Below are 126,687 nucleotides of genomic sequence, written 5' to 3' on the forward strand. Positions count from 1 at the left end.
AAAAAAAAAAAAAAAAAAAAAAAAAAAGCAAAGAAAAAAAAAGCCACAAAAGAATTTTCCCATAGTTGTATATACTTCTCAAGAAAATCAATGTTTAATATTTTATTTTTTGATTTCCTGTCTTTTTTCTATGTATATATTTTTGCAATAGCAGTTTTATATAAGTTCATATCATTTTGTTGCTTGCTTTTTGCACTTCATGTATATGTATATTAAATTACTGGCATGTTCTTCTTTTTCTACAATAAGGCTGTACTGGTTAGTAATTAAAATAGTTAAATACAACATCATAATAAAATCCATTCATATCTTATAGAGAAAAGTTGGCTAAATGCTGTTATATGAACATAGCTAAACTTTTACATTTACAATTAAAACAGGAAATAAACTTTTTTTCAACTTAAGTTTAATCTGGTCATTATTTTATCCACTCCCAGATGATGTCTTCTATGAATTTGGTACCATGCAATGCAACATGAGTACAAAGGGATTAGAAAACATAATGAATGATTCTAATCTCAAAATACTGTGTGGGGGGGAAAAGGCACATATTATGTCAAGGAAGTACAAAATAATATAAAATAGCAAATAAGATGGTGTACAACATAAGTTCTGCAGTACCTTGGAACAAAGAGAAATCAATTCCATGAAAACGAGGTTAGTTTCTTTGACCAAACACATTTTTGTGCCACACATTGTACAAAGTATCATGAACACAAACAAGCATAAGGTAGTCTTAAAGCTCTAGAGCTGTGCTGTCCACTAGGGTAGCCACTGGCCACATGTGAGTATTAAGGACTCAAAATGGTTAGTCCAAAGTGAGATGTGGTATAAGCATAAAACATACTAGGTTTTGATGTTATCCAACAAATGTAAAATACATTATTAACTTTTATATTAAGTACATATTTTTATTTTGAGCACACGAAACAATAATATTTCAGACATATTAGATAAATTGGGTTAAATCATAATATTAAAATTATTTTCACCTGGTTCTTTTTGAATTTTTAATGTGGCTACTAAGAAAGTTTATAGTTACATATATGGCTCACACTATCTCTCTTTTTTTTTTTTTTTTTTTTTTTTTTTTTTTTTTTTTTAGACGGAGTCTCGCTCTATCCCCCTGGCTGGAGTGCAGTGGCACGATCTCGGCTCACTGCAAGCTCCGCCCCCCAGGTTCACGCCATTCTCCTGCCTCAGCCTCCTGTGTAGTTGGGACTACAGGCGCCCACCACCTCGCCCGGCTAATTTTTTGTATTTTTAGTAGAGACGAGGTTTCACCATGTTAGCCAGGATGGTCTCGATCTCCTGACCTTGTGATCCGCCCGCCTCGGCCTCCCAAAGTGCTGGGATTACAGGCGTGAGCCACCGCGCCCGGCTACACTATCTCTTATTAATCGGTGCTGCTCTGGATTTTTAAAATCCAAGCAAGAAAATGGCAAATTAAAGTTATAGAAAATAACCTGTACAAAGTGCCAAGACATGAGAAAGAGAAGCTACAAATTGACAAGCACCTATAATATCCCTAGCAGTCTGTGAGAGAGAGGGAAGATCTTGGTTGATACTGAGGAAAATGATTGTAATGCTGATGCAGAAATGAAACATGGCAAGGAGTGTGGAGCTACAGTGTTTCTGTGGGGAGTGATACTATTTAGCTTTGGACCAACTGAATTGTTGGTGGAATACACAAGTGCACACAGGTAGGCATAGTTTTGACCTTGACTCTCAGAAGAAAATTCAGACTCATGATGAAATCTGTGGGTTCTTTAAGTAGATGTGATGGTTAAAGTCATAAGATTGAGCTATCCAAAGGCGTGAGAGGGAGAAGAGAAAATATCTGACTTGTGGAGGAAGTACATTTAGAGGGAGGAGGTGAAGACTTTGGAGAAGACAAAATGGGGTGAGAAGAAACTGAGCAACGTAGTGTCATCGAAGCCAAGGGAGAGGAAGATGAGGGTGGGGAATGGTTCATTCATCAGTTTTTCTCCATGCTTTTATTTATATTAGTTCAATTTCATCAGCAACATTTATTAAATACCTACTTTACGTCAGGTATTGTGAGGATTTCTGGAGATATAGCAATAAATATGTGGTATAGAAAACAGTGTGGTGAAAGGGGAGACAAGCAAGGATGGCTACGGAAATGGAAAGAAAAATCTAGAGATTATTGAACTTTGCATCAACGGGTAACCAAAGCTACTGGGATCACACCACCACAACAAGAACCTAAACTAAGCAGACAGAATTGGAGGATTACTAAATAAGTTACATAAAAAAGGTAACCAAATTTATTTATTTATTTATTTATTTATTTATTTATTTAACAGTGTCTCTCTCTGTTGCCCAGGCTTGAGTGCAGTGATACGATCTCTGCTCATTGCAAACTCTGCCTCCTGGGTTCAATTGATTCTCATGCCTCAGCCTCCTGAGTAGCTGGGATTACAAGTGTGGGCCACCACACCCGACTAAATTTTGTGTTTTTAGTAAAGATGGGGTTTCACCATGTTGGCAAGGCTGGTCTCAAACTCCTGACCTCAAGTGATCCACCCGCCTTGGCCTCCCAATGTGCTAGTATTACAGGCCTCAGCTACCACGCCTGGCCACCAAATATTTAATTACATGTATTTTTGCCAAATAGATACAGCTAAAGCAGAGTTTTTCAACCTCAGCCCCACTGACATTTGGACTAAACGATGCACAGGGAGGCTGTCCTGTGCATTGCAGGATATTTAGCAGCATCCAGGACCTCTACCCCAATCCACCTGCTTCCTCAGTTGTGACAATCAAAAATCTCCAGATATTGCCAAATGTCCTCTGGGAGGATAGCAAAATTACTCATTTTTTGTTTTGTTTTGTTTTGTTTGTGTTTTTGAGACGGAGTTTTGCTCTTGTTGCTCAAGCTGGAGTACAATGGCATAATCTCGGCTCACTAAAACCTCTGCCTCATGGGTTCAAGCAATTCTCCTGCCTCAGCCTCCTGAGTAGCTGGGACTACAGGCGTGTACCACCACGCCCGGCTAACTTTTGTAATTTTAGTAGAGACGAGGTTTTGCGCTGTTGGCCAGGCTGGTCTTGAACTCCTGACCTAGTGATTCACCAGCCTCTGGCTCCTAATTTTTTGTCTTTTTAGTAGAAATGGGGTTTCACCATGTTAGCAAGGCTGGTCTCAAACTCCTGATCTCAGGTGATTCACCCACCTCGGCCTCCCAAAGTGTTGGGATTACAGGCGTGAGCCATCTTGCCTGGCCCAAAATTATTCTTGATTGACAACCACTGACCTAAAATAACAATTCAGAGACTAAATAAAACTAATACCTATGGTAAAGGGTATTCATTAAAGTCATGTTTGCAGATATTTCCTTCAGCTTCTGGTAGCTTAATACAACAGGCTTTTGTTTATTGCTCACATAAAGATCAGTTGGTGGTGTGGAGTTGGAAGGAGGATATGTTCATTTGGAAGCTCAGGCTCCTTCCATCTTGTGATGCTTCCATCTTCCATATATGGCATTTGAGATCTCCCTGGATGGCAACATCAGCTGGAGCCAGAGGAGGGGAGAGCACAGGATTACACAGGTGGTTTTTATACGCCAGGTCTGGAAGAGAATATACCACTTCTCTGCACATCCTATTAGCCAAAACAGAGCCACATTTCCACAGTAAAGACGGCTGAGAAATTCTGTTCAACTGTAAGTCCAGGAGGATGGGAAATATATTTCATGAGCAATTAGCCAATCACTGCCAATAAGCCAAAAGCTACCTTGGACCTCAAATGTAATTTTGTCTTTGATTATCAAAAGTGAATGTCTACATGGGTCAAATTAATCAAATTGTTAGACAAATGTACATGTATCTTTTTGCCATGTGTGGACATGGTTGTGTTAGAGTTGGCAGTATTGAGTTTCAGTTGCTAAAGAAAAGCAACAAAGCAAATATTTCTATACTAAATGACACACAGTCATTATGCAAATTATTTTATAGGCAATTGGGGAAAATGAGCAATGCCAGCCTTCACAAAGATGCAGAATAGCAGGATCGAGTATTATGATTGAAATCACAGGACTGGTTCAGAACTTGAACTCATAGCCAGAATCACCACAGGAAAATGATGTGGCCAACTTCCCGGATGTGGATGTGGGTAAAGTTACTTTATACCTACAATGCTGTAGTTGAAACACATAAGAAAAATCAATCATTGAGAAAGCAAAATAGACAATTAAAATAATCACATAATTAAAATTATCTAAAATTTGAGAAGACTTGATGACTTCTTAAATCTGTGATTTGTTCAAAAAATAGAATTACAATCAGTTTGCATTAAACAACATTAGTGCATCACACTTGGCTACCTTATTTTTGTTGTTCTTTCCATATTCTAACATTTGTCATCATTTAACATGTAAGCTACGCAGTATTTATACTACCTAAGTTACAAGGCTACTTTCTGAACACGCCAAGCAGTTAGGGGCACCCCCAGGACACTGGAGGACAAAAAGTAATGCAATGTCCACCTCAGTTGACACATGTTGGGGTGGGGATTCTCTCAGTGTATTGCTAGGCTTGGCACCCAGATAAATATATATGTTGGATCCTGTAGTACAGTTTTCTTTAGAAACTGTATTATAAATGTGATTTGTTGTCTATGCTACCTGCAAAGGTCTGGATAGCCGATCATGTAGCTAAAATACAAAATTATTCATGGAGAGGTCTGGACTAGGCCATAAACAGTACCAAATTCCTTCTATTAGATTTGGAGTCGGCCTACTACAGTAAGTGGCAGCTGGAGCTCGTAATAACAAACTCATAACTTTGCCGGATGCACTAAAAAGACAGCAAATAAAAGACATCTGGGACCAAGTATGTGCCATGAAGTTTGGTTCTATTTCATTTGGTTTCCTTCCTCTTTTCTTCCACCTGAATATAATTACCTTAACTCCCATCTGTTTCTATGGTATTCTGAAGTGCAAATAAAATTATCTTTTGGAAAATAAAATAAGGAGTTGCTGCACCTGAGCCATCTCTAGAAGCAGTGTGGGGGTCTAGGGCAAATCTCTTAGCATGTGACCCCCTCACAGTAAACCAAGTCTGCTCAGGAAAAAAACAGTTAAAATAAATATTCAGAACAGCCATGATGAGAAATAAACATAAACTGTGAGCAAGTAGCTGAATAGTTTTTCTGCAAGTGTGAAGACAGGGGAGATTTTGCTTCTGTACAGATTTTTGCAGCAACAGTGAAACAGTTTTCTTCTTATGGCCTGTCCATCTGAGTCATTGCACTGTGCGAACAAAGTAAGTCCTAAAATGAGGAGAGGCCAGTATGGGACAGAGCGGCTAGGCGATCACCAAAGACACCTTCTCCTCTCTCTAAGGATGGCGTTGTTGATCCCTATGTATCCCAGCCCCCTTACTATTAAAAGTAGTCACATGGACAGGGCGCAGTGGCTCATGCCTGTAATCCCAGCACTTTGAGAGGCCTAGGCGGGTGCATCACTTGAGGTCAGGAGTTTGAGACCAGCCTGGCCACCATGGTGAAAACCTGTCTCTACTAAAAATATAAAAATTAGCTGGGTGTGGTGGTGCATGCCTGTAATCCCAGCTACTCAGGAGGCTGAGGTGGGAGGATCTCTTGAACCTGGGAAATGGAGGTTGCAGTGAGCCGAGATCTACACTCCAGCCTGGGTGACAGAGTGAGACTCCTTCTCAGAAAAGAAATAAAATAAAATAAAAAATAAGAGTAGTCACATGATTCATACTGGCCAATGAGTGTGAGTGAAAGTGTGCATGACTTCTAGGCTGAGGTGATTCGTCATCCAGTGGAAGCTCCTCGTGCTCTTTTCTGTGGCATCCTCAGAGGCAATATGAAGAGGGAAGCACCACAGGATGAAAGGAGCCTAAATCCCTGAGTCACTGCTTGGAAAAATGCTTTCCATTAGAGTTCTCCAGCAAAGAATATCCACCTTGGATGTGGCCAGAGTGAGAAATCCATCTTTACTGTGTTCTATCACAGATATATTGGTACTGTTTGGGCATTAGACTCGTCTTATTAATACACAGCATAATTGGCCAGATAGGGGTTGGTCTGAAGATAGCTGGCAAGTGAGTGATATCAAGTGTAACTATTTACGGGAGATGAGAGAAGGACTGGCCATTGTGGGTCTGTCCAGGTCAATGAAGGTTTGCTCGGAAAGAGAGGTGAATTGGGTCCTGAGAATGTATTAGAAAAGAGGGAGAGGAAAAGAAATCCAGGCAGGAGCACAGTGATGACAGAAATGTGTAATTTTTATCTTAAGACGTAAATAGATCAGTTTGGCTTGGAGGTAAATTTGAAAAGGGATTTTGAGAGGCTAGGAACCCTTTGGAGAGAAAGGAAGTGGGGTTTTGAGTCCCACACCTATGTATCAGTGAGTGGAACTCACTGAAGATGTTTACATAGTGCAATGGCAATGTGAAAGATGATTTTAGGAAAAAAGTGAAGAGGTAGGAGAGAAAAAAGAAAAGAAAAACCCAGCCAGTTAAGGTGCAGGGTAGGAGATGGGTGGCAGGTAGTGAAGGACGGGAAGTGCGAACTTCCCGTTCTCCTCAGCCCTGTCTTTCCCTCAGTCCATGTTTGTGCTCCTCAAAGTGTGGTAGCAGTCTTATCGTCTACCCCAAAGCCATTTCCCCCTTCTTATTTGCCAACAAATGTTCCGACTTTGTGGCAGCAATGTGTCCTGTTCTGGAGATGAACTGGTGTTATTCAAGTCAGTCGCTTCTATTACATTCCTCTCAACAGAATGTGGCTGAAACTACAGAAGGAACTCATGATTTAGGCCTGGACAAGACGATATCAGGGGAAGCCTGCCGAGCGCTTCTGGGAAACATCTTCTTCACTGATAAAAGGAAAGAACTGCTTAAGATAAAATCTTCTACTCTTCTTCCCTCTCTCTACTTCTTGCTTTCGAATGATATTGTGATAGTTGAAGCTATGGCAGTCAGCTTGAGTCCACATAGTAGAGACGGTGGAATGGAAATATAGGCAGAGCTTAGTTTCTTGATAGCATCATTGAGTGCCAAGGCATATTGACAGTCTCTACCTCCAGACTTTTTATTTTTTGAGATAAGGTCTCACTCTGTTGCCCAGGCTGGAATGCAGTGGTGCAATCAGAGCTCACTGCAGTCTCGACCTTCCAGGCTCAAGCAACTTTCCTGCCTCAGCCTCCCAAATAGCTGGGACTGCAGGCATGCACCATCACGCCCACCTAATTTTTGTATTTTCTGTAGAGACAGAGTCTAATTATGTTGCCCAGGCTGATCTCGAACTCCAGTACTCAAGCGATCTACTTGCCTCAGCCTCCCAAAGAGCTAGGATTACAGGCGTGAGCCACCGCATCTGGCCCCAGATTTCTTATGATGAGAGATAATTAAATGTCTTTATAGATTAAGCCAGAATTAGCTAAGTTTTCTGTTATTTGGAACTAAAAGAATCCCTAAATACTCCAAAATAAATTCCTTCTCAAAAGGTATTAATATCTAAAGTTTTCATATGCTCCAACCCATGGTGGGCCGTAGCTGGTGATTTCACACAGGAAGACGTATCTGAGTAAAGAGATTTAAGCAGTGAAGCTAAGACTCTTACAATACACGCACACAAATATCTTAAGCCCAGATACAAATGATAAACCAAGAATGAAAGAGTCACATGAAAACCCTTTAAAAGCTGAATGGAACGTGAGATATGAAAGGAAAGTATCTAAAATACAGAAGTCAAATAATCCACCAGACTAGCCATCATTGAGGACAGTAGAAATAAATGAGACAAAGCATTCAGAAGATGGAAGGAAATTACTGTATCCGCAAGAAATAGTGTTATCTTGCCCTGGATTTGTATATCATTAACCTTAAAAAGGCATCTGTAATTAAAGCTTCAAAATCAGAGGTAGGTATAAAATTTCCCCAGACACCAATTTAATGAAAGACTCAAATAAAATCAGTGGGCGTCATATTGCTTATACAAAACTACATACAGCCTGTTAACTGAACAAATAATTTATTAACACTGTAAACAAATATTCTGCCATGAAGACAACTAGAAAATAAACACACAAAAATCTTTGAAACCTTGAGCGAAATACCTCCCAAAGAACAAAAACCAAGTTGTCAAGTATATCTCTAGAAAATTGGAAGTGAATGAAAAAAGAGAGTGTGTTCTTATTCAAAAAATTAATATTCTATCTCATTGTGATCCTCTTTCTACTTGAAAAAACCACTATTCTGTCCTGAGGCTATGTTTTCATTTGTGTTTTTATTTAGTGCCTTTTAACAACATCTGAAGTGCCTGGGACATTATGGTTTTCAATAAATGTTTGTTGAGTGAATATGTAAAATCTGCTGTACTCTTTTTCTGTGGCTGCTGTAACAAATTACTGCAGACTTGGCTTAAAATAACAGAAATGTATTCTTTCACATTTTGGAGGCCAGAAGTCCAAAATGAATATCACTGGGCCAAAATCAAGGACAGCAGGGTTGTCTTGATCCAGAGGCTATAGGGGAGAATCTGTTGCTTGCCTCTTCTGAGGACTGTCAGCATTCCTTGGCTTGTGGCTGCATCACTCCAGTCTTAAAGACCAGAACCTTCAAATCTCTCTTCTCTGTCTTTACATCACCTCTGTCTGTGTGTAAAATCTCTCTGCCTCCCTTTTATATGGACACATGAGATAGCATATTAGGACCGACCCTAATAGTCCAGGATAATCTCCCATCTCAAAATCTTAAACTTAATCATATCTGCAAAGACATTTTTAAAAAAACTATATTTTGTAACATGCACAGGTTCCAGGTATTATCATGTGGATATCTTTCAGAGAGGGGCATTTTTTTTTTTAGCTTAAGACAAAAACATTCTAAAAAAAGTCATAAACTGAAAACAAAAGAGATGCTAAATAAAGAGAACAGCAACAGGAGAAATAATGTTTCTATTACCCATACGGATGACTTTGATCATCTTAGTGCAGTTAAAGTCTTTACTTCCAAAGAAAACAAAAATTGAAGACAACTTTATTTGGTTAAAGTTAATGTGGCAATAAAGAAATTTTCAAACCAAACAGCTAGCACTAATCAATACAAATTGTAAAATTATAGGCCTTTCCTCTGAAATAAATAATTAATATTACCTAAGGTAAAGAATAGGTCTATTAGAATTTTTGTGGAGAACATAATCCAAAATAATCATTGCTAGTATAATTCACTTGGACTCTTTATGGAGTAAAACAACATTGGATTAAATAGTTTCCCTATACCAACATTAGTTTTGCAGACTTCTGCAGATAGAAGAGAAGAAAATATTGCCTAGAAGTCTGATACCATAAAGACTGAAAGGAAATGCTGAGTAAATTAAACATTTCAGGAAGTTTTAAAACTCTTCAGAATACAGAACTATTATTTAGTGCACTCAAAAATATATATATAAAGATAATTTCAAAATTCTTAGAACAACAGAAATTTAGACTATATTATCACTATTATTTTTCTCCTGCTGTTTTTATATCCAACCACTTTCTCCCACTGCATTATTGCACATTAGGGAACTCGATACAAGAGCAGTTAAAACTTATAGGAATCATGAATCATTTAGTTTTATTTTGTTTGCTTTTCTAAATATTTTCAAAATCTCTACATGCTGAGAACAAGGCAGGGCTTTACATATATGCCTTTAAGAATATTAAGAATATTCACTACTATTTCTTATAATGCTCACATTTTAAAGTTTATCCTAGCATTCCTTACCTAATAAATATTTGTTGAAAAATAAATATTTATTTTGTCTACAAGTATTTGTTGAGTTATTGAATGAATTAATAAACAAATAAATAGTGTCTGAGAAACAGTTTTCTAGGCGGGGCAGGGTCGGGGAGGTGCGGGCGAGGAGCAAATGAAGTGAACAGATTCTCTCTAGAGTTATCGAAATGGCTAACAGGAGCATAATTCTTGCTTGTGAACTGACATCTCCTGGCATTCAGGGATTAGCGGTGAGAGACATTATGAACATCAGTCTGGGTATCCCAGAAAACTGCAGAGAATTCTCAAATCAGCCTGGAAACAACAAGGAATAGAGAAGATAGAAACTTACTGTTTCACTGATTTTTATTTTTATTTTTTTGAAACAGAGTCTTGCTCTGTCGCCTAGGCTGGAGCACAGTGACGCCATCTCAGCTCACTGCAACCTCACCCTCCGGGTTCAAGCGGTTCTCCTGCCTCAGCCTCTTGAGTAGCTGGGATTACAGGTGCCCACCACCACGACCAGCTAATGTGTGTACTTTTAGTTGAGATGGGGTTTCGCCATGTTGGCCAGGCTGGTCTTGAACTCCTGGCCTCAAATGATCCACTTGCCTTGGCCTCCCAAAGTGCTGGGATTACAGGCGTGAACCATTGCGCCAGGCCTGATTTTTTTTTTTTTAATTAAATTATGTTTGGATGTGTTTTGGAGGTTTATTTTCCTTCTTATCTATTTTGAAAGTCCTTCTTCTTTTTCCTCTCCCTTTCCTTTGCCTCTTGTCTCTTTCTTCTTCTCCTTTTCCTCATCTTTCTGCCATCTCCCTTTATTGCACCAGTCATTGGACAAATTCATCATTTTCCCACCAATAAATATTAGATGTGGCATGCTGAACATTTTCTGTCTTAAAACTACTCCTGACATCTGCATCAGTTTTCAGTTCTTGGGAAAAGTTAATCCAGTTCACTTAGTCTTAAAACGAATTGAACCTTTTAAAACAGTTGTTGAGGCCAAATAAAAGATGACAAATAAGGCACAGGCATTGGAAATACAGGCGAATTTACCAGTATCACAAAGAACATTGCCAATATGGATTTAGACCTCGTGGTTAGCCAAATCAGTTGCAATGACTCTCTCCTTTTTCAACTCTCACAACTCTCACTAAACCTTTAAAGTTTGGAAATGCCTGACTTGACCAAGGCTGTTTATAGAATTTATGTGCTTAATAATAGTGGCCCTGTGGCAAGATGGAAAGAAACTGGTTCATGCCCTCCTTGTTCCCTATATGTACAGCCTAATTTGCAGATTCTATTTCTTCCATTGTGAATCTAGCTTGCCCCCCACTTTTTTTTTTTTCTTTTTGAGATGGAGTCTCACTCTATTGCCCAGGCTGGAGGGCAATGGCGTGATCTCAGCTCACTGCAACCTCCGCCTCCCGGGTTCAAGCGGAATTCTCCCACCTCAGCCTCCCGAGTAGCTGGGATTACAGGCGCCCACCATCACGCCTGGCTAGGTTTTGTATTTTTGTAGAGATGGGGTTTCACCGTGTTGGCCAGGCTAGTCTTGAACTCCTGACTTCAGGTGATCAGCCCCGAACCATAGAGTTCAGCTCAGATCACTGATTAGAGTAAAGGGCCAGCCAAACAATCACACTGTAGTGTTAACTGCTGACTACATTTCCTGAGATGCTCCTGGTGCCCAGGTGAGCCAGCAGCACATGTTATGGTCTGGATATGGCTTATTTGTTCCAACGGAAACTCATGTTGAAATCGGATCCCCAGTGGCCATGTTGGGAGGTGGGGTCTAATGGGAGGTGTTTAGGTAGTGACGACTCTGCCCTCATGGGTGGCTTGGTGCCCTTCTGTATTCTACAGCAGTAAATGAATTCTTGCTCTGGCAAGACTGAATTAGTTCTTGTGGGAATGAATTAGCTCCCGTGAGAGTGGGCTGTCACAGAGCCAGGATGCACCTTGGGTTTTGCCACTTTACACATGTCTGCTTCCCCTTTGACCTTCCCTAATGTTGTGATGGTGTGAAAGCCCTCACCAGAAGCCAAGCAGGTACTGGTGCCATGCTTCTTGTGCTTCCTAGCCTACAGAAATGTGAGCTAAGTAATCCTCTTTTCTCTACAAATCACCCAGCCTCAGGTATATGTTATAGCAACAAAAAACAGACTACGACAGCGCTGTGTATACACAGAAGGCCCAATAGCTCTGTGGGATGTGTAATTCCTGGTACCTAATAGAAAAGCTTTAAATGGAAGCTCTAAGTGAAAAAGAGAGGTGCATACTTGGCCTTTGATGTTACAGTGAGTCTCTTGCATCAGTCTACCGGCTACGGGAAGGAATTTGCCAAGAATTTCCTCACCTACTCAAGATCAGATGTGATTTCCAGGTCCTCGCCCCAGGAAATGTCTTTCCAGTCTTTTCTGGAATTCGAACAGTTTCTCTCAACATTCCTGGCACGGTATGTCTATTAACCCTTCCCATTCTTGATTATTGTTTTTCCTTCCTCTCCTTGTTCATTTATTTGTTCATTTATTCACTAAGCAATCAATAAACATTTATTGAGTGTTAAATAGGGAACAGATATCTATTGAATGTTAAATAAGGAGCAGATACTGGAATTTTAGTACTCAAAGTAGATGATGATAATGTATGTGTCAAAAGGGATGGAGATTGTCATATAGAACTTATAGTAAATTATTGTTCTTGCACTCCACTGGCTTGGACCTAATAAGTGAAAATTGACCAGCAGTAGCCTTTTGAAATTATTTCTATCCAATGTAGATTCATTCAGTGTAAGATTACCCAATATCAACTATTTAATCTAGGAGAGTGCCTGTGATGGTGCACATGCTGGCTCTTCTACCTCCTCTCATCTGGCTGTATTAGGTAACCCTAATACGCTGACCCTCACAAGATGTGGTGCCCCTCATTGAATGCAGTCAGCTCACACAGGTTGGTACTAGTAAGATACTGTGGCTAGAACTGGGCCGTGGACTCAAAACTTACACACACACACACCCACTCACACACACACCGCTTCCCCCCCCATATGTGGTCTTAGGGTACTTTACTTCTTCTGGCAAAAAAAAAAAAAGCATTTAAATAGTATATTCCTTATGGTAGAATTTCAGGCAGAGTAGAAGAGCTATTTCATAGCAGGTGGCCATTCTTAATCTTCCTTAAGTGTACCCAATGCAAAGGTCTATTATCTTCTCTGTACATAAGACCTGGTGATAAGATTGTTGTCTTTCTAAATAAGGTCAAGTTTAAGAGATTTCATATATGTTTGCCACATCTGAGATTTTAAAAATTACTTCCAGTTTAACATAATTTTATGTACATTCTTCCAAATACTTTTTGCTTTTCCTTTCACTATATTGAGGTAAATTTGAGCCACAATTTTGCCTTTCATTCCTAAGAAACATATCAAAATATTTGACCCATCAAACTTTTGTTGAAATGTCAGATGATCTTTTCAATAAAAAGGGGTTTCAAGGGCTAAAATTCAGGAAGTTAATGTGCCAAACTTAAACATACTATGATCTCAAGAAGTTTAGGATTGCTTCAGAATGTAAAATTAATCAATACAAGATGGGTCTACAATTTAGAAAAGCATATCCCTTTTTCCTTTAGTTCTTTTTCTGTTACTACTATTTTGTGAGAAAAACAATAGAAATGTTACAGAGTAAAAAGGACCTGTTTGCTTTTAAAGTTTTGTTTGTTTGTTTGTTTGTTTAGTTTGTAATTTAGAACAGTTTGAAACAACGTTTCTCAGAGTGTGCTCTATGGAACATAAGGCCCTCAAAAGGTACCTCACCAGAAAAAGCTCTCTTGTCAACTAAATGGGGAAAGTACTCCATTGCGTTTCCTCTCTGGGAGGCTCATAATGTGTGTCACCATCTGGAGACTCTGCAAGAATAGAGAGTAGTAAAAGAAGATTTTTCACTTTAACCCAGCATTGTTTGCTTGGCAAGTAGATCTGTTAATATCCATGGATTGCATTTGGGGAAATACCAAGTTTTTCATAGTTACTTAACCCTTGAATATGTATCCTTTAACGAATATTTAACGATTGCAGTAGAATGCAATCGTTGATATATGGACTTTAATTTTTAAAAAAATTTTATTTATTTATTTATTTATTTAGATGGAGTCTCACTCTATCACCCAGTCTGGAGTGCAGTGGCACAATCTCCGCTCACTGCAACCTCCACCTTCCAGGTTCAAGCGATTCTCCTGTCTCAGCCTCCTGAGTACCTAGTGCTACAGACGTGTACCATCACGCCCGTCTAATTTTTGTATTTTTAGTAGAGACAGGGTTTCACCACGTTGGCCAGGCTGGTCTCAAACTCCCGACCTCAGGTGATCCACCTGCCTCAGCCTCCCAAAGTGCTGAGATTACAGGCGTGAGCCACCACACCTAGCCAGATATATGGACTTTAGACTCAGTCGACCTGAGTTCAGACCCCAGTTCTGCTATTTGCCAGGTGTGTAACCTTGAGCAGTAACTTAACCTCTCTAAATGTCAGTCCATAGCTAAGCTGCCAGTAAATATGAAGTTCATTGCAATTTTTCTTCCTGATCTTGTCATTCAGAAACAAAATGATAGATTTGCATGGATGATGGATTTACCAACAGGTCAATTTTCACATCTGGAATCTACTTTAAACGTGCTCTACCTCATCAAAGTCTAAGGAAGTCAATCTCACTTGGAGGCACACTGCGGGGACAAGCAGGGCTTCTTTCTTGTCCCTCTGTCCTTTCAGACTTCTCCCCCTCTTGCTCTCTCTCTCTTCTTCTTAAGCTTTCCAGCTCCACTACTGCTTTGGCTCATTTCTTTGGGATCCCCCTCGCGCATTCATTCAGCACCAGCTGAACTGATTTAGCGTTACCTGGCTAGGCTTTCCTAATCTAATTCCACAAATATTTACTGAGTACCTAGGTGGTCCTTGAATCACCCTGAGCACCCAATTCCAGGATATGACTTCTCCAAAGGACAGATTTTGAATGTTTACATAATATGAGGGGGAAAAAATGAAAGAAAACATTTAGTTTCTTTGGCAAGCTATCTGATAAAATAGCTGAAATTCAAGAAGCCCTTTAGTTAGGAAGGAGAGATTGTGAACACAACAGGAAGAAGCCCCAGGCTGAGTGGCAAAGGTTGAGATTTTCTATCGTAAGCACACCTCTCCCAAACGCTTCCTCCCTGAAAGCTGCTGACGGAGCTTTGGCAAGGGCTCATCCTCCCGTTGGCTGATAAGCGAAGCCCTGTTTTATATTTAACTCGCTGCGGTGCAGGAGGGGTAGGGGTGGAGATGCGTCGTTTATAAGGCGAGCTGTGACAGTCTTCTCTCCAGCCCTCTTCCTCCCACTCGGCTCCTCTTACGGAGTCCTCATTCCACCCCCCTTGTTTCCGCATTCACCCTGAGTGGCTGGTGGGAACGTGAAAAGGGAGAGGAAAAGGCGCAAGAAGCCAGAGAGAGAGGTGTGGGAAAAGCGAAAACAGGCTGCCAAATCAGGGGATTCCTTCCAATTTAAAAAGGAAGTCTGCTGACGTTAGTTAGTTAAATTTAACATCTTTTTATGTGTAACACTTGACTTCGGAAGCAAAAATGAACTTTGCGGAGAGAGAGGGCTCTAAGAGATACTGCATTCAAACGAAACACGTGGCCATTCTCTGTGCGGTGGTGGTGGGTGTAGGATTAATAGTGGGACTTGCCGTGGGCTTGACCAGATCGTGTGACTCCGGCGGGGATGGTGGGCCGGGCACGGCGCCGGCTCCTTCCCACCTGCCGTCTTCCACGGCCAGCCCCTCAGGTCCTCCTGCCCAGGACCAGGACATCTGCCCGGCCAGTGAGGATGACAGCGGACAGTGGAAAAACTTTCGACTGCCAGACTTCATCAACCCGGTCCACTACGACCTGCACGTGAAGCCCCTGTTGGAGGAGGACACCTACACGGGCACCGTGAGCATCTCCATCAATCTGAGCGCGCCCACCCGGTACCTGTGGCTGCACCTCCGGGAGACCAGGATCACCCGACTCCCCGAGCTGAAGAGGCCCTCGGGGAACCAGGTGCAAGTCCGGAGATGTTTCGAGTACAAAAAGCAGGAGTATGTGGTTGTCGAGGCGGAGGAAGAGCTTACCCCCAGCAGTGGAGATAGCCTCTATCTCCTGACCATGGAGTTCGCCGGCTGGCTGAACGGCTCCCTCGTGGGGTTTTACAGAACCACCTACACGGAGAACGGACAAGTCAAGTAAATATTAATTTTTGTTTTACCTCCCTTAAACTCACATATCTGCTTTCCGTTTCTTTTCCTTTTCTTTTCACTCTCCACTTTTAATTATTATGTTGGTCTGATCTTGATCGGCTCTTGGTTTCAATTCTGGCTGTCCATCTGGGAAGCCAAAATTGTTGCCCTGTTGTATTTCCAAACCCTGTCACAAAACTTGAAAGTAGTGAACGAGCTTTGTGGAGTCAAAAGTCAATTTAAGTCTTTTATTCCATCAGGAGAAATAATAATATACTGCACCCTATCTTGAGGATTTCCGTACATTATCTCAGGTGTGAAAACTGCCTTTGGTAAATTTCACTAGTGATATTCCCAGGCTATGTAGCAATATATATATAGCAATGTATGTGAACTTTTAAAGTGGTATTACACTAAATTTACGTGAAACATCAGTAAATTTCCGTTATTATTTTGTCCATTTTTTTTTTTTTGGTCCAATGTCTCTTTTTTGGAGAAGAGAGACATTGAAAAATCACATGTGATCCACAGAATTGTCTTTGTGTCTTCATCTGGAAAGGAAGACATGACTGTTTTTTTTGTCTCCTATGGCCAGAACCATGCTTTGCACGTAGGCTTTCAGGAAATACCCATTAAGTCCACACATCAGTGGCATAGATAAATTTCGGGGCTTGTTGCTCATCATGCAATATGCAAACGTAATGCTAAACCTTTAACAACATAAAAGATACATTAAATAGTTAAACACATACAAATATTTTTATACAAATATCTATCTAGGTAGATAGATATTTATTCTACTTACCCACCTATTTAGCCTTTGTATCTATCAGTGGCTACTACCAGAGCTATGTTAAAGGCATAAACTCTCTCATTGAACTCCAAAAATCTTCCTTCACACTGTAGATGTAGCCCTTGCATCAGGGAGAAAGGCTACACTACACCTTGTGTTGTCTCCGGACTGCTTTGCTGGCTTAGATTCTGAAGAGGTAAATGATTAAGAAAGCTTCGTGTCACAGTTTAAAGATGTGAGTCTTGGGCCAGTCCACCCACAAATATCCCTTTTTCCTGTTGTTTTAAGCATCTTATAGAGCAAGCAAAATTTTTGGTCAAAATTCTTTCTATTGTTTGTCCGACAGACCCATGGACTAAAACAAAACATTTAAATATTCCTATATTCCTGTGTGGTAAACTGATAAATCGAGTAGAAGTGATAGTTTGAAGAAAATATCTGGAGGGGTCATGCTTATATAGATCCTATATCTTAATATTGCTAGCAATAAAACACTCTTACCATTTACGTATTTTTTTATGTTCATAAAAATTACATCATTGAAAGCATAAAAGTTATCAAAAAGGATAATCAAAAGAATCTGTAAGTAATTTCACTGCCCAGTGGTAATCCCTGCTAGCAGAATAATGTATATTCTAATGTTTTTCTAGGCAATCAAACCTTTAATTGCATTATATCTGTCTATCTATATGCCTTTTTTTCTTAATGTCGTGGGAAGTTCCCCTTATTCTTACATGTTTGCAAGAATCTGTTTTTTGTTTTTTATTGAGACAGGGTCTTGCTATGTTGCCCAGGCTGGTCTTGAACTCCTGGGCTCAAGCAATCCTCCTGCCTCCACTTCTCAAAGTGCTGGGATTATAGGCATGAGCCACTGCACACAGCTAAGAATCTGATTTTAAAGAGGTGAAATATTCCATTGCTTGAATACATTGTAATTTTTTAAAACAAATTCTATTGTTGAGCATTTGAGTTGTTTCTAGTATTTTATTATTATAAACAAATCACCCAAGAACATAGTTCTAAATACCTCTTTGTGTGTGCATCTGTTTGTTTCCTTAGGATATAGCCCTAAAAATAGAATTGCTGGGTCAAAATGTACAAATATACCAAGATATTGTAATAGTACTTCGTTTATTGATAACATAAATAATATACATTTATTGAAGAAAACTCAGAAAACAGAGAATAATTATAAGAAAAAATAAAGTCATCCATAAATTCTTTACCCAAGTATAGCCATTGTTAACATTTAGGCAGAGACTCTTTTAGTACTTTTCTGGACATAGATAGCTGTGGCATAATTATATTATACCTAGTATTGTGGAACATGCTTTTTCAATATAGCATCAACGCTTTAATATGGTCATTTGGTGTTCTTCCACAAATGATTTGATGGATACATTGTAGGCCATTGTATGAATACAATGTAGTTGATTCACTTTTCCATTAAATGTGGGTATTTAAGTTGCTCCTATTTTTTCACCTGTAAGGATCTAGAAGAAGGCACATACTTATATTGACTATCCTTGTAAATAACTATTTATGAATATTTTTAAATATTTCTTTAAGAAAATTCCTAGAAGATGGGCCAATACTACCTGTGTATAAACACGTGTATGTCTGCGTATATATGTGTACATGCATATACATATATAACATATATATGCATGAATATGTGTATGCATGTGTGTGTGTCTCCAAACTGACTTCCAAAAAAATATGTCCCAAACTCCATTTCCACCAACAATGTATGAAAGCACCTATTTCTCTGAGCCTTATTAATAATACAATGATTTTTTAAAGTGTTTACCAATGGTCGAAGGAAGGGCAATATTCTGAAGAATATCCACCTTAAAGAGATTCTAAAAATTCATTAAAGTGAAAGCGAGTCAAGACTTTTTAAATATTATTGCTAAAACTTTAAAACTGCTTCTTAGATCATAAAGACAAGAGAAATTTTATCTGAGTAAAACCATCAAAATATTTATAAAATAATGAAATAAAATTTTACACATATTAGGAAGGCCAAAAATGGGAACTACACAGTTTCCATTAATAAGGTTGTATTATGTACATTATAAGTCTAAGAAAGCATTATATACACAAATACTCTCACTCTTTGAGTTAATTTACAGTACCAGTTAATTTCGCCATAAAATGTATACCAGAGAGCTGCCCTTCTGAAGCTCAGTTGACTTAACTTTTGATTGGAGAATGTGAAATGATGGCGAGATTGGTGAGGAAGGCTGATGCTCAGTTCAGCTCTCTCTGAGGATTGCTGTTCCCAAGTTTGTGTGTTTCATTGGGAGCAGTTGAAGCTCTCACATTACAAAAGATGCTGCCAGTTCTGTACTGCACACACATGGTTTTGGAACAGATCTGGCGTCAGCTCAATAACCTCATTTAGGCTAAATGGAATACTTTTTGTTTTCCTTGTCTGAAATATTTCAAGCATATGAGAAAAGTGCATCATGTTTTTTTTTTTTCCCAAGCCTGTGAGTAATATTTTGGCAATGCAGCCTCTAGGAGTTCTCATCCACAGGCTCCATATAAGGGCCGCCAGAGGGAGTTCACCAGGGGCAGCGCGTTTCTTTCATACTATAGAGTGAGTTTCATCATATGTGACGTTTGTATCATTTTAAACATCATCATAGTAATACATGTGAAGTACGGAGTCAAAAATTATATTTTCTGACCTTAACGTAAAATGTAACTCCAGGATTGAGTATTAGCAGTTAGGGATATTAATGTGACAACCACAAGGCAAACTAAACAGGATTGCACTCAGTAGTCACCAAAAATTCCTTAATTTCTGCAAATACAATCAGGACTTTGAGCTTCACAAACTTCACAGCTACCCAAGATGCTTTCTCTCAAGATTAAGACATGGGGAAGAAAGGGTGCACAATTTAGAATTCCACATTGTCTTTCTGGGAACAGAGTTGTAGTGGGGCGTGGAAGGAGAAAGTTTGAGAAACATCCAGTCGCTTTTCCTTTATTGATCTACCTCTTCCTACTCTCTAGTCTATTCTTTAGGGTCTAAGGAAATTCACTTGGAAGGATTGGAACCTTTGGAATGTTCCTCTGACCACACCCTCCTTCTTCCCATTTTCTCACCGTGTTATGTAGGATTTTCAGCTGTTCCCTTCCCTAAAAGAGTTTCCCTCCACTCAAACTCCAAAGTATATATTTTCTTCTCTCCAAGATTTGGCTTTTCCTTGTCAGCATTTGAATTATGCTTACTTAGCATTTCCCAAAGTATGGACCACAGAATTCTAGTTGCATGGGGATCTCAGTGGATATTACCAGAAAAATAGCAGGGGAGAGATTCTGTGGCTAAATCAGTTTGTGCAATAATACTAAATACACAATGATCTGTTTTGGATTTTGTTTTTTAATTATGAAACTTTTCAGAGACTTTTTTTTTTTTTAAAGAGATGAGGTCCAGGCTGGAGTAGAACTTCTGGCTCGAACCCATGAGTTCATGAGTTCAGGTGATCCTCCCACCTCACCTTTCTGAGTAGCTGGGATTATAGGGTTTTCAGAGACTTTTATGTGATAACGTCCTCTATGTAGTTTTCCAACTATCTCTGGCTATGGATTCTTCTGTGGGGTTCTTAAGAGTAGGGATATATGTCTCTCATTTACTGTTTGGCACACAGTGAACACTCAAATATTGTTAAATGGAATATATGGAAATATTATCATATAAGCTCTCACATGACTAGTGTCCTCTGGCAAATGCTGGGACACATTGCATTACCACAGCTCCTTTCCCATAAACGAGCCTAACTTCCACCAAGAACATCTCTACATTCCCACTTAGGTGAAAATTTTCCCTTGGTTCCTTTTCTCCCTACCCTGTGGAAAGGAAGAGTGTGTGTGTGTGTGTGTGTGTGTGTGTGTGTATTTGAACTTAGGAATGCAAATTCCATAGTTTAAAGGCAGAGAAACAGTGGAATTGACAGGAAGTACAACCGGAATTTCAAAGAGATCATTTCTAGTTTGGGCTTCCAAGGTGTTCTTCGTAGCACTAGTAGGATTTAAGCTGAATTTTGATGTTATGGTGGGAATTGAGCAGCAGAGACCAGTGAGAAAGTAAAAGCAGGCATAAAGGAAAGGCACCAAGTCAGAAAAGCATAGTGAGGACAAGAAAATTAGTTTGTAGGGGAAGTTTATATGAAGAGGCTAGCTAGATATCACTGAGGAAAACCCATATGGAGGAAAAGGAAAAATAGCCATCATAGGTATTACGAAGGAGAAATTACCTGGTGACTTTTTGGATATGGATGGTGAAAGAAAGAGTTAACTCAACTATACACTTGGATATAAGAAAGATATTGGAGCAATCCAGGAAAGAGGAGATAAGAATCAGATAGGAAAAGTGATTTCAGGATAGAGAAGAGAGTGCACAATGGAGAAAATAGTTTGGAGGTAAAGTAGTCAAGATTTGCAGATTGACTGACTACGAGGAAGGGTGAGTTAAAGTTATGGGTCTAGGATACCCCAGCTAGCCTTCATCTCAGTTGATATTGGAAATAGGTGGGAAATAGCCACATTAGAAGGGAAGGTCGTAAGTTCAGTGTCAGATGTGTTGATGGCTTGTCAGACATCTAGGAAGAGATGACTAGTAAGCACTTGCCTATGTAAGTCTGAAGCGCAAGGTTAGAGCTTGTAATAAAGATTTAGGAGTTGAGTGGAAACATCGGTGAGATAATTATCATTAAGTGTGTGTGTGTGTGTGTGTGTAATGTATTCTTACGTGCACGGATGTGTATGTATACTCAAGCACATGTAGTTTTGACCTTGAAATTTTTATTGTATGTCAGTTTGTTGATTATATTCTTAGATTGGTATGCTGAGCTATTATCCCATTATCAATAAGAATGTCAATAAGGAATAGATTTTTGGTTGGGCAAGGTGGCTCATGCCTGTAACCCCAGCCCTTTGGGAGGCTGAGGTGGGCGGATCACCTGAGGTCAGGAGTTCGAGATCAGCCTGGCTAACATGGAGAAACCCCGTCTCTACTTAAAATACAAAAATTAGTAGGGGGTAATGGCACACGCCTGTAATCCTAGCTACTCTGGAGGCTGAGGTAGAAGAATTGCTTGAACCCAGGAGGCAGAGATTGCAGTGAGTCAAGATCGCGCCACTGCACGCTAGCCTGGGTGACAGAGTGAGACTCCATCTCAAACGAACAAAAACAAACAAAGAATATATTTTCTTTTTGGTCTTGTTTACTTGTTGCAGGAGGCTAAGTAAATTTATTTTATTTTGGAAGCAAAAAAACAAAAAGAAATTTTACTTGACCTTGAATATCTTCTATATAGAAAAAAAGCAACTGGAAAATAAAGTTAAATAACTAACTGGATAATTCAAACCACCATAAAAATACACAGAAGTCTGAACAATCTAGAGGGGTTGTTTTTCACCAATTTGCTCCTGTACGTAATTCTGGAACCCTTTATTTAGTATATATAGACTTCTAGCAATTGTGACTACCTGTTCTGAATCAGAAGCTCTGTGTTTAAGGATTTCACCCAAAACTTGCTGTTTATTTTGCTGGTTCAACTATAAAATTGCTCAACACAGCTGGAGAGTCTTCCCTGGAAGCAGCATACCCGATGATTTATGAGATAATTAGGTACCTTTCTTGGTTTTTGTTTTTAGAGTCGATTCAGAGTGATTCAAGCCACAGTTTGTGCTATCGTCCCTTCTCCCTCAGTTTTCTCTAAAGTCACCTTGATCTGATCCACTCAGAGATGCCAGAGAAATGCTCTTCCCTTTTGGAAATGACTAAATTGCATAGACTATCATTTTATTGTTCTAGGTCTAGTAAGTGACCTATTAATGTGGCATAGGGGGCCCTTGTGGGAAGGTGGTTTACTCCAACACATTTGCCTGGCGTGATAATCATTCAGGACATACCCACAAGTCACTCCTGAACATATTGTGCTATTAGTCAGCCTTTTTCTCTTAATTTGCAACACAAGTCATCTGATTTTAATCACTGAATACAACCTTCCCAAATAAGTTGTGATCTAGAATTGTTTTGTATTGTTATCTCTTACTCCTTGTTTTCAACTTTGCATACACTTAGAAAAGTTTAGGGCCGACTGATGGAACTTAGGATATATAAGAAGGAGCTTTTGAGTTATTCTGAAGTTCAAGAGAAAAAGAACAGTTTACCATTTTAAAAATGCTTGTATTGCATATAGTGTATATACACCAAGTAATATTGTTCCAGTATATATTGCAGTCAAATGAAAGAATTTGAAATATTTCAGATTGTGAAAGTGCTAGGTCATAGTCAGCATTCTACATTTACAAGATGTAGATTCTTACATTCTAGATTCATGAGATGTAGAATGAGGTATATCCTAACCGCATTATGTAAATTTTAAGGGAGTTTCAAATGTATTACTACATGTAATCTACCCCTTCTCACTTCCCCATAATGCTGTGAAGAGGCCATACATGCTCTGGTGACTAGGTTTTACAGATGAGGACACTAAAAGTCTGGGGTTTTGTGACTCGGTCAAGATCTCACTTAAGTAGCTGAAGTGGATTAGAATGTAAGAATGTTTGCTCTTAGAAAAGGGTTTTCCCCATAAAATCATATTGGCTCTGAACTTTAAAAAAGAAAAAAAATAAACATTATATAGCTCTTCTGGTTGATGAATGTCACTGTATTTATATCTGGGTCACTGTGATTGAGTTAGACTTGCTGTGATTGACATTTGCTGAGACGACCACTGAGCTGAACCAAACACACTGCACAGAGAAATCTCCCACACTGTTCTGTTCCATGACCGTTGGCAAGCTCAGGAATATGCTGGTTTAGAAAGGTAGTTTTTGCTTACAATCAAGCAGAATGTCTTTTAAAGAGAGAAGGTAAGAAAAGGATTGAAAATTATTTTCTTTCCTGGATTCTTAGGAATATATATATATGTGTGTGTGTGTGTGTGTGTGTGTGTGTGTGTGTGTATTCATATTCTAGCATCCAGCCAAGAGTAAAATAGAGTATTTGAAAACATACCCCATGGCTATAGCTTAGGAAAGTGTAATTCCACTCCCTCTTTCCTCTCACCTCCCACACACGAAGATGTGTGTGGTGCGCGCATGCACGCGTGCACACTCACACACATTCATTTTCTCAAATTAGCTGGCCTATTTCTGAGGTGTGACTCAGCGGAGACATTCTTGCAAGGAGTGACTTTTCCTTTTCCTCTGCCTCTGGAAGACATCAGAAGCCAGAAGAATTCAGAAGAAAAAGGCAGCTAACTAAACATGGGGTTGGAGCTTGGTGGATCTTACTATAAAACTTTCATACTCTGGGAAAGTGTACAGGCTTTTTTAGAGTCTGATATATTTGCAATTAACTACAATCTGCAAGGTGTTTAGAAACTTCAATTGACTAAACTGTTAATGTCACAAAACTAATCAATGATTATTCTTTTGCAGAATGAATTCTTAACTGAGGCTTTTCTTGGGTAACTTTATTGTGACATAATTTCAAACTCATAGGAAAGGTTATAAGAATGGTACTAGGAATTCCTAGAAATACTTAACCTAGATTCACTAATTGTTTACATTTTAGCCGGTAACCCTTCCCCTTCCTTTCCAGAGCACATGGAAACATCCTCTCCCTTTATCCCTTAACATCAGAGCATATTTCTTAAGTACAGGAGCATTCTCTAAAATAAGCATGAAATTTAACATTGATACAATTATCTAATTCACAGTCTGTAATGAAATTTTATCAACTAACCTAATGATGTCTTTTTAAATGATTTTTTTCCCAGTCCAGTACCCAGTCTGGAATGGTGCATTGCATTTAGTGTCATGCCCTTTTAGCCTCCTTTAAACTTTAAACTAAAAGAAGTCCCTTAGTCCTCCTTTGTCTTTCTAAAGTTAGTATCTTTGAAGAATACAGGCCAGCTATTTTGTGAATGTCCCTCAGTTTTAGCTTGTCTGATTTTCCTCATGGTTTAAAAATGCAAGTTAAACTTTTTATTTTTTATTTTTCTTTGTCAGGACTATCACAGAAGTGATGTGTCTCTCTGAGGAAATCGCATTAGAGACACACTGTGCTTGTTTGAACTCTTATTAGTGATGCTTCCTTTGTAGCTTGCTTAAGGTAGTGTCCAACAAAGGGCTCCATTGTAAAGTTAAAATGTTTCTCTTTAGGTAACTTTCAGGGTGTTTTTTTGAAACCTTGCAAATATCCCTTCCTCTGCAAACTTTCACCCCCTTGTTTTGGCACCCACTGATGATTTTTTAAAATCAATTTTCCTTCAAATATTATTAGTAGACAATCTACTGGAAGGAAGAAATTTCCCTTGTCACCCATTTATTTATTCATTTTAAAAAATCAGAGTAAAAAGTCAGAGATTGTTAATTTATTCAATGAGTTATAATCCCATTGTTTATTTTGATGTTCCAACACTCCCATATTTGGCCAAAGGCAGTCAAATCCTTGACTGTAATAAATCCTTGAATCAAAATAAAATGCATGCTCTTCTCACGATCTCTGATATTTTCCTGATCTGGACTCTGCTGACTTCATGTCCAACTTATCTCTGGCTCCAGTGCATCTGGATCAGTGTTCTTTAGCCACACTGGACACCTTTCAATTCTTTAACCACATCAGGTTCTTTTTCATCTTAGGGACTTTGCACTAATGGTTCCTTCTACTTGAACATATTGCCCTGAACCTCCACTTGCCTGGCTTTTTTTTATTATTTAGATCTTGACAAACCAAGAGATTGTGACTACTCTACCTAATGTTGCTTACCACTTTTCCTAGTCATTCTGTCTCTTCCAGTGTTTTATTTTCTATATAGCTATCATCACTCTCCTAAATTATTTATTTATTTGTGTATCTCTTGTCTAACACCCTGTAAGCCATCTGGAATCTTATCTATACATGTAACCGCCCAGTCGGTTCACTGTGCCCGCTGCCTAGACAGAGCCGATTTATCAAGATTGGGGGAACTGAAACGGAGAAAGAGTAATTCATACAGAGCCGGCTGTGCAGGACACCGGAATTTTAATGCTACTCAACTTTGTCTCCCTGAGCATTTGGGGATCAGAGTTTTTAAGATAATTTGGCGGGTAGGGGCTTGGGAAGTGGGGAGTGCTGATTGGTCAAGTTGGAGATGGAATCATAGAGGGTCGAAAGTGAGTTTTTCTTGCTGTTTTCTGTTCCTGGGTGGGATGGCAGAACTGGTTGAGCCAGATTACTGGTCTGGGTGGTGTCAGCTGATCTATCAAGGACAGAGTCTGCAAAATATCTCAAGCACTAATCTTAGGTTTTACAGTAGTAATGTTATCCCCATGAGGAATTTGAGGAGGTTGAGACTTTGCAGCCAGAGGCTGCATGACCCCTAAACTGTAATTTCTAATCTTGTAGCTAATTTGTTAGTCCTGCAAAGGCAGACTGGTCCCCAGGGAAGAAGGCGGTCTTTTCAGGAAAGGGCTATTATCAATTTGGTTTCAGAGTCAAACCATGAACCGAATTCCTTCCCCAAATTAGTTCAGCCTGCGCTCAGGAATGAACAAATACAGCTTAAAGGTTAAAAGCAAGATGGAGTCGGTTAGGGCTGACGTTTTTCACTGTCATAATTTCCTCTGTTATAATTTTGCAAAGGCGGTTTCATACAGCAGCCAGAAAAATGTCTGCAAATGTGTGCATGCATGCACAGGTGCTTGTGTGTGCATGTGTGTGTGTGTGGAAGGGACTCAATTAGTATTTCTTGGATGAATGGATAATGTAATAATTTAGCCTGATATTCTTTATGGTATTCTTTCTTAGTTTTGAGAATCCTGAACGACAACATTTTTCCGTATACATATTATTAATGAATAGAAATGACCATTTCTTTACTTTTATACTTTTTACTTTGCTTGATTTTCTAATAAGCAAATATACAGTATTCTCTTACTGTAATATGTTTACATGTAAGAAGTATATGCTTATTGATTTTTTGAGCAATTACTCAGAAAATAATATTTTCACCTTGAAATTATGAAAATAGTAAACATTAACATTTTAGTTTACACAAGCATATGCCTAGTTAGAGCCATAAAAATAAATGCTGCTGTCTCTTTTTAAGAGTGAGCTTTAATCTGGGACAAAGGTTACTTCACCTAGGAGATTACTCAGCACTGCCTTTACATGGAAATGAAACTGGGGGTTTTGTCCCTGGTGTAATATAAATAACAAAGAATGTGCCATTGGGGCAGGGACTGGGGACTCTGCAATAAACTCCACTCTGTGACAGAAGACAGCTGTTCATTTCCCATAAGGGTAGTTAGACAAAAGCTTTTAAGTTTGGCTTTCTGTTTATCTACTTGTTGCTCAATGGGTTTGGAGTGGAGAGAGTACTAGCTCATAATTGGATTTATTTTTGCTCCTCCACAGATTTTTAGTTATGGCACCAAAATAGCTGTTAGGTTGATGCAGAAGTAACTGTGGTTTTTGACAAATAAATATGTGAATGAAATATCTGAAGCAATCTGTCTCAGAATTTTTTAAAAATTTGTTAACCTAAAAATTCCAGGAAAACTTTTGACAAGTATTTGATAGTCTTCTAGATGGAACCTCATTTTTGGAAATGTAATAGTTATAATTGCATAGCTGATTTTTTTTCCCCTAGGAATAGAGACATAGGGGTTGTCAGAAGAAGCAGCTTACATTTTGTTTGTGTGTTTCTTTCTAAGGAGCATAGCGGCCACCGATCATGAACCCACAGATGCCAGGAAATCCTTTCCTTGTTTTGATGAGCCCAACAAAAAGGCAACTTATACAATATCTATCACCCATCCCAAAGAATATGAAGCACTTTCAAATATGCCAGTGGCGGTAAGTATTTTTTAAATGTTTTGTTTATGCAGAGAGTCTATTGACAACATTAGGCCAATTACCTGATTTTCTGTGAAAGACAACCCATTGAATTCTAAAACTAAATGTGCACTAATAGTTTATTTAGCCGAGTGAAATACATTTTGGCAATCTTTTTCTTTGAGTCCTAGAAGTCTGTAAGATATCACAGTCCGGCAAGAAAGGCACACTGGTGTTTCTATGCAAGAGACAATGCCGCAGACACGTACATCTGCTTGGGCTCTGCTTAGCTGCCAGCATCCCTGAGTCGTGACAAATTGCAGTAATGGCAAGCTAATGGAGTTACAGACTTGAAAATATTTGAGGCCTACTCACTATTTAGTTTTCAGGTGAATATAAACCCAGTTTTTGTTTTTGTTAAAAAAAAAAAAGATAAAGCTACTATAAAAAAAATCATCACTTAAACACTGGGTTGTGGAAGCAAACCAGGGAACACTTTGCCCATAGACTCTTTTGGTGAATGGGAAGTGCTTGTTAAATGTCTGGAGAAAAAAAAACAGGCTATAAAAAAGGATGAGTTCATGTCCTTTGCAAGGACATGGATGAAACTGGAAACCATCATTCTCAGCAAACTAACGCAGGAACAGAAAACCAAACACCGCATGGTCTCACTCATAAGTGGGAGTTGAACAATAAGAACACATGGACACAGACACCAAGTCCTGTCAAGGGGTCGGGGGCTAGGGGAGTGATAGCACTGGGAGAAATACCTAATGTAGGTGATGGGTTGATGGATGCAGCAAACCACCATGGCACGTGTATACCTATGTAACAAACCTGCATGTTCTGCACATGTATCCCAGAACTTAAAGTATAATAAATAAATAAATAAATAAAATTAAAAAAAGAAAAAAGAGAAAAAATTTTTTAAAGGCTGATAATTTCTGCCTGTATAAATTATTCATTAACATAAAACACTTTTCTCTGTTATTGCATCTATCCCCATAATGGATAATGTTGTTACCTAGAGTTTCATTACCTCAAAGTTGAGGTTTACATACTTTATACATTTGACATGTAAAAGGGTCAGGCTCATCTTTAGGTATAATAATCAGAAGGGCACTGGCCCCAAATTATGTCTCCCATCTTTCTGATCCACTATTTTAAATATTATCTTAAAATTCATCTTTTTAAATGATAAAATATTCCTTGAGAAAGCAACAACAAAATGAAGCAAATAAACACTTAAGAGGATTAAAATGTACTCTTAGCAGCCATCTATGCCTCAGTGAGAATTAATTACCAATTTGTTTTCTTCTAAGGTTTGATTGGAGAAGAAAGAGGAAAGGATAACTTAAAGTATGACACACCAATCTAGATGAAGTTGTGGGGGAAAATGGCAAATTCACCAACTTCTGCTTAAGATCTTCCCTTATGGCCTTTTCACTGTGCAGAGTTACACTTTACCTTCTACTAGATCCAAATAGTAGTCCTGGAAGTAGGAGAATATCTGGGTTCTTAGGAGATCAAAACTATACTACTACGTTTTTATGGTAATGTAGCCTGGAGCCCCACCACGATTACACAAGGGCATGCACACACATGCTTGAAGTGTCAGCGGCACTCATTCTAGTCCAGCCTCCCTCACTTAATCTTTTTTAAACCATCCCAAATAGAGTGGCTGCAGGAGATGTGGAAATGTTTAATAATGGAAGCAGGAGTTGGGCAAGTATTCAAGTAACACTTCAATCCTGAAGTGTTAGGATTGGTGATCAACAGTGAGGACAGCAGAGCTGGCATGGGCACAACAAGCCAGATAGGTCAATAGTTGTGTCAAGCAATAGAATCCTTCGCTCTGTCCATGGAGACCGAGGCACTGACTTCGGTGACCATACCTTTGGTCTTTGAAGTAGACAACCAAAGATGGAAAAGAGAAGCCAATGTTCCACTACAGTGGGTACAGCAATTGCCCTCCTGCACAGTCGAATCAGCAAATACCTGAGCGCGAGCCTGTTTTTCATTAGGAGATTGCAGGACTCTCAAATATTATGGTCAGCATGGTGTGTTTAGTGTAGACAGATAAACTCCTATTCAACTGATGGTCCAGTCAATATTTTATTTCTCCCTGAAAAACCTAATACAGTGTGTAATTCAGTCAGTCTTTAACAGTTCTAAAAACGAAGTAAATTTTCCTATAGTCTTTTCCACATCACCACAAACAATTAGACCGCTAAGCTTTGACAAAGGACTTCTGACTAGAAAGCAAGGTTTGGGGTAATCGTCTGTTTGTCTTGTATATATATGATTGATATTTTGATAGCTAAAAGTTTATCTTTTTTTTTCAATAGAAAGAAGAGTCAGTGGATGATAAATGGAATCGAACAACTTTTGAGAAGTCTGTCCCTATGAGCACGTACTTGGTGTGCTTTGCTGTACATCAATTTCACTCTGTAAAGAGAATATCAAATAGTGGAAAACCTGTGAGTCTCATTATATTTTAAACATTTACCACCTATGCATTTGTAATTAATTTTCTACCTTTTTTGAGTAGTTTTTTTTTTTTTTTTTCAAATGACATGCCAGAAAAGCCCATTAGTCCCCAGGGTCTGTGAACTTGATAATACATAGAACAATATAGAAAAATGTAGGCTGAAAGGACACAGGTAAAAAATTAACCAACACAACTGACATAGGTATTTATGGCCTTAATTATTTCAAGGGAACATTTGCTATACGTCAAAAACTAGCTCCTAAGTATACCAGCACAAATATCTTAACATGTTTGGGTATGCCCAATGTAAAAAAAGGGTTCGGTATATGTGTATCTCTCTCAGATATAGACTAGAGAGAGAGGAGGAAACCTGAGGTAAAGGAATATCCTTCGAATGACGAGGCACTGAGAAGTTTATGGCTCCATTCCTATATGTAATCAAAATGGGTAGCAGCAAAGTATCCAAAAGCATTTTTTAAAAGTATGATAAAATATAAATAAGCTTTTTAAAAAAATATCAAGACAACTAGTTCAATAGTTTTCTTTTTTTTTTTTTGAGATGAACTCTCGCACTGTCATCCAGGCTGGAGTGCAGTGACATTAGTCAACATTAGTCTCAGCTGACTGCAACCTCCACCTCCCGGGTTCAAGCGATTCTCTTGCCTCAGCCTCCTGAGTAGCTGGGAGTACAGGCGCCTGCCACCACGCCTGGCTAATTTTTATATTTTTAGTAGAGACGGGGTTTCACCATATTGGTCAGCTTTGTCTCGAACTCCTGACCTCAGGTGATCCACCGGCCTTGGCCCCCTAAAGTGCTGAGATTACAGGCGTGAGCCACTGCGACCAGCCTAATCGTTTTCTTTTGAAGAACCACATATTTTTACCTAATTAATTTTTTTCATTTTGGAGGCCCCCATTTTGCTTATGTCCTGAACATATGTTTAGGTTGTCTATTAAGCCAGTTCTAGTTAATCCACCTCTGCGCCATATATTTTAAATATATAAAGCCTCACCATCTTTGCAATATAATTTTATAAGGAGGAAATCATCACCCCCATTTTAGAGATGACAAAAATTGAAGTTTAATGAATTTAGGTTATTTATTCAAGATGACCCAGCTGGCAGGTGGTAGAGACTTAAATTCCAAGCTCCTTCCAAATACTGTATCTTGCTTAGCCTTCTGAAGTGTGATATTCTGAAAATATCTTTACCTCTTCATCAGTCATTGGAGGAGAGAGGATGGGTTCCTCTATTTCCTGTGAAATTAACAAAGGGAAAATTTGCCTTTGCTTTGGTGTAGTAGGAGTTGATATTTAGATGTCCTCAACCTGGGTTGCCAGCATGCTGCCTATACTGTATCGAAATTGTAGCGAGTGGGGGATGTCCACAGACCTTTTCAAAGGGGCTGCATATCGTGAGGACTCATCCATGTTCTAACTTTCCCTTGCCATGTAGGTTGCTTTGATGCAAACTTCAGTCATGGTAAAGGGAACTACCAGTGGCTGACAGATAATATTAGGTATGAAAAGGAAATGGCTTCAGAAAGAGGAAGTTGTTTTTTCTAGATTGTGCTGAGTGCAGTCGATGGCATTCCTCTTGCTTAATATAGAGGTGAGAACATTAGTCAAGCTTGCTTTTTTCTTTCAGTCTAGCAAACATGCAATTTTCATCTGAAGCTGCTTTCTTCATCATTGACAATTCTATTGCATGGCTGTCTTTCATCATGTGCAGGTGTTTCCCACACTAAGTTTTAAAAATTATTATTACATTCTGGGCAAATTTCTCTATTTGAGGTAGAAATACCAAGAGGAAACAGAAAGGCTAAGCAATTGTACTAAAGATGACAGAGTCTCATAGGTAAGAACAATGCATTTAACCAATCAGCAGAGGACATAGTATTTGCAGTTATTTTCTAATAATGACAGTGAGCTTGAATTTCCAATATGACTCTATCACCAGGTCCTCTGACTAAGGACATTTACTTGTAATATTATACTAGCTAGGTAAATCATTAAAGCCTGTACCAGTTAGTTAGCTGGGTTCTTGGGATGGGTTTTATATAAAGGATTTGAAGTGACATAATGAAAAACTATAGTTTTGCAAAAGATCCCAAAACGTCCTGTAGGTGGTAATTATTTCTTAAATGGTTCTTCTATGAAAACTGAGAGCATAACATTTTGTCTTAAATAAGTGATGCGTTCCATCATTTGGGAGGGAAACAAACATAATATTGTTTTAATACATTACTTTCCAGTCATCTATTTTATAAAAGATCAACAGAAGCCAAACTCTCTTTTGAAACTTCTCAGAGGCTCTGAGCCAGAAAAGTTTCAAGAAAATGAGATGTGCCGCTTTCCCCTTCCTCCAACCCTTCCATAGAAGATAGGCAGCCAGAGTTTCCCCTCCTGAAAAAAACTGTGGGTCCGTTTCCTTTAAAAGTTGAACAGAACCTTATGGGAGAAATTTAAGGGATCTAGTGTGAATGCAAATGCTCCACAGTGAGTTCCTCCCATTTGGCATTTGGGAGCTTCGCCTCCTGGCTCCCTACCCACTCACTGTAAGTTGAAATCTAATAGTTGACACCCACCCAAGTACAAACTGCTCCTGGTATGATTTCCTACTCCAGAGAGTTACAGAAAAACCAACCTACTTAAATCTATTGAAATGTAACACCAGAGGAAACTCACACCAGCCTCAGAGTCCTACATTCTTAGAACTCAGCAGACAAGCTAAGAACAACCAGGTATATGAGGAAAACAAGTAACATAAAAGAAAAACATCTAAGACAAATAGAAACACAGTGGGAGAAAATAGTGATAACTGGAAAAACAAAAGAGAATTCCAAAAAGTCATAACAAAATTAAACATGCATACACACAACCTTTAATTAATATATTCAAAAATTCAAGAATATGATTGTCATAAAATAAAAACCAAAAAGTGATGAGAAAACAATCAGAACTAGTAGTCAGAGTTTTAGAACATGATTTCCAAAGCATGGCTTGGGTCTGATCCCCAGGAACCTGTTTCTGACCGATTCCTTCCAAAACTGGAGCTCAGTATGCTTATAGCTCCCGATCCTTATGTCTTGTTCCCATTTTTATATTTTATCACTAATTTCTGAGTATTAGGATTAGTGGGGTACATCAAAGCATCCCTTTACTGTACCACCTGGACCCAAAGTCATTTTATTACTTTTTTAGTAAAAAACAAAAATAAAAAATGAAGCCATGTAGCTGTTTTGTACACCATTATTAGGTGACTATTTTATCCACTCTTCTTCTGGTACATTAACCACCTGCTATTCATAATCAGATTATACTATGCAATCTAAGAATCTATAATGCCCTGATTAAACTCTCTTGGATATATTTGCCTCTCTGACAATAGTTCCTTTATATCAATAAACACAGAATCAATGCCTGCATTCTTAATTGTTTAGTTGAGGAGAGTATAGCCGACTTTAGAGTTGAACCATTCATTATGTTTAAAATATCCTTGTTGCTCTTGAGAAAAATTAAATTGGTTTTGAAGGTAGCTCAGAAGTCTTTTCTCTCTCATATTTTCCTTTTAAATTAATTGCATTGCATTTTGATTCAATTCTAAACAGAGTAACATGAAGAGTTACTAAGAATAGTTTAGCAACAATTGAGGCCAGCCACTGATGGAAGGATTTTTTACAACTCTGCAAGAAATCTACTCCTGAGGCCTTCTTCAGGTTTAGTTGATTGATTAGGGTTTTACAGTAAATGAAATCACTGAATTTTACCACAGAAAAATAAAAAAGTGGACACACCCTGAACTGTGCATAGTATGCAGAGATTATATGACTTTTTAGTTATGTGAACAAACTGTCTAGTTACTGTTTTTAAAGAAAACAAAACGTAATCCTATTGTTCCTGCAGGAGTCATCAGAGAGGAAACAGTATTCCCAATAAGCATGTCATGAACCTGAGAGTTCAGCACAAAGTTCCCCATTGGAATATATTGCAATTCATTTTCAAACCAAGAACAATGTACATTATAAATGTATTTTTGAGTTTTTAAAATTATAAGTTTAATTCATGTACATTATTGAAAATTGGGAAAACACAAAGTAGGAAAAAGAAATCACCCGTATTAGTATACATAAAATCATTTGAAGTTGTTAGGTTTGTGATGCCTTCTGAGGTAAAAGTCTACAGTAACTTTCCCAGAATGCTTTAGCTTTCCATGAGTCTTTAAGGAATCAAATTCAGGACGAGTTAAATGACAATGGTGGCCGGGCGCTGTGGCTCATGCCTGTAATCCCAGCACTTTGGGAGGCTGGGGTGCTCAGATTATTTGAGGTCAGGAGTTTGAGAGCAGCCTGGCCAAAATGGTGAAACCCTGTCTCTACTAAAAATACAAAAATCAGCCGAGCGTGATGGCACGTGCCTGTAATCCCAGCTACTCGGGAGGCTCAGGCAGGAGAATCGCTTGAACCCAGGAGGCAGAGGTTGCAGTGAACCGAGATGGCGTCACTGCACTCCAGCCTGGGTGACAGAGCAAAACTGGGTCTCAAAAACATAAATAAGTAAATAAATAAAATATAAATGGCGTGAGTGATTCTGTTGCTGAGAAACAAAAATCTCAGGAGGCCTTGAATTTCTTTGGGCACATTTGGCATCTGTATTTTACAAAGAAGTATGTGTGCAAAAACAAGAAATCTCCTTGTCAGAGATTATTTCAACTCTAGTCAAGTTTGCCTTGGCTTTCCTGAACAGAAGAGGAAGTTGGGAAGAATTATTCACTAAGAGAATGCTGGTGTAAGATATTATCCATTTAATTAGGCTTATACTATGACCATATTAATTCTAATATCTCAGTAGAAGGGATTATGTTGTACTTTCTTTCAAAAAGTCTTACCGGTTGATCGCTGAATAATTGCATCTGGGATTCTATCTGTGAATGGGGTCTTCATACTGTCTGTGTCTTCTTACTTGCTTCCATTGTTTGGCTGGATTAGAAAGATTGGCTGAGGGCAGAAAGTATGTATGTATATATGCCATGGATTTTTAAAAACAGCCTATCTTCATAATAGTTTTAGGTTTTGTGCCATAGACTTTGATTTATGTATTTCTCTTCATAGAAATAATCTTATTTTTTAAGTTTCATTGCTTTAATGCTCAGAGGTATATTTTTAAACTTCTTATTTTGAAATTTAGATTTACAGGGAGTTGCAAAGACATATCAGAATCTCCATGTAACCTTCCCTTAATGTTAATATCTTATATAACCATTTATCAAACATTCGTCAAATCTAAGAAATCAATATAATACAATACTATTAACTAAACAACAGTCTTTACTTGGATTTCACCAGTTTTTTCACTAATGTGCTTTTTCTGTTCCAAAATCCAATAGATGATACATCTACATTATACTTAGCAGTGTGTCTCCTTAATTCATTCTAATATATGACATTTCTCAGTTTTTTTTTTTTTTTATGATCCTGACACTTTTTAAGGGTACTGTTCAGATATTTCATAGAATGTTCCTGTTTGGGTTTGTGTGATGTTTCCTTAAGATTAGACTGAGGCTTTGGATTTTGGAGAATACCACAGAGGTGAAGGGTCCTTTTCATCACGTCCTATCAGGGGGTACATGACATCCTCGTGACTTATTCCTGGTGATGCTAACTTCCATCACTTGGTTGAGATGGTGTCTGCTGGGTTTCTCTGCTCTAGTTTACTAGTTTTCTTTTCCATCTTCTGTTTGTTAGAAGCAATCACTAAATGCAGTCCACACCCAAAGGGAAGAGAGTTAAGCTCCACTTCCTGGAGGGAGGAGTAACAAATAATTTATGGACATACATTATGACCATCACAGTGATTAATAAATATTTAGGGAGTGATAATGAAAGGCTGTGTAAATACCCTGTTTGTTCTTCAGTTTTTTTTACCACTTATTGTAGCATTCCGCAGTGGATGTCCACAACAACTGTTATTGTGGTGTTCTAAAGGTGATTTTTCTGTTTTCCTCAGAATTATTTTTGACATACGTTCATTTCATTATTTTAAAAAGTTATTTTGGCTGTGGCTTTGCTAAGTTTTCAGAATGAATTTGATTTCTAAAACATTTTAATTAGTGCTTTTTAAATTAATTTCTTTACTGGAAGGGTTATCTTTAAATTGAAGGTTATTAATCTTCCTTGAATGAATCTGTTTAATTTAGCAAGCCATGGAGGATTGCTAATGATTCTTATTTTTTATTTAAATTTACAAAAATATAAACAAAATAAAAATAATGTAAAATTTTATGGGGTAATTTAGATTTTTTTAATGTTCATTTTTTAATTTCTTAAAAACTATACTGCAGTAATAATCACTAAGCATCAGACAACTTAAATTTTAACTTAAATGGAAAGTAAGCGGCCAGTAAATGCTTTGTATAACCTAATGGCCATGCTGAGTGTCCTCTCAAACAGCACTTGATAGCAGCTGAGTTCCGAACTCAGAGTTCTGAACATGTTTTGAACCAGCATAGCCACAGCAAAAAAAAAAGTGTTTTTTCACCTAAACTTCAAACCAAGGTTTTGCATATACATACTAATTTATCTATGAGGAAGGAGCAAACTAAAATTTAGACAGAGTATATCACATTGATAAGGCAAAACTTAAAAAGAAAAAAACTGATGTATCACTATTCCTTTCTACTAAGTACCTTCCTCTGCTAACTTTCCACCTACTGCTGGAAGAATAATTTAAAAGAACATAAACTTTATAAAATTTAACACATTAATGGCATGTTCAGTAATACCAGCTATGCACCTTAAATATGCATTTATAGATTTAAAAACGATACAGATTTATTTTCTCTTTCTCATTCTGGCTACCTCAGTATTGATACTGAAACAGTTTCTTCAAACTGATTATTGCATAAGTCTTTATTGAGCATCTACTCTGTGCACAGGAGGATGCTAAACCCTGAAGGGAGTGAAATACGCTGATATCTGTACTTCAATTGAGATGTGCAACAGATATAGTCATCATTGCCCTGTGCCACCCAAGTGTGTTTTCAGGTCTTTCTTGGTGTTACTAGCCCTGAGAGCCAAGGATCTCAGCTTGTGTTTTAGGGATCCTTTAAGCACGCTCGTCATTTAAAATGATATGCCTCTTTGAAGCAGCTCAGATGACATCTCGCCAAAAAACCTCAAGAGATAAATAGTGCTACTTCTGTGGGATGAGCAGCAGTGAAAAGTCAGGCTGCTGTCAATAAGTAGAGTGATCATGTATTTTATCATCTATAAATATATATAACAAATAATAGAGGAGGGGTTATTAATTATGCTGGAACAAGAGGTATAAACAGGTAAGCAACAGATTTACATTCCAGGGACATTCCTGGGCAAACTTGAATGCATGGTCATCTCTATCAATAGAAAACACTCAATAGACAGGGACACTAAGGATGTGGATCCAGGGCACCGCGGGGCTGCAGCACTCCCAGGTGGAACCCTGCAGGGCCCTGCCTGGCTTCTGACCCAGGTGACGGTGCAAGTGGTAACGGGCAGTCTGTTTAAGCTGATTCTGTTCTGTTCACATGGTCTTTCCAAGTTCAGTGTCCTCATCTCAGTGCCCTTGCACTCTTTTAGGATCTGTTTCAGGTCTTGTCCCTTCAACTTTCCCTTACTTTCCTTGGCCCAGGTAAATTTTGTCTAGTTTTTTGAGACAGAGTAGCCTGGACATCTCTTTACTCTCTTTTCGATCTATTATTAGAGTGAAAAACCCTGTGGTTTGCTTTTTTCCTGGCCTTCTGTTTTTATTGCTAAAAGTCTTTTGGAACCAGGCCCTTGCAATCCAAAAAGTTTGGGCTTTTAAATTTGTTGCGTGGGCATCAAGAGCCTATTTTGAAAGTCAAAACCATAACATTTATTTTTTTCCCCTGCATTTTCATAATGTTCTTACTGGCAATGTGGACACCACAGTGTGAGTATCAATCACGTACAAGGAAGTACGCACACAGAAAATTACAGAGGTTAATAAGTCAGTGTATTATCTCCAATGATACTAATACTTTTGATGGGACACATAGAACTATTACATGTTAAACATTGCTTGTGTGTTATCTTATTTAATACTCGCAATAACCCTATGACATAAGTGCTGTTATTATCTGTATTTTACAGCTAGGGGAAGTCAGGATTCAGTCCTATAAGTAGAGAAAATAGGCAGCATGATATAGTGAAAACAGACTTTGTCCTGAACTCTAGCATCAGTCCTGTCTTAGACTTCATTTTTCTCATGTATACAATGAGGAAATTTATTTTCAAATCACCTTCGAACTCTAAAATTACAAATAGAGGTCTACAATCCTTATCCCAAACCCTCATGACCAGTTGTCTGTTGGAATTCAGAAGTTTTCAGATTTGTGAAAGGTAATGTAGTTTGAATACTATATGTTAATGATTAACTACAGTGGGATTTGGGGCAACGCTTTATAATCAGTGATACTTCTGCAGCAACTTTTTTAGTGAGAAACATAAAGATTTTCGAAAACCTCTTAACAGTTCAGGTCATATGATATTGCCAAATTAGTTTGCTTAAACATATAAAAAGCTTTTGATTTTTAGAACTCATTGGATTTATTAGTGTGGATTAGGGGTTGTGGGAACTGGACCAGTGAAAGGATTGGGGTAATTATCAGTGATACAACACAGTTTTTCTATTATTATTAATAATTCTGGATTCATAGAATTGATGTGTGGAGTAAAAGAAGTGTTGCATGGAAAGTGCTTACCACATTCCTTGAAAAAATTTAAGTTCTCAGTAATAAGACTAATAAGTAATCATAATACTCCTATCTCTGAGCTTTGTGCTTGGTTTTGGTTGCAGGGACGTAAATAATCGCTGAAGATAAAGATGGTGCACAGCCGCATTCAATTGTTCAAGGAAGGTTGATCTAGTGCATCTAGTCATGATTGTCAAGTAAAGTCAAGTCTGGCAAAGGGACACTTAAAGGGAGTAATGGTAATCAACCAGGAATCAATTCTCATGGACTTAAGTTCTATCTCTCAAATGGTTTGAGACACTTGAATGAAAGGGATAACACAACGAACTCTAACAGCCTACATTACAGTAGGCTCCAATAGGGAAAAGCAACAGCTATGTTAAGGCAGATATATCAAAACTCCCAAAAGAATATCAGCTGAATAAGGCTGTAGAAAGCCCAAACTTTTTCCACTGATACTAGCTCCATAGATTTAGTGCTTTGAAAGATGACTAATGGTATCCAACAGTGGTATACCAGGTAATTTAATTTGCCTAGGGAAGTTACTGTCTTCAAAAAGTAAATATATACATAAAAGTTAGGTTCTTGAAGCCTTACAAACTTCATATTTTTGTTTATACATAATGTTTACATATAAAGTGATAAAGTAGACATACAAACTTTATATTTAACCTTTAATAGGGTTCTTAAATTAAAAAAGAAATGTATGACTCTTTAAAAAAATAAAGAAGAAAGAAAATACATGTATGCATCCCTCCTCACTCCATGTTATTTCAATATGGGTAGTCATACACTTAAAAAGTCATCTCGGTAAAGCAGGCACATAAACTAGAAAAATGGCAATTATTAAATAATGATGACAGGTCACGGGTAATTGGCTGGACTTTATCATGGACAGAAGCGCTGAGGCTTAGCGGATGATAGCGGAGAGTCAGTCACCTCTGCCAAAGGCCAGAGAGAGGAGAAGGAGATGCAGATGGAGCGTACATTAAAGGTAGGGTGAGAGAGCAGGAAGTGTGGTGAGGATGAGTGAAGGCATCAGCATAGGGGAGGATGCTTTTTAAAATCACCAAATCCAAACATCACAGATGTTCTATTGTTACATGGATTACAGAAACCATGTTGGAGCTTTAAATGACAGAAAATGTTAGTGTGTTGGTAGAGTCCTTAATATAAAAATGTTTGTGATATATGGTAGTTAAGACACAGTTATGCTTTGGCTACTTATGTTACAAAATTAATGGACTGTAGCTATATATTCTCTGATTGTTTGGCTCTGTTGATCAAAGTAGCAGTCATAGAATAAAATCTATGATCTGATTTTTTTTATGGTAACTTTCTGTAAAATATTTCTTTTTTAAACTTTTATTTTAGGTTCGGGGTATATGTGCATGTTTGCTATATAATAAATTGCATGTAATAGGGGTTTGGTGTACAGATTATTTCACTTCTTAGGTAATAAGCATAGTGCCCGATAGGTAGTTTTTCCATTCTCACCCTCCTCCCTCTCTACTTTCAAGTAGGCCCTGATGTCTATTGCCTCCTTCTTTGTGTCCGTGAGTACTCAATGTTTAGGTCCCACTTACAAGTGAGAAGATGTGGTATTTGGTTCTCTGTTGCTATGCCAGTTCTCTTAGCTTTATCCATGCTGCTGCAAAGGACATGATCTCATTCTTTTTATGGCTGTGAAGTATTCCCTGGTATATATATACCACATTTTATTTATACGTCTACTGTTGATGAAAATAGGTTGATTCCATCCATGTCTTTGCTACTGTGAATAGTGCTGTGATGAACATATGGAGGCCTGTGTTTTTATGGCAGAACAATTTAATTTCTTTGGGTGTATATCCTGTAAGAAGATAGCTGGATCATTTGGTAATTCTGCTTTAGTTGTTTGAGAAATTGCCAAACTGCTTTCCACAATGTGTAAACTAATTTACATTCCCACCAACAGTGTATAAGTGTTCCCTTTTCTCTACAAGTTTGCCAGCATATTATTTTTTTGACCTTTTAATAATAGCCATTCCGACTGGGCGAGATAATATCTCATTGTGGTTTTGATTTGCAGTTCTCTAATGATTAGTGATGTTGAGCATTTTTTCATATGCTTGTGGGCCATATATGAAAAGTGTCTTTTGAAAAGTGTCTGTTCACATCCTTTGCCCGTTTTTTAATAGGGTTGTTTGTTTTTGCTTGCTGATTTGTTTAAGTTCTTTATAGATTCTGGATATTTTACCTTAGTTGGATGCATAGTTTGCAGATATTTTCTCTCATTCTGTAGGCTGTCTGTTTACTCTGTTGATAGTTATTTTTGCTGTGCAGAAGCTCTCTAGTTTAAGTCCATTTGCCTACTTATGGTTTTGTTGCAGTTTCTTTTGGCATCTTTGTCATGAAATCTTTGCCAGGTCCTATGTTTGGAATGGTATTTCCTAGGTTATCTTGCAGGGTTTTTATAGTTTTAGGTTTTACACTTAAGTCTTTAAACTGTCTTGAGTTGACTTGTGTTTATGGTGTAAGGAAGGGGTCCAGTTTCAGTCTTCTGCATATGGCTAGTCATTTATCCCAGCATCATTTATTGAATAGAGAGCCTTATCCCTATTGCTTCTTTTTGTCAACTTTGTTGAAGATCAGATGGTTGTAGGTGTGTGGCATTATTTCTAGGCTCTCTATTCTGTGTCCTTGGTCTACGTGTATATTTTTGTCTTAGTACCATGCTCTTTTGGTTACTGTAGGCTTGTAGTATAGTTTAAAGTCAGGTAACGTGATTCCTCCAGCTTTTCTTTTTTGCTTAAAATTACCTTGGCTATTATATTTTTGGTGCCATATAAATTTTAAAATAGTTTTTTCTAATTGTGTCAAAACTATCTCTGGTTGTTCAATAGGAACAGCATTGAATCTGTAAATTGCTTTGGGCAGTATGGCCATTTTAACAATATTGATTCTTCTTATTCATGATGTTTCTTTATTTTTGTCTGACTGAGTTAGTTTGGGGAGCCGGTTTTTGAGCTCTGAGATTATTTCTTCAGCTTGGCCTATTCTGCTGTTAATAATTGTGATTGCATTATGAAATTCTTGTAGTGTGTTTTTTAGCTCTGTCAGGTCACTTTGGTTCTTTCTTATAATGGTTATTTTGTCTTTCAGTTCCTGTATTGTTATACTGTAATCCTTAGATTCCTTGGATTGGGTTTCAACTTTCTCCTGAATCTCAATGATCTTTCTTCCTATCCATATTCTGAATTCTACTGCTATCATTTCAGTCATTTCAGCCTGGTTAAGAACCCTTGCTGTGGAACTAGTGTGGTTGTTTGGAGGAAAGAAGCCAGTCTGGCTTTCTGAGTTGCCAGAGATCCTGCACTAGTTCTTTCTCATCTGTGTGGGCTGACGTTCCCTCAACTGTGGTGGCAGATGTTCCCTCGACTGTGGTGTAATTTGAGTACAGTCAGTTGATTTCTTTCCTGGATGTTTTCAGAGGACCAAGTGTTTGTGCTGGGTCATTATTTGTGGCTGAATTCGTGTCCTTGGTTTCGCAGGGGTTTATGTTAGCAAAGTATTTTTGGTGCTGAAGTTTGGGCTGTGATCCAGTAGATGGTGCTTAAGCATAATGGCCAGTAGTTAGGCTCTTGCTCAGCCACATGGCTCCTCTGTATTTCCTCCTGATTGCAACTGTGCTCTCTCTCAGTGCTCTGAAACTGTGGGCTCCTCTCCCACTCAAGTGCTGGCTGCAGATTTCAGCTTGGCACTCCTGGGTTGCTCACCACAGCCTTGGAGCAAGTTCAGGCTTTATGCTCCTTCTGCAGCTTGGAGGCAGCAGGGGAAGGGACCTTAGCAGTCATTGTGGCAGAGGGCTTTTCACTGGTCTTTTGGAACTCCACCCCAGAGAAATGCAGAGCCACTACTAATTGGTGCAATCAGCCCAGGGTCAGGTGGTTGTATCATGTGCCCAAGTCAAGGGCCTGCCTGGTGATGAGCAGGGGTAACAGGGGGTTGTGGCTGGGACAAACTAGCTTCTTCTCCTTAAGAAGGGTGGCTGCAGCTTACTGGAAGTATGGTTAAAGCACTTGGTCTTTGATCCGTTCCTAGTCCAAGGGCAGCAAGGGCAGTACCATTGCAGCAGCCATGGCAGAGGGGCTTTCAGTTGCCTCTGGGAGATCCACCTTAGAGAAATGCAGAACTGCTGCTACTGGGAATGTTCAGCCAGGGGATGGGGCCGCTGCACTGCCGGCCTGAGCTGAGGTCCCTGCTTGGTGAAGAGCTGACCCTGATTATGAAGGGTCATAGATCACAGATGGTCTGCAGACTGACCAGGCCGCAAAGACAGAGCATATTTCTATGGACTTGAGTTTCTCAGAAACAAAAGAGGAAGGGACTGCTTTTATTTTGATTGAATTTACATTAACCATCAATCTTCTTTAAACACATTGCCTTCCACTGTCACCAACAGAAATACAGAGAAAGAAAAATAAATTACATTGTCTCAGAAGCATACTGCTTAAAGGGAGTTCATTTACTGACGGGAAATGAGAAAATATTAGCAGAGAGAACACATTGAGTCTTTCTCCTTCTCATTGCTCCACCTACGGTGGGAGACCTCACCATGATCTTTCATCTTCTTTCACAATTCTCTTTCACTCCCCAAATATTATGTGCAGCACCAAAGCACTGAGTGTGTAGACAACAGTGGAGCGGGTCAAGAGGACTGCCCTTCTGGAAGTTTTTAATGGTAGAGAACAGACGTGATAGAAAATCTGAGAGTTTTGACACACCAGTTAGTTCACAGAGGAAAATTCTGAGACTCTTGGTTTATGACATGGCAATCCTGTATGAACGTGGTGACCTTTATTTTAGATGGTCAATTCCCTTTACTCTGTTCAATGGCCAAAAACCGGAGCCTTAGTTTCATTCAACTTCTTGGAAATTGCCTGTCATTGTTCACAAAGAGGACAGGAGGGTAATCCAAACAGTTTCACTTTTTGATTGCTTAACAACTATTAGAGAAAATGTATCATCGCTTCTGTAAGAAAAAAAAAAAACTTCTAAGAATATTGAGACGATTGAGTGAGTTGTGCCATCTTCGGAGGTGAAGATGAACACATCTTTATTTATGCAAATAAAGCAAGAATGCCAATTACCCAATGGATGTGAGAATAGTGAGCCAGCAATGGTAATTTAAGGGATGTTCTTTCAGAACGTGTTCTTTACATTAGTGAATCATTCCAGTGTTCTTTGCTTCTAGGAAAAGGTGGTTCAAGATGTGTGCTTAAATGAATACCAAAACTAGCAATGCATTGGGAATAATAAAGAGAGTAGGCAGTATTTTTTTTTCTTGTTTAAATCCTGAGTCAGCTGTTCTAATTAGGTAAATGATCTTGAACTTACCAAATGATTACATCTTTTGCTTTCTTTGAGGGTTTTGAATCAGGTTGTAGGCTTAGCAGGTATATTTTATTTGAATTTCTCACAAATATTTAGCAGACACAAGTTGTCTGAGGCACTGCTTCCTCTTTCACATATTGAGAAATGCCTAAACACCTGTGATATTCTTGTCCGGAGACCACACCTGCTTTCATGACACTATGTTGAAGAGGATTCTTAAAAATTTTTTATAAAGTCAGACACGCTTAGAATTGGGGACAAAAATCTATACTTGGTTTGATTTATAAATTACGTCAAAAGGACACAAAGTAGCGACTTAGGGAATTGATGTAGCTTACCAAGATGACTTTCTCTCAGGAAAAGTTTGGATCATTATATTTTAGGCTCTGGAGCTGAATAGTTGGAATATCAGAAGGGTTATTTTGAAATAACTAGATAGAATAGCACAAGTGGAAAACATGTATTCAGGGGCTCTTTAGATGAGAAAAATTCCATTAATTCAATTCCTCAAGGACAAATTACACAGAGAGAAAGAGATAGAGACAGAGAAAGAGAAAGAGCACGCAAGAGAGAAATTGATAGGTGAGTATATGGATGGATGAATAGATACATTCATAGATTTTAAGAACATAATATATGTTCTAAGTAGAAAAAACTAATAACATTTTTCAAATGTCTGGGACATTGTGCCAACCGTTCTGTCTTACATTATTTCTAGTCATTAGAATCACTTAGTGAGTTGTGAAGTTTTATTAACATTTTACGTAAAATTCCTCCAGAGTCTCAGAGATGTGAAGTGATTTATGAGACAACACAGCTAGTAGGAGGCAGAATTGGAATTGAAATTAGACATATTTGGCTCCAAAGTCCACTTTCTTTCAAGTATGTTATGCATCACAGTTTTTGTATTTTGTTGAATGAAGAATAATTTTCACTGAATTTTTTGTGTTTTGTTTAATAGCTTACAATTTATGTCCAGCCAGAGCAAAAGCACACAGCCGAATATGCTGCAAACATAACTAAAAGTGTGTTTGATTATTTTGAAGAATACTTTGCTATGAATTATTCTCTTCCTAAATTAGGTGAGGATCATTTTTACAATTTTCTTATTTTTAATATTGCCTTTGTTTTTATTTAAGTTAACTCATTTCTTCTAATTATGTCACCATCAGTTAACAGTTATCCTTAAGTCCTTTTATTATATGCCTACAATATCTTGGGCTCAAGTGAGCCGCCTGCCTTGGCCTCCCAAAGTACTAGGATTACAAGCATGGGCAACCATGCCCAGGCTGTACTCTGTTCTTATCTGATAAATATATAGTCTTGTGTTTCTAAATAAAGATGAAAGTATGTGCACAAAATTGCAGAACTTGGTAGTGATGGAGCCACAAATAGCAACCTAGATCAGTTGATTTCAAAATCAGCCTTCATCCCAATACTTGCTCTGCCTCCCTGTCATCAGTGAGTTAAAAAATAATAGGGATAAATGATGTTGTAAGAATCCCAAGTGCTTATAGTCTTTCCATTGTTGTATAAGGCAAATTCTAGATTCCCTAGCAGTTTAATGAAATACTGGCGCTCCTTCCAGCAATAATTTTTTCTAATACAGAGGGAAGCATGCATTCTTCTTAAAGCAAAAGTGGGGCTACAACCAAGATGGTGTGCATATGACATTTCTGTCAATAGTGGAAATGCTTTATTAATAAGCTCGAAAGCTATTAACAAAGACTTTAAATATAACACCCATATAGATGTTTGTAGGGATAAAATGAAGGCAGTAAAACAAATTAGCCAACAGTTGGCTTCCCTGTTTCTGTTTCTGCCTTTAGTTTAATAAATTATCAATGCAAACAAGAGGAATGCCAAGTTCTTTGCATGGGAATGGCTGTGGCTCAGAGCAAGCTTGTAGATGCTGCATGTCTCTTCAATGGATACAGTTCTATTTTTTGATTGCTTAACAAATGTTAGAGAAGGAGCTGAAAAAAGAAACAAGTTTTCATCAAAATCAGAATATTGGGCCAGGTGCAGTGGCTAACGCCTGTAATCCCAACATTTTGGGAGGCCCAGAGGTTCAAGACCAGCCTGGCAACATGGTGAAACCCCATCGCTACAAAAAATACAAAAATTAGCCAGGTGTTGTGGCACACACCTGTAGTCTCAGCTACTCAGGAGGCTGAGGTGGGAGGATCACTTGAGCCCAGGAGGTTGAGGCTGCAGTGAGCCATGATCGTGTCACTGCAGTCTGGGTGACAGAAGACCTTATCTCCATGTAAAAATAGCAGAATAATATTTAATAAAATTTTGTGCACATGAATTTAAAGATCCTTTGCCTTTTATCTCAGTTGTAACACCCAGGATAACCTGAGAAGTGGAAATCTCACAAATTTATTACTCTCTTCTTCTCTCTTTCTTTCTTCTTCTCCCCAACTCCTTTATTCTGTTTTATGTGCATTTTCAACCCTCTTAGAATTAATTATATCTTAGATTCCTTAGAAGTGACTTCTGCATTTATTAGATTCCAAAGAGTTAAATATACACGAATTAGTTAGTTATAATGCCAATACTGACCAAAAAAAAAAAAAAAAAAAAAAAATGAAAAGAAAAAAAAGAAATTGCAAAAAATTCCTTTTGTTCAAGGATTAAGTGCAAACTGCACTCCACATTATGAAAAATACTGGCCCTTGGGGGAGATACTTCTCTACCTTTGAAATGACTGTTTCGTGATAAAATAACCAAACCTAAAAATGACGATAACATGAAAAGGAAACTACTATTGTAATCTTGACCTCTATTTAAGATACATCCCTCTTCATTCTTTTATAAAAAGCTTTAAGAATATTTATTTTAACCATAAAGAAAGGGCTTTCTCTTATATGTTAAGTGAAAAATCAATTTATTTTCATTTCTGTTCCTCATTTAAATTATATGTAACAATAAAGAAATTACATTCTGTTCACCGCTCATTAACTGAGGAAGCTGTATTTTGGCCACTGATCAACTGAGCATTTTCTTTCTTGGAATTTAACATAGAACTGATCAACACTGCCTCCTCCTGTCAGATATTATGTGTAAGATTATAGAAACTCCTATCCAACATTTTAGAACTGTAAGGGAATTTAGAGAGAATATAGTCAACTCCATGTTTCTCCAACTGATTTAATACATAAAAGCAGATGGTAAGCTATTAGATTGGTAGAGAATCAATTAAATTTCATAGAATCAGAGAAAAATAGAGTTTTATGTTCTCGAATATTCTGTGACTTTGGATGGAAAACTCTATCTGTACACTTGGAAGCTCAGAACTTCTAAATACTAACTTGAAAACTTCTCTTTTTCCTCACAGTTTATCCCCTAAAACAGATGTAGCTAACAAAAATGAAATACAGAGAGAAACAAAAGACATAAAATTATAGAGGTGTTGCCATTACTGTCCTTCTTTAAAACAAAAACAAAGCATTGATATCTGGAGCCAACAGGGAATGCTCTATGGAAATTCTGAGTGCATTAGGACTGAAATGTTTGCACACACGATTATAGTTCTTTACTCTAAGAAATTATTTTTAGCCTTTTAAAAAACATTCATCCAAATAACTTAATTTGGTAAGAAATGCTATGAACAAATGGAAAGAATGTATTTCTCACTGGACTCTTTCTTCTTCTATAGATAAAATCGCTATTCCAGATTTTGGCACTGGTGCTATGGAGAACTGGGGACTCATCACATACAGAGAAACGAACCTGCTTTACGACCCTGAGGAATCAGCCTCATCAAACCAACAGAGGGTGGCCACTGTGGTTGCCCATGAACTTGTACATCAGGTATAGAATCTTATCACTGAATCAACTTGTTTTTAAAAGTGGCTTAAGACCACAGGAATAATTCAAATTATTTATGACTTAGCAAATAAAAAATAGCCAACTCAGAAAAACTTGCATGAAAATCTTTCTTAGTACTAATAAACATTTAGCCATAAAGAGACTTTGAAACACATTATTTTGCCTTCAGGAAATACACACGAGGGCTTCCTTTAAATTTACATACCCCAGTAATAACTAAATAAAGGCAATAAACTAAGGATAATTTAATATCATTTAAATAATCAGAATAAAGGAGAAAATAAATGTTAAATACAATGCCTGCCACTTCTGTCACAGTGACAACATTGGCACGGACAAATAAATGTTTTGACATTTTCTAGGCCTCTCTACCATAACCATAAGAATGTAATTATCTCTTTATTGCTTATAATTTCAGTGGTTTGGAAATATTGTGACCATGGACTGGTGGGAAGACTTGTGGCTAAATGAAGGATTTGCTTCTTTCTTTGAGTTTCTGGGAGTAAACCATGCAGAAACAGACTGGCAAATGGTGAGTCCTAGACACATAAACTTGAAATCTCTCCTTTCCTCATGCAAAGCAGATAGAAGCCTTTGTACTATGATCATGGTCCCAAGTCAGATGGCAAGTACAGTGGTGAACGGGGAATTCCACTGTGAGGGATAGGGTGGAGCCAACTGACTTCCACTGAATCCACCTTGCCCAGAGCCTTTGCCCAGTCACTAGAGGGGCAGCTGATCATCCCAGTCTGGGGATATCCTTGACAGAGTCACTCAAAAACACATTATCAAGGCAGGAAAAAAAAATAGGTGGCAAAGAAAATGTGAACTCTGTGTTCCAGAAAGTATTTATAGCACTAACCCTTTGAAAAAATGTCAGAGTCTCATTTGTGAATGATTTATCTTATTTCAGACAGACTGTGGAAATAGTGTGATGAAGAGATAACATAAACTTAGTAGTTAGATTGAAGTTCAAATCCTGAACACATCATTTCTTGGATGCATGACAGGGAATATGACCTTGAGCAAGTTACATAATATCTCTGAGTCCATTTTCTCCTTTATGAAATAGAACATTATTTTCTATCTTGTAAGCTGAAAAGCTCCCAAATGCACATGTAATGACTATTAACATGTAGTGTGTCCCTCAGAGGCCTAGAATGGAAACTTTTGTGAACCCTAAAATTTTTTTTCAGAAAAGCTAGGTATATTTGTTATTTATATTTATATCACGGGAGTATTCTTATCTGATTGTATATGTGAATGTACAAATATGTGGATGTGTCTAATTGCCAGAGCTTTTGTACTATGTGAAATACCGCCCTCTACTGGACAGAATAAAAAAGTTAAATGCTTGAAGCCCTTACAGTTTCCCTAGCCTAATTTACAAAGTGAAAAGGCTAATTTACAACAATTACTTCTTTAAAAATCTTATCTACATCTGGGTTTTTTTCAACTATGGAACTATTCATAGTTTGGAGTAGATAATTCTTTTTTTGTGGGGGACTTTCCTGTGCGTTATATGATACTTAGCATCCCCGACTTCTATAATTGCCAGTAACCCGCCAGTTCCTGTTGTGACAACCAAAAATGTCTCCACATATTTCCAGGTGTCCCATGGGGGACAAAAATCTCCTCCAGTTGAAAACCACTCATCTACATGGAAAATTTCTGATTTTATAATTTATTGAAAATAAACTGTATAAATGGAAAATTACATCCTTTATTTTCTCCCTTACAGTGTCCTGAGGCCCTTATAGCAAACTGTTATAAGAAATTATAACATTTTAATATTGTCTAATATTCCAAGTTCTATGTTTCAAAAGCAGTGGCTAAATTCCAGAAAAATTTGCTATGCACTTCTTAAATGAAATTTAATCACATGGTTCAACACAACAATTCATTCATTCCTTCATCTATTCATTCATTCCTTTTTTGTTTGTTTGTTTTTGAGATGGAGTCTCGCTCTGTCACCCAGGCTGGAATGCAGTGGAGCAATCTCGGATCACTGCAACCTCCACCTCCTGGGTTCAAGCGATTCTCCTGCCTCAGCCTTCTGAGTAGCTGGGACTATAGGTCCTCACCACCACTCCTGGCTAATTTTTATACTTTTAGTAGAGATGGGTTTTTGCCATGTTGGCCAGGCTGATCTTGAATTCCTTACCTCACGTGATCTGCCTGCCTCGGCCTTCCAAAATACTGGGATTACAGGCTTGAGCCACCGAGCCCGGCCCGTTCATTCATTCTTCATTCAGCAAACGGAGGACCCCAAAATGAATAATGAATAAAACACATTTCTTGCCCTTAAGGAGTTCTCAATTTAAGGTCTTGTGGATGGAAGGGTCAGATAAATAAAGATATTTTATAAGTGAGCTCAATAAATACCACAATCACGGACCCTTGTTTCACAGGTGAAAAATCGGAAGGCCAGGAAAGTGATGTAACTTTCCCACATCACAGAGATAGCTGGTAGCAACATCCCAAACCACACACACAGTTGGTATCGTCAATCTTCCTGACACTGAGGACAGGATCTTTCTTCTCACCATGCCTAAACTTCCTAGGTATACAAAAATCAAAATCCAAGTCAAAATTATCTTGATTGGCAGTCATCACTTGACAGCAGTACCTTTCCTGTTATAAATGAAACCCGCATAATTGGAAAATGTAAGCTAATATAGCATACTCTTCTTTTGGAAATATTTTTAATTAAGTAGAGCCAATGAAATTTTTAAAGTTAGTAGTGATTTAGCAGAGTTAGATTTCACAATCTTACTGCTTAAGAATCAAAGTAACTATAGCAGCTAATGGGTTAGGTTCTCATTCTGTGCCAGGTACTATGCCAAGTACTAACCATGAATTTTATCATTGAATCCTGTGCACAGTTCCAAAAAGTAGAGGCCATCATTACTTCTATTTAATGGGTGAGGAAACTTGCTTAAACTTACATATTTGGAAAGCAGAAAGACTGAGCTTTGAACCAAGGAAGTCTGTCAGTACTGCTAGGCCTGTCAACCACTCTGTATTGCTGACAAAACCTAGGAGGGAAACAAGACGTGATTAGAACTAACGGATAAACTGCTAATATTTTCTTTCATTAATTATGAATTATCCAAATTCTGACAACAAGGTGATTTTTAAAAACCCCGAACATCAATATTTGGCAAATTGATATGCTACCTCACTTAATTCTTAGACCAAATCTGTGGGGTCATGTCATCATTCTCATTGCACAGATATAGAAATGGGGCTTGAAAAGTTTGGCACATGTCCAAAAGTCATACAGAAGTAGCAGAAGCAGAATTCACAGAAGTTGATGTCTTCTTGGCCCGTCATCTGGGGGAAAAATTAAAAGGAATTATTAGTAGAAGAAGGGAATGAAATCAATATCGACCAATCAGTGTAAAATATGATTAATTTGAAGATCTAACGTTTAAGTAACTTAAGTCATTTATATTTATTTTCCTCCAATTTTTCTTATATATGGTATTTTAATTTATTAACTAGTGCAAAGAAAATACTATATTTCTTTGGCTCATTCTTTCATTTCAGCGTGACCAAATGTTACTTGAAGATGTGTTACCTGTACAAGAGGATGATTCTCTGATGTCTTCACATCCAATTGTTGTGACTGTGACAACCCCTGATGAAATAACATCTGTTTTTGATGGAATATCCTATAGTAAGGTGGGGGAAATAGAACATTGTTTTGAACATCTTCCTGTTTAGTGACTTTTCTTTTAGTAGATGTCTAAAAATGGTAAGAATGGTCACACTGTGCCAGTGAGCTTTGGAAAACGGTGTAGAACTTATTCTGAGTGCTGAATATTCAATAGTTCATACTTTTCAGTAGAATGTATTGCCGGTCATTGTCACAGGATTTAAAAAGAGATTTTTAAGAATTTCTCTTTACACATTTGTTTATAATTATTTTCGTTCTGATAATTGAGTATTTAGATTTTAAACATCACAATTCAAATTGTTTTATTTGATTTTTCAAAAGACAATAAATATTTTTCTTTTATGTGGTAAACAAGAAATGCCATATATGTGCACAGCTTTTCTAGTAGAACCTTTTAGTCCCTGCAATAAGCATTTAAATCCAACTCAGAAGGAAATACTTTTATTCCTTTTTAGAAGGTGTAAAGATGAATTTGTTAGCATAATGTAGGTGAGGTTTATTTCTCCACTAACATTTTATGAAAAGTTGCTGAAAATCTATAACTCCAAGATTTATGTGACACATTCTGTCCCACTATATTTCATATAGACTCTCCTTCAAACATATTCCATATCTGTATGTAACATAATTTAAATTTTTATTTTAGTCATTTTCTACCTCAGCTTCTCATGGTTTTCCTGCTACATTGAGGTGCTTAGAAGCTACTGCAAACTAATATATTTTGTTATCCTGAGTGACACCTAAAGTTTTATTTGAGTCAAAAATATTATAATTATTAAAATGAATACTTGAGTGAAAAAAACTTCTATGTATTAGCATTTGAAATTTTTAGCATCATATTTTTTGACTTTCCCTCTCATATGATTCCCATGGTGTATGTTCAGCCTTCTTGTATTCATTTTTCTTTGACATTTTGAATGATTCCTTTTATCTTTATGTTAAAATGAAAATTTCAAAACCACTTATAGCCTATTCTAATTATTCACATGGGAGAAGTTTAAATTTATTGAACCATTTTCCCCCTTAGTCCTAGATACTCCTCAGGTTTAAGATATCAAGTCCAAGATAAATAAATTTTTCTAGGCCTCTAGCTTTCTAAATAGCTATAAAATTAATTTAGAATGCTTAATAACTTACAGTAAAAATTACTAATTTAAGTGGGGGACAGTTTTTTTTTTCATTTAGTTACTTGAAAATTGATTTAAAATATTATAAATTGTGCATTTCGGTACTAACCGTATAACACATAAAAAGAAAGTACAGAGCCAAGGTGTTCATCAGATTCTTCAAATGAAAGAAAAGCAAATGAGATAGACCACTGAGAAGATAAAGATGGTATGCCTAAATTATGTATCCATGTGTATTAAGCTGTTTGACCAGATAATTTCTTGACTATCTACTTCCCTCTGCTAAATCTAATTCTTATTTTCAAGTATGAAAATATATTTAATAAGTTGGCAGAATTTTACCCTGAAACTACTTTCCTCATTCATCAAAGAATGTGATTTTCTAGACTATTTCTCTTTGATTAAGAAAGCCCCATCTGCTGGTTTATTTGGGGAAGTGCAATAATTATTTGAATCTGAAGTCCCTGAAGCAATTTCTCTTTACCTTTTAGTTATTTTAGAAGCATAGATACAGGGGCTGTGCCAAGTGGTATTTTCATCCTCAAATCATAGAGCCATATAATTTAGCAGAATCCTCTTGAGGAACTAATCTCACAAATATGATCATGAAATACTAGTTGCAAGAGTAATAACTGATAATTGTTCCTTACATAGCCTTTATTAGTTTCATTTGTCTTTTTTTCTCCATTGTAGGGAGCTTCCATTTTGAGAATGCTTGAAGACTGGATAAAACCAGAGAATTTTCAAAAAGGATGTCAGGTATGATTTATTACTTTTAGTGATATCAAAAAATAAACTACACTGATACGTGGCTGGTGACTGTTAAGATATGTGATTAATCAAGGATAATTTCCTTTTTATTCTCTTTACTGAGGCATAGATAATATAGCAAAAGATAAAAAGATGATTTTACATCCAATTGGGTACCTGCATTGTATCTGTAATGATCATTTAGCAGAAGTCTCACGGAGAAGTTGAAACAAATTACTTAGTTATTTTTGAAACTCCTTACATGTGTATTAGTCAGCTTGGGCTGCCATAAGGAAATACCATAGACTGGGTGGCTTAAACAACAGAAATGCATTTTCTCGCAGTGATGGAGGCTGGAAAGTCCAAGATCAAAGTGCTGGCCGATTCAGTTTCTGGTGAAGCCTCTCTTCCCGGCTTGCAGATGGTAGACTTCCCACTGTGTCCTCACATAGCAGAGAGAGAGAGAGAGAGAGAGAGAGAGAGAGAGAGAGAGAGAGCACCCTGATGTCTTTTATAAGGATACTGGTTCCATCATAAGGGTCCCAGCCTCCTGATCTCATCTAAATGTGACACCTCCCAAAGGCTTCGTTTCTAAATACTATCACACTGGGGGTTAGGGTTTATGTGAATTTCAGGGAATACGATTCTTTCCACAGCAACATGAGATAAACATTTAAATCTGTCTATAAAGGTCATCCCTTACACTGAGTATAAGAGTTTTCCCTTATTATTAGATTAGAAAAGATCAATATTAGTATGCTTATTACAATGGAGTCAATGAATAAAGAGGCTTCCTTTTGGTAACAGAAATGACAATAAACTTTCTGAAGCATTTCACACATCCTATTTAAGTGTATTATTTATTCCAGCAGATGTTTGTTTCATTTTCGTTCTTTTAACAGACCCTAAGCCAATCGGCCCCGGTTTGTTTTTATTTTTAATTTTATCAAAGTAGCTACAATGTGTCCCTATAACTGCGGTCTCTGCAGGTTGGCCCCATTCCAGCCTAGAAATGAAGTTCTCTTCGTACTCTTTCCCTTCCACCTCCATCCTGCCTACTGCAGTAACTCAGGTAGTCAGGCGCAGCAGTGCTGATGGTATCCAACCCAGAGAGCAGAAAACAGGTTGGAGAAACGCCCCCTGCTGGCTGCCGCAGAAAGTACTTCTTCTGTATGTGATTCTCCAGGAGAAGGTCACCATTCCCATAGATTTCACTCCCATCAAGCCTTCTTATGTGGCATTTAGCCCTCTCTACACTACTCTAAAAGAAAATGGCCCCCTTCTACCCAATAGTGAAACCCCTAGGTGATTATTAAAGTAAGAAATAAAGTCAAGAGTTAGGAAATATTTGGGAAGTGTATCAGTATATTTTAACCCTTTGTCTATTAGCAAAATATTTTGTAGAGACATTAGGTGCAAAGAGAGAAGCTATGTGCTTGTGCTTCTGCATACATGAGAACATCTTGTAACTTTTCCATAAGTTTCAAACTCAAATTTTATCATATCTTCCCTCATTGTAAGCATTATCATTATTATTATTGAGACAGAGTCTCACTCTGTCACCGAGGCTGGAGTGCAGTGGCTTGATCTTGGCTCATTGCAATCTCTGCCTCCCGGGTTCAAGCGATTTTCATGTCTCAGTCTCCCGAGTAGCTGGGATTACAGGCACCACCACACTCAGCTAATTTTTATATTTTTAGTAGAGACGGGGTGTCGCCATGTTGCCCAGGCTGGTCTTGAACTTGTGAGCTGAAGAGATCCGCCTGCTTCAGCCTCCCAAAGTGCTGGGATTACAGCCATGAGCCGCTGTGCCCAGTCCATTGTAAGCATCTTTAATCAGGAACTCTGTCTTCTATATCTTTACCTATACTGCAGGGCCTAGTTTAATTACACATATTAAGTCGTCCTGAAAATGTTTGTTAAATGAATGAACGAGTGAATAGTCTATAATAAATTATACAGAACATAGAAATAAAGAAAATTCATTTTCAAAAATTAAGTTAAAATTTGATTTGTATAGTTTTGATTTTAAATTAAATTGTAATTAATTAATAACATACTTTTGGCATCTTCAGAGCTGACTTCAAATTAAATAATCTTTCATATTGAGTTTTATAGAGAAGTACCAAGAGTCCTTGAAAATGAATAGCTACCCTAATAATTCAATAAAACATCATATTTCCTTCAACCCAGTATCTATGTTAAAATTAATTTTAAAAACCACTTTTGTCTAAAACTAATAATTCTCAAGTTAAAAGTCTTCCTTTAACTGTGATCACAGATGGTGTTAAAAACTGAACTAGGAAGAATAGATATTGATATTTCATACCATTATAGTGCTATGGAATGAATTTACACAAAACACCCAAATACTCTTTTCCTTCAATCTTCAAACACTAGCTGATATCTGAAAATAGTATATGATAGATATAGGCCACATCCAATAAGCAATCAGACCAACTGGAACATAGTTCCATAGTTCAGATAGTTCGAGCATCCCAACAATATCCTCCTTGAGTTGTCATCATCACTCTATGATTCGTGCCCTGAAATCCCACAGTCTATGAATGAGAGTTCAAGGTATTTCCGTTGCAAATACTAACTTTCTTCCCAAAGTGACTCTTTGTTAGCTAACCTGGTGTGGAACTAAATATGGGGGTGGCCAGTTGTCTATTCTCTTTCATGCTCATCACCTTGCCCCAAACTCAACCTCAAACAGCAAAATAGGTGCAGGATGGGGGAAATAAGAACAAAATTATCAACTGGAAAATCTTTAAGGCTATACTTGTACATAAAAGATGTAATAGAGAAGGGGGCATTCATAACAATATGTGGTCATGATATAGAAACAGAATATATTCTTCCTTTCTTTTTCTTCTAGTATCAGTAGTACTGTCCATAAGACAGGAGTGGGTCAGCTGGAAAATGTCTTTTCCCTTCTTGGAATACTAGTAACAGAAATATTGTTCATTTCCTATTGTGCTCACTGATTCTAATTAATAATGAACTATGACCTAGGCCATCATGTAATTTGGACTTGAATGACTACATGATTATTCAAGGTGAAGAGGGAAGTGTCTTAATATAGAATATTCAGAAGCACTAATCTAGACAATATAAAATTAGTACCTTTTAATATGCTGATTACATAAATTTCCATTCAGCCTGTGGTTCATGAGAAGCAAGAAACTGCAATTTTAAAACCAGTAGCAACAATAACAGTGATGAAAACCACACACACACTGATTCAGGGTTCAGAATTCTCTCAGGCAAATCTCTTCACCTCTGAAGGCACCCAGGTAGTTAGGGGGAGCAGTTTCCTTCACCTCAAAATGTGGGAGCTCTATTAAAAATATTTAAAGTCCCTTCCAATTCCACGAATGCATGTTTCTAAGCTAAAGACATTGTAGTAGTCAAATAAACTCTTCTAAATTAATTTTAAAAGATACTATTCAATAGAAATTGTCATCAAAACACAGCTATGGTTATAATTATTACTATACAAGTATTCAATTATTATTATTTTAAAATATTAGACATTTGATTTACCAAATATTCAACTATTTTATTAAGATACGATGAATGATTTGTGCAACTCTGTAATGAATACCTAAAAGTGATCGCTGCTTCTCCCTTCCTTTGCCTGCCCTCTGGTGGTAGTGCCAAGAAGTGAATTAACCAAAAGAACAAATATGGAGGCAGCATTCCAAAGTGGCTTCACCCCTCTTCCAGGCTTCTTGGAGTCCTGCTAATACTGTTTTATCTCTATGCCTGAAAAGAAGAGGTATTTAGGAGGTAACGTGATTTAGGTACAGCACCTACTGAAAATTGTAGCAACTTAGAGCGAAAATGATATGTGCAAAGTTGACATTAAGAACACTGAAGATGGTTCCATTTCTATCAAAGACCTCCACTTTCAGTCAGGACAATTCTAGAAAGCAATGGAGGAGTGATACAGCAGGAACTTTGGAAAGTTTACTGGCAAACTCCAAGTGGCTCCCAGTTATGGGATTAGAAGACTGGGAATTTTTTCTGGGGATAAATCACACTATATTTGAAAACTCACATATAGAAAGAGGTTTTGTAAAGAAAATTGCCAAAAGAAGCTTAAATCTAAAAACTTGTACTTTAAAATATTTGAAGAGTGAAGACTTATGCTTTACAGTGAATAACGTCCCCAATTCATCCACCACTACCACCACCACCACCACCACCATCATCATCATCATTATTCAAAAGGTTGTGTATTTATTTCCTTAGAGCAGAGATCAGCAAGCTACTGTCTTCAGGCCAAATCTGGCCCACCATCCATGTATTTTTTAAGGCCCATAAACTAAATATGGTTTCCACATTATTAAATGGTTGAAAAAAATCAAAAGAAGAAGAATATTTTATGATACATGAACATTGTATGGAATTCAAATATCAATGCAACAGCCATGCTCATTCATGTACATGTTGTCTATGGCTGGTTTTGTGCAGTGGAGGCAGAATTGAGTAGTAGGGGTTCGGTTCATCTTATGAAAGGATGAGAAAAGCAAACATTGACTTCTAACATACTGATTATCTTTTACACACAGATGTACTTGGAAAAATACCAATTCAAGAATGCAAAAACTTCTGATTTTTGGGCAGCACTGGAAGAGGTAAGGAAGAGTATATATCCCCAAATATTTCTTTGTCTGATTTACAAATGGCTTACCAATCATTTTCTAATCTAACTATTCTATCCTTTTATTTATCATATTTGTTAATTAATTAGTCTCCATTTTGTTTTCAATCTTAGGCGAGTAGGCTCCCAGTGAAAGAAGTAATGGACACCTGGACCAGACAGATGGGTTATCCTGTGCTTAACGTGAATGGTGGCAAGAACATCACACAGAAACGGTTTCTGCTGGACTCAAGAGCTAACCCTTCTCAGCCCCCTTCAGATCTTGGGTAAGGCTCTATAATGCATTTGAAAAAAACCACAGAAATTTGGCAGAAATATTGGCCATTTGTTTTATATCCTATTCTTGAGTACATGATGGATGACTGATATACAAGTATAAAGCCACAGTGCCTTTAGGGGAACAAGGGATTCAAAAATAGCCGAGTGATTTCCAGGTTTGAAATGGTGGGCAGAGCACATGCATCCATGTCCTGTTCTTTACAGATATTGAAGAGAGGAATGGAATCACCTAAAGAAATAAATCTACAAGAATAAAGAAAATAAAGGGAGGGGCCATATGTATCACAGAGTTCTGAAGAAGAAAAGCAGAAGGAGAAATACAGTCTGAGGAAAATACAATCAGATAATAATAAGGGAACTTCCCTATCCCTAGACAGGTTCTAGGTTCAGTGTCAGCATGAAGACTGAAGAGTAAGAGTGAGAAGTGAGGCTAAAAATAGGGCAATGAATTGATAGTCTAGTCTCAGGACAATTGTGCCAGTTGGACCACCCCTCACCCCTACTTTCTCTCCGCCACCTACCATTTCTTTGTCCGCACAGAGCTCGCAGAAATCTGGCAATGGCCCAGGCAAAAATACAGTGGGCTTGTTTCCTAAAGAAATTGACTAAAACAGTAGAGGGGAGCTAAGGATTTCCATTTGGTTGAGACTCTCAGAGTAAAGCCTCCCTCATTATGTCATTTGCAGGATGGGTGGGCTGGAGCTGACAGCACCCCTCATACACACACACAGAGCTCCCAGTCAGACCTTCTGCTCAGCAGAGAAACTTATTTCAAAAATACAACTCCCTTCAGACTGAGCAACATAACAAGAGCCCGTCTCTACAAAAAAATTTTTAAAAGGCACTGGAGTACGGTAGTTCACGCCTGTAGTCCTAGCTAGTCAGAAGGCTGAGACCTGAAGATGACTGAGTCATCTCAAGTCAGGAGTTTGAGGCTTCAGTGAGCCATGATCGCACCACTGCACTCCAGCCTAGGTGGCAGAGCAAGAACTCATCCCTAAAAATAATAAAATAAGATAAAATAAATAATAATTATATATATATACACATTTATATATATATAATCCCTTCTCAATAATAGAGAGAGTACACACCAGCCATCAGAATCAATTTAATTCTTTCTTAACTATGAATGACAAAGATCACAAGATACATGAAAACAATTTGGAAGGATAAAAGGTTAAAATTTCATGTGAAAAAACAAACAAATCCTGATTTATAAGATGCACAACTAAGGAAACAAAATAAATGTATGAGATATATTCAGAGATGAAGAACTATTACACCAGTGAACTAGGAGCAGAATGTCTTAGAAAGGACAAATTGAGAACACAAAATAACTCTGAAAGATTAAATTTCTGATTCTCAATGAAAGTAATAGACTAACTAAAAATAAATTTGGCAAATCCTCCAAAAACATAGGGCAAACACACATAGAGCTGGCAAATATGAAAGAGAAGACAAATATGAAAAGTCTAGTACCCAACAGATAGGGGTTCTTTTTGTTTGTTTGGCTTTTTTTTTTTTTTTTTTTTTTTAAGATGGAGTCTTACTCTGTCACCCAGTCAGCCCACTGCAACCTCCGCCTCCTGGTTCAAGCAATTCTCCTGCCGCAACCTCCTGAGTAGCTGGGATTACAGGTGCATGCCACCACACCCAGCTAATTTTTGTATTTTTAGTAGAGACAGAGTTTCACCATGTTAATGAGGCTGGTCTTAAACTCCTGACCTCAGGTGATCCACCCAGCTCGGCCTCCCAAAGTGCTGGGATTACAGGCGTGAGCCACTGTGTCTGGACTAGATAGGATTCTTTTTCCCATTTCACCCATGCCCAGTTTTTATTGCCCCCTCTTTCAACATTTGAATACTTTGTTTTAGTAGAGAGAATCTTTCACCCATTCCCACCCAGGTGTCCTATAATCTCCACTGCCTGATTGTCACTGAAGAGGCCCTTTGTTTTCTTTTTCTCTTTCTTAATGATTTGACATAATTTTATAGTCACATATATAAATTATTGTAAGATCAATTATCCTGTAGCAATTAGAATAACACAAAAAGATGTTTTAGAAAGTCTTTAATAACTCTAAACTGGTTCCTTTATAGTTATTGTTTTACGTTCTAGCAAATTAGATTGACCACCTCTAATAACACCAGAATATTTGGATATTAAATCTAAAAATATGTCTCTTGTCAAACAAGCTTCCATTTGGAAAGTTTCACAGTAATTATTCTCCCTTACTATATGAGTCCACTGATTTGCTGAGCCTCAATTAATTGGGAGAGGGAAGCAGGAGGTGGAGTAGGGTAGGGAGGGTCACAGAAGGCTTTCTTTTCCAAGGATGTGATATTTTAGGTGAGCAAATTGGTGTGGGGAAGTGACTGTTCCAGATGTTCAAAACAGAAACTATGGCTGGGCGTGGTGGCTCATGCCTGTAATTCCAGCACTTTGGGAGGCCGAGGTGGGTGGATCACTCGAGGTCAGGAGTTCGCGACCAGCCTGACCGACCTGATGAAACCCTGTCTACTGAAAATACAAAAATTAGCCGGGCATGGTAGCACACACCTGTAATCCCAGCTACTTGGGAGGCTGAGGCAGGAGACTCGCTTGAACCTGGGAGGCGGAGGTTTCAGTGAACTGAGATCATGCCACTGCACTCCAGCCTGTGTGACAGAGTGAGAATCTGTCTCAAAAAAATAAAACAACCCCCGCACCCTGCAAAACAGAAACTATAACATATATGAAAGCCCCAAAGTCTTGTACACATGATTTACAACACTTATTGAACATTGACCAAGGGATTGGTACTATTTTAAGCACTTCAGATGTATTTTATTTTATAGTAAATGAGGAATTTGTGGCAAAAGTGATTAAGTAATTTGTTCAAGGTCACACAGTGTGAATAATGGAGCCTTGATGTGAACCCAGGCAGTCTGGTTCCAAGAAACGGGATAGCAGAGAGTGACTGGGAAAGTGGTGTGAGGTGAAGATGAAGAGGAAGGCAGGGACCAGGTATGCAGACCATGTTAAAGATTTTGGAAAATAGTGTGCAAATTTGAGGATTTTAAGGAGAGAATTGGCAGGATCGCATTTAAATTTTTCAAAGTTCTCCTCTGGCTGCACTGTGGAGAATTGATCACAGATCCTGGGCAGTGGGGCAGGAGTGGAGGCAGGGGGACCAGTTAGAACAATATTGCAATGAGCAGCCCACGTGACAGTTGACAGAAACGATAGGCCTGGACTAGGTAAGAGTGGCTGTGGGCTGGAGGGCATGGTGGATGTTCCAAAGATTTTGTTGAGCTAAGATTCCTAATTAAAGAACAATGTGGAAGGAATTCAATCAGGTGAATCGGCAGAGAACAATCTCCTTTTAGAATATCGTTCTCATGTTGCACCATTGTGATCGTAGTCATATTTTTTCAGAAGAGAAAGATCTTTGTAGTCTCATTTCATGGTGAGTACTGTATAAGGGGGGTAACAGACCCTGTTTTCTGGATTACAGTTCAGGGGTTGGGGAAATAAGTCACACTACAGCACACTCAGGTGTTTCCAAAAATTAAAATTGCCGAAGCACTTGACTTTCCAAGGCATCAGAGAATGATGAACTCTCACAATTATTAAATTAGCTGCTTCCAAGATGCCAGTTGACACCTGAACGGGAGAAGCCTTGAGAAAGCCATTGTACTCACCTCGTTGAGGCCCATCTTTGGCCTCTCTTCCTAGAAACCTCAGGCACCCAGCCTCCCACACTAAGTGATACTCAGAGAAACTGGGAATCCTGCTATAATGCAAGTTCTGAAAATCAATAGGTCACACTACAACAAAGGAAATTAGACTACTTAGACCAATATGAGGTCCCTTCAGGGAGTGTCTGTATACTCCCTGAACTACAAAGGTAAGTGTACTCCTTACCTTTATTTTAGAAAGGAAAGATTAGATGATGATGGAGAAAACCTTTTTCACTTTTTCCTCTTCATGATACGTGAATTGAAACATAGATCTGACTTGTTTTCGGGTGATAATTCAACTACAAAAATCATAGAATAATCTCTGTGATTGTTCTGTTAACAACTATCAAATGTTTCTTTTATAGTTACTGTTTTGTGTTCCAGCAAATTAAATTAACTATTTAATACTGCTGGAGCCTCTGGATATTAAAATTTAAAAAGTATTTCTCTCTAGAGAAATAAACTTACACTGGGAAAATTTCCCAGTAACTGTTACTTCCTCTCATATGTATCCATTAATTTGTTAAGCCAAAGACAGTCAATAATTTAAACTAAGGAGTTTTTTTAATTAATGAGGTTGGATTTTTAAAAGCTGCTTGTTGGTTATGAATTTCTCTCCACACAAACCAAACAATTTTACTGCCAAGTGAACTAAATATATCATTAGGTATAAAATCACCTTTTGTAACAATAAATTTAAAAATTTTATTCACCAAGACTTAGAACATAGAACTGTATTAACATTTATACTTTCTTTAATATTTGTCTTCAGTTTCCACCTTCAAATACTATTTTCACTTTATTTATATTCATAGTTGCATGATTTTTTTGTGAAGGCTTATCATAAATTTAATATGTTCATTCTATTTTTATTTTTTAAGAAGTCATATATGCATAGGAAAAGAAACTTAGAAAATAGGTTCTTCTCTGTTGAGTACGTTTGTTAAAAATCAGTAGTAGCTTCTAAACAAATAAGAAAGAGACATTATAGCAAAATGATTCTTCTTCATTTAAAAGAAGAATTTGATAGTAATAAATGCCTTCATGCACCCATAAAGGAATTAGCTTTTTTTTCCGACCCTAACTTTCATCTGCTTTCTGTTCAGATGTATTCTTGTTTGGTAGACGGTGTGACCAGTTAAGTTTTACTGTGAGTTCAATGGTCTTCTCTAAATATTTTCTCACTGTTTAAATAATCCAAGATTAGGGAATTCTTACTGACTAGAACCTTTTTATAATTTAAATGGCTCACTCATGTATAAGTTATTGCTTTAACACCATGTCCTTAACCATCTCTTAGAAACGAGCCAGTTTCACATCTCCATCCCGGGATGTGTCTCTCAGGAAAACATACGTGCCTTTGATAGTCCACTCCGTGTAAACAGGCAGAGGGAATGGGAGTAAGCGTGTCACCTTGGTGCAATCAAAGTCAGTTTCCTTAGAGGAAATTAGAGTGGCCATATTTCATACTGCTAGAACTTCTTACATGGTTACATAGTGAACTATGTCTATAAAAATGAATTCTGATACTCCTGAATTTTAGCCAATATGTAGAAAACTCAATCATTTCATTTATGTAATTTCCATTTCTTCACATTTTGTACTCTCAAGTCTGTCATTTTACTCAGCTTAGATTACATTAGATTATGTGATTCTAAAACTATAAAATTGTATAGCTTCAACTTTCTATCATTTCTATCTTATGATACTCTTAAAGACCTCAGAGCAGTAGTTTTGTACATGACCTTAGAATATCTTCTGCCCTTTTGAGGCATGGTGTAGTCCCAGAGGCCACGTTTTAGAGAGGATCGTCAAAATAGGAAATCTAACTGTGGGCCTAGGTCATCCAGACACTGCCCGCTCTGTTGTTTCAGTCAGATTGGTATTGGGGAAAGAAGAGGAAGCATAAAATGTTAGTTTACTTGGCAGCACCAATTCAGCAGAACAGTGAAAGTGAGATATATAAGTAATATGTGGTGTTTTAGCAAAGTTCTTCGTCGGTCTTCTGAGAAGCTGCAAGGGCTCTTAGTTTGGTGTCCCTAGAAGCAGACCCTGAAATGATCATGTGCATGAAAGTGACTTGTTAGGAAGTGTTTCCAGGAAAGATCAGTGGGGGAGCAGGCAGTGGGATAGAGAAGGAAAGGAAGCCCAGCAAAGGTGCCGTATGAAGCAGGTCCTGAAGAGGGTAACTTTGACTCAGTCCTGCAGGAAAGTCCTGGAGCCAGTGCAGATCATACTTCAGAGTGCCCCTGATGGATGGGGCAGGAAACATTCTCACACCTGTCAGTCATTGCTAAGGGCCACATCCAGAAGGACGTAAATTCCCAGGAACTTTTAGCTTTCCTTGCTCAGGCAGCTGGCAGGAAGTCCTCTGTCAGAGAGACCCAGGCAATGATTGTTGGCAGGGGAAGCACACTGGTATCCAGGGTGTACAAAAATGACAAAGGGGGCTGGGCGCAGTGGCTTATGCCTGTAATCCCAGCACTTTGGGAGGCTGAAGCAGGTGGATCACCTGAGGTCAGGAGTTTGAAACCAGCCTGGCCAACATAGTGAAACCTCATCTCTACTAAAAATGCAAAAATATTGGCTGGGTGTGGTGGCAGGTGCCTGTAATCCCGGCTACTTGGGAGGCTGAGGCAGGAGAATCACTTGAACCTGGTAGGCGGAGGTTGCAGTGAGCCGAGTCCATGCCATTGCACTCCAGCTTGGGCAACAAGAAGGAAATTCCATCTCAAAAAAAAAAAAAAAAAAGAAAAGAAAAGAGAGAGAGAGAAAAGGGTCTAAGGAGATAAGAGGGAAGCACCAACAGTGTCCACTATAAGGCCCAAGAAGCAATTTATGTGTTGGTTTTATGAAATGTATAGCCAAAAACATTGCACTGCAATAAAATGCTCCAAAGAAGCTGATTTAAAAAAAAAAAACTCAATCCTGTAAAACACTTCAATAGTTATAAAACAAGGGATTACTTCTTTCAGGCATATAGCAAAAATATATTCTCCTTGAACGATATAAATTTTGTTATATCTTGAAAAGGTGAAATGTTAACCCTAATTCTCTGTTAGGAAATTGAATCTGTCAGATAAACCAACTTTGAGTTGAAACCTAAACCAGCCAATGGTACGTAGATTCACCTTCTCTCCAGATCTGCATTTTCTGATATGAGATAAGAACAAACCATCAAAAAAATGAGATTTTAAGACAAAACTGTTAAGTATATATATCAAAATACAAAGTTAGCTCCCACATACCCACTCTGCAAGAAAATATTAAGTAGCTAAAGAGAAGCACTGAAAACTCCTGAAACGTGCTTACCTGATGATTTTTCCCTTGAGTCCATCAGTTCTAGTTCTAAATAGGGGATATTTAGGGGACAGTGTGAGAGGCTTTAGGGGATGATGGTGGTGGTAGAATTTCAGCATAATTTCTAAAATGTGTTATTTCCTTTACAGAGTTTACTATTTGTCTTCTAATTTCTAAAAATGTTTTGTGTTCCTTGATGGAAATGGTAGCATATTAGACTGTGTGCAAGTATGTGTGTGAATGTTCAATATTATAATAAGATGTGCTGTATTTGTGCAAGTTATGCAATATCTTTATTCTAAAATGCCAAAGCATTTTATTGAAATAATCTTTTTCATGCTTAGCTAATTTTTGATGCAATTTCTAAATTTTGTAGATTTATAGAAATTGAAAACAATTATACAGCTTATCTTCATCCCTAAAATGTTGTATTAGCTACATTAATTGTATAGTATGGACTAGAGAATCACTTAAAAGAAAAATACACTCGTCTATTGCTTTTTAGTGATTTTTACTCTTGAAATTTTATCTTTTAGTAATAAAAGTTAAATTTTTCTTTTTTAAAAAATTTTAGTTATACATGGAACATTCCAGTTAAATGGACTGAAGATAATATAACAAGCAGTGTGTTATTTAATAGGTCAGAAAAAGAAGGTAAATATTATTAATTGATTTATTTCTTCTTTGAATTGATGTACCACATTAAACTAATGTAAGTATAAAGATGCAACAGTAAAGCTGGAACTTTGTAAACTTCAGCTGAATGATCTCTTAAATAATTTATTGATGATTCCAAATCGTCATCTACAATGAGAACTGTTCTATCTTGAGATATTCTTTTCAGTGATTTATCATGACTGACTGATTTATCATAAATACCCATATCCAAAGGAGAAGGGTCACATGCCCAGCCATTGGAAGATCAATGTGTAAGCTTCCTTGCTTCCTTCCTTCCCTTCCTTCCTTCCTTCCTTCCTTCCTTCCTTCCTTCCTTCCTTCCTTCCTTCCTTTTTGTTTTTTCTTTTTATCAGATAAATAAGCCATTGAATTTCTTAAACTGTTATATGACAAGCCTGAGGATTTTCTTTTAATGCTTGCATTAAATTAGACCATTTTTTGGAAACATCTTTGTGTTCTATCTGCACTGATTTATTTTTTCCTTACTTGAAAAATGTTAGAGTTATATAAAAACAAGTAGAACTTATCACGAAATTCCAGATTGATGAAAAAAATAATAGATAAGGCAAGCTTTAGCAGCAATCTCAGAAGAATCCTTCTTTTTATATTTTTTCCATTGTACTTGTTTTGGTGTTTCAAAACTATTTCTTTTCTAAGACAAACCAGACTCATCTTTGCCCCATTTCATGAGGACTTGATTTCAGAATAGCATTTAGTATGGACTTTCACCTGGGTCTTCTTGAGGATAAAAGTAGATCACTCATTCTTTATTTACATATGCCTCGTTGTTCCTGTAAAATATTTTAAAATATTAATGAGGTATGATTTCTCCTGGCCAATACATTTTTACTCTGTTTCCAGTAGATTGCCTTTTAAGAACAGCTTTACTGAGATATAATTCACATATCATAAAATTCACCCATTTAAAGTGTATAATCCAGTGGTTTTTAGTATATTCACAGATGTGTAATCATCACCACAGTCAGTTTTAGAAGCCCCATACCCTTTAAGCTATCATGCCTGCAGCCTCCCATACGTCCAGCCCTACGCAACCACTAATGTGTTCCCTACCTCTACAGATTTGTCTCTTCTGGTCACTTCACGTAAAGAAAAGTGTATATGCAGTATTTTGTGACTTTTCAATTAGCATAATGATTTCAAGGCTCATCCATGATATAGCATGTATCACTACTTCATTCCTTTTTATTGCCAAATCATATCCCATTATACGGATATACCACCATTTGTTTATCTATTTTTCAGTTGATAGATATTTGGGTCATTTCCACCTTTTCTCTGTTATGAATAATGCTGCTATAAACATTTGTGTATAAGTTTTTCTGTGGATCCAGCATGTTTTTTCCACCTTTGGGCCTTTTAAGAAAACGTTTATTGTTAACTGTTTTTGTAATTTTCTACTATTACTACAAACTACCAGCTTTGTCACTGTAGAGGTGAAACTCCTTCTGAAGCCCTTCTGCACAGGGATTGCTATTACAGCAAGCCTTTCTCTTGATTATTTATGTTAATAATTATTGTAATATCGTGGTCAAAAAAAATTCTAAATTTTTCCAGAATTCCCAGATCAATGCCACTTTGTCTTCGTATTTTATGCTGTGTTTGAGTGCCAGGCTCTATCTTTGTGGTCTTCTAACCATCTTCTTATTCATAAGGACATTTGCCGAAGGAAAAGGAAGAAGACAAGGAAAAAAAAAAGACATTTTTAACAATGTGTAACAGCACTGATAAAAGGCATAATAAGAAGGTTAGAATTCCACTGGAAGGTTTTCAGTGGATTTGGTTTAACTATTACTAAATATTTTCCCCATTGGTCACCATAGTTAATTGAGGATTGGAAGAATATCACGGCAGCTGTTTGATTTACTGTTTACAAGTTTGAAAGCGTGAATAATTCATCTACCCTAGTACAGTTCACCCAGCACTTTCATGGAATGAAGTTTCCATACAAGTGAATTTTCCAGATAACTAAAGCTTACTCAAGTGCTTTGTAGAATGCATTTCAAGAGTTCACAATAGACATTGTTCTAATATGTATTATGTATTTCTTAGAATATTTGGAATAATAAATTTAATCCTTAATTACTAAATTAATTCTTTCAAGCATGTATTGCTTACATGCCAAGAACAGAGAAACAATGGGTGTAGTGCTGGGGCAAAAAAAAAAAAAAAAAAAAAAAAGAGCAATCCTAACCCTTGCATAGGTGATTTGCCCAGGGATGGGTTTGCAGGCAGATGTAATGCTGTGTCCTAAGTGCCTCTGTGGCAATGCAGATCACCAAAAGCACTCATAGAAGCATCAGCCCAGGTTTGGGGGTTCGGGAAGCATTCCTAAAAAATGCTTAGAGTTCAGAGGCTAAAGACAGAGTATAAATGGGTGATAGAATTGACTGAATGTAGAGGAGACGTGTGCTCTGGACAGAAGCATGACTGTGAAAGTGAAAGAGCAGGGAGTTCTCACACTCCTTCATATCCCTTTGTCAATACATTTCACACATTTTTTCGTTCTAACTATTGACCTATATAGGTCTCCCTTCCCCACAGAATATTCTTTGAGGAAATGGAGCTTGTTTGTTATTGTTGTTGTTCTGGATCTACAACAGGCATCTAATAATTGTTTATTGAATACATGAATGAATAAACAAATAAATGAAGAGGCTGATAGTCACAGAGCTTTGATGACAAATCTGCCTTTATCTGAAACTTCAGAATCATGTCTGGTCACTGAGCCAGAAGCAAACTAGAGGTCTTTTTCTACTTCAAAGTGCCTGCTCCATTTTTAGGCTGTACAATAAGTTCCTGTTTCCTGTTTGAGGACATCTTCAGCTCTCAGCTTAGAGCACGGATGACGAACATGTCCTGAGTGTACTAAATGGGCAACCAGCTCATGTTACCAGTCCTACCTCCCTCCTCTTGGTTTCTTTGATGATTCATTAGTTAGAAATTCTTCAGGCAATAGTGGGACTCTCCCCAAGGTCTTTTATTTACATTTCTATTGTACGTGCTATTTTAGACATTAAAACAACAACTAAACTCATAATTTCTAACAAAAGAAGAGAACCTCTATCACAAAACCTTTTCTGGCTACTCCAATTACCCTGAATAATCTCTCCTGTCATCATCTCCTGCCATAAAATATAGTATATTTTATCCTGTCAGTTTCATCCATCCTTATTCCTAGTATTATTACTTTATATTTTAAACAAAATCGTTGTTATTAAGCTTCATATGCTCTGTCTTTTCTTTCTTTCTCTCTCTCTCTCTCTCTCTCTCTTTCCTTTCTTCTCTCTTTTTTTGACAGAGTTTTGCTCTTCTTGCCCAGGCTGGAGTGCAGTGGTACGATCTCAGCTCACTGCAACCTCTGCCCCCTAGGTTCAAGTGATTCTCCTGCCTCAACCTCCCATGTAGCTGGGATTACAGGTGCCCACCACCACAGCTGGCTAATTTTTTGTATTTTTAGTAGAGATGGGGTTTCACAGTGTTGGCCAGGCTGGTCTTGAACTCCAGACCTTAGGTGATCCACCTGCCTCAGCCTCCCAAAATGCTGGGATTATAGGCGTGAGCCACCGCATCTGGCCTCTCTCTTTTTTTTCTCAACTCAATTATAAGCTTCTTGATGACACAAACTACACATATTTCTTGTCTCCTGTCCACCCTATTATCAACAAGATGCTATGTACATTCTAAGAGTTCAGAAAGTCCTAGTTTAATGAAGGGTTGTTTGCCCCAGACAGTTGTACTTTTAGAGGTTAACTGCATGTATTTTAGTTATGTCTCTGTCTTTTAGTGTCAGCTGCTATTTTGGCTATTGTCAACGCATCTACATTTAGTAGCATACCACCTTTTTGCATTTAATTTACTGCTTTCTAACATTTAGAAGGATTGAAGGTTGTTATATCATATCAGGCACTCAATCTTGCTAAAACATAATATTTTAAAAGAGTCATTTCTAAGTGCACAGGATCTGGGCAAGGTCTAAGGTCTAGCAGGTGGTGTAGACTATGCAATAGCTGTTTTCGCAACTCTTACTTCCAGATTTGAGGGTGTCCCCTGGATGGTTTGGACTATCCAGACTGTCCAGTCAGTTTCTATGATAGAAATAGATTTACTAAACATCTATGATAGTTATATATAAATATTTAATGCCAAAATAATGATGGGCATATATTTTTGTATTTGATGACAAAGAGGGAAGCACTTTCTTCATTTTTTCAAGCTAAGCCTCATGGAATGCTCAAGCTTTGATTGGATGATTATGGGTTCAGTTTTGCTGGTTTAGAAACTCGATTTGTCAGTTCAGCCATGGTCAACCAAGTCTTGGAAGATTTACTCATCTAAAGCAAACATACAAGAGATTAGGAATGCTAATTTGTTAATTTACACAGTTAAAATATATTTATTAGTGAATCCGAATACTCATGTCTCATACCTAATTAGGTATCTCTTTCCCGGAAGAAAGTTACTAAGTAAGAATTAAGGGGCCAGGTGTGGTGCCTCACCCCTGTAATCCCAACACTTTGTGAGGTCAAGGCGGGCGAATTACCTGAGGTCAGGAGTTCAAGACCAGCCTGACCAACATGGAGAAACACCGTCTCTACTAAAAAAATACAAAATTAGCCAGGCATGGTGACACATGCCTGTAATCCCAGCTACTTGGGAAGCTGAAGCAGGAGAATTGCTTGAACCTGGGAGGCAGAGGTTGCAGTGAGCTGAGATTGTGCCATTGCACTCCAGCCTGGGCAACAAGAGCAAAACTCTGTCTCAAAAAAAAAAAAAAAAAAAAAAAAAAAAAAGAATTAAGGGAGAGTTAAGTTAGATTAATTATTTTACAGAGGTCTTTAAATTGTGATAGTGTGATAGATTGCATTAGCCAGGTGAGTCTAATTATTGCACTTTAGAGACAATCAATAGTGGCTTGGTGCAATAAAAGTTTCTTGTTCATGCAACAGTCTAAAGGAGATATTCCTGACTGTCATCTCTTCTAGGTGGCTCTCCACCAAATAATGACTTGAAAATCCTGTCTTCTTCCTTCTTATGGCTTTACCATCCCCTGTATCTTGAAATCCCTCACTGGATCTTTTGCATCTAGCCCAAAGACAGGGGAAGATAATAAGGGAATCAGGCCTTGAAGTGCATCTGTTACTTTTGCCCATTTTATAGCCAGTTCTCAATCATGTCCTGCAAGGAAGGCTAACAGAGTCCAGCTCTGTACCCAGGAAGAAAAGGGAACTGTGTGGTAAACAACTAACAGGCCTCTGTCACATACACTGTTTTCTGTAGGACCAGACCTGTCAAATAGCCTGAAACACATGTTCCAGCTCAATTCGGCACCTATTTCCCTGTGCACACGGGAGACACATTGACAGATCTTTACTACCCAACTCTCCTTTGCAGTTCTTTTTTTTTCAACTACAAAAATTATTGCTAATTGTAATCTTTCCTCATGGTAATTGACTTGCATTTTTCCAGTTTCCTATTCCTTGCATATTACATATTAAAGCCACAGGCATACCTGAGAGATACTGCAGTTTTTGGTGCCAAGTCACTGCAATAAAGCAAATATCACAATTAAGTGAATTACACAAGTGTTTTGGTTTCCCAGTGCATATACAAGTTATGTTTACACTATACTGCAGTCTACTAAGTGTGCAATTGCCTTATGTATAAAAAAGTATATATGTTAACTAAAATAATTTATTCCTAAAAATGCTAACAATCATCTGAGCCTTCAGCCAGTTGTAATCTTTTTTACTGATAGAGGGTCTTGCCTCAGTGTTGATGGCTGCTTGCTAATTAGGGTGGTGATTGCTAATGACTTGGGTGGCTATGGCAATTTCTTAAAATAAGACAACACTGAAGTTTGCTGCATTAATTGACCCTTCCTTTCACAAAAGGTTTCTTTGAAGCATGTGATGCTGTTTAATAGAATTTTACGCAGAGTAGAACTTCTCCCAAACCCTGGTGCTGCTTTCTCAATTAAGTTTATGGAATATTTTTAATCCTTTGTTGTCAGTTCAAGATGCTCATGGCATCTTCACCAGGAGTAGATTCCATTTCAAGAAACCGCTTTTTTTGCTCACCCCTAAGAAGCAACTCCTCACCTATTCAAGTTTTATCATGAGATAGCAGCAATTCAGAGACATCTTCAGGGTTCACTTCTAATTCTAGCTCTCTTGCTATTTTCACCACATCTGCAGTTACGTCCTCCATATAGGTCTTGAACACCTCAAAGTCATTCATGATGGTTGCAATCAACTTCTTCCAAACTTCTGTTAATGTTGATATTTTGACCTCCTCTTATGAATCATGAATGTTCTTAATGGCTTCTAGAATGGCGAATGCTTTCCAGAAGGTTTCTAATGTACCTTGTCCAGATCCATCAAAGGAATCACTATCTATGGTAGCTATTGCCTTACAAAATGTATTTCTTAAATAACAAGACTTGAAAGTCAAAGTCACTCCTTGATCCGTGGGCTTCAGAATAGATACTGTGTTAGCAGCTGTGAAAACATTAATCTGCTTATACATTTCCATAAGGGCTCATGGAAGACCAGGCACATTGTCAATAAGCAGTACTATTTTGAAAGGAAACTTTTTTGGTGAGCAGTAGGTCTCAACAATGGGCATAAAATATTCAGTAAACCATTCTATTAACAGATGTGCTGTCATCTGGGCTTTGTTGTTCCATTTATAGAGCACATGCAGAGGAGATTTAGCATGATTCTTAAGGGCCTTAAGATTTTTGGAATGGCAAATGAGTATTGGCTTTAATTTAAAGTTGCCAGCTGCATCCACCCCTAATGAGAGAGTCAACCTGTCCTTTGAAGCTTTAAAGCCAGGCATTGACTTCTCTCTAGCTGTGAAAGTCCTTAATGGCATCTTCTTCTAATATAAAGCTGTTTCATCTACACTGAAAATGTTTTTTAGTGTAGCTGCCTTCAAAAATGATCTTAGTTAGATCTTCTTATTAACTTGCTTTAACTTCTATATCAGCACTTGCTGCTTCACCTTGAACTTTTATGTTTGGAGATAACTTCTTTCCTTAAACCTCAAGAACCAACCTTTGCTAGCTTCCAACTTTTCTGCTGTAGCTTCCTCACCTCTCTCAGGCTTCATAGAATTGAAGAGAGTTAGGGCATTTCTCTGGATTAGGCTTTGGATTAAGGGAATGTTGTAGTTAGTTTGACCATCTATCCGGAGAGCTAGAACTTTCTCCATATCAGCAATACAGATGTTTCTCTTTCTTATCATTCATATGTTCACTGGAGTAGCACTTTTAATTTTCTTCAAGGACTTTTTCTTTATGTTTAGAACTTGGCTAACTGTGTGGAACAAGAGGCCTGGCTTTCAACCTGTCTCAGCTTTTGACATACTTACCTCACTAAGCTTAATCATTTCTATATTTTAATTTAAAGTGAGAGATGTTTAACTCTTACTTTCATCTGAACACTTGGGACCACTGAAGGGTTATTCATTGGCCTAATATTGACATGGTTGTGTCTAAAAGAATAGGGAGGCCCAAGTGGGGGGAGGAGAGAGAGAAAAAGAGAAAGAGAAAGAGAGACAGGGGAATGGCCAGCTGGTGGAGCAGTCAGAACACACACAACACTTACCGATTAAGTTCTCACCTTATGTGGGTGTGGTTCATGGCTCCCCAAAACAATTACAATAATAACATCAAAAATCTCTGATCACAGATCACCGTAACAGATATTATAATAATAAAAATTTTGAAATATTGCAAGAATTATCAAAATGTAACCTAGAGACATGAAGTGAGCACATGATGTTTGGAAAATGGCACTGATAGACTGGCTTTGCTACAAACCTTCAATTTGTAAAAAATGCAGTATCTGCAAAGTGCAATAAAGTGACTTCTGTCTAGCGCAATAAAGTAAGGTATGCTTGTACACCTTTCTTTACAGGCAGATTCTCTAGGCCACTTGCTGAGGTTTAGAATGGACCGTGTAATTATTACTAAAACAATCACTAATACTTTCTTGAATGGGTAATTTGTTGAAAGCATTACCACAAATGGATAACCGATCCATTTTATTATGGATCATGTTAGCTTTAGTTTCATAAATTAAAATTTTCTTCTATGACCCCAAAGTCTAATAATGCATTCTACTTGAAACTTTTAGGTCTTCAAGTACATTTTGCATGTCATTAGTTAAAAAATACTACTCGTATCTTTCAGCTGTTTTTTGTTTTCTTAAATAAATTGAGATGGGGGTCTTGCTATGTTGACCAGGCTGGTCTCAAACTGGTCTCAAGCAGTCCTCCTATCTTGGCCTCCCAAAGTGCTGGGATTACAGGTGTGAGTCACTGTGCCTGGTCTCAGTTGTTTTACTATCAAGTGATACACAAAATTTAATAAGAGGTACACTCTGTAATTTTACATTGAAAAATAATTCACTTAAAGGATTAGTGCAACACAGCATTTATATCACCTAAGAAAAATGTTTTTTTCTCTAGGAATCTCAGGCTATCATAAACTGTCTACTTGTCTAAAATTTGTTACAATTATTTATAATAGTAACATTAAAGAACTGTTACTTGTGCTCTGTTACTGAAATCTATCAGGATTGAAATTAAAGAGGCTCTGGATGAAATTTTGAAAAGGAAATTATCACTTTTCTCTATCATCTAGGCAAATGATAAAAGAAAAAAGTAAGAATTTTCTAGAAAGAGCTCCTACTCAGAAATAATTCATTCAATACTTTTTGGCATAGATAGAACTATTAAGAAACAGAATAAAACAATTTTTAAGTTGATACAGCATTATATGCCCATTAAGCTTAGATTTCCAAATATATAAAATGAAATTGCAAGGTGTTTAAAATATAATTCCAAATGAAAAAGGATTACTAATAATAAAAAGCGTAGGGTCCCATTATGTTTGTTGTGTGTGCATATGTGCATATAGAAGATACACGCACACACACACACAAACACCAGGTAAAAACATGTTAACTGTGGTGGGTAATTTTTATATTCTTCTTTATACTTTTTTGCATTTTCCAAGTGCTCCATAAAGAATACATACTATTGTTATAATCAGAAAAAAAATAGTAAATGGAGTAACAGAAGGAAACATACAGTATATTAGTCCTGTATTTTAATCTTACTAGAGTATTTTAGTTCTACTCATTATGTAACTAAACAACTGAACAGTATTTTGCTGTTGACAAGTGTTCCAAAAGTAGCATGAACTTGGAAAGTCCTTAACTACTGACTTCCTGGATCTCAGCTTCCTCATCTATAAAGTGAGAAAAATCACAGTAACTCTAGACAGGCTTAACTAGGTACATATAAAGCACACGAAAATATGGCAGTATTTAGATGGATTGCCAGGAACTTCTCAATGTTATTTATATTTGCTTCGCTATTTATAGAACTGGCAGCATATCCCCTTTCATTATAACGGGGATAGCTACCATCTGTTGGATACGTAACACATAACTATGTGACCAACACTTTACCTATGTTATCTTATTTAATCTTCACAACAGCCCTGTGAGGGATTTTTGTCCCTGTCTTCCTTGGGGTGAACTGGGACACTGAGGGGTCAAGTGATCTGGCCAAGGTCACACAGCTAGTAAGTTACAGAGCAAGGATTTTATCCTAGGTCTGTCAGACTCAAAAGTTCATGCTCTTTCTCCTGTAACTTAGTAGCTTAGCAAGCAACTCTCCTTCTGATACAAACATTCAAAGTGTACAGATGCCAAAAGATTAGCTTCCTTTCAACAACTTGTCCATGGGAGGATGACAAAGAAAGAGAAATTCTACATGAGTGAGGTAAGGGTTTATAATTTATCAAATACCTACTCCAAAAGTTCCTAAAGAAACTTACTGTCTTGTTGGAGAGCTTATTCATATATTATGAAAAACTAATATATGTGTCCTGGATATCTTCCAGACCTTGCAAACACTTCCAAAATTTAAATCATATTTCCTCCCAAACTGACTCACCTTCCTCTATTCTCTACTGGCAAAACCATTATTCATCCAGTTGTGCAATCCATTTTCCCCTCCTCTGACTGTCCACATCAAGTCAGAAAAAGGATTTTGTTGATTTTACTTGTGATATGTCTCTTGAATAAATCAACTTCTTTCTAGTTTCATCATCTCCACATTAGTGTAAGCCCTCATCCTCTATTGCCCTACATGACTACAGTGGACTCTAAATTAGTCTTCTTGTCTCTAGAATCGCCTCCAAAATATCTCCCATACCACTATTGAAATTAGCTTTCCAGAAAATAGACTTGAGCATGCTACTTTTCTGCTTAAAACTCTTTTCTCCTCTCATAAGATGGATTCTTAACATGGCATGTGACTCTTCATACTGGAGGCCTGACTTTTATTTCCAGCATCACCTCCTATTTTCCAATATCACAACCTACATTATTGGTACCTTAAAATATTTGAAACTTCTCAACTATACTGTGTTCCTATAGCATTATTTAAATTGTATATTGCCCATGTAAACAAAAGAGTGTATGATGTATGAACTGAAAAGTATAGGAGTAATGCTAACAAACATGGTTATATCAAAGCATAGCTATTATTTTAAGTACATGTCTTTTACCTAAAACATAAGTCTCTGCTCCTTCAGCACTGGGCTTCTAAAGTCTATACAACAGAGCCTGACATATATATGGATGTTGTTTTAGAAAGAATGCTAATTTGATGGAAAAGTATTGTTGTAACCAACTGAAATAGGCAGTAGATGGCTTTACAAAGATAGATAAATTGGAAAAACAAGTATGAAGTCGATTACAAAATCAAGAATGTTTCATTCGGATCTCAATTCTATTGCAGGTCTTCTTGATACAGTAACATTTTTAAAGTGTTGCTGATTATCAATGTATTATCCTGCTTAGCAATAGCCATTTCCATCAACTTCAATGTTGATTTTAATAAACAAAGTATTATTTTGAGTGTTTACATTTTTATCCCCTCCCCAGGCTGCCCCAGTGAATATTCTTAGTCCATTATGATTAGAGATCTATGGACTACCCCTGAAGGCATGGACTTCTCTGTCTGGAGGCATTGCTTTCTTATACTGATGGATTGACCAGCACAAAATTATTTCACCCATTTGGCAAGCTTCTGCCAGTAAAAACTATCCATCATAAATTACAGTGTAATTATTTATATTACTTATTTCTTTTTTAGCTCTCTCATTATAGTGACATTCTAAAGTTAGGCAACTAAGTAAAAATTAGGCTTTGGGTTTTGGATCCAAATCAAACCAGCCTCCTTGAGCTAATATTTCTTTTATTTTATTTTCTTTTTGCCCTCAGGGTCTAATTTCCCTGTGTGTTTACAGTGCATGCAAACATGTTGCTCATTAGTGTTTATTTACTACCACAGGAATCACTTTGAACTCTTCTAATCCTAGTGGAAATGCTCTTCTCAAAATAAACCCAGATCATATTGGGTTTTATCGTGTAAATTATGAAGTAGCAACTTGGGACTCGATAGCTGCAGAGCTCTCCTTGAACCACAAGGTAAGAGACAGCAATGGTTGGAAACTGTTTTATTTTTGTTCTAAGAACAGCATCTTAATGATATTAATTTTTTTCAACATGCTTTGCCTTAACAATTGTGTTTTTTATCTCTCTTTCTCCCTCTTCCCAGACATTTTCTTCAGCAGATCGTGCAAGTCTTATTGATGATGCTTTTGCCTTGGCAAGGTGCGTTTCCAAATGAGACTAAATTACCTAAAATACTGTGGGTTTTGTCATAAATCTTTAAAAAATGAATTAAACATTGCAGTATTAATCAATTTTAGCTTAAACTATTCAAAGCCACTATTTAAAACATTATCGTTTTCCTTAACTCTCTTTTCAAAAGTTCACATGAGCCTAATAGTCAAAATACTGACATTAGCCCTTACGGTATACACAAAAACTTACCTAACCTATTGACTTTGAGTATGGTTTGTCTATATTAGGATCCTTGAGCTAATTAGGAGTGACATTTGCAAATGATCGAAAGTGTACCTTCATAATTTGATTTAATAAAAAGACAAACAACGTGTTTTGTTAATTCAGTTCTGTGAGCTCAAGCCCCATGTAAGATTTTATGGCTGGAATTGTCAAATCTTATTCAGGTCACTGGGGTAAGAAGAATGAGCTATGGTGCTTTAGAACTGATCAAAATTAGGGGACAATTTGGAAAATTTGACTCTTTTTCTCATAGTCTGAAGGTAATCTGCTCTTTAGAAAAAGTGTAGATTGGGGGAACTAATGGTACCTCTATTTTTTTTTTTTATTCATGTAGTCTAACACTAGTAATTTAACAAGCATTTATTGAGTTCCTGGCACTTTGCAGAAGCTGGAGACACAGCCAGTTTTATTTCTCTGGCTTTGCAGTGACCTCATTCTAGATATAAGCAATGTACTAAGAATGAGGAGCCACTTCCCTCAGTAACCTCCCATGGCCTCTTTCTCTGGATTGGGTATCCTTCTTAAGGGACCCTATATTTCCTCATAATACTTTACTGTTATTGTTTAATAATTGTGCATTTCACCCATCAAACTGAAGGTTCATGAGGATAGGCACCCAAACCCAGCTCCTGACTATATGTGGCCACTAATAGTTGAAAATAAATACTGACTAAATAGAGAGCTGGAAGAATAGTATAGTAGTACTAAAGGCAGGGGAAACTATTTTACATAGAGTTCCTAGATAGTATATTGAAAGTCAGAAAACCTTGACATATTTCAAGGAAGGAATTATGGGGTTTGAAAACAGGCTCTTGAAACCCATTAAAATCCTGGTTCCATATAGCCTTAAGTTAGTCTCTTAACCTCTCTCTGGCTCAATTTTCTTATCACCAAAGTAGAGATGACCTTATAAGACTTCTGTGAGGAATAAATGAGATAACGGACATAAATCACTTAAAAGATTGTCTGGCATGTAGAAACTCAATACATTGTATTACATGACCAAAATGCATCCACCATTAATTAGTAGTGAAGATGCGTTTAGAAAAGCTCTTCTGAATTTGTAATCTACACTCATTTTGTAGCTAATAGACAATATGATGTTCTAGTGAATCTCCAAGTTTAACCTCCTGGATATGTAATAGATTATTTTCACTCTATTACAATATACCACTCACTCATTTAATAAACAAACATTGAGGACCTATTATGTGCCAGGCACTGTGTAGAATAGAATCTGGGAAATTAAATGATGAAATAAGATGATCAATAAGTATTTTAAAACAGAATCATTTAGTTTTTATTTTTAAATTGTCCTATTCCAAAGCTCAGCTTCTTCACTGTTAGAAATTACAAAGAACTGTACTATCTCTACAGTTTAATTTGCATCACAATGTAGGAGGTCCTTTCTATTCCAAGATGAAGTGAAAGCCTCTTGAACAGCTCTCTCTGAGGAACTGAGTATCAAGCAAATAACTTACACTACTGAAATACTTCCTCACGTTTGCTCAGCTCCTTGGCCACAGACCCATAAAATTGTGAAGAGCTGTGGAGAGGAAGAAAATGAAACAAATTTGAAATTCAAAACATATGTAGGATCACACAAGAGAGCTAGAAAATACCTGCACTATCACCTGGCTCAGTGATGTTCTGCAGCACATGAGGAAAATGGGACTCAGAGAGAAACAGATTCAACCAGCATTGGTTAGAGCCAAGAGGACAGCTTCTAAGACTACTTAAGCTAAGACCACTATGCAACTTTGGTGGAGGGGGTGGAAGAGAGAAGAAATGTGTAGTTAAATGGGCGAGCAACTGTGGCAGGATTAGAATTTATATAAGTCTACTGAGGTATTCAAAGGAATGTAGTAACCACTATATTTAATAATCAGAACTAAATGATACATCTGAAAATAAATGTATTTTTTTATTCCCCTGTCTCTTCCAACTTGATCTGAAGAGGTAGTACTCTTACTGCCCTGACTGGGCATATGACTCTTTTGGTCAAGGGAAGAAATTTACTCATCACCACTAGTTCATCCAAACCCTCTCAATTCCATAATTTGCTCAGTCAAGTAAAATCATCAAAGCTTTCTACTTCATTTAAAGCTTCTCCCTGCTCCCACCTTAGGCCAGGTTCAGGCCAGTCACCTGCAATGAGAATGGGGTGATTGATTTCCTCTTCGTTTCTCTGCTTGGAGCTTCTACATCTCCCCAGTCACTGTGCTGCCTCTGGTTTCTCCAAAGTTAAGGCAAAGAGAACAGGGAGAGAGAGTAGGTGAGAGGGAGAAAAATCCTGATGTGCTGCCTACTTTTGGTCCTCTCTGAAATTTGTTGATGTTTAATGCTGATTCTTTTCCTTGTGTTGTGTTTTTATGGGATTTTTGTCACCCATATTTATTCCATTGAGAAGGATCTTTCTCCTGCAGTTTTCTTCAGGTGGGCAGGTGGAAACGTCTGACCCATTTCCGATCCATAGGAAGTTGTCATGTATGCTTTGCCCTGACAATATGTGGAAGACCAGGCCACCTCATGCAGTCCCACCTCTCTACTCTGAGGCCAGAGTAGCAGCCAAATAGCCTCTCATCTCTTAGGTTTCTCAGGGTTTCAGACAGCAAACCACTGTGCCTCCAAGTTCCAGGAGACACAGGTAAACCTCTTCGAGTGGTTCCACTGAAACCTGTCTCCTGAGGCTTAATTAGACAGAAAAACATCTGGTCCCCTAGCCCTTGGAGGGGAGAGCATTTACAGCGTACTCAGTATACTGACGGCACTCTTTGAAAGGCCGCCACTAAAATGTTTCTCCTTAGTTTCTTCAACCTTATTTATAAGCTGGTGTTGGACTATCAGCAAAAAATCACACAGTCCTGTTCTTGACCATGTTAGTCCTGCTTTGGGGTCCTACTTCTTTCTTTGGAGCATAGGCCAAGAGACTTAGTCTTGGGGCCTTGCCAAAACAGACACAGAAATAATTCTTCCCCCCACCCCATCCCCTGCTTGTTACAATAGTTTTTTGTTTTGTTTTGTTTTTTGTTTTCTCTTTGCAATTACTTGATATTGTCCTCTTCAGCCCACTTCTTGCTACAGCCTGGAGAGGGTGGGTAATAACATAAGGGAAAGCAGAGCCTGCTGTCTGGTAAGCCTGTGGGTGGGGAGGAGTCACTAGGTAAGGGAAGAATGGCAAAGGGAACAGCTGAAAGGACCACCTAAGCTAATGATCTAAGCAGAATTTCAGCCAGGTTTCAAGGACCCCTGGCTCCAAGGATATCCAAGGTAACAGTCATGTTAGCAAATAAGAAGCAGCAGGTGAACATCAGTCAAGCCAAGATCATGGACTTAGATACAAACATTTTTGTAAGTGTTTGCAGAGATAACCAGAGAACAACACAGAACTCTAAAAGCAACTTTTCCTATCCTCTCATGGACTTCCCTTAAAGGAAGTGAGAAGATGGGGAATGGGAAGAGAATCCAAAGGTGATTTAGTTAATTGCAAAATGACTGTTTTAAGCCAGAAATCTGAATTTAATTGGCAAGTTCAGTTGAGTGACTAGACAGCTGGGAACTTTTTATGCCCTTCACACCAGCTGAAAAACTTGCCGGAGGACCCAAGTACATGGGGTCAGTTTTACTCACCCAGGCACCTCTCTCAACCATTTTTGTTGTCCCTCTGGAGAGTTATGTTTGACAAGACACTATACTTAACTACTTAACTCAGGCTTCTCTAAGAAGGACTGTGCAGTCTTTCCAAATTACACTCAGGAAAACAAAAAACAAACCTTCTGCTATAAGAGTCTCCCAACCTTCCTAGGTGCCTTAGCCCAATATAGAAGAGCAAGAATGCTCTCATATGACCTTTGTCCTCTTCTCCATTTTATTTGGTGGAAATTTTAAGCTGTAACTTCCAACCTCTCTACACTATAAGATATAGTAAACTTCTATAATTTAAGTTCCCCAGGCTGGGCTCTCATTATATAAACAGAATATTTTTGAACAAAGAAAAGTCTCAACCAAGTCTGGCCTTCAGAATTGCTCTTTGCCTATGGACTTAAATGGAGTTTGAGACCCAAAGTTGTGTAAGAATGCTAGCAGTCTTGAGTTGAGTTCCCTAGAAGCAGGGTCAGAAATAGAGGTTCTTGTACCAGTGGTTTCTTGAGAGAATTTCATGAGACAGGGAGTTAAAAAAAACAAAAAAACAAAACAGGACAGGGAAGTGGGAAAGCTGAGCTGATTTCAAAAGGTTCAAAAATTCTTTTGAAAGGAAAAGAAAGTTGATTTTTTAACCTTTGAAATGTCGATAGTATCTTCAAAATTTTCTAGAAGAGAAAAATTTACTTTTTTAATGAGTATTACTGGGAAATGGATAAGAAAGAAGATGTTATAAAGGAAAATGAAAGTTCAATTTGAATGTTTTAAGCATTCAGGATTCATGAATACTGTTATTTATGTTTCTTCTTCATAAGCCAATGTAAATAATTTCAACAAAATACATTTATAATGTACACTTATATGTTATAACCTGCTTGGGAACCTAGAATTTAAAAGTTTCTATTTATGAATATTAACTGTACAGCTAAATGGCTTTTGTTTTATTTGAAATTTTGCTCTTGTGCTTTTTCAAAGGTACATCTTAATGCCTTTCTTCCTCCTTACTATTGAATGTATGAAAGCACGACTATATAATTTTGGACAAAACTTTTCGATTGGGCTTCAACCAATAAATGCAATTCCTTGATTGTTGAATGGAAGAATCCTCATTAACATGGAATGCTTTGATCGCCAAAACTTTCAGTTAAATGGAAACTAAAGTCTGTGATTTTTAATTAACTGTGGGGTTTTTGTTTTGTTTTGTTTTTTGTCTTTCTCAGAGCTCAACTTCTAGATTATAAGGTGGCTTTGAACTTGACCATGTATCTCAAAAAGGAAGAGAATTTTTTACCATGGCAGAGAGTCATTTCAGCTGTAACCTACATCATTAGCATGTTTGAAGATGATAAAGAGCTATATCCTATGATTGAGGTGATGTTAATGCTATGGTATCTTACCAAAGTAAATATTTAACCATTAGTAGAATAGGATGCTTTCTGAGAGAAGGAGCTCCTGGGGACATAAACCATGTTTGCTTGCCACGTGGAATCAAAAGAAAGTGCAATGACTTGACTAATCAAAGCAAAGCTACACCGTCTATTCTTTTTCAATTTGAAGTACATCAGAATTTATGGTTCTGCATACATACCACTTAGGTGCATTTTAGTGTTAGAAGGAATACAACAATTAATATTTTACTTAAAATATACAACATTTTAAACAATAAATACTAGTTAGATCTTTTTAAAAATGGACTTTATCTATGTTAAAATGAATTCTTCTTCTTAAACATAATATTATATCTTCTTATTCTTACTGCTGATATTTCTACATTGAGATTTTATTATAAGTAGTCATTCTAAATACTGTTTCCTTGCTTTATGATTTCTGTAGCACATAAGTAGGACACTCGTATTTTTGAACAAATTCTGGATTCAAATCTCTAGCTCTTCTGTTTACAAAATGAAAGATCTTGAACAAATGATTTAACATTTGTGAGTCTGAATTTCCTTTGTACGTTAGGAATGCCAACACTTGCCTGCCTACGGTAATGGTATAGTGAGGATCAAATAATATGAAAGTGCTTTGTAAAACCTAAAGCAATATACAAATATCAGTTATTTTTATTTTTTCATATATGCTTAAGCAATCTTCTTAGTGCAGAAAGTATGTTGAGTGTTTTCCTATTTATTACATATGTTAACTAAGAACTAGGGGTTAAAAGGCCTTGCCCAAACTTGTGTAAAACATTACAGGAAGGTCCAGGGTGGTTTATATTTTTCAGGATTGAGGCAAAATTGCAATGTGATAAAAATCAAATACATTGTTATTTTAAGGAAAAGCGCAAGTTCTCTGAATTTGTAGGAAAACCGATTATAATAGGGGGTGCTGAGTATAATAATCAGGATACTACTGATACATAGTAAATTAAGTAATAATTTATGCTTTTATTTCAGGAATACTTCCAAGTAAATTATGCTTTTATTATGCTTTTATTTCAGGAATACTTCCAAGGTCAAGTGAAGCCTATTGCAGATTCTCTGGGATGGAATGATGCTGGAGACCATGTCACAAAGTTATTTCTCACTTTTTAACAACTAAAATTCATTTAACATTTGTTTTTTGTTTTAAGACTTGTTAAAAAGTGCTTAAGGCCCTGGATTTGTGTTTGTTTGTTGTTTAAGGTTACTCCGTTCCTCCGTGTTAGGGTTTGCGTGCAAGGTGGGAGACAGAGAAGCCTTGAACAATGCTTCCTTTTTATTTGAGCAGTGGCTAAATGGGACCGTAAGGTGATTACTCACATTTTTATGTTTAGAAGACACAATTGAGAAAAGAGTAGTTGAAATCTCTGAAACACTGTTTCTTCTTCTAGTCTTCCTGTAAATCTCAGGCTTCTAGTGTATCGGTATGGGATGCAGAACTCTGGCAATGAGATTTCATGGAACTACACTCTTGAGCAATACCAGAAAACTTCATTAGCTCAAGAAAAAGAAAAACTGCTTTATGGATTAGCATCAGTGAAGAACGTTACTCTTTTGTCAAGGTAAGTTGGGCTTTTATTTCACATATATAAATGGTATTTAATAGTTTATGTGTCACAGTCTCTTTAAGAGTCTGATTAAAGTATGATGTTTTGTTGCCAAAAATATCGATAAAAATTATGTTCCCTGCAAGAAACAAAATATCCATATAAGACTGGCCTAAACAATAAGGAAATGTAATCTCATATGAAAACATTCTGGAGGTAGGTAGCTTCTAGTTGTATGCAGTGGCTCAACATTTTCACTCAGGACCCAGGCTCTTCTCTTTCTGATTTTCCATGATCGACATGTTGGATGTCTCATGACTTACAGAGCTTGAAACATTTTGTTTTTACACAAACATGTGTAATGGAGGTAGGACAGGAGCAAAAGAGTTTCTTCACAGGCTCTGTCTTTTATGCCAACAGGACAATTGTCTCCAATTCCCCTCATAATCCAGAACTGGGTCACCCTTCATCATTGTGGCCCACACTCTGGGACTATTACTTGATCCTTTGCTCACTAGGGTGAACTTGAATTCCTTTGGCTGATTTGAGCCCATTAGAATTATCTGGGACTGGGGTAGAAGTCTGCTTTACCTAAGATCAAGGATATCTAATGGTATCAGAGCAAAACTAGTCTCTGTGATTAGAGAAAGAGGAGTGTCTGCCGCAAATGTATTTACACTTTACTCAGAAGGCGCAAAGACCACTTGAAGTTCATCTATGACTCATTTCCCACTCTGCATTTATACTCGAAATCAACAGGCTTCTTCCTTAATTCATTTTTTGCTTAGTTATAGTGTCTGAGTTATTTACTTCATTTATTCAACCAACACTTATGGTGTCCTTTCTATGTATAGATATGTAGATCGTGGAAATAAAAATGAATAAAACATGAATAAAAATTACATCTATCCTTGAGATACTTACAGCTTCATGGGAGAGGCAGAATGTAAATAGTAAATTACAATGCAATACCAATTTAAAAGGATAACCAGAAGCAGTTTGCTTTTACCAGGTAGAGCCAATAATATACCTTCAGCCTCTTACCTCAGGGCTATGTATTAATTCTCCTGCTCTCTGCCATGACAGTTCATCAAGAACCTGATCATCTTGGCTGGGCACAGTGGCTGGTGTCTATAATCCCAGCACTTTGGGAGGCTGAGGTAGGAGGTTTTCTTGAGCCCAGGAGGTCAAGACCAACTTTGGCAACATAGTGAGACCTCGTATCTATTTAAAAAAAAAAAAAAGAACTTGATCATTTTCACATTTCACAAAACATCACTAATTCATTACTTTGATGGCATTGTGCTGATTGTTATCTGGTAAGAAAATTAGCAAGTACTTTAGATGCCTTACTAAGAACCTTGTGAACTGGGGGATGAAAGATAAATTGCATAAAAATTCAGGATCCCACCACTTTAGTGCAGTTTCTGGAAGTTCAATAGGTTAGAGCACATCATAATCTTCCTTCTAAAGTAAAAGAAATTTGTTGCACCTTGACTGACATGCCACAGAAAAAGATTATTTTAGTGGGTTTGGTAATCTTTTTTTTTTTTAATTTTGGAAGCAGTATATCTCACATTTGAGTATGTTACCTTAACCATTTACAAAGTCTTCCAGTTTCAAATAATGACCAGAATAAAAGAAGATTCTGTAGCAAGTCCAGGCTGCAGTACCAGCATCCTTGGAATTCCTTTCTTATTTGAAACATGTGATTGATACGTTGTATTTTCATATAAGTAGATTTATCCACACAACTGCAAGTGCAAAGAAAATGTAGGACCTTGATTTTCTATCTGGTTATTCCCAAGAGTTCTCACACGGCTGGGTGATGAACCCGTGAGAGGGAGAACAACTGATGTTGACTATTTTTGTCTGCCCGTCTAGTTTTTAAATGAATCGTTAAACTAGAATTCTCATTTAAATAGTCTCTTGGAGTAAATGTTGAGTCTTCTAGAGTTCCTTCCCTACCTCATGCTCCTTCTGCATAGGGAGACATGCCACCTTTGTGGTGATGGAGAAAGAGACCTCTGATTTTTGCTGCTTTGGCCTTAAGGTGTTTACCTATTTTGGTCTGGGCCAGAGTCCATTGAGTTTTCATTGATCACATTTTACCTTCTGGTACACTATCTGTCATCCAGAGATGAAAGCAGTGGTCCCAGTCACTTGCTTCTGTTCATGAAGTACCTGTGCTGTATGTATGGTATTTTTGTTTTCCCATCATGTCTTCCAGCATCCCTGCCTCTTATTGCTAGGCTGAAGAAACTGATAGGACCCCATAAACAGGACCCACAAGTCAAAGGAACCAGGGTCGTTAGCTTAAACTCATTCATATATTCACCTCACCTTGTCTATGCTATGATGTACTATCACTCTCCCATGCCATTTTGGCATAGTGCAAATGTACATGTTGAACTACAGACCTGTTCTTAAGGGGTTGTGTTTTCCAGTTTCCCATGTGGCATGGACTTTGTTTAAGCTTGAGTTTTCTCCAGTCTCATTTAGGGTAAATTTCTATGTCAAGTATGTTAATAAAAACATACGTAATTTAGAAATATCTTTTCTCTTTGACAAAGGCTGACTCTCAAAGGCTCACAACTCAAGTTGAACAGTGATCCGTTTGTTGCAGTAATTATCTTATACCCTCCTAAAGATACAAAGGAATTAAGCCAATGGGTAGGATGCCATGGGGCAGCAAGACTTCAGTAACATGAAAATACATGTAATCTATCAGTAGTAGACATCTATTTTTGAGGTTCCCTTGTCACAGTGAATAAAATGTGTGCTGACCTTATTTGGAAACACTTTTTCAATAAAATATACACTTGTAAGGTCTTGGGCTAGAAATGCTACTCTAGGTATAGCCATGGCATACAATTAAACCTATCCATTTAGTCATTTAATTTATCTTGTACTTATTTGTGTTCTTAATTATTGTCAACTAATATAACCATATAGGTTACATTATAGGATTATTTCTTACAATCTAGGGAAGAGCAAACAACTGCCTTCCTATAGAATATAAGAGCATAGATACATTCTCTTAATTTACTGGCTTCTTTTAAAAATCCAGCTGGATAATAGGGAAGTGTGTGAAGTAGTCTATTCAATAAATGCTGTTTTAAAATATTAATGGTTAAAATTCTGTGTTTTAAAATGGTTTTTGATGCTTCTAAAATAATTTAATTTTAAATGTTTTTATAATTTACAGTCCACTAGTCTTTAAAATCATAGGTTGTTCTTTAAAAACAGTTAAGCATATCAGAAAATTTCAAGTTGTCTTTCATCATTTGTCATATTTAATTAACTTTGTCAGTTGATACCTCAAGAATTGAATTGCTGGCATGAAAACTATTTTGTATTGGAATTTAGCTAAGGGTGAACATTATAAGTTCACTTTGAATTGTTTTTCTGTTTGGCTTCTCTTAGGTATTTGGATTTGCTCAAGGACACAAACCTTATTAAAACTCAGGATGTGTTTACAGTCATTCGATATATCTCATATAACAGCTATGGGAAGAACATGGCCTGGAATTGGATACAACTCAACTGGGACTATCTAGTCAACAGGTGGGATGATCTGATAATGGTCTGCTGTTCTCTTTGTTTCATACTATCTACTGGTTCCTCCATTTTTCTTTGGGCCACCGTCTCTGACATCTATACAATATCTAAAATGGCATATTATTAGAGGTAAAGGATCATGGTATTGTCCTTCCAGGGAAGCAATGTACTAGTTAATTTTAAGAACAGTTTTTTTCTGGAAATTATTGTTTCAGCTGACCTATAGGATTCTGAGATCTGGAAGACTAAATTGCATTATTTTTAGTTTGGTTAAAACACGTTAATACAATTCTGCCTGTTGTGTTAATACCTAGCATAATGCCAGGCACCTATTTAGTTCTCAATTAATATTCGATGAAAGCTAGGTAAAAATTATTGGACCTGGGTTCAAATTAGAGTTCTATATCGTACTGAGCTTATATGGGTGATAACTATTACCTATCCTGACCAGATAATGAAAGTTCAAGTATTTTGAATGGTTCTTAAAAGGGAATTATATTTCCTAGGCAATAGAAGTTTTTAAATGGGAAACAGCAAGGACAAAAGCAAAATCAGTTAAAGAGATGCTTTTCCAAACTTCATATTTCTTCAGCCCTGTGCAGAAGAAATATTGCTGCTCTTGGTTCTGATACTCTAAATATAATGCACAATTTCCATCCAGAAGGCAGTTCTTTGACAGAGTATAAAATAGAATAATATGTATAAACTATTCTATATTATAGAATTAACATATGTCCCAAATAAATGTATAAACATTGATGAAAAGACCTTTACCATCTGTAATCCCTACATTAGGAAATAGCCTGTGTTACCTCCTCTTAATCTCTCCTGTCAATCCAGCAGCACTGCCTCATTGATAATGACTGCCTTATGAGAAATACCAACTGCAATGATAACTTTTAATTATTTTCTCTTTTCCACCCCACAACTCACCAGAGTGCTATTCTCTCCATTTACATTTCTTTTCCTTCTGAGATTCAGATTCTATCTCTAGCTCCCAACCAAAATACACTGCATCGCTTCTGCCTGTTTGTGATAAATTTTTACCTTTTCTATTCTTGTAACTATTGGAGTGTCACTGTTCATCCATTTCTATGAAGACTGGTTGGTGTGCATGTGAGTGTGTGTGTGTGTGTGTGCACGTGCACTCATGTGCATTGTTCATCTTTTATGATTGTTTAAATGAAATGCTTAATTTAGGGAGGCCGAGGCGGGCGGATCACAAGGTCAGGAGATCGAGACCACGGTGAAACCCCGTCTCTACTAAAAATACAAAAAACTAGCCGGGCGCGGTTGTGGGCGCCTGTAGTCCCAGCTACTCGGGAGGCTGAGGCAGGAGAATGGCGTGAACCCGGGAGGCGGAGCTTGCAGTGAGCCGAGATCGCGCCACTGCACTCCAGCCTGGGCGACAGAGCGAGACTCCGTCTCAAAAAAAAAAAAAAAAAAAAAAAAAAAAGAAATGCTTAATTTAGAATGAATGAATCTAGCTATTAAGAATATGTTATTATCTAGATGTAACAGTTTATATCATGCAAGGTAATACTCTCCATTTTGAAAAATATATGGCTAGTGATAAATACTGCATATTTTGTTTTAATTGAAAAGACCATAAAACTATCTCTTTTTTTGTGGTGTATGGTGCAAGAAACCTATGTAGATGAAGCACAAAATTTACTTTTGAGTTATTATGAAAAGATAAGTAAATGATGTTTTATTTTGCATAATAAAATGGCCATTAACTTATCATTTATTGAATAAATATTTCTCAAGGCCTATTTGAGTAGCTTTGCTGTGATTTATTTCAAATAATGCATTTTTCATTTTTAAAAATTAGTTGTTACACTTCAAGAAAATTAAGAAGTAGAAAAAAAATAGGTTTTACCTTGTCATAAAGTTCATATACGTATAGCCTTAAAATAAATGTATTAGGCCTGATAAATTGATTGTTTTTCAAGATTAAAAAAAAGAAGATAAACTATTTCCATAAGTACTCCACAACTTTTGACAAAGGCTTTTAGCATTTCTTCATAATCTAATGATCTCATTCTCATGAGATATTATTTCAAATGACCCAAACATAAAATTTCATAATAACCTCATGTCTAATACACACAAACACCCAATATTAATTGTACTTGGCTTGAATAAGCAGAATTTCCCCTTGAAAATTGGATAATAAAAATTAAACAAAAATGAGCCAAACTGTATCCAAATATTTCCAAACACTTGAACGTTTGCCAGATTTCAGGATGAATAGTTTTACTCTCTCCATTTCTGAACAATTTATTGTCATCCTGAAATAAATAAGCTTTTATTTAAATAAAGCTTTTGTCATGTGATTTTTATGACAACTGATGGCCACACTACTAATGTCCTTGCCAGTTTGAGACTTAACCGCAAAGTCCCAAAGATACTTCAGAAATTATTCTTTGCTTTTGTTTCTTCCAATAAACTCTTAGATGAAACGGTGAAGTTGAGTTGACTCAATAATAATGTGGTGTGATTATAGCTTATGACGGTAGATGAAAAATTAAGTCAATAGGACATGATTGAAACCCTTCAAATACTACCTCATAAACCAAACAATTTAATAAACACTTCAAAGTTTTGTGTGTATTAAAATTATTTCTTTTGGATAATGTAATAATACTTGTATAAATATTGAATCCAAGAAGACAATATATGTACAATTTTTTTCAAATTGTTTAAAATATAATTAGATCCTTATTTGAGTTTTCAAAAATAACCAATATGATAAGCAAGCAGTATATTTTCCCTTATTTTCTATGCTTTATATGATACTAGTATACTGGGATGTACATATTTTGTTCTGGCCTTTCTGGTATTTAAACAAGTAGTTGCAATTTTCACTCAGTATGTTCATTGCTAATTTCTAAATATGTCCTTTAGACTCAGTGTGATTTGCTTTTTTAAATTCCTATTTTCTTATTGTAAAACTGATATGTGTTTTTTGCACAATGCATATAAGCAACAATGAGTATAAAAATTACCTGTAATGCAACCACCAAGAAATAACTCCCATTGTCATATTACTGTTTCTCCTTGAGTTTTTCTATGTCTGTTTACTTAATTTACAGAAATGGAAACATATTATAAATATGGTTTATAACTTGCTTTTTTTCTCATCATCCTATATTGTGGGTGTCTTTTCATGTCTTTAAGTGTCCATCTTCAATGTTATTTTGAATGGCTTAATAATGTTTCAATTTGTACATATATCTTAGTTTACTTAGCCAATCCCTATATGTTGGACAATAGAACTGTTCCCTACAACTATACGTAGTGTATTGATGAACAGTCTTTTACACTGAATCCTTTGCTGTTTTTTTTAATGTCCTTGACAATTTCTTTAGAATACAAGTAATAGTAGAAGTAATACTACTGGGTGAAAAGATGTGTTTATTTTTAGGGTTTCTGATAAATGTTGCAGAATTACCATTCTAAAAAATTTTGCTAGTAACTGCCTATTTTCCCAACCCTTTTCAATGCTTGTTGTTGTTATTTTTATGTATCTTTGCTAATTGAATATATGAAAACTGATATCTCATTTTAAATTACATTTCTTTCATCCAGTAAATATTGTGGAGCGCCTACCCTGTGCTAGGCATTATGACTGGCATTGGGGATGCAATAGTAAGGAGAAATAGACCTGGTTCTCTGTCCTCATGAAGCTTTGAGTAGAGACAAATTTTAAGTAAAGAGTCACACAAATACATGTATACTTTATTAGACATAAATTATTAAAGTATAAAAAAGTTCGGGTCTTAGGCAAAAATGTTATTCAAAATGGTAGACCATCTGAACTACATAAAGAAATAAATGAAAGAAAAGGAAAAACTGATGGTTTAAGAGATAGTAGGGGTGGGGATAGTCAAAGGACCAGAAATCCAGGTAAAGTGAAAGAACAGTCACAGTGGAAACTGAAATATATAACATGCCATAGAGGGTGAATAAATTAACAATTTTAGAGGCAGATGACTTATGGATGATCACAAAGTATCATAGGAGTTTGGTGGCTGAAGTCGAGTGAAGAAAATATTATTGAAAATAAGGTTAAAGAACTAAGAGAAGAGATGGTATATCATTCATCTGTGTGGACCTGGAAATTACCTAGGATGATGGCATGGCTTGGAGGAGTGAGGTACCAAAATGTATCATTAAATGTGAGGGAATAACATAAGGGAACAGAGGTTTTTAAAGAGGGTGGAGGAGTGCTGGTCTGGAAGCAGCAATGGGGAGCATGAGCACACTGACTCCATTTCCTGACCTGATGCTACAAAGGTTGTGGGAATATAAACATTCTCTAAGTGAGAATGAGAAGTAATGTTCCCTGTAAAGGGACAGTTCCAGAGGGCTAGGTGAAAGGATTTGAGAGCCTGGGGAGATTTAGGAAATGTGTCAGAGGCAAGAAAGTACATGCATTTAGGGGCAGCATTACTAATGCCTCAGAATCACATTTTAGATAATGACTGATGACATTAGGGATGAAAAACATATTGGCTTTAAATTCAGTGGCGTCTGTGATAAGAGTGGGCACGGCCTGGTATGCTGAAATCATGCTTGATTACTAGAACATTTTATTCTTTTCCCATTGGTACATTTTCATTCCTTTGCTAAATTCATGCTGGCATATTTCTCCCTGTTACCAATTTGGAAGGGTTCTTTACATGGCAAAAATATTTGCTCTTTATCATATATGTTACAACGATTTGTTCTCAATTAGTATTTGGCTTTTAATTTTGTATATGGTAGGAGTGTGTGTGTGTGTGTGTGTGTGTGTGTGTGTGTGTGTGTGTGTGTGTGTGTATAAAACTCTTTTGTTGCCCAGACTAGTCTTGAACTCTTCAGCTCAGTGGATCCTCCCATCTCAGCTTCCCAAGTCACAGGGATTACAAGGGCAAACCATCACCTCCCAGCTCAGTATAAAATTTTTAATTTGCATAAAACAAACTATCAGCTTTTATCTTCATGATTTCTGCTTTTGCATATATATGTGTGTATATATATGAAGGGAAACATTTAATATTTATATAAAATTATATATATGTACTATATATATATAGCTATATAAATTTTTTTTTTGAGACAAGGTCTCACTCTGTCACCCAGGCTGGAGTGCAGTGGCACAATCTTGGTTTACTGCAGCCTCGACCTCCCCGGTTCAAGCGATCCTCCCGCCTCAGCCCAGCAAGTAGCTGTGACTACTTGTGGGACGCACACCACCACGTGCCCAGCTACTTTTTGTATTTTTGTTAGAGATGGGGTTCACCATGTTGCCCAGGGTGGGCTCGAACTCCTGACCTCAAGCCATCTGTCCACCTTGACCTAGCAAAATGCTGGGATTACAGGCGTGAGCCACCGCACCCGGCCTGTAATAATTTTTAAATGTAAAATTTATCCTATTGCTGTGTACATATTTTCTTGTGTCCCTCCTCAACATTCCAGGGGTTTAAGGTTTATACATAATTTTGTGGGTTTCTTGCACTGTGACTAGTTGTGATGAGAGTTTTTTATCTCTATCACAACCATTTGTGGTCTATAAGGAAACTTCTGATTCTTGCTCTTTATGAAAGAAAATGCAAAAAGAAAAGGGATAGAATATCATCTTTTTTATATATATACTTTAAGTTCTAGGGTACATGTGCACAATGTGCAGGTTTGTTACATATGTATACATGTGCCATGTTGGTGTGCTGCACCCATTAACTCATCATTTACATCAGGTATATCTCGTAATGCTATCCCCCCTCCCTCCACCCCACAGCAAGCCCCGGTGTGTGATGTTCCCCTTCCTGTGTCCAAGTGTTCTCATTGTATCATCTTTAAAATTCTATCTTGGAACTTAGCTTTAGGTTTCTTTGCTTAGGCAGACTGATACAGATCATAACCCCCACATGCCAGCAACTAATAAAGCTTTTTGAAAGCGGAATAAATAGCCTATATTTAAATTTCAGTACCAGCAGGAAGATGCATAGAGTATTAGGATAATGATGCTGGAGGTGTTCTGCCATAACGGAAACATAGAAAGGCAGCCGCTGAAAGGGTGTGTGTGGGTAATTAGTTCTCACTACGGTGAGACTCCTGAAGTGAGTGGTTCAAGTTGTGAGTGTGGTTCTGCTTTGTGAGGCCAGGCCAGTATCCTATCTGCATGGCTGAAGCCGTATCACTGGTATGTCCATGTTCTAGCTCGGAGGAACGGGAGAAAAAAACCAAGAAGTCTAGGCAAGCAATTTCCCTTTATTTAAGCAAAGAGGCTGCAGTTGAACATTGTGCTAATGTTCTGTTGGTAAGAATTGATTACCTGTGGACACCCAGCTATGAGAGAGCCTGAGAAAGTCTCTAGCAGGGTGCTCATGTGTGCAGGAAAAAAAGAAAAGATTTGGGGATGACAACAAGCAGTCTTCCATATCTGAGAGGGTTGTGTCAATTTGTCTACAAAAAGAAGTACAGAATTTACTAAGAATTTACCTTGAATTGAATGATTTGAAGTAAAATGGGTTTTCTTACTGTGTTTTACTTACTTTGAAAGTTACTTTTACAAACTATGAAATAAGAAGGAAACATCTGCATTTAGAGAAAATATGTAACATTCTGAGCACTTACACTTCCTTTTCCTCTAAATTTCTCTCCAGATTTACACTCAATAACAGAAACCTCGGCCGAATTGTCACAATAGCAGAGCCATTCAACACTGAACTGCAACTGTGGCAGGTATAAAGATAAATTCCTCTGCATTTGTCCAAGAAAGAACAGAATGAAACACTTTAAAAAAAATTGTACTTTAAGTTCTGGGATACATGTGCAGAATGTGCAGGTTTGTTACATAGGTATACATGTGCCATGGTGGTTTGCTCACCCTATCAACACGCCATCTAGGTTTTAAGCCCCCCATGTGTTAGGTATTTGTTCTAATGCTCTCCCTCCCCTTTTTCCCCACACCCTGACAGGCCCTGGTGTGTGTTGTTCCCCTCCCTGTGTCCATGTGTTCTCATTGTTCAACTCCCACTTGTGAGTGAGAACATGCAGTGTTTGGTTTTCTGTTCCTGCGTTAGTTTGCTGAGGATGATGGTTTCCAGCTTCAACCATGTCCCTGCAAAGGACATGAACTCATTCTTTTTTATGACTGCATAGTATTCCATGGTGTATATGTGCCACATTTTCTTTATCCAGTCTATCATTGATGGGCATTTGGGTTGGTTCCAAGTCTTTGATATTGTAAATAGTGCTACAATAAACATACATGTGCATGTGTCTTTATAGTAGAATGATTTATAATCCTTTGGGTATATACCCAGTAATGGGATAGAATGAAACTATTTTTCCAAATAGAAATGATATTTTCTCAATTCAAATCACAGAAGACAATGAGAAAGAGAATTCTTTTTGGTTTTGTATTTTTTAATTGTATACATTTAAAGTGTAAACATGTTTTTATTTATCTGGATAAGTATACATAGTGAATTGAGAAATAATTCTTCTATCTAATAAAATGTACACCTATTTTTTTTTCTAAACATAAAACAATTCAAAGAACCTCTAAGACAGTTTAAAAGCTGAGAAAGTTGAGGCTGGGGTTGCTGAGAAGGCCACACCAGACAGTTTAGTTCACGAAAGCATGGGCAGAAAGTCTCGCCTCTCCTGTAAATGTAACTCTGGAATAAGTTGGTCAATATTTGATTCCATTCAGAATTCATAGTTTTGTAATTTCAAAACTAATCTCAAATCTTTCAGGTTTCAAATATCTCAAATCCAAAGGAGGAAAAATGTCTGTTAATGTTGAACAAGTAGAGATTGTATGAAGTTTCAATATCTGTGTGTTAGATATTAGAATGCTAAGAGTTTTCTGTACGTTAAAAACCAAATTATTCTTATTTTTATAGCAAATAATCCTAGTATAGTTGAGTTTGGGGTAGGGCTTTGGAGGTCAGAGGGAGGACGGCACTAATTTTAACAAAGATTTGTTTTATGAGTCCTTAATAAGTGAACTGAAAGTACATTAAAATACTCCAGAATCCTGAAGTGAAAGGCTAAGCAAAACCATCACTCCATAGGTCAGACTTTCCAGGGAACACTTTGGGGAATTCAGAGAAAATAGAGAAAGCAGCAGAAACATAAATGGGCATGCTAGCGATTGACATGCTGCCATCCTTCCCCAAAATATAAGAGCCTATTTTGGCTTGACATGCTGCAGGGATCCAAAAACCATGGATAACAATTGCTAATCTGAGAGATGGGTTCAGTCTGAATGATGCGCCGGAGGTGTAGCTCAATGTTGTACAGTGATACTGAATTTCTAGGTAAGAAGGAAGCAAATCCAGTTTGTGAATGAAATTCTTGAAGACTAATTTGGCTATAAATGACAATCCTAATTACTCCTCTCTCTTTTCTAGATGGAGAGCTTTTTTGCAAAATATCCACAAGCTGGAGCAGGAGAAAAACCTAGGGAACAAGTGCTGGAAACAGTGAAAAACAATATCGAGTGGCTAAAACAACATAGAAACACCATCAGAGAATGGTTTTTAAATTTACTTGAGAGTGGTTAATGTGTCCAATGTTAGAGTTTAATTTTGTGAATCTATTATTTCTCCTCTTAAGCATTTGGTGGCCTAATTTACAAGCATGATGGAGAGAGCCTTATAAACAGATAATGTTTTTACTAAGCACTGTGTTTATATGTCTTGCAAAGCCTTTAAATTGTTCCTCTTTGTTTATGAAGAAAGATACTAATAGAGTATTTAATATACTCAGGGATTTCTCCTAAGTGTACTTCATAGGAGATTCTTTACAAACTGAAGATAATGTAATAGTTATTTTAATATCTTTAAATATCATTCTTTGTATCTTAAATCTGTGAAGTAGAACAATTTGGTCTTAGCTTTACATTTTTAGTACCAAAGAAACACCACTTAATCTTCTCTTGATTGATTTTTAAAGTTTAAATACCAGTACTTGAGGGACCAATATTACCATCTTAATCTTTATTATTCAGAATTACACAGACCTAATATCATTTTATTCACATATGTCTTACTACTTTAAATCCTACCAAAGTAACCTGGGCTTAAGTTTTACTTGAGGATTGCATGAATTAGCCAAAAGAATGGCTGACTGTTGCCTTTGCTCTTATAAAATCAACAAGGGAACTCTCCTCTCCTTTTAAAAATAAATCTAAATGATTATCTTGAAAAAGTATTGTTTTCCAGTGTCACTTTACTCTTGAATAAAAATGACTGCAGTGTTCCCCATATAATTTAACACATTGCAAATATGATTCAAGAATCTGGCCTTTTTCATGCTTGGTACTCTCTTATCTTGCTCCATTCCTTACAAAGCTCCTTCAAATATGCTATGAAATTAAAGGGAACATAGTGCTTAACTCTGCTCCATGGATTTTAGAGGAAAAAAGCTAAATAATTGGAAACTGTTCAGGAAAGAGAGAAGGCAGATTATTTCTTAAAACTAAATGGAATTAGAATTTAGCTTTGACTTCACCTAGCAATCTAAGTGTGAAAATGGGGAGACCCGTGGGCATCCCCAGCATGACTCTGCATGTCTGAGCATATATCTCCTTATAGATCAATTTTATGTATAAACCCTTAGATCCTAATCCATACAGAATAGCACTGATCAAATTTATATGCATGATTTGATTAAAGACATCAATTTCATAGAAGCTGGTGGCAAGAATATGTTTAATATGGCACTTGATGCCTCCTAGATCCATAATGTAAGTCCAATAGGCAGAAAAGATGGTAAGGTACTATGTTTCAATCTGCTATATCTATAAAATCTAAATTTATTTGGAACTTTCAAAAATGTAAGGTAATTTGGAATCGGCTTGATGAGAATTGAAGCATATGGAAACAAAACCTTAGCTTTAACTTTATTTATACAATAATGTGCCCTAATCATGTACTCTGAAACTTTATAAACTTTCTGTTGCTGTTTCTTAATTATCACTTCTCAATGCATACAGCCAAACTAGTAAATTCAAATGTAGACTGGGTTGTGGGTGGCAGATATAGAAGAAGAAATTTCCAGACCAAAAAAAATTAAATATGATTTTAAATTATTTCAGAAGCAAAAACATATTAACATCATAACTTACCAGAAAAACCCCACTATCCTCATAAGACTTAACTTAAAATTCTGACCACAATCAGAACCAGCACTTGAAGTCTATGTATTGTTTCAAGTGGACATATTATGAAGTGAGATGGTTTATCCTTCTGTTCTATGAAATTAATACATTTTAAAAGAAAAATATTAGTTTAAGCGTGTGGTAAATAAAACAGATTTCAACTTGCCTACAAGATATTCTATTTCATGCCTTTTCCTTTTGTTGTTCTATTTCATTCTATTTTAAGCATTAAAACTGAGAACAAATTGTTTACTTCTTTTCACTCCACACGCGAAAGAACTATATATACTTTGTCAGAATAAGTCTTCTAGATCATCAGGTCCTTCTCAAACAATACCTGGTTTTTAAAAGACTGATGCCTAATAGATAGATCTGTGCTAAGCACAGTTTATTACTTCACTTGCTTGGTTTTGCACAGTATTCACAGGGGACAAAAAATTTAATATGATCTTTCCAAAATTAAGCCAGAGTAAATTTAAATAATTAATCTTAATTGAAAAAAAAGTAACCATCTAATTTCAAGAATTAACTGAAAAATATGGGAAGCGAGGTCATGTAGCAAAAAGCAAGGCCAGTATTACTGCCTCCCCTCCAGGCAGCCTACTCCTGTATTCCAGATCATTGCTATGTACCCACATAATTATAAATTAGGATTTTAAATAATAAAACATAGATGTAAAACTGACAGGCAAGGAAGGTTTGGGAAGCAGGGGTGAGATGTATACCTGGGTTGAAGGCAATGATACTCCTATGGTTTACCCTCCAGGTTGGTGAAGTGTTAGACCAAAAACAGAAAAAAAACAGAGTAGGGGCAAAAATCTAGAACAATAATTCTCAAAAGGGATTGGGGGATGAGAAGGGAGCAGAAAAGAAGGGATTCAAATTACCAGTGGAGCTTTCTAAAATATGGTTAGGTAATCATCATCATCAAACTTTTTTTTTTTGCCAAACATTGTTATAAACACTAGCGCAGCGCTCCATATACATTAATTTTTACAAACCCCCTTTAAGTAGATATTGTTATTGTTCTTATTTTAGAGTGGAGAAACTGAGATGGAGAAGTTATAGAACTTGCACAAGGCTATAAAAGTTGTATTTGGCACCAGCCAGTATTTGAACTCAGGCAGTTTATCAGTCTAATCTACATTTTAATCTGTGTTAGAGTAAAAATATGCTTTTGAAATCAGAGTGACCTGGGTTGGAATATCAACTACTTGGTAGTTGAGTGCTTTTAACCTCTCCATTGCTGTTTCATCTATAAAGTAAGGATCAAAATAGTAGCCACCTTAATGGTAGTTGTGAGGATTAAATACAAAAATGCATGTAAAGGACATATGTATAGGAAATAACAATCACTCAATAAGCATTAGCTCTTTTTATTGTTACTATTATATCTCCCCGTCCCTACTTAAGACACTAGTTTGAAGAATAAAATAAACTTTGGTTCAGGAATAACCAAACCTAAGCAAATAAATGCATTAAGGTAGGCAATGTGTTAGCCTGTGTTATTGTTCATGAATAGTAATTGCCCTGATCTGGAAGAGGATTCTATATCCTACCCCATTGTAGTCTAGCATGGTATGTGACTTGCTTTGGCCAGTGAAACAGAGTGAAAATGATGTATGTCAATTTCAGGCAGAAACGTCCAGAGCCAGCACTTGGTTAGCCATGTTCTCCGTGTTTCTTCGGCTCCTAGATGCAGCAGTATTCCAGATAGAGGCCGCACTATGAGCCCAAATTCCAGGATGAAAACAACATGGAATAGAACTTAGCCAGCACAGAGTACACATGTGCTGTGAATGAGAAATACCCTTTTGTTATTGTAAATCACTGAGATTTTAAGGTTGTCTGTTACTTCAGCATAATCTAGCCTAATATAAACCCCAAACTAATATACTCCTTTACCATAGTCATTTATTTCCTGTTCTTTCTCCTCCTCCTTCCTCTATTTCAGGGTCTAGTGACCATTTGCCTGCCTGTTTTTATAAGGCCTGAAAGCTAAACATAGTGTTACATTTTTAGAAGGTTGAAAAAAATCAAAAGGAAAATAATAGTTCATGATGTAAAAATTATATAAAATTTAAATAAATGTCAGTATACTTAAATAAAGTTTTATTGGAACACAGCACATACATTCATTTATGTATTGATTGTGGCTGCTTTTCCTGCCACAACAGCAGTGCTGAGTAATTGCAATAGATTTTATGGCCCACAAAGTCTAAAATATTCACCATCTGGCCCATTACAGAAAGTTTGTTGACCCCTGCTGGATATCATCTTTACTCCTTCCCTCCTTTTGCATTCAATTCCTTCCTTCCTTCCTTCCTTCCTTCCTTCCTTCCTTCCTTCCTTCCTTCCTTCCTTCCTTCCTTCCTTCCTGCCTTCCTTCCTTCCTTCCTTCCTTCCTTCCTTCCTTCCTTCCTGCCTTCCTTCCTTCCTTCTCTCTCTCTCTCTCCTCTCTCTTTTTTCTTTTTGATAGAATCTTGCACTGTCGCCCAGGCTGGAGTGCAGTAGAAAGATCATGGCTCACCACAGTCTTGATCTCCTGGGCCTAAGTGACCCTCCTGCCTCAGCCTCCCAAGTAGCTGAGACCACAGGCATGTGCCACCAGCCCAGGCTAATTTTTTGTAGAGACAGGGTCTCACTATGTTGCTCAGGCTGGTTTCAAACTCCTGACCTCAAGCAATCCTCCTGTCTCAGACTCCCAAATTTCTTTTCTTTCTTATTCTTCCATACTCTAACCCAGAGTTTCTCAACCTCAACACAATTCACTTTTGGGGCCTGACAATTTTTTAGGGCTATTCTGCGTGCGGTAAAGTGTTTAGCGCCATCCTTGATCTTTATTCTGTAGTTGCCAGTAACACCTCCTCTAACCAAAAATGTCTTTAGACATTGCCAAATGTCCTCTGGGGGGCCAAATAGCTTCAGTTAAGAATCACCACCTAACCCTAAACTTGTGAATAGAAGCTGTAGACATTATTTAGGCACCCTTAATGGTAAGAGAATGCTGCTGACTTAACGTAGTCCTACCTAAGGTTGCAGAAATCAAGAGACCAAAAATGGCTGGGGAAAGGAGCAATAATAAAGAAAATGCTAGCATCAGTCAGGGTTCTCCAGAGAAATAGAACCAATAGGAGCTATATCTATATATAATTTATATGTGTAATGGAGATTTATTTTATTTACATATAAAAGAAGATGTATGACATAAAAAAGAATTTTATTATGAGGAATTGGTTCATGTGATCATCGAGACTGAGAAGTCCCACAATCTGCCATCCACAAGCTGGAGATCCCTAAGTCTGAAGGCCTGAGAACCAGAGAAGCCAATGGTGTAAATCCCATTTACAAAGGCAGGAAAAGGTGAGATGAGCTCTCCCAAGTCAAGCAGTTAGATAGAAAAAAAGGGGGGCAGGGATGGGGAAATTCCTCCTTCCTCCATCTTCTGTTCTATTCTGGCCCCCAAAAGATTGGATGTTGGATGATGCCCACCCATATTGGTGAGTACAATCTACTTTCATGAGTCCCCTGGCTCAAATGCTGATCTCATCTGGAAACTTCCTTACAGATAGACCTAGATATAATGTTTAATATGGGCCCTCTGTGGCCCAGTCAAGTTGACATATGAAGCTAGTCATTACAACTGAATAAAGTACTCATTCATTCATCCATTCAAATAACTAATATTTATAAAGTTTCTGTTATATAATAAACCCTATTTTAGGTACCGGTTGTCCTACATTACTAAGCAGATTTAGAAAACAATTGGAAAGAAAAACTAAGTTAAGAGAGTAATGGGATAGGATGAGACAAATGGAACAAGAAGAATGACTAACTTCAGCAGTTGACAATATTTTTGCCTGATATTCCGCTAGAAAGTCCTCAAATATTAACTTTTGCCATGTACATAAATAAAATGTCTATGATCTAATGGCAATTTAGATTGTAAATGGCAATTTAGATGTAAAGATCTGCTAGATATGTCTACTGGCCCTGGGCCACCATTTCTCCCACCTTCTATATCCTGTCCTCCTTAACTGCAGGGCTGGGATGCTAAAGACTGCACTCCCCAGGCTTCCACATGATTTAAGTTCCACTGATGATGTGCAGTTGTATGAGATTTGGAAGGAAATGAGAGAAGAGGTTATTCTTCTTTCCATGACAGTGCAGTGGAAAACAATGTTGAGGGTAGACATGAATTGGCAGCCTCTGAACTCTATGTCACTATCTATTTACTAAAACTCTGTGGTACAGGTAAGCTCAAATATATTCTCATAAAGTCCTAATTTCTGGGTGATCTTAGCAGTTTTTAATGTCTGGATCAGAAAGGTGGAGATATGCCACCTTTAAACCAAAAGGCTGGCATGTACCCTCTAATTTCTATTCCTCAAGACCTTTTAATGGCACGTAATTGCTTAATCTCCTGAAATAATCCATTTCTACTTGGAATACCTTGAGGAGTCCTTGCACTAGCACCTGAATTATAAAAAATGGAACTGCAGATTTTATTTTGGTTTATACTTTCATTTAACTCTGTGTTCCTTTCCTGCCCATTGCCTTTAGCATATAAAAAACTGCAAGCAGGGTCTTTCACTTGGCACAGACTGGTGGACTGGACTGACTCTCAGAGAGTCTACTTCAGCCTTGATAATTTTGGGAGTATTAGAGAAATGATTACATGTAGCATTTGGAACAGATTATTTCCTGTGGTGAAGGGAAAAGAGATGGAACAATGTGTTTTTCTTTTCTGTTAGGACACATAGACCTATTTGAATGCACCATCGATAAAACCATCAAGATTGACTTCCCTATTTCCTCAAATGTTAAATATAGAGTTACCAAATGATATAGCAATTCTGCTCCTAAGAATGTACCCAAGAAAAGCAAAGCCCATGTCCACACAAAAACATATACATAAATGTTTACCAAAGGATTATTCAAATAACGGAAAAGCAGAAATGGAAATAATCGAAATGTCCATCAACTGATGAATAGGTAAACCAAAGATGGTATAGCATAAGAACAGGTAAACCAAAGATGGTATAGCCATAAAATGGAATATTATTCAGCCATAAAGAAGAACGTAATGACACATATGTTACAAAGGATGAACCTTAAAAATATGCTAAATGAAAGAAGCTATTCACAAAAGATCACATATTATATGATTCTATTTATATGAACTGTCCTGAATAGCCAAATCTATAGCGACAGAAAATAGATTGGTGGGTGTCAGGGGTTTGGAATATGGGGAGAGACTGCTAAAGCTTTTATTTGAGGTGATAAAAATGTTCTAAAATTAGATAATAGTGATGGCTGCACAACTCTGTAAATATACCAAAACTCACTGAACTGTATACTTAAACAGGGTAAACTTTACAGTATATGAATATACCATATTTATCTTTCAATAAAGCTACTGTTTAAAAACTTATTTTTCTTCCTAGGCACTTCACTAAAATAAATCACAGAGTGGCACTGGCTGAGGAAGAAGTCTTATAGTACCTGCAACAGATAGTGATAATTTTCCTTCTGTCAAGGTGCTAATGAAGTTTGTCTCCTTAAAATTGTTTCTACTTTCAGGTTTAAGAATTTGCATCATTAATTCTGAAAAATCTTTGTATTTTTATTCAAAGATAAAACCCATTTACTGGATTCTTCATCATCAGGACTCCATGTGATCTGGTAGAATTGAAAATCACAGAGCTTCATTTTTCCCTACTTCCCACCATAATATCCCATCCTCCAATTGCAGTAGTAAGTTCAGGTGTATTCACTTGATCTGAATAGAGTAAATTAATGTATTTATTCAGGGTTATGCTACATAACTATTAGGGCGAAAAGTTTCTCTTTCTGCTTGGGTTGCTAATCTAGGAAATTCCTGGAGCTGTTCCTGGTCATTTTACTACTACATGGAGAGAAACCAAGCAGAAAAATGCTGAGATAAGAGAGGAAGGATACAGACAACCTGACATTACTTGGGACCCTAAATGTATTTAATAGCTGCCTGTATATAGACATCCCCCTAGATCTTTGAAATAAATGAGCCTATAAATATCAAGGTGTAAGCTGGTTTAAATGGAGTCTCTCTGAGTTTCAATGAAAAGAGTCCCCCAATGCAATATTTCTTTACATCAGCCCAAGAAAAATTTACAAGCTAGGGAAGAATGTTATGGAAAATCAACTGTTAAGACTAACAAAAGAAACCAGTAAATATTATTGGAAAAAAAGAAGGAAGGAAGGAAGGAAGGAAGGAAGGATGGAAGGAAAGATAGAAGGAAGGAGCAGAAAAGAGGAAGGGAGGGAAACTGAAGCAAAGATGGAAGAAAAGATGCAAGTGAGGGAATACTTGAAGATAATAAAATTGTCACAATTATCGCCATATATCAGCATGTGAATGGAAGGAATCTCATTTCTTTTCCAATAATTTACTTCCCAAAGGGAAAAATGATAGGCATTTTATTTTTTTCATTTGAAAATTTAGAAATAGAAACATTAAACAGTAGTCCTAGTAACTGAGACCAATGTTATATGCATTATCATTAAAATAAAGGCAATCAGTTGTTGAAATTCTAGGTCCATGGGAAATACAAATAAAAACTCTCCCCTTTCACCCGTAAACCGAGACTAGTACTGGGGAAAGCAGCTAAACTACATAAAGAAAAAATAAAAACAAAATGAAGCGGGATAAAACACATGGCTTAAAAGATATTAGTTGGTTAACTTAATCATGTGTTGTATTAAATTATGTATTTTTCAATGCCTAAGGAAATGTTTAATTTTTATGACAAGCACAAATTTTTACAAAGTTTATAGTGTGTTACTTTTCTACAAGAAGGAAAAAGAATGTCAACTGCAAAGCCTCATTCTGTATTCTTAAATCCTCAGCCTTTTCTGAAATGTACATACTTGTCTAATTAAAAGAACATGATCTGGCCAGATGTGGTGGCTCACGCCTGTAATCCCAGCACTTTGGGAGGATGAGGTGGGCAGATCACGAGGTCAGGAGTTCGAGACCAGCCTGACCAACATGGTGAAACCTTGTCTATACTAAAAATACAAAAATTAGCCGGGCCTGGTGGCACGTGCCTGTAATCCCAGCTACTCAGGAGGCTGAGGCAGGAGAATCGCTTGCACCTGGGAGGCAGAGACTTCAGTGAGCCGAGATCGCGCCACTGCACTCCAGCCTGGTCAACGGAGCAAGACTCTCTCTCAAAAAATTTAGTCTCAATAGTTGTTTCTGATCATCTAAAATGTCTTTCTTGTGCCCATTCTAATCAGACTTTCATCCCCACTCTTCCACTAACACTGTGCTTGCTGATGTCACCTTTCTAAATTCAGTAGTCAGTTCTCAAGGCTTTCTATAGAAAGTCAAAATAATAGTGTCTAAATACAGACTTAATTGATAACTGGCTAAGTCTAAAATTAGATTTTAGAATATCTGACAAATTAAATGATCTATATTCTTCAGAAAATCTCCCTAAAATACTCAGTTGAATTTTGGTAAGTTTCATGAAAACAAGTGACTTTGAGTATAGATGTTCTCTATTGCTGCTTTTGCAGTCAGACGAACTGAGGAAATGTTGACATATTCTTATGAAAGCTGAGCGGTAGCTATCTCAATAAAATCCACTCCATTGTGCAAAATAGAACCATTGTGCAAAGGTAAGGTTTTCTTACGTCAATAATTTTGCATGCATGTACTCTAACACACAGGCAAAATTATTAAGTTCCCTAAAATTACAGGATGCAGAACATGGCCCCAGTTGTTTTAGTCTATAAAAAGTTTTAAGAAAACATTGCTGCGCTTCCTCCTTAGCCATCTCCCCCTGGAGAAAAATAAGAATAAAACAACTCTTGTTAAAGTAACATAAAATCTATAACTTTAATCAATACATGTTTGCAATTAACACCAGATAAATTGAACATGTATTATAATTGAAAGGATTTATGTCAAAATTATAACAATGATTATGCCTGAGTGATATAACTGGTTCTTATCCAAAGAGTTAAAGGTCTAAGTCTAAGGATCTTTAAAAGCTCAAATGAATGTATGCTTTTAGTGAGAGATTTATGCACAACATGATTATGAAGAGAATACATGCTCTCTAATTTTTCAGAAAAGTTCAAACTTGAAGTTTATCAAGAAGAAAGTTATAAAAATTTAGACAAACTGCCTGGTAAACTGAGGAGGGGCTTCAAGATGGCAGACCGGATGCACTTGCTGCTCGCCTTCTTCATGGAGAGAAACCAAAATAAGTAGATAGTCACCCTTCCGATAGATCATCTAAGAGAGAACACTGGAATTCAACAGAGAAGTGATGGGAAGCACCTAAAGCAAGTAAGGAGGGGGAAACAAGGCAGCCTGTTCATCTGGGATCAGCTGGGAGGCTGAAGAGGTTCCCTAATATGGGGAAAGGGAAAATGAGAGACCCACAGCACTACAGGTCCCTATAATTCTAGGCACAGGAGAGCCCCTTGAACCTTGAGGACTTCGAGAATAACATAGGGAGCTGCCTGCAGACTGTAAAAAGGCATTGCTCCAGACAGAGAGCTCATGCTGGGTCCCACCAGCCACTGAGTCTTAAGCAGCTGCAGCATGGTACCATTTTGAGAGCCCAGCCCCCAGTAGAATGCATCCTGTCCTGGGGTTCAACAGCCTATGAATCTCCACATCCCTGGAGCCCCACGGACATTGCCAGTCCACAGTGACTACCACCTGAGCTGAGGCAGTAGCCACAATCAGCAACCCTGGCCACCCCAGCAAAGGAGTGGTCGGGCATGATCATGTGTCCTGAGGACAAAGTCCACCGTCTGCAGCTGCCATCACTGTGATATCCCCCATCCCCATCCCAAGCCACCTGCCTATGGCTGCTCCCTTTTAATGCCACTCTGCCCTCCCCATTAACACGGCCACAGTACAGCCACTGTTGCCCCCACGTGAGCATTCAGCCAGAGGCCTCAAGATTACCCTGTCCCTGCTTCAAGGGCCATCACCTGCACGTACTACAGGGGCCTGAATGCAGTACTTCCCAGCCTGGATCAGTCCCCCACCCTCGTACTTGAGCATACCATCCAAGGGCCTGGGGATTGCTCAGCCTAGTCCACTGCTTTTGACACCTGACCACTCCTCCCAGGGTCTAAGTTTGGGCTTTCTCAACCTGCTGCTACCAACACATGTGGCACCCACCCACATGTGACACTTGTGGGCCTGGGGACCAATCTGCCCAGCCTGTCACAGCCACCAACACCACCAGAGCAGACCTCTTGGGCCCAAGGGGGTTGTCTCACCACTGCTACTGATATCACACACACCATGCCCACTGCCCAGGGGCTCAAGAACCTGCCCACCTGCCTGGCCCACTGCTGCCATTCCGGGTGTCTGAGCAAGACACTTGGAGGCCCAATAATTGGCCTGCCAGGACCCACTAACACCAGTGCCAACATACACCACTCTGAAACCCAAAGATAGACATGTTCAACCCATTGCTGCCACCACTGGGACCCAAAGATTGGCCTACCTGGCATCCCACTCCCCAGCAGAACTTGCCTCCACTAATAACTGCACCTTAAGCCACTGAGGAAATCACAGACACCACTGACATTGTTTACAGCCAAATAAATCATATAGAGACTACACTACTGCATGTACTCAGAACCAAAGCCGAAGTACCCTACCCGATCAATGCCATAGATCCATCTTCAAAAAAAAGTCCTTCCCTGGGAAAGCAAATTCAAATAATTAGAATAAGTGACTGTTACATCAGATGCACAAATATTAAAGTATGGACACAGGAAACATGAAAAAGCAAAAAAATAAGACACACCCCAAAAATAATTAGCCAGGAACAAATCTCAGCAAAAAATCTCAGTGAGATACACAGGAATACTGAAAAACAATTCAGGATATGAATGAGAGATTTACCAAAGAGAGATATTTCATAAAAACGAACCAAACAGAAATTATGAAACTGAAGAATTCATGGAATGAAATACAAAATACATTCCAGAGCTTCAACAATAGACTAGATCAAAAGGAAGAAAGAATCTCACAAATTGGGGGCAGGTATTTTGAAATAATCTAATCAGACAAAAAGGAGGAAGAAGAAAAGAAGAAGAAGAAAAAGAAGAAGGAAGAAGAAGGAAGAAGAGGGAAGAAGAAGGAGAAGGAGAAGAAGAAGAAGAAGGAGAAGGAGAAGGAGAAGGAGAAGAGGAGTAAAGCCCAAGTGACATACGGGACACCATAAAGTGACCAAATACTTGAATTTTCAGTGCCCCGGAAGGCAGAAAGAAAATGAAAGCATTAAAAACTCCATTTAATGAAATAATAGATGAAAACTCTTCAGGTCTAGCAGGAGATTTAGACATCCAGATACACGAGGCTCAAAGAGCCTCAAACAGACACAATTCAAAAAGATTTTCTCTGTGGGACATTATAGTGCAACTGCAAAAAGTTATAGGCAAAGGGAAAATTCTAAAAAGAGGAAGAGAAAAGCATCCAGTCACTTATAAAAGAACCCCCATCAGACTAATGAAGGATTTCTCAGCAGAAACCTTACAGGCCAGAAGAGAATGGGATGATATATTCAAAGTGCTGAGAGAAAAAACTTCCAGCTAAGAATACAATACCCAGCAAAGTTATCCTTCATAAATGAACAACAAGGTAAAGACACAACCTGTGAATGGAAAAAAATATTTGCAAACTATTCATCCAACGGGGGACGAATATCGAGAATATACAAGCAACTCCAACAGTAAAAAACCAAATAATCCCATTAAAAAGTGGGCAAAGAGCATGAAGAGTCATTTCTCAAAAGAAAACACACAAATGGTCAATAAGTACATGAAAAAATGCTCAACATCATGAATCGTCAGGGAAATGAAAATCAAAAATCAAAATAAGATATCATCTTACCTCAGAGTGTCTATAATTAAAAAGCCAAACGATAACAGATGCTGATGAGGATGTGGAGAAAAGGGAACCCTTATACACTGTTGGTAGGAATGTAAATTAGTACAGCCACTATGAAAAACAGTATGGAGATTACTCAAAAAACTAAAAATAGAACTAACATACGATCCAGCAGTCCCGCTACTGGGCATTTATTCAAAGGAAAACGAATCAGTATATCAAAGGGATACCTGCACTTGCATATTTATTGCAGCACTATTCACAATAGCAAAGATATGGAATCAACCTAAGTGTCCATCAATAGAAGAATGGATTTAAAAAATGTGGTATATATACACAATGGAGTATTATTTAACCATAAAAAAGAATGGATCCTTTTATTTTAAACAACATGGATGGAACTAGAGGTCATTACATTAAGCAGAGAAATAAGCCAGGTACAGAAATGTAAATTTCACCTGTGCTCACTCATTGAGGTAGAGAGTAGAATGATAGATACCAGAGACTGGGAAGGGTATGTGGGTGAGAGTGGAGTAGGGGAGGGAAGAGAGGTTGGTCAATGGGTACAAACATAGAGATAGATAGAAAGTATAAGTTCTAATGCTCAGTAGCAGACTGGGGTGACTATAGTTAGCAACAATGTAGTGTGTATTTCAAAATAGCTAAAAGAGAGAACTTGATAAATGATAAATATTCAAGATGATGGACACCCCAAATACCCTGACTTGATCATTACACATTCTATGCATGTAACAAAATATTACATGTACCCCATAAATATGTAACATGTATCAATAAAAAACTTGAATGCCTGGTAAACTAAGAGATCCATAATTCGGGGTAAGTAAAAGGCTGTGCTTTTTTTTTTTTTTTCCTCTTAAACAGAAAGTAATAAACTATGCTCTGGATCCAGCTAAGGTTAATCAATGACTGTACATAAAGTTTCAAAATTTAGCTTAAACCCTTAAGTCAAATGCACAGTCACAAAATGAGAGTAGAACAGAGCAACAGAAGATCTATAACATTTAGAGCAGGTGGGCTTGATTTATGAAGCAAAGAGTCCCGGGTTTCAATTGAGATCTAATCTTTGTCATTCACCAAATTCATGCGTCAAGTAATTGTGCCCAGGAATCCACTTTAAATCCTGGTTCTGACTGCCATGTTTAAATTTTCTCACATGGATTATTATTTTTTTTTCATGTTTACATTGAGAGGAAGAGGTTCTTTATTTTGAGGCAATAAGGAAGAAGATTTAAGTGTGACAAGATCTGATGCGGATGCTTTGATTTCAAGTGGTACCTCACACATAGGGCCATTATTTTAGTTGTGCCTTGTTTTGTTAACTGCCAGTGTTTTTCAAACCAACAACTAGAAACTATAACTATGAATTCAAATGTATGGGTATCCACAAAGTAAACTCAAGAGTTAGGTTAATCTTTGGGCTATTTTAGAGACAGTGGAGGGGAAGGATTCTTTCTTGAAGTTTTTCAGAATACTGATCCAAGTGCTATGAGTCCCTAGAAAACTCCTCAGGAAGAAATCTTTCCTGACTGTTAGGTGTGAACTTATTGCTAACTCCTAATGTGTCCTCTAAAGGGGAGGCACCTCTAAACAGAGCACAACTACTGGCCTTTCTCTGCTCCTCACTCATTTCCTCCTTTTTAGGAGCAGGAATCAAGCATAAATGGGTCAAACTACCCTTTATTTTTTCTTCCAGGGATCTTCTACCTGTTCCAAAAAAACATGTGTTCTAATATGCTTTCAGCAATGAAGCAAACTTAGCAATAAAGGCTCCCTATGGGATAGGGGAAGTGAGGATGACGGTTCCCAGAACGGCTGTGACAGAGTGGCGAGTCTACCTAATTCTTTGGGTTCATTGTTATTACCATACCCCTAAGCTATGTCCTCCAATCTAGTTTTAATCTGTAATAACTCCTTATTTATCTCTTGGTTGGCTGAAAATTCAGCTGGAGGAAAAGGAGGCATATAAATTATGGATGCACTGAAACCCACTATCAATATGGAGTTCCTTCTAGTGCAGCACAAAGTTTTACTTGCTTAGCTACGTCAGTTAACTAATGGCCTATGTAGGATTTTTAGGTAAAGGCAGGATTGCTTGACTACTATTATTCAGAAATAGTCCCAGTTTTCCACTTTTTGCCTCTGTAGATATATCTGTAAATGTATATTTGTAAATAAAACTAAATTGTTAGCTTTTAACTGACATTTTAATAACCGAAGGTAGTCTTAATTACTAGTTAGAAGAGACAAAGTCCTAATGGAGGTAGAGCTTAAACTTCACCTTGAAGGACAGTAACATATAGCTAGAGGGAAACACAAAGAAGGAAAAGGAGGCTGGAGTTTTTCATAAATTTGATATATGGAAGAGAGAGTAAGGGACAAGGTAAATCTGAATTGGCATAGTAGGGCAGAAAGGTAAATCTGAATTGGCATAGTAGGACCCAGAATATGTGAAGTCTTGAAAGCTAACCCAAGGCCTTTATCCTACAGGCAATCAAAGAACCACTAAAAATTCTGGAACAGAGAAATAAAATGCCGAAAATAAAAAATTAGAAGGAATAAGTCAGTCACAGTGGCTCAAACCTGTAATTCCAGCACTTTGGGATGCTGAGGCAGGAGGATCGCTTGAGGCCAAGAGTTTAAGACAAGCTTGGGCAACACAGCAATACCCTGCCTCTACAAAAAAAAAAATGTTTAAGTTGGCCAGGCATGGTGATGCATGCCTCTAGTCCCAGGTACTTGTGAGGCCGAGGCAGGAGGATCACTTACACCCAGGAGGTAGATGTTGCAGTGAGCCACGATCATACCACTGTACTCCTCGAGCCTGGGCGACAAAGCAAGAACCTATATTAAAAAAAAATAAAAGGAGAAAGACTAATTTAATATTTTTTTTAAAAAAGCAAGATGGACAGAAGTAGCCAGAGAATGAATACAATTAAGCAAGAAGTCTGAAGTGATGACAGCCTCAACAAACCACCTTCCCTTCCATGTCCATGTGTCATCAAGTTTATTTAAAGTAAAACCTATGAATGGTCTGTATTTGGTCTGCTACTATGCACTCCTTGATCTGCCAAAATAGGATTTCCGCATCTGAAATGGTTCTTGCTAAAGTATCACTGACCTACTAGTCACCAACTCAAGAGGTGTTTTTTTTTTTCATTTATTATCTAACCAGAACAATTATTAGTAAGATGGGCCAGATACATAGTGGGTCATGCCTGTAAGCCTAGCACTTTGGGAGGCCAAGGTGGGAGGATCGCCTGAACCCAGGAATTTGAGAAAACCTGGGCAACATAGCAAGACATTATCTCTGCAAAAATTTTAAAAAATAGCCAGGTATGGTGGTGCGTGCCTGTGGTTCCAGCTATTTGGGAGACTGAGATGAGAGGATGGCTTGAGTCCAGGAGGTCAAGGCTGCAGTGAGCCAAGATCACACCACTGCACTCCAGCCTGCTTGACAGAGCAAGACTTTCTCTCAAAAAAAGTAAAATAAAATACGCAAGATGACTGACCACTCCCTCTTATTAGTTTGTTAGGGCTGCTGTAACAAAGTATGACAACCAAGTGGCTTAAACAAGAGAAATGTATTGTCTTACAGTTCTGGAGGCTTGAAGTCCAAAATCGAAGTGTGGGGAGGGTTGGTTTCTTCTGAGGACTGTGAGGGAAAGATCTGTTTCAGGTGCGTCTCCTTGCTTGTAGATGGCCGTCTTCATGTTCACATGGCATTCTCTCTGTATGTGCATCTCTGTAGCCACATTTTCCCTTTGTCTAAGGATATCAGTCATACTGAATTAGAGTCTACCCTAATGATCTCACTTTAACTTGACTGCACCTATAAAGACTCCACCTCCAAATAAGGTAACATCCTGAGGTATTGAGGGTTACAACTTCAGTACTTGAATTCTGGAGTGCACAATTCAACTCTTAACACCCTCCTTGAAATTTTACTCCCCTGGCATCCTTAGGACTCTTTCTCATACATCTTGGACCACTCTTTCTCATTCTCTTTTTCTAGATTCTTTTCCTCCACCTGCCCCTTAAAAGTTAATGCTTTCTATGGTTCTATACTCCTTTTTTTTTAGTTTCTGCTTTAAAAAATTTATTTTAGGTTTAGGGATACATGTGAAGGTTTGTTACATAAACACGTGTCATAAGGGTTTGTTGCACATATTAATACATCACCAGGTATTAAGCTCAGTACCCAATAGTTACCTTTTCTGCTCCTCTCCCTTGTCCCTCCCATCAAATAGACCCAGTATCTGTTGTTTCCATCTTTGTGTTCATAAGCTCTTATTTAGCTCCCACTTATAAGTGATAACATGTGGTAACTGGTTTTCTGTTCCTGTGTTAGTTGGCTAAGGATGATAGCCTCCAGCTCCATCTGTGTTACTGCAAAAGACATGATCTCATTCTTTTTTATGGGTGCCTACTATTCCATGATGTATATGTACCACATTTTCTTTATCCAGTCTGTCATTGATAAGCATTTAGGTTGATTCCATGTCTTTGCTGTTGTGAACAGTGCTGCAATAAACTTATGAGTGCATGTGCTTTTATGGTAGAATGATTTACATTCCTCTGGGTATATCCAGTAATGGGATTGCTGGGTCAAATGGTAGTTCTGCTTTTAACTCTTTGAGGAATCACCACACCGCTTTTCATGATGGTTGAACCAATTTATACTTCCAGCAACAGTTTATAAGTGCTTCCTTTTATCTAAAACCTCACCAGCATCTGTTATTTTTTGACTTTTTAGTAATAGCCGTTTTGACTGGTGTGAGATAGTATCTCATTGTGGTTTTGGTTCGTGTTTTCCTAATGATCAGTGATATTGAGCTTTTTTTTCATATGCCTGTTGGCCTCATGTATGTCTTCTCTTGAGAAAAGTGTGTTAGTGTCCTTTGCCCACTTTTTAATGGGGTTGTTTTTCTCTTGTAAATTTGTTTAAGTTCCTTATAGATGCTGGATATTTGACCTTCGTCAGATGCATAGTTTGCCAAAATTTTCTCCCATTCTGTAGGTTGTCTGTCTGCTCTGTTGATAGTTTCTTTTGCTCTGCAGAAGCTCTTAAGTTTAATTAGATTCCATTTGTCCATTTTTGCTTTTGTTGTGATTGCTTCTGATGTCTTTGTCATGAAATCTTTGCCCATTCCTATGTCCAGGGTGGTATTGCCTAGGTTGTCTTCCAGGGATTTTATAGTTTTGGATTTTACATGTAAGTCTTTAATCCATCTTTAGTTGATTTTTGTATACATTGTAAGGAAGGGGTGCAGCTTCAATCTTCTGCATATGGCTATTGTGCTCCTTCTGTTTTTATACCACATGCTATCCCTAGGGCTTCATGGCTGCATGCTTTTAACTGGCATCTGTATAGGGATGCCTCTAAAACTTGTATTTGAAGGCCAATATCTTGCCTATGTCTTACCTAGGCATATATATTCATTTATTAACCTAATACATATTTATTGAGTGCTTATGTGAGTTACACATTATTCCACACAGTAGGCAAAACAGACAATGTCCTTGTTCACATGGACATAAAGGGGGAGAAGTAAAATCTAATAAATATATAATATCAGATCATGATGAGCTATATTATACCCCAAAACAAGGCAAAATTAAGGGGATAGAGGGATGAATGCTATTTTAGATAGGGTTGTTAGGAAGTCCTCTCTGATGAGGTAGCACTAAAGAGACCTGTACCTCCAAAAGCTAAATGAAAACCTTTCACTGGATAACCCCCAAGCACCCCAAACTTTGTCAAGTTTCAGTCCAAAATGAAACTTGTTGTCCACAACCCCCACTAATCTAATCTTCCTGTATTTCTGATTCTGGCCAGTGGCATAATCACTTTTCCAGAAACTTCTGAATCACAATTCTACTATATCCAATTAATTAGTCACTAAATCCTATCCATCTATCAATTTAACTTCTGAAATATCTCTCAAATATAAGCCTTTTTTTCTATCCCCACATTGACTACCTTGGTTCTTACCAATTCTCATGTAACCTATTACAATAACCTTTCTATACCCTGCTATACTACTAGCAAAGTAGCCTTTCTTAATGAAAATCTTGGCATGCCGTTCACCAGCTTGCACAGTCCTTTCACCCTGTCTTAACAATAGACTTCAAAGTACTCAACTTGACACTCACAATCTACTGGGATCTGCACCCCTTCAGCCTCAGTCCTCATTGCCAAGCCATTGCACCCTAAGTTCCAAAAGTGAACGGACCAAACACTGTTCCTGCCCAGAGGGTCTCCTACAAATGTTATCATTTAGCAAATACTTAGGTCATTTCTATGATGGTGCTTTCTTTCTCTCCCTATAGAACTATCTACTCCAACCTTTTCTTCCCACAAATCTGTAACACGTATCATATCTCACCACTATTCATTTCCACTTATTAAGTTGTCAGCTTCTTAAGGGTAGCACTCTAGTTACACCTTTGTAATCCTTTTATCTATATAATACCTGGTACACAATAAAAATTCTATAACTGAAACTACAAAACACTTGTGAAAGAAATTTTTAAAAATCTAAATAAATGAAGAGAGATTCCATGTTCATGGATTGGAAGATTCCACATGGTTAAGATGTCAGTTCTTCCTAACCTGATCTATAGATTTAACATAATCCCAATCAAAATCCCAGCAAGCCTTGTAGTACCTACCAATAATGAATGCAAATATTACATGTAAGGTAAAATACCTAGAATAGCCAACGCAATACTGAAGTAGAAGAAAAAAGTTGGAAGTCTCACACGTTCTGACTTTTTTTTTTTTTTTTTTTTTTTAATGAGATGGAGCCTCCCTCTGTTGCCCAGGTTGGAGTGCAATGGTATGATCTCGGCTCCCTGCAAGCTCTGCCTCCCGAGTTCACACCACTCTCCTGCCTCAGCCTCCCAAGTAGCTGGGACTGCAGGTGCCCCCCACCACGCCCGGCTAATTTTTTGTATTTTTAGTAGAGACAGAGTTTTGCCCTGTTAGCTAGGATGGTCTCGATCTCCTGACCTCGTGATCTGCCCATGTCGGCCTCCCAAAGTGCTGGGATTACAGGCGTGAGCCACCGCACCCGGCCATGGTCTGACTTTAAAAATTACTATAAAAATACAGTCATCAAGACAGCATGATATTGGTGAAAGAAGAAACATAGATTAAAAAAACACACACACACAGCAGAGAGCCCAGAAACAAGCTACAAAGATAACCAACTGATATTAGACAAAGGAGCAAAGGCAATTCAAATGGAGAGAATGTCATCTTTGCAGCAGATGGTGCAGGAACAATTGGAAATCATATGCAAAAAAACTGAATGCAGACACAGATGTAAATATTCACAAAAATTAACTCAAAATGGATCATAGGCCAAAATGTAAAATGCAAAGCTATAAAACTTCTAGAAGAAAATATAGAAAGCCTTGGGTTTGGTGATAATTTTTTAATATACAACACCAAAAGCACAATCCATAAAAAAAACTGGTAAGTTGAACTTATTACAATTAAAAACTTCTGCTCTGTGAAAGATACTGTTCAGAAAATATTTGTAAGACATATCTGATAAAGGTCTTGTATAAAAAACACACATAGTATTCTTTTTTTGTTTTATTTTGGTTTTTTGAGATGGAGTCTCGCTCTGTCGCCCAGGCTGGAGTGCAGTGGCATGATCTCGGCTCACTGCAGCCTCCACCTCCGGTTTCAAGCAATTCTCCTGCATCGGCCTCCAGAGCAGCTGGGATTACAGGCACCTGCCACCATGCCCGGCTCATTTTTGTCTTTTAGTAGAGATGGGATTTCACTCTGTTGGCCATGTGGCTCTTGAACTCCTGACCTTGTGATCCGCCCACCTTGGCCTCCCAAAGTGTTGGAAGTCCAATTTTTAAATGGGCAAAAGATGTGTATATTTTATCACAATGAAAAATATGACTACATTTTCATCTACCTCTACATCTATATCCATGTTCTGTATCTAGTATTCACTAAGATTGTTCACAAGGTTTTGATTGTTTACAAGTTTTCTCTTTTTTGGGCCAATGGTAGAATTGCATCTTCCCACAGCAATAATAAGATATGGCCATTGCACTTGGTTTGATCACTGAAATGTAGGGGTAAGTATCATGTGCCATTCTTAAGCAAAAGCTTCCAGAGCAAACAGAACTTCCATATGTTCTGTTTTCCTTCTGTCGCAGCAACTGTCAAAGTTCTAGATAGTGGCTGCATTGACCTAGTTTAAGAAGAACAATTATGTATGAAAAAGAGCCCTCCGCCATACCTCAATGAACATTTAACATGAGTAAGAAGTAAACATCTTCCTAGAAGTTTGGGAGGCTGAGTGGGAGGATCACTTGAGCCCAGGAGGTCAAGGCTGCAGTAAGCCCTGATTGCACCACTGCACTCCAGCCTGAGCAACAGAGTGAGACCCTGTCTCAAAAAAATAAAAATAAAAATAAATAAAAAATAAAAATGTAAGAAGTAAACTTTTGATGTATTAAAGTAAAAAAAAGCCTGAACAAATGGTTTACCAATGATGATCTGAACGACAGTTTACTGATTAAAATATGTAGATGGTAAATTAACATAAGAAAATATACTCACCATTATTTGTCATTAGGAAATTGAAAAGTAACATATCACTACAAACCTGTTAATGGCTAAAATTAAAAAACTAGCAATACCAGTTGATGTGGAGCAATAGAAAGAAACTTTTTTTTTTTTTTTTTTTTTTTTTTTTTTTTTTGTGAGACAGAGTCTTGCTCTGTCACCCAGGCCGGAGTGCAATGATGCAATCTCAGCTCACTGCAACCTCTGCCTCCCAGTTTCAAGCAATTCTCCTGTCTCAGCTTCCCAAGTAGCTGGGACTACAGGCGCGTGCCACCATCCCCGGCTGATTTTTGTATTTTTAGTAGAGACGAGGTTTCACCATATTGGCCGGGCCGGTCTCGAACTCCTGACCTCGTGATCCGCCTGCCTTGGCCTCCCAAAGTGGTAGGATTACAGGTGTGAGCCACCACGCCCGGCCAGGAACTTATTCATTGGTGCTGGGAATACAAAATGGTACTTTTTGGATGACAATGTTTCTAACAAAGCTAAACATAATCTTACTATATGATCCAGTAATTGCACTCCTACCCATTTACCTAGCTTATTTGGAAGTTTATGTCCACAAGAAAACCTGCATATGAATGTCTATAGCAGATTTATGCATAATAGCCAAAAGTTGAAAGCAACAAAAATGCCCTTCAATAAGTGAATGGAAAAATAAACTATGATAAATCTACAAAATGGAATATTATTCCTCAATAAAAAGAAAGGAGCTATCAACTTACAAAAAAGCATTAATGAATCTTCAATGACTATTACTAAGTGAAAGAAGCCAGTTTGAAAGGGTACAAGATATATGATTCCAACTATATACAATTCTGGAAAGCAAAACTATAGAGATGGTAAAATGATCAGTGGCTGCCAGGGGCTTGAGGCCAGGGGAGAAGTAAATAGGTGAAGCACAGGGGATATTTCAGGGCAATTAAACTACTGGATGATATTGTGATGGTGGATACATGGCATTAGGCATTTGTCAAAACCTAGAGAATTTACAGCACAGGAATAAACCTTAACATGTGCAAATAAAAAAAAATTCATTTAGGGGCTTAGGGGGCTCCCAGATGAAATACAAAAAGTAACCAAAACTCTAACTGTATTACAAGTACATTTACAACCTCATTTAAAGGGGTTGGGGGAAAAGTGTTGACCTCTGTAACTATGAAAACGAATGAAATTTGTAAGATTGAGGGCAAAAGAAACTGTACATAAGCACTGTACTTTAGTTGACTGTTATTTCCCATGGGAATATTGGTTAACAATTCTGATACTGCTATACACATATGGTGGAATTGAACAATTATGCAAATAGACAGAGGATGGCGGGAGCCTGGTTTCACATTACTGGAGTGGGAGGTTACAGACAAGCAAGGAAAGGAGGCTAGAATGAGCCATGTGGTAATGGATTAGAGTTTAAGGCATCAGTATAAACTTAGCTTAATGTAGAGACAAATGGTCACATGTAGAGATATTTATAGATATGTGTATATATAGGGGTCAGTATATACAAATGTTTTTCCTTGCTCTGTCAGTTGACAAACACTAGAAGCAATGACACAGTAGTATGGAGCACATTTAGCACCATTCTCCCATAAAAGAAACCAGGGCTCCTTGGAGAAATGACTCATTCTAGGACTGGGGCAGGAAATATACAAGATGAGCTGGTAGCATCTTATAGCGTCAGAAAGCAAGGAAGTGCTCAAAAACCAAACGAAGCAAAATAAAACTTCATGACTGGAGTATGTCAGAGGGACACAGAAGTCAACTGAAAGAGCTCCCAGTGGCCAAAGCTGGAGCAATTGGAGCAAGAAAATAAATAACATAGTATTGAATTATAACCCAAAGTATAAAATAAATATCCATGAGTCCATAATGATATAAATAAACATATAAATTAATAAATTGGAGACACAATCTCCTATGCAGAAGTCCAAATAAGTGATGTAGTTGCTTCTGCCTCAAGGAAGTGAGGCATAGCTCCCCATTCCTTAAAAGCAGACTGTGCAGAGTGACTTCCTCCCAAAAAATACAGTAAAAAAAAGGGGGGGGGGGAAGATATCTGGGCCAGGTGCATAGATGAGAGTTTATTAAGTAGTATTAACTCACATGATCACAAGGTCTCACAATAGACCAAGGAAGCCAGTCGGAGTTCCAAAGTTGAAGAACCTGGAGTCCAATGTTCCAGGGCAGGAAGCATCCAGCATGGGAGAAAGATGTAAGGCTAGGAGGTAAAGCCAGTCTAGCCTTTTCACATTTTTCTGCCTGGTTTATATTCTGGAAGTGCTGGCAGCTGATTAGATGGTGCCCACTCAGATTAAGGGTGGGTCTGCCTTTCCCAGCCCACTGTCTCAAATGTTAAACATCCTCACAGACACACCCAGGATCAATACTTTGCATTTTTCAGTCCAATCAAATTGACACTCAGTATAAACCATCACAGCAGGTCTTGTATATTATGTAGAAGGCTGAACGTTTATTTGAAGTCTCATGTTGCAGATTAATACTTTGCCATCTGACACTTAAGGGGTGGGCATCACTTGTCAGAAATTCAAATACTTTTTAATGCAATATGCCTTTGATAAGAAATAAAGCCTCTAGACACTATTGGAACTTTTCATAAAACTTCACCTTGTACTCATCCTGTATTTGCTTATTTGAGATCTAATTATATCTTGCCTATTTAGAAAGTCCTTTTTGAATATTCCTTATTTTATTAAAAAGGGAATGGGAAAGAGAACAACCATTTAATTCACTATAATGGTTAATAAGAAAAGCGATGGAGACAACGCATTTTGGTCATAAACTGTGCCTTAATAAAAGATGGGTTTTCTTTCAAACTGCAAAAAGAAAAATTTAGTAACAGCAACCAAAAACACCATAAGCCTATATGCTGTGCTGAAATACAAAAGCATAAGCCAAAACTAAGAGTGTCTTTATTTTCTATTTGGATGCAAGCCAAAATCAAACAGAAGTGACATAGCACCATTCTGCCTCCCCCACGAAGGAAGGAAGGAAGGAAGGAAGGAAGGAAGGAAGGAAGGAAGGAAGGAAGGAAGGAAGGAAGGAAGGAAGGGAGGGAGGGAGGGAGGGAGGGAGGGAGGGAGGAAGAGAGGAAGGGAGGGAGAGAGGGTGGGAAAAAGAACAGTTTGCGGGAAAAAGACATCAAATAAAAGCAAAGGAATGCAACTTCCAAAGAAATCTCCAGTTCCTTACTGACTGTGAGGAAAAAAAACTTCTTACTGGATTAGTCCTGACATATTAAGAATTAAGAGCAGCCTCTAGTGGCAGATTAAAGATTTTACAAAGTAGCCTTGCAGAAACCAAAATGCCTTCTATTTCTTTTACTACTTGCTCTAAGCAAGATCAGAGCCAAATTAGCTCATCAACTTTAGCAAGTATGAATAATTTCATCCGGCTTTGAGTGTCCTTAATACTTATATTCTATTTTATTCTTTTTTATACGTAGTTTAGCTAGACTATTATAATATCATGGTGGGGTGGGATGTGGTGGGGGAGGATTTTATTTCAAGGAACAAAGGATTGACTGAAGCCTAAATGAAGACAGATTTGATGAACTGAAGTCCAGTTCTCACTTAGCCTTTTCTATATCCTTAAATGAGGAGTGATCAAAACTAGAAATATCCTAAGGAAAACAGAAGTACCTGAGAAACAATGAATTTCCCTGAACTTCATCTTTCCAAAAGGAGTGCCTTTCTCCAACACTGAATATGCTAAATGTCTCGTTTTACACACCTGCGTTACTCCTTCCTCTGAACTCTATCATCCAAACCCTTGGTTTCTCATCACTTATGAAATTAAAAATAAATGAATAAATAAAATGTACTTCCTCATCAGTTATTGTTACAAAGACGCTGTTATCTTGGGATAAACTCAACACGCCGTGATACGGTGTGAGGATTGCCTATCATGGCAGCTGTCCACTATCCACAGAAACAATCAGAAAGTTTTAGGAACACCCAAGGGCAGGTTCTTTTTTTTTTTTTTTTTCTTTTCAGATTTTCACAACGGACAATACCAGGGAGCCGGGGGAAAATTGCTGAAAGCTGGGACACAAACTGGCGACTCAGAGTGGATAGAAGTCACCCCACAAGAGAGACCAAGGAATTTCACCTACCACCAACCACTTCCCTGGACTTTTTTTTGTCTTGTTTTGTTTTTTGACGGAGTGTCTCCCTGTCGCCAGGCTGGAGTGCGGTGGCCCGATCTCAGCTCACTGCAACCTCCGTCTCCTGGGTTCAAGGGATTCTCCTGCCTCAGCCTCCCAAGTAACTGGGACTACAGGGGCCCGCCACCACGCCTGGCTAATTTTTTGTATTTTTAGTAGAGAACGGGTTTCACCGTGTTAGCCAGGATGGTCTCGATCTCCTGACCTCGTGATCCGCCCGCCTCGGCCTCCCAAAGTGCTGGGATTACAGGCGTGAGCCACCGCGCCCGGCCGTTCCCGTGACTTTTAACCAGACTTTTGGAGAAAGTGTGGACTAGTAAAAGGCGGAAACTCTAGCCTGCCTTCCCCTGGTGTGGACACCCTTCCCGGTCCTCAGGAGCCTCAGAGGATCACCCTCTCCGCCCGTTCCTCTGTGGCCCCGCTTGGGAGCGCAGCGCAGGCGAGGCCCGACCCGGGACGCCGCAGCCCTGGCCCACCAGCACTCCCGACCCACCTGTTCTCAGGATCCTGTGCATCCAGCGTTGGGCTGGTGCATCCTGCAGGTCAGAACGCGGTTCCACCTAGGATGCAGGAGCAACAGATGTGCACGGAAAGGCTCCAAGGACGAGGACGAAGCCTCAGGCTTCTCAAAATAAATGGCGCGCTTGGCCTTGGAGGGAAAGGAGGAGGCCTCCCGGAAGATGTAGAGGAGACCGGAAGTCCTGACCAGCATCGATGTGGGAATCGCCGACCGAGGTTTCTGCCTGGAGGAACTTGCGGGGCGGCCACATGGAGCCTCATGCGCGTGCCCAGCGTGCGGGACAGGAGGCTTCTGCTGTTGGCGGGGTCCAGTGAACCCCAGGAAGGGCTGGGCTGGGTGCCTGGGGCGACGGTTATTCTTGGCCTGGGACTTGATCACGTCTCCGTGGAAATATTGCTAATTGTTCCTTCACTTGAAAGATGAGATTGTAGACGAAGTATTTTTAAACCTTGATGAGCCTGTTACTCCCAAGAGCTTCTCTTCAAATTACTTGGAGGTAGAATGAACCATAAAATAATATTGCCTTATTTCATATCCTTATATAATCATTTATTTTTTTAGAGCTTCTCTGCTTCTCTTACACATGTGCTTTCAAGTAAATTAATCTAGATTTTATTTTTTTATTAAAAATTCTTACCTCTTCATAGGAATGCTACAATAATGAATTAATATTTGCTAAGCACTTGGAAGGTGAAAACTACATAAAATTTGGTGGAATTACTCTATTATTATTGATACAGGAAAACAGTAACTTGATGGGACTGGTAACCCGGGCCATCTGCTATGTTGAATGTAATCATTATTGTAAAAATGCTTTGCCTATTCAGGCAAAGTGGTGGAGTACAGAAATAATTATCCGGGTAATTCAAATTCCCCCAGAAAATGCAGTCCTACTTGTAAGGAAAAGTGGATCTCCTCACTGATTTTGTTTTGTTCATCTCTATTATTATTGTCACATTTAAGTTAATCAGTTGTATAAATGGAATCACCTGGTAACTTTTCCATTTTAATTTCTCTTTCCTGTGATGTAAAATGAATTAAGGCCAGATCTGCATTAACAAATTGAGAATTAAATAATATTTGTCCTTTTACAGCAGCCCCACTATTTTGATTTATATTCTGGTGTTGTAACAGCAGTTTAAATACAATTCCAGTAATTTCAAATATTTTACATCTGATGATTAGTTGCACAATATTTCTGACTAGTAGAGAGGAATAAGATTGATAATGTCTAATTTTTCTTAGGTATATGGTAACCAGAGCAAAGACAGGCATTATAGCTAATATTAGATTTCCAGTTAAACTTACTTCCCCCAGAACACTTTTAATTATTAGGACAATTGCATTAATTCTCCTCTTTACTCTGCTAATGTCAACTTTGTCATAGCCCTCAACATCACATAGTACCAATTGTGTTTCAGAAATAATCTCAAGAGTTTTAGAAATAAATTATTTTTTCAACACAGGGTTTTTAAATGTAATGTTCCAAAATATCCAGTAAGCAGCTGTAATCAATCATTGTTAACTTTCCTGTCTTCAAGCACAGAAAACATTAACATTTAATATCACAAAAGTAGGCCAGACCACTATCATCAACGTAATAGTCATCATCATTTATATCACTTATTAAATTACTCAGTACAGGAGTGCCAGGAAATGAAATAATATTGTGACTTCACTAGAGGGAGCAATTCGTTTTAGTAAATTGTATTACTTAGCTCTATATATTTAGTAATCCTAGAGTGGATCTAGACATTTAACATAATTTGAGAATTAAAATGTACAGAATTCATGAGAGATCTCAGTGAAGATGTACTGTCCTTTCAAGAGTTGTTTAGAGGTTTTCTTAAACTATCTGAGGAGAAAAGCAGGGCTTGAGAACACAATATGGAATAAGTCCAAGGTAGTGATACTTTAGCTGAACATCTGTCAGCATTTCCATTTTGTTTTAATTTTCACACATTTGTACTTTTAGAGAAGAAATTACTGTCCACTAAAATTGATGCAGCGTGTAATTCATTAAAAGTTCAACAACAATCGCAGCAATAATAGCTAGTTTCCAAGTATCTGGTTATAAATGCAATAAACTCCAGACTCAGTTGAATAATGATACTTATGCTGGTTAACCACTTAAGTGACAGATGTTCAGGCCTAGTCACATTTCTGCTATACATTTCTATTACTAGCTATTTATGACAACCTCAACAGTTCACTTAGATTTGCATCCTATTTGATATGTTTCATACTCTTGGTTTTAGCCAGGAAAATATTTTTAAGCAAAAATTAATATGGAATTAATGCAATTAATAATATTGCCACAAGTATGACTAATTATATTGTTTTGATTACATGTTAAATGTTAATGTTTAATGATATAGATCTGGCCTTTGAAAATAAAGTAAAATTTGAGTTACTATCATTGAATTAATGCCAAATCTAAAAATACAAAAGAAGCTACATTTTCAAAAATTATGGTATTATTTTATTTTAGAAATAATTCATTCAATACATATTTAGTAAATTTCTACCTAATGACGGATACTGTTAGGGTCTGAAGACACAAAGATAAGTAAAGATCCATCTAGGTTCACAATTTAATGATCCTTATAAAATATAATTGTTTTCTAACAATTTAATTCCATTTATGTTTTTAAAAACCTATGTTTTTAAAAGCTTCCTCAAGTCTTTTACTGAAAGCAGTGGCTTTTCTCCCTTTCTAATCACTGAGAAACCATGACAAGGACTCAGAGGTTAAAGAAAGCTTTAGTTTTCCAGTACATGAGACATGTTTAGAATATAAATTGTCAATTCTGTCTGCTCCAACTATTTACTACTATTTGTTTATATGTCTATGGGCTAGATGTTCTTCAGACTGCATTTCCCAAACTTTTCCCTAAAACCCTTCTCAAAAAAAAAAAAAAATGCAGTCTGAATTCTTGTGCTACTGCATTGATGGTTTTGATCTTGATTTTTACCTAGGAATGCAGAAAGAGAGCAGGTAACTGATGAATCCCTGGTAATAGTGTATTCCACATGAAATCTATCTTCTTTCCTCATTATATCACCTAAAATATTTTATAGTCCCACAGTCTTATAACAGACTGAGTTAACCATAGGCTTTTGTGAAATACAATGTATCAAGGTTTCTATGAAGTTATATTCCAAAATATTGAGATGCATATTGTTTGTTGCACTGATAGTGTCATTTCGCATATTTTTGTGCTGTGAATTAAAGTATAAATATCAGAGCCACAAAGGGAAAACCATGACTGAAATATATTAGGGCTAAGGATTATACAGTGGAGATGGACAAATTTTCTTTTAAGTGAAATACTGTGAAAACTCACTTTATGACAAAGAAAAGGAACACTGGATTTAAAAAATGTTCTATATACTTATAATAATGAGATATTTTTATATTGGCATGTAATTTATGGAGACAGTTGAGAAAACAGAAATCCATTCATTTTACATTTTAAAGTTTATCTTCTTTTAAAATTATGTGAGGTTAGTTATCATTATAGTAAATAAGTACATATCAATAAAAATTATACTCCATATTGAAAAACATTCTGGCAATGTGTTACTTGTTTATGCTATAATGTTCTTAAAACTAAATCTACAAACATAATGTAAAAGTCGCTTTAGAAGTTAGAAGCCCTAGCCCTTTCAAAAAGGGAGCTAAATACATTAATTTTTTTAGTATTTTAATATTTAACATTGAGTCACACATAACCATCCAATATGAAAAGTGAGGTCCTCCTGTCATCATCAGAAATCTACTTTCTTATACATTTTAGATTCTAAACTCAGACCAATTGAGTTTGT

The 126,687-nt window shown here is 37.5% G+C and overlaps 1 protein-coding gene across 3 annotated transcripts; it reads left to right on the forward strand.

The window, feature by feature from the left end:
• The first annotated feature begins 15,111 nt into the window (after positions 1–15,111).
• ENPEP (glutamyl aminopeptidase) lies at positions 15,112–97,669 on the forward strand. Of its 3 annotated transcripts, XM_005555690.4 has the most exons (20): positions 15,112–16,012; positions 27,525–27,666; positions 29,994–30,125; positions 45,225–45,345; positions 47,928–48,082; positions 48,519–48,632; positions 51,653–51,787; positions 53,603–53,668; positions 58,240–58,305; positions 58,446–58,597; positions 66,210–66,289; positions 77,711–77,847; positions 77,978–78,033; positions 83,151–83,301; positions 84,372–84,445; positions 84,555–84,659; positions 84,743–84,913; positions 88,325–88,465; positions 95,113–95,191; positions 96,871–97,669. In XM_005555690.4, the coding sequence occupies exons 1-20, from the start codon at positions 15,369–15,371 to the stop codon at positions 97,021–97,023; spliced, it is 2,874 nt and encodes a 957-aa protein (XP_005555747.2). In that variant the 5' UTR covers positions 15,112–15,368; the 3' UTR covers positions 97,024–97,669. The 3 variants fall into 3 exon arrangements, 2 of the variants coding, with proteins under 2 accessions (XP_005555747.2, XP_073897073.1); XR_012435338.1 differs by lacking the exon at positions 66,210–66,289; XM_074040972.1 differs by lacking the exon at positions 45,225–45,345.
• Positions 97,670–126,687: the final 29,018 nt, after the last annotated feature.

This window comes from Macaca fascicularis, chromosome 5 (genome assembly GCF_037993035.2).
Source record: "Macaca fascicularis isolate 582-1 chromosome 5, T2T-MFA8v1.1".
Classification (NCBI taxonomy): Eukaryota; Metazoa; Chordata; class Mammalia; order Primates; family Cercopithecidae; genus Macaca; species Macaca fascicularis.

Bases quoted from the DNA above. Each gene is read 5' to 3' on its own strand.
- ENPEP (XM_005555690.4), top strand. From the start codon at position 15,369: ATGAACTTTGCGGAGAGAGAGGGCTCTAAGAGATACTGCATTCAAACG. The intron at 53,669-58,239 runs GTATGATTTATT...TTTTACACACAG, and splicing joins ATTTTCAAAAAGGATGTCAG to ATGTACTTGGAAAAATACCA. The intron at 78,034-83,150 runs GTGCGTTTCCAA...TGTCTTTCTCAG, and splicing joins GATGCTTTTGCCTTGGCAAG to AGCTCAACTTCTAGATTATA.